General features: G+C 45.7%; 3 protein-coding genes across 5 annotated transcripts in view; 1 reads left to right on the top strand and 2 right to left on the bottom strand.

Annotated features, from left to right (window-relative positions):
• LOC144130407 (serine/threonine-protein kinase haspin-like) overlaps positions 1-13,103 on the bottom strand; it is an 87,185-nt gene extending 74,082 nt beyond the window's left edge. For 2 of the 3 annotated variants that reach the window (XM_077664334.1, XM_077664332.1), the window contains exons 1-11: positions 12,856-13,103; positions 11,133-11,231; positions 9,840-9,890; positions 8,199-8,255; positions 5,961-6,064; positions 4,844-5,008; positions 4,542-4,604; positions 4,372-4,466; positions 2,329-2,402; positions 1,315-1,543; positions 16-103 (exon numbers count right to left, since the gene is read on the bottom strand). In XM_077664334.1, the coding sequence (XP_077520460.1) occupies positions 16-103; positions 1,315-1,543; positions 2,329-2,402; positions 4,372-4,466; positions 4,542-4,604; positions 4,844-5,008; positions 5,961-6,064; positions 8,199-8,255; positions 9,840-9,890; positions 11,133-11,231; positions 12,856-12,903 (1,073 nt within the window). In that variant the 5' untranslated portion in view covers positions 12,904-13,103. The remainder of the gene's footprint in view (positions 1-15; positions 104-1,314; positions 1,544-2,328; positions 2,403-4,371; positions 4,467-4,541; positions 4,605-4,843; positions 5,009-5,960; positions 6,065-8,198; positions 8,256-9,839; positions 9,891-11,132; positions 11,232-12,855) is intronic. The other variant, XM_077664333.1, reaches the window with a different exon arrangement.
• A 19,320-nt stretch (positions 13,104-32,423) lies between these two features.
• LOC144129874 (fatty acid synthase-like) lies at positions 32,424-101,868 on the bottom strand. Its single transcript, XM_077663935.1, has 28 exons — positions 101,736-101,868; positions 96,146-96,472; positions 94,250-94,450; positions 90,763-90,885; positions 89,413-89,646; positions 87,414-87,715; positions 86,479-86,865; positions 84,746-84,935; positions 81,543-81,772; positions 78,198-78,401; positions 76,637-76,894; positions 74,800-75,016; positions 69,701-69,955; positions 68,468-68,641; positions 64,779-66,003; positions 63,686-63,840; positions 62,616-62,825; positions 60,782-61,111; positions 58,797-58,916; positions 54,119-54,474; positions 52,882-53,235; positions 50,777-51,020; positions 48,127-48,369; positions 45,973-46,200; positions 39,367-39,611; positions 37,341-37,601; positions 34,072-34,329; positions 32,424-32,537 (listed from the first exon to the last, which is right to left on the bottom strand). Exons 1-28 carry the CDS (start codon positions 101,866-101,868, stop codon positions 32,424-32,426), a joined length of 7,578 nt encoding a protein of 2,525 aa, XP_077520061.1.
• Positions 101,869-133,123: 31,255 nt separating this feature from the next.
• The window catches only part of LOC144128520 (myotrophin-like), a 12,133-nt gene continuing 1,077 nt past the window's right edge, over positions 133,124-144,179 (top strand). The window contains exons 1-4 of the mRNA XM_077661963.1: positions 133,124-133,312; positions 134,459-134,569; positions 137,349-137,432; positions 143,599-144,179. The exon at positions 143,599-144,179 is cut by the window's right edge and continues 1,077 nt beyond it. Of these exons, the coding sequence (XP_077518089.1) occupies positions 133,244-133,312; positions 134,459-134,569; positions 137,349-137,432; positions 143,599-143,685 (351 nt within the window). The 5' untranslated portion in view covers positions 133,124-133,243 and the 3' untranslated portion in view covers positions 143,686-144,179. The remainder of the gene's footprint in view (positions 133,313-134,458; positions 134,570-137,348; positions 137,433-143,598) is intronic.

A 144,179-nucleotide genomic window follows, 5' to 3' on the forward strand; every position in this document is an offset into this window, starting at 1 on the left:
CAAATATTTTCTTACTTGATAATCCTTTCCATTGTGAGATAAATCGCAGTCTTCTCCTTGTATACGCGGCTGTAGTTGCGCATCCGCATGATAATTTTGTTATCTGTAGCAAGAGACAGCAGGTATTTATCAAATAAAAGCAGCGCGCCAAACAACAAAGATGGCATCTCTGTGCGATGTCAGTGCATGTTAAAGATCCCCAGGTGGTCGAAATTATTCCGGAGCCCTCCACTACAGCACCTCTTTCTTTCTTCTCTTAGTCTCTCCTTTATTCCTTCCTTTACGGCGCGTTTCTGGTGTCCGCCAGTATGTGAGACAGATGCTGCGCCATTTCCTTTAGCCAAAAACCAATCTTCTATTTTCTATCTCAAGCAGCAGGGTCCTTGATAACAGGGCTGAGTACAATGGCGGTGACTTTTGGTGGCTTCTGTAAACCTTGTATACCGCTTCTTGCGCGGAACTTAGCGGCAGCTACAGACACTTTAACAACTGACGGAGGAATTAATGCACTAAGAGTGCAATAAAAAGCAAATTGCAAGAACATGGCATATAATTAAGCAGTAAAATATTTATCAACCCGACCACCGAGGTGATTGTCGTCAAACGCAATTTTCTAACATTTAAAATGAAATCTAGGACATGTGCGCATCATCGAGAAGACAGCCTTTTCCTATTATAGGAAGCAGAGTTGTGCGCTCTTCAGTAATGCAGCTCATACATCTATCGATTTAAGCAAAGCAAACTTCCTTTTGTAGCGGCAGTAAAGAATGCAAGGATGCGACATATTGGCACATATAGGTGACAGAAACTTTCCCGGCACAGTGCAGATTTTTTAACGATCGCATTAACCGCGTGCATACACATATTTACTATTGCTATCGTTTAGGTCCAGAAAAGCACGCATGGCATGAAGGCCACCAAATGCAGGATCATCTCGGCGTGCTCATCTATATGTGCCGCCTGAAGGCTAAATTTTCACGTCAGTAATTCTTGTGGCGCTTCATGGAGCATAACTGCGCAGAAGGTCATGACCCATTCCTGCTCAATATATTCTGTGCTCCGAAATATGGATATTAGAACACAGACATTTGTAAATTATGTTGGTGCCTACTGCGACTGCAAGGCGAAGAGCGGTACTGGGCGTACGTGTGAAGTAGATGGCGGGCCGATTATGGATGCCAGGATCTAACTGACGAGGCTCCCAGCAAGGAGCTCTCTGGATCATTTTATATGACTCAGCAATACTAACTTAGCACAAGGAGAGAGAGTCTAGGATTATGTAGCCAGACGAGAATCCTTTGCTAAATGACGTACTGTATGTTATCCGGCTGAAGTTGTCGTCGAAGAGGGTGACCTTGATGCCGGACCCTTTTACGCAGCAGGTGCGGCCGTCGATGAGGAAGTGCTGGTTCTTGCTCGTGGACGGGATCACCTTGATGTTGTCCTCGTGCAGGTTCCGGTGCTCGAACTGCAGCTCTCGCTCGGCGACGGCCAGTGTGCACGCCACCTGGCCGATGATGCTGATCGCCTGCGACGGCTTGAGCTGCGCCACGAAGAAGGGCGCGCTTGTCCCGCCTGCTACTGTGCGTCGCTACGTCAATATCAAGTTCCCTGTAATAACTTATTAGTACTTATAACAGTCAGAAACGCTTCAAGAGATCTATATCACAGAAAGCGTCTATCCTACACTTGCACAATATGGAGTACATAGCGAAAACAAAACGAAACGAGATACGAGATAATGGGTACAAAGGGAATCCACCACCGCTGTAACAATAAAGAACATTCTTAAACTTAACATCATTATTGTACATTACAGTAGCCCGCAATTCCAAGGATAGCCGAATTTTGATAGCTATAACTGAAAATACCCTTTTTCCTTGCATCCTGTTGGATCCAGTGCACCATGCCACCTAAAAAAACGTGTCTAGAGGGTTCACATGGCGTTGACAAGTCTGTACGTTTACAGATGTGTAACCATCATCATTACCCTGCTCTTCACGGTTGGGAGGACAAATCTTAAGCATACAATTGAGACAGCCCTAAGGTACAATGCCCTACTCATCCGCTAATTCCCTTCCACTCATTTACTCATGAAGGCCCTATTGTAATGCGGTAGATATCGCACTAGATAGCTGAGGGTGTTTTGTTGCGTTTATGATCCCATGCGTTAAACATACACTTAATCGCTACAAAAAAAAATTGATCCGGAGAACTTAGTGTCATGGAAAGAAGGTAAGGTAGGATAAAAAAAATGACACGTTTTCTTCTGACGAAGTTCTAAAGGGCCACGATTATCATAACTAGCTCTCCATACTCTCCATATACCTTGGTTTGCAGGATGCTGATGCCGCTGTAGTCGCTTTCCACTAGGATGTACCGCTGCTCCCTGGGACGCAGATCTGCGGCAGAAAGCATGCGTCATCCGATGGTTCTGAGCGGTATGAAGTTGTAAAATTTATATTCCAGGATCACTATGCGATACGCCCAGAGATCATACAGGCAAGCACATTCAAAATTACCAAGTCATATTGAGCAACATACTAACGTAATGGCACTGAACAGCAAGGCTGAGTGTGCATTTTCTGAGTACATGAATACATATGCTCGAAGCCGTGCGCGCTGCAAAAATTCACAACCAAACACTTAATGTATTAGAAATACGACAGCACTAGAAACTGTTGATGTCTTTACCAAAAGCGTCACTTCCAGTCTGGTGACGTCATTTCCTTCCAGCCTACAGGCTAATTCTGACCTCGGATATATTTATTTCGCCATGGAGCTTTTAATTTTACCGGACTACTAACAGAATGCACATTGTGAACCTCGGAATTGATGTCGTGATCACTGTTTGGAAACAGATATCAAACTATGATCGTATGTCGGAAGCGGTCTCGCCAAGGAGAGAGGAGCTGAATGCAATGAATCCCCGCGGTGTGCAACCTTTTTTTAAAAAAAAAAACAGATTTAACAATGTGTTGCCGTCTGTGGCGACTTGAACCGAACATAATCTAAAGACTGCGCTTTTTTCTGTTATTATCCGCACCCCTCATCTGATGTCCCGCAGAGGCACTTTTGAGGATTAATTAATAAATTGCTCCTAGTGCTCATATTTGCAGCGGAATATTTTACAAGAAAAGAGAAAAAGACTGTCGAAAGGACTTCCACGAATGCCGAGTCGCCTTGCTCTCATAAGACTGCAGCACTGTTTCTCGTGTTTTGTAACTTTTCAATACAAAAGCAGCATCTCGGACTAACATGCAGTCACTACCAAGTGAGCAATCCAGCAGAGAAACATGTGGAATCTACGAGTGTTTTATGATGACATAATTTTACAGCTTTTGCAAAAAATACAAAGACTTTCGGTTTTTGCTTCTGAGCAGGGCATTTATGCACTTGTCTTTTTATTGTAATTCCTAGTTTTCAGAGCGATGACTACGAGTTCTTCTTACCCTCGACAGGTTTGAATCATCGTAGGTGCGAAACGAGTGACGCTGAATTGGTCAAACGCAAAATGGTGGATTACATCTAACAACTCTTGCAACTTCCGAAAATTTTTCTTGAAGTCTTCATGTTGGATTACTGATCATGACAGTAGCTGCGTTAAACACTGCTACGGCCAGCGTTCAAGCTATATAGCGCACCGCTGTAAAACCACTGGCCCAATTTTCCATACGGTGGGCAAAAGGCGATATGTTTCAATTCCGAACTTAATGTGCGAAGGATCTTTGCTTTTTGTAGGAGGACACGTGTGTATTACGCGCACTGTACATTAAACGACACAAAACTTACACACAGGCTATTATCGAAAATCAGCAGCAGTGCGGTAACTGGGACCATTTGAACATCTGTGCTTGCTTGTAGGCGCACTCGGGTGCTCGTTTTTTTTTTTTTACATTTACACATATATGCACACAAACGAACCCTTCGGAACGAACTTATCAAAAACAAATGCACTGCTGTAACCTGCTTAGGTAGTAGATAGCTTAATTTCCTTTCTTCAACTTAAACACGAATTTTCGCCGGTGCATGGAAACTGAAAAGGGGCTTGTTCGAAATAGCACGAGTCTCAGCGTTGGATTCTTTTATAAAATAAGCAAAACTAGAGCCGGATTAGTAACGAGGACGATATCTCTTATAAGAGGGATAGTGCTTGGTAAATGTGAGCGGAAAAAATTATTCGGCAACGCTCCATTAGCAAAGAAGGCGGTCATAAAACGAAATCCTTGGAAGTGAAGGTGGAACACGCTGATAGCACCGCCGTCAAAATCACCCATTCCCTTTTTTGGCCGGAATCTGCTGTCAAGTAATGGAGTAAGGCGTATACGCTATGCGCGCACGCTCCCTGAAGAATTCACAAGCAACACTCACCAGGTGGCGGATGATAAGGACGGGATCGGGCTTTAGCGAATTCCTCATAAGCTTTGGCAAAGTTTTCCGGGAGGGTGTCGTCCACGAAGATGATCCTGAGAAAAATAATAAGAATCGAAGATGTAGCTACGAGCGAGCTAAATCTGCTTCCGGCCAGATATGGATTTTACCTCCGCAATATCCTGAATCCAAAACTTTTATTGTTGATGCCCATGTGAAGGTCGCTGAGCTTCCTGCAGCACACAAGTAAAATGAATGAATGAGGAGTAGTCCGTGGCAGTTATTAAAATGATTATTGGCAATCTGTCCTGGGGTAGACAAGTAATAACCCTAATCCCAGTCACCAAGAACCTCCTTCGAAAGAGGTAATCCAGCGTGAAAACTGAAAAGTACGCCCTGAAAAGTAAGCAGGAAATCCCCTCTTCAAAGCAGACACTCAGCCTCTCTTAAAAGCGGCGAACGGTCTCCGTACTTGCAGGTGAAGAGGTTGCAGTAGGCCTTGGAGGCGGTGTGCGTGTCAACGGGGTACAGCTGAACGACGGTGTCCACGGCCGTCTGGGCCTTGCTGCCCGTGACCACGACATACGTCTCCGAGTCGATGGTCTCCGCGATCTTCTTCAGCTTGGTGCCCTTGAAACTGGACGCGTAGCAGCAAGGACACATCTCACATCCCGTCTAGTAAAAGTGAACTGAGTATACAGAAAGGGCTGTATAAAAGCATATGAAGGACAGAGACTATGGGTCACATCCACAGCCTCATGCAAAATGGCGGCTACGTCGAGGTTATTGAACGCGCTGCCCTATCGAGATACATGTGCTGATATGCACTAGTCACTGAGCCGCTCGCGGCGAAAGACAAGCTGCTCATAGAACTGTCTGAACGCTGCTGAGATCTCATCAATCAGCAATGAGCTAGGTGTGTGACATCGTTCTTCATATGACTTTACCAGTCCGAAAAGCCACACATGCACTGCGCTTCTCATAAAACGACCAGCGTGCATGTCAGCAGTACGGATGTTACATGATACTTGCCGAAATAATCAGTTATCGGATGGCGCGAACAAAGTAATTGAAAGGTGTTTAATAACGTATTCTAGCAAGAAAATCTGCCTTTGTTCGGTGTTCGTCTATTTACTCGGTCGATTGTGTGATTTTTTTGTTTACTTGCCCTCAACCTGTCTTTTATGCATGTAAAAAAATATGTTCGTCACAAGGCTCTAGAGGCTGCCCTCTAAGTAAGCATGGATATACATATGTGACAAGTGCCGCGTTCGCTTTCTGTACCAAACGTTGACAATATGGATGTGATTGCAGCTAACATCTCATTACAAAACTCTGATCCACAACACTAGGAGATTTATAAGGTGGTTCTTGACTGGTTGATGTTCCATCTATTGTGCCCCTGTATCATGCGGTTAGCCAATGAATGGTAGCCAGCCAATGGCGCAGCGTTCTTGCCTGATAGCAGCGTTCGAATGCGTGCATTCAGCAGTAGCGCCGCTGAGCGCTTCTACGACACAGCACAGTATTAAGACAGCGAGATCGGCAGTCAACTCAATTGAAAAAGGCCGAAGAAAGGAGTGTCTTACGATGGCTTCAAGGCTCGGTTGAAATCGAGGACCTCTTCACTCTCGCACAGAGACATAAGCTTGTTCAGGCAGTCGTTGTAGCATTTCCGGCAGCTGTGGGGGTACTGAAAGTTACCAGAAATGAAGTCATGTCAAAGTGTCAAAAAGTGACTCTAAGAGGTGTCAATGACAAGCAGAGACAAAACTTGCAGTTTAGAGATATCAAAAGAAACATGAATAGGTCATTCAAGTTGTAGTCCTAAATGGCTGCATTAAATTGAAAAGTACCAGCGACGATAGCGGTTCCCCGCTCAATCCTCCTGCCATCAGCATGCTCGGAAGTTGTTTCCACGTACATCGCCTCGAGGTGTGAACTTCCAACACCCCTCTACCAGCCTTCAGAAAGTTCCACCTGCCTTTCTGCTTGCAACAGACTCCAATGGCTGTTTGAAAAACCAACACCATTTAACTGGCTCTGCTACACCAGTACATCGAAGTTTCATCGAAGCACTCGTAGCGCTCGCTAGTGTGTGCCACGCGTGGTAGTGTAATCTAAGTGGGCGCCCGAGTAAGGGCATTCAAGCCCAGTGGGTGGGTGGCCTAGCCAGTCAGTAGCTATTTAATTAACCAAACGGAGCACACATGTTCTTTCGTGCCTGTATTCAGTGTTCACTGACCTCCTTTGTCTTACCACGTAGAAATTTTCTTTTCAGAGCGTTAGCTCTTACTCTTCACGTTTCGAGATTTCGTGGGGTCTTCAACCACCATGAGATCACAGCACCATCTGTGGCAGCAACTAGAAAACATATCTCGCATGGAGACCTGTAGCGCCATCTACAATAGCATTGTAGAAACAACCACCTGCCGCATGCCAATGATGCCGTCTCGGTCGGTACTATATGGTGGATAGGGGTGGAACTGTGTGAGAATGACGTCAGGGGACGAAATAGCGGCCATTAAAATTTGTTGTGCCCTCCCATTCCTTTCCCTCTCACCCTCAAAAATATCCTAAACGGGAGTAAAGCTGTCCGATTATGGGACCGCAATATGTGCATGCATTCGTTCCGCTATATACACTCCGACAACAAGCGGCGCCCATCCGGGGACAGTTGTGTACCGAATTTGGTAGGCAAATGAAACCCTATGGGTTGGTTGTGGTATACAAATAAAGCCACAATTAAATAATACGTAAACATTGTATACATGCAATTACTAACTGAAGCGTTACTATATAGCGCCGCAAGCCGAATTCTAGGCCCACCTTGACCCCCCCCAAACGAAAAAAATTTCGTCTGGGCCGTATCTTGAGAAGGTGTAACTGGACAACGGGCGCGTTCTTCTTCGCTTTCTTTGTCTAATAAACAAAACAGCTAACGCTCGTTACTTCGTCTTGCAGACGGTGGCGGCCTTTTTTCCGCGAAACCACATCCTACAAACTTTAGTCCATGAGTGTACATTACGTCACTAGAGGCACACCTGCCGCGGATGTCGTTCAGCTGAAATTACAACAAACTTCAAATTATTAGTTTGGCGGGGGGTTTTTTAGCTTGAATATACGGTTTGCTGCGAAGATTTGCGGTATGGGTCAACAGCTCATTTCTGAGATATATCCTACATGATATAAACTTGTCTTCCCCTGTCTGACTTTCACAAAGTGAAGATTGAAGTCGTCACCCATCTGTGTCGTACTTCTTGATTCTCTAACCCGCGTTCTATGGTTTTTCAGTTGCGTGTCCAAAGACTGCTTGCGTGAAAATTGTGGTGAATATTGACGCAGCAGAACAACGAAAGCTTGATAGTACCAAACACTGCCCAAATAAGAATTAGGCGATTAACTGAAGCACTCTTTCTAGTAGCCACGAGCAACTAAAATCAACAAGCCAATCAATCACCTTTTATCCCACTGTGGGGCAAATAATTTTGAAGAAAATTTTTTTCCGCGCGACAGCTATAAATACCCATGCCATAGTTGCCATATGGCATGGGTCCTCCATAATTCTATATTACACCACCAAAGACAAGTAGCCATAGTGTTACGGAGGGGTCACCATTATATATGAAGCACGAAACGGAAGAAGTGTATGAAACTGCTGCATTTGGCTATATTATCAAACGCGTCGCTTGAAGCAGATGGAATCGAAGTGAGACATTTTTAGCTTCCACCGAATTCGTGAGGAGAGAAGAGCGGAACCTCCTTAACGTTCATTGAAAATATACGCCATAGGCATCAGAAGAACAGCAGCAAATTTCTTTCCTTACGCAAATATTTGCGCCAGAGCTGCTGGCACCATGGTCCTCCTCTTCACCACGTCGTCCCTGGAAACACAATGCTCTTCTCTTAAACTTCCGGCCACTTTGTCTTAGCCAGAGGAGAGAAATCTCGAGGGCAATATACAGGAAATACATGTATGACTCAACGTCAAATTGCTAACAGACCGCGGAGTCTCACTAGCGCGCACAGTTCGCGTCATCAAAGGTAGGGTGCAGCAAAATACAGCTTTCTAAATCATATGGAAAGAAATAGCACTTAAACCGTACACCTAGGTATGCAAACATGAATGTTTATCGCGTAAATGTATTTTTTTATATATCCTCAGTGGTTGTAGCAGAAAACATAAAAAGTATCGTATATATATATATATATATATATATATATATATATATATATATATATATATATATATATATATATATATATATATATATATATATATATATATATATATATATATATATATATATATATATATATATATATATATATATATATATATCACGGAGTTTCTCCAACAAGGAGTTTCTCCAACAAGCAGTTTCTCCAACACGGAGTTTCTCCAACACGGAATTTCTCTAGCACGAAGTTTCTCCAACACGGCGTTTCTCCAACACGGAGTTTCCCCAACACGGAGTTTCTCCAACATGGAGTACATATATATATATATATATTATATATATATATATATATATATATATATATATATATATATATATATATATATATATATATATATATATATATATATATATATATATATATATATATATATATATATATATATATATATGCATGCCGTCGGCATGATGCAGCAGTCCGGTATAATGGGACACAAAACAAAATACATTGCCTTCCGCAGCATTTCTGCGTCCTATTGAGGTACAAATATGCATAATATGGTGCTAGCTTTCTCACAGTTTAACTTTGTGGTGAAAACTGTCAGAGGTATAGGGAAGAAGCCCTAAGGTGCCTTCCATGATCATCGCGAATCCGGACAAAACACGTATTTTTCGAGAATTAAGTGTCAACCTATCTATTACATCTCATTCTGGGCTTTCAATGACGTCTGTCGATTTAAACCAGCATGCTTTTTCTGTTCTTTTACGGATGTTACTCTGACCAAATAGCATAGCGTACCAATTTTGCTGCGTGCCGAGTTTCTAAAGAATAACTGAAGTGACCGGGCGGAGACATTTTCGTGATAGGACGAGTCGAACAAAGCGCAGACGATAAACTATGCGTTGTTATCATCTTTAGGTTTGAGGCTATAAGCTGCAACTTCTTTGTCTAAAACGTGAATTGTCCCATCCCACAGTTGGCTTCTGACAGCTTAGACTAAAACCCCAGCTTCAAGTTACAACATTGCTTTAGCCTTTGCGTTCACCCCTCTCTTTCAGAACGTCTTCTGGAGCAACAAAAGAAATAAAAGCCTGCTTCAGAAAAGCATTGGACTATGTACACCAATCACACGAGCTTTAAAACAAGGTACTAGTTTTTTACTGGCCGGAACACAGCGTTGAGAAAAACGAGCCAAGCGCGCGCGCTTTGCGCTCTGCGCTCACGGAGAGCTAAAAGCAGTTAATCGTGTATTGTACCGGTAGCGCTACACCTGCCGCTATACGCACCAGCCTTTCCGAGTCGGAGCGCTTGGTGTCCGGCGAAATGGATATTGTCGACTGAAAGAAAGAAAAGAGGAAAAAAAATACAGCATGCTTACATGTGCATAACACGAATGATTGAGCGTTAGCTGTGGAGTAACAGCAAAGAGCTTTCATGGGCATGTTTTTGTTTCGAAAATTCAGAAAGCTGCGGGTGACTCCACACTTGCCTCTTAATGCAGTGATACTCTGCAGTGTATTTCGGTAGTAGGTTTCGAACGTATTACTGAAGGAGGACGTCCAAGCCACTAGGCCACCCGTCGCCTCCCACCCTCTCCCCTCCTGTTCCGCTCTCCCTCCTTTGAAGTTTCCACTAAAAGTGGAGAGAGATTTTATCTCTACTTTTCCGCCTGTCACCTCCCATCCATGCCTTGTCCTCTCCTTGAAAGTACAGAGGAATACCGCTCTCTCCACTTTTCCACCTGTCGAGGCAGGTGGCAAGCGGTACCTTTCAGCCATTTTGCTATCAGCAATCGGTTCGATTCATGCCAACCGGTTTTATTGCCGCACAGCACTAATAATAACGGCGGACTCCTATTACGAGGAAGGTGGTCCGACAAATGGGCTCCGTGAGGCAATTTCGTTCTTCTACTAACGAAACTGCTATAGTCATGCATTGAACTTTTCGCATGTTTATTTATTTATTTATTTATTTATTTATTTATTTATTTATTTATTTATTTATTTATTTATTTATTTATTTATTTAGCAAATACTGCCGGCCTGTGTTACAGGCCTTAGGCAGGAGTGGGGTACAAACATATTGATAAAAATGACAAGTACATTGCAAAAGAAGCAGATAGCGAACAGAGCAAAAACCAGTACATACAACAAAAAATCGATTACAAAGACATAGAACATATGATGACATCGATCCTGGCAGCAAACGAAGGCATCGGACTTGGCCCAAAACAAGGATACATAAGAGCCCTATACATCCTTCAGAGCTTGTAAAAATAAATTCACCGATTCGCAATTGACAACATCAGCAGGTAAACCATTCCACTTAATGATAGTATGGGGAAAGAACGAATACTTAAATACATTAGTTTTGCATGAAATCAATTGAAGTGTTGAGAATTGAGATCAATTGAAGTGTCATTAGTCGCAAGCCTTTTCAGTGGTGCTTTAAGATTACATGCAACGATGAACTTAAGCACTGTCTGTCCACACAAATGGAGATTAGAGCCTATTTTATCCGAGTGATACTGTTCAATAAATCGCTGGCTCGCCGTTATTTCAACCGAAGCTCCCACCCACCTTGGACATCCCAAGCTGCCAGTCGATCCGCTCGGGACCCATGGGCAGAGCGTCGGCGAGTACGCGGTCCGGGACCGCACAGGTCGCTTCCTCGGCAGGCTGTGAGAGCGGATGCGCGAGAAAGAAATCGAACACGGGCTCATTAATATTGCGTATTCGACATTATGTCACTGTACTGCGGCTAAGACCACTAGAGTCTAGAGCTCCAGGATATTTACTCTCTGCTTTCCTGCGATAAATTGTCAATTTAGAGCGGCATGCTTGAACGCAAAGGTGACCAGCACAGGTATGTTGGGCCAAACGACGCGTGTTCTAAACCGTGGCCATAGTAGCAGTAATTCGTGAAGTCATCGTTGCTCTTAATCATTGCCTGAAACAACTAGCGCTGATCACTCATCCTGCCCTGAGGCTAAGTGGTTGTCATTCTTGTACCTACCTGCGCCATTTCTATTCCTTCTCCCCTACACTAGAGGGAATAGAAATGTAAGACAAGAAGTATTTGACACTGACCGGTGGCCTCGGCAATGCATGAAAAATCGACCTCGCTAGGTAAACATCCCGGACCTAAATGTGATCAAGAAGTACTTTGGTGTGGGCTAGTTGGTGCATAGCTTTTTGGCGCCTGTCCTGTTGTATTCGTGTGCCTCTTTGGTCTTTGTTGTTTCCGCGCCGTCCTGACATCATCAAAAAAACCTAATGTGAGCTGCAGCCGTCAGTTATTATCATGGCTGCCACGCAAACCCTCATTAAAAAGACAGCTGGAACATTTTCTTCCTTTCCAGCTGCAGACAAATCACGGCCAAGGCTAAATGAATGTGTCTGAAAGATTAGAATGAAGTATGCAGTTTGCAGGCAAGTCCAACATTTCAGAGAAGCATGAATGGTGAACATCAAAAAATTATGTTGCCTAGGTTCTATCGCTATTGGCTTGCGAAAACCAAACGGGTGGCAAAAGAAGCAGCGCGCTTTAGTCCGTTGCGCTTTCAAGGATGCATCGCTTTTCATGCATGCGGTCTTCGTATAAGGCACTTGATATTTTCATGAGCTTCAATCTATGTCTAACTCCACAATTATGAATACTCCCCCCTGTGGCTTCGAAGCTTTGACCAAGCGCCATGCCAGATATGAAAACTCGATCTGACACAACTCCACTCTAGATCGCGCTCAAGCGATATGTCCACCGCTATCTGGAAGCGGCGAACAGCTCGGCTTGCAGCCTGTTATCATGGAAGCCTCCTTAGCAGAACTAGAGTCGAATAAAAAATAGCTGTTTCGCGTATTCCACGTAGTTAAGATCCCTGGGGCGGTAAGAACGCAGCTCAGCTCACTGGCAGCTCAGCCCTGCTGTTCCTGTTAAGAGCTCCTCAGCGCTTTACGCTCACCAAAAGTTATGAAAATCAAAAGCTTCTCCCGACCTCCATCTGAAGCGCGGGCTGTTTAGCTGAAATCCACATAGCAGCGTTAATATCTATATCACTTCCACATTGCGCCTGGTTTGCAGTTGTTTTTTTTGGGGGGCCATAATACGATTGCGCTCTTCGGCACACTGCTACGGCCACTGCCAGATCCTTCAGTCTCTTATTAACGAAACAGGATAGGGCTTCATATATAAGCAGTAAAAATTTCCTCGCGGACATTGCTGCCCTGAGCACGCCTTTAGGTACTTCTCTTGGGAACCTCATAACAACAGGGTCGCTAAGCAGAGCACGATGCACGTACTTACCTCAGGTTCCGACTCGGCGTCGCAAGCCAGCTTTCGTTGTTGCGCCATGGCGCCTTCTGTCACCAGCAGCACAAGTGGCGCGAGTAGCGGCAGCCAAGTAGCAAGGCCCTCGAAACGGCGTCAGCCCACTCTTCGTCCGTTGCAGGCCACCCAGAAGCCAATCTCGATCCGCAGCGATGCGAGTTCTCTGCGCGGCTAAGGCATGCGACGAAGCAGCAGCCCGGACGAGAAGGCGCAACGAATCTTCTTCTTCTTGTTTTCCTTAGTAAAAATGGCACATACCCAAGCAGGGGGATTGGCCAAAGTTCTTCTTCTTCTTCTTCTTCACCCCAGGTATTCCCAACTTCTTCTTCTTCAGCCCAGGTATACGGCACATTCCCACGCGGGGGGATTGGCCAAGGTGTAGTTGAAGAAACAAAGAAGTTTCCATGGAAGATGATGACAAAAATGTAGCACCAATCGTGAATATAAAAAAAAATCAATGAATAAAAACAAGAGAACAGTATTGACAATTAAATAACAGAAAGCATTTTGGTGAAAAAAGAAGAGCTCGTAGAACTTTAAAAGAATTAGCACATCAACCTACCAGTTGCAATTATGTAATAGTGGAGAAACCCACAAATAGAACCCAATGCAAATCCCTTGGCGTTCGCACCAAACGATAATAATACTGGCAAAGATAAAGGGAGCCCTAACCTGGACAGAGGGACCTCCAGGTAAATCTTTCTCTGAAGTGCGAACTTTGGGCAGGAGAGGAGAAAATGGTCTAAAGATTCAAGTTTCCCACATGCGTCACATAGGTTCGTCGGTGTCAACCCACACCTGTATAGATATAAAATCAGACGTGGAATTCTGCACCGCAACCGCGTCATTGTTACCTCACATAGCCTGGATTTACACGAACAGACGTTCCAATTATGTGCTAAGTGCTGATAGTCAGTGGTATTTAGTAAGGGATCTCGTTACCTGGCTGATATATGTAGGAACCGAACGAATATTCTCGGCGGTCGTCATCTTTGTCCGCCCATGACGCACCGCGAGCAGATCGTGGTGACTGACAGCCCCGCGCGACAGCGTGGCGGCTGCTGATTCGGTTCCAGCTAGTTTTGACCGCTACATAGGCCTGCGAGGGTTCGTTATGATGCCCACGCAAAGGAGAGATAAGCAACGAAGGACTGCCGTTCTCTCCATTATGATTCTGATGAAATTTTTTGCGTGAAATGAAACCATTTCATTTATTTTGTCTTGCTTGGTCTGCCATTCAGAATTTTTAATGTTTATATCCAACAGGACGTATTACACTTGTGTTATGGTTCGTGTTTTCTCTTTACATGCCGTGTACGTCCATTGGTGAAAGTAGTCCCAGTGAATTTACACTTTAATCGTGCTTCCCTCGTACGACGACACGCCTTGTTTGCCAAGAGCGTGCTAACGACACCCATCGGAGAAGTGGTCTGGGCCTCCGCTTCCCATGCGGGAGGTGGCTGGTGGTTGGCCACGCTCTCCGCGTGACAAGAAATAGGTGCACAAAGAGTCAACGCACAAAAAGTGCTCTCAGGATCAATCCAAGCCTAGAAACAAGATGACTGCGCGAGAATTAGTCAACGTAAAGTCAAGTCCGGAAAGTCTGTGTTATTTGTGTAATATTTTTAACATTTTCTGTTTTCTAATTCAGATACGACAGGCAGAACAGATCAACTATGAAAAACGAGCTAACGGAATCAACTTGCACTTCCGTGGTCATGTTTTTGTTTTGTTTTTTACGGAGCAGAGTATCTTTAGTTAAGTACACTTTTGGGTTTAGTTTGTTTCTATTTAAATTGGGAGCATCTTTTTTTGCTTAATGAAGCCTCTCGTCATTTCCACTGCTATGTAAAAAAACCCATGAAATGCCATGTTCTCGCGGGCCGTGCGTTATACAAGAATAAGCCGCATAAAGGAAGGCTGAATAATTATTAAGAATCACAAATGTTTACTCGAGACGCTGTTATTTCCCGCGCTTGTACCTTTGGTTCTGAGTTTGTTTTGTTTTGTTTTTGTTTCCCGAAGGGCAAAGAAAGCACTGATTAACAAAAGTGTGGGATCGTGGCTCTTAATATAACGATTCCACTCTTAAATTCTCGTTCACCTGGCATTATTACATGTGCAGCAGCCTCATCCAAAGGTCTGGTTTTTTTTTTTCATTCATTTCGCCAAGAATCGAGCGGGTCACGATGGGAGTCAGAGCCGTCGCGGCTGAATCGCCCAGGGTAGCGGAAATGGCAGTATGTTTGGTAGCTGAGCTCTCTAATACTCTTTAAAAATTAATTATATATTTATTCGATTTTGTGAATTTGAATACTCTTATTTAATAAGCAGTGGGAATTAATCGTTAATTCCTTACCAGTAGGGATTACAGGATTTCGTAATATCGGGCTTTCTGATTAGCAGGTCCATGGTGCGCATGCGCATAACGTTACCTGAGATATAGCGTTAGAGTACGCATGCACTTTTCAGGAGTTAACGTTGCCGTTTATTCGCGCTTGGCCTGAGAAAACGTAGATGCTTTGAAAGTGACAGCTGCTCGCTTCGACCGAATACACAGTATGCGGTTTTGGTGGACAAGTTTTCAGGTAACGACTGGTGACGTTGTCTTGGAGTGTGGTTGGCTTTTCTTCTACGACAAAGCTTAAACAACAGTTTGACTTTGTTTTTTAGATACGTTCTTGATTAGGCTTAATTGGGCTTCCAATTGCAACGATACTGCTCAGAGCGAAGCAGAAACAGGTTCCCACCTTTTTGCGGTGCTTTATAGATTTGCATAACATAGCACACCAATTTATATGCAAAAATTAAATATATTTAAAGTACTGCTTGATATACGATTGAAAGCATTCCTGCTCAAATGCTTTGTACTCTGCATTAGATGCCCCCACAGTGTTATCGTTTATTATTTTTCATATTCTGAGTCATCGAGTCAATGCCTGGGTATTTTGACAGGCTCAGATAAACGTAACTAGTATTAGTCATCCGTAAAACTACACGAATAATTTTATAGTTTGTGGCTTAGCGGTGGCAGCGGCCATTTTAAAAGAGCAATTTGTCTCCATCTAAGCGAGATTCCGTTTAACGTTTTCCGTACGCTATACTATGCTGCTCTGAAATGATGAGTTGCTTATGGCATGATAACGTAATTTCCTTTAGTTTCGCTCTCACGCTAACGCTATACTGAAACACTGTATCGACATCACAATAATAAGTATCACGTTTCCAGTGTGGCGACGGTGTTATAGATTCACCGCAGACCCAGCTAAAAACGGGGCTATAGCTCCACGTTGTTCGTATTCCGGCGACTGTGTAGTTCAGTAATGGTTCTGCATCTTCTGCAAGTTTTAGTGTTCAAGGTCAGGAACCTATATGGCCAGAGCTTATATGGCCTGATACCTGATACCTGATTTAATATCTGCTGCTGGTCCTTGTACCCAAGATATTAAACTTATTTTTGGAATATGGCGGAGTGCTAGACGCACTCTGGCACGGGTCGGCCCGGTATTGCACTGTGTCCGGGATCGGCCCGGGGCCTATGGGCCTATTAGCGCGCGGCGCCTTTTCTTTCTACCTTTCCTCTCCTATCCTTTAAGTCTCCTACTTTCAGCACACGGCAGCGAGCGTAGCTCGGCTTGAGCCAGTAGGCAGGCCCGTGCTCTTTCCGTTCTTTCTTCCTCCCAGAAACAGCAGCAGCAGCAGCAGAGACTTTTAACCTTGTTCACATTTTGTATGTGCTATAATTTTTAGACTGCCTTGTTTCTTGAAATTTCGCTGGTTTTACCATAGCACCTTGTTTTAATTTTTTTTGTATCCAGGCAGGTGATAGCTCGACTTTTCATTACATTTCCAGCTGCCCTTTTGTTGGCAGGCACAAGAAAGAAGAAGGTGTGTTCAAATGCCAGCTGGAGTCTACCCTCGGTAATTATCGTACACCTCTGCAGAGGAAGATGGCTGGTAAGTCCACTTTTCCTTTTATCACAGCGCCACTCATATTCGCCACTATTTCTTTACGGGGCATTAATTTTTACCGCTTGTAAAAATGTTCCGCGCAAAACGAGCTTTGCACGGGTTTCTACCCATCCATGGACAGAGGCAATGCATCCGGACACGCGAGACACGTGAATAATGGTCGTTCTTGTGAAGCAATCAAAGTTATAGCAGAAATACTGTTAACGAGATGAAGAATAGAGAGATAAACGGTACGAGTCCACGTTGCGCGGTATTCTGTTGCTAATATACTCATTATTTCTGCCTTTGGTATCGATTTCAAGTCAAATGCGTGAGCAGTGGCTGCTGATGGGCGTCACATGCTCTGCAACACACGCATAGCGATGTTGATGTATTGTATTGCTACGCCTTGAATTGCATCAGACACCGAGATGCAAGTTTGGCACAAAGCACCTTTATTACGAGAGCGTCCTTGAAGCAGCCTCGACGTTACTACGCTCCCAAATGCAAGGCACTAATCAAATAAAGGAAAAGCGCATATTTACAGGCGCCTTCTGTCAGGCGCGTGCGCAGACGCCGGCAGTAGCCGGGAAGGGGACATAAGCTTATCCATAGCCTAACCGCCTATGTGTACATGTCGGGATGTAACAAGCCCCGCCACTTGCTCTTTTACAGGCTTGGTCAAGTGGGTGCTCAACACCTTCCCACGTTAAGCAATGCAAAGAGAGGTTGTTACGATAGCCATTGTACGCACTGTCTGTTACACAGTGAACGCAGCACAATCTGCCGTTGAGTCACACAGTACTGCAAAGTACGACTTTCTAAATGCGTCGCTGATATCACAGGAGATCTGCTCACTGGCCGCGAAAACTAAGCATACTTTATTAATTCTGTGCTTTAAGACAGGCATCGTCTTCATATTTATAACTAACATCATGGTCGTTTTTACGAAAATAGAACTCATTTCTGCTTTCAGCCAAGAGAGCAGTCTCAACCATGGCGTTGGCTCCGAGAGGAGGTAAGCGACCAGGAACCTTGTTCGCACTTCAGCAGCAATGGCTGAGCGCAGAATCAAGTACATTCAGCGTACTACGTAGGACGAGACCGCGGGGATTGTATTTTTCCCCCTTTTGCTGCTGCTTTATTCCACCCACATGAAAACCAGATTGCAATCAGCCGCCGGCGCATTTTTGGTTGTGACCTTTGCCATCTTTATTTTTTTTCTTCTCTAGAACCTGTGCATGAGTAAGTATAGACTAACACTGCAGACACGATCCTTATTAGCAACGCTCCAATATCTTTCCCTATAAAGATTGTTTCTTTCGCAACATACGAGTCGGTATGGTTCTGCGCCACTATCCATGAAGCAGTCCTGTCCGCTAGTTAAGTATCCGGACGCAGTCGCAGTTCTCCTCTCATTGAAGTCTTTGTTTAGTCTCTTCAGACTCTTGTCTCTGCCTCCTTCATCCCTATTCTGAAGGCGTTGTTAAAGTGCCGACCGTTAGTGAGGCAGTTTGCTCTAAGACATTTGCACTTTTTTTGCGCTTTATGTAATCGACATTGTATTTAATGCGGAGAATGCAGTACAGACTATGTAAATCAGTAAAGTGATTTCCAATTTGAAAACAAAGTGCCATCGGTGTTCGCGTGGTATGACATGACTTTTGGCTTCAGTTACATGCTATATAGCGGGCATATGGAAGAAGAATGGGACACGAGAAGGTGTTCTGGTATGCGATTTAATATTAGGTCAAGTGCAGTAGGTGGTGTTGTACTGCCAGCCACCGCAGCGCGGCAGTCATGCGCCTATTCGCCGTCAGAGTACTCCGGCTGTTCTGGTGTCTATATTTAGCAGCCGGCGAGCGCTCGGGCTGGCGTAACTGAAGGTGTGCGTTCATATATCCCGAGTACAGGGGACCGAAAGGTATTAAGCATTGTGTTCCAAGTTGTGTGGCAAAACCTGTGAGCAGCTTCAATTGCTACAAAGCCGATAAGAATAACAATCGATCTGGTCATCCAGACAGCTGTTGGGACTTGGGTAGCGTCCATATGACGTCTCCGGCTTAGTTTCATGCCCGAGAAAACAGAGATGCTATATATGTTGCGGAAAAAGGAAGAGCTTTATGCACTAAGCTTACACTTTGCGCATTCAGGACAAGAGAGAGCTAGGTAAGGTCGGTTGTGCCTAGAGTACAGACAGCAAGTGCGCCTCAGGTTGCCACAATGTTCCTACACTCTAAACATGAATTACCCTATAAGGAAGTATAAATGAGGTAAACAGCGCTCAGAGCACTCCCTTTTAATTGAACGGTATGGCACCGAAATCCTGTTGTAGATTTCAACCACTAAATATATATGTGATGCTTACTATTGGCAACGTTAGCATATTACCACGTTAAAGCATAGGAATTTGAAACAATTAGCAATCACCGGAGGCTTTTAAATGCAGAACCAGAGGTCCTAAAGTCATCAATTAGGCGAGATAGAAACGGTTAAAATCTTTGTAACTGCATGAAATTCGCATGTTTTCTGGACAGAATGGAGTTCCGGTGGCAACCGTAACATTCCGTATTTTTAGTGATGGAAATCTTTCCCGCGCTTGGGCAGCATACTCTGCCCCAACTAACAAGTGCGTTAGAAGACCATTCACTTCCTCGTTTCTCTCTTATAGGGTAATTTATGTTTAAAGTGTTAGTAAAATCATCACACTAAGCAACCGAGGACGAGTAAGAAGGCTCACCCAGTGTCAAGGGGCCCCTTGGCGAGGGCTCACGTGAACCGTGCGAGCGGCGCTCCCCGGATGTGGTGCTGAGTCTCTGGGAACAGGCCGCAGTGGATCGAGGTCGCATTCCTTCTTCGAGGCGTTGGCAAGCTGAGCTTAATGTCGTGGTTGTGGCTGCGACGCGTACTAAACAAAATAGAGCAGCCCGAAGGTACGGCATAAACAAAGCTCTTGTGTAGTCGGCGCTCAGACTCTTTTTGGTGGAGATCGCGCAGCCAGCCAGTAATCCGCAGAAACGTAGGCTCAAGTGAGTCTACTCCACTAGCAGCTGTTTACTTCGGCTATGTGGGAAACACATTCGGCTAGGCGTCCCGTTCAAATCGCCGCCCAGCCACAACAGCCGCCATATCAACGCCGGCCCGATCGCAGTTACGGCGAGTTTGGGAAAACCTACACCACCGACGGGGCGTCGAGCATCCGTGCCGCCACGGCAACAGCGATGGCTTCGCTTTGATGCATCCTCCGGAAGCCCCCGGCTTATCGTCACCTAAAGAGGTGTGAAACGAAATAAGCATTTCGAACGTTTTCATAGTACGTCTTCTGGACTGAGAGAAACGGCTGAAGAACACCAAGTCGACGCCTTGCGATAAATCACTGGCGACCAGGAAGGGGAGACGTTCAGCACCTTGAAGCTGACCCGTGATGGCTCCAAAACGTTCAGTGTTTTAATGGAGCACTTTCATAAACACTTAATTCCCTATCGCAACTTAATCTCGGGCACAGCACGCGGATATAGCACTCGGATAAAGCATGACGCAGATTCTTTTAAAGAATTCGCAAGAGCTCTTGACGCTCTCTACCAGCACTGCTCAAAGCTGGCTGTAGTAATAGTTTGTTCGTGATAGCCTGGTTTCCGGAATCAGAGACAAGCGGCAGGAAAACTGCAACCCCACTCGAATCTGCCATTTCATAAAGACATTGACTGAACGTGGCATGTCAAAACAGTGAGACAGCAACAGACGCAGCTATATCCTGACCGAGCAGACGTCACCAAGGTAGGCTTTTCCCACCGGGAAAGCTCGCAAGGTTCACTCAAGCCGTGCTCTGAACCTAGCAATAAAATTTTAGATCAACTGCACTGCATGTCAAAGGGCGCATGATTAAGTCTTGCTTTTGGTTCGGACGAGAAAGACAATCTAGATCTGTTTGGCCAGCACGAAATGGAAAGTGGAAGTCATGTCTTAAGAATGGCTATTACGCAATCGTTTTTCTATCACGACTGCTAGGTGCAGTTCAGGCTCCCGATTTTGGAAGGTGAAGTGAATTCCTAGGCACTGCGAACCTTTTGTCGACGCATAACGGCAAATCGACCTTCTTATCCCAGTGCCATCCCCTGAAGTTCAAGAAGCACTGACAAGACAGTGATAACACCTCAAGCCTTAAAACGCTTCAACAAAGATTAGCTTTGATCGTGTACGTGATGGACTGCCTTTGGTAATAAAACGACTCCCTTTATTGCAGTTATCCTGAACATCCTGAATGAACATCTTCAGATGGTTACTTGCCTACACAGCCTTCAGTAAGCTATAACCCGAAGGTGGAGTTTTCGCCACTTTTCATCCGTCTTGGAATACTTCAATGCGAGCACGTAATCCGTTTTCAGAACGTAGTCAAGAAATTGGCGTGAAGCTCGTCGTGACACGTTCCCACCGCACTGCACCCGAAGTCCAAAAGGAGTTCCAAAGAATGGAGGAAACTGAACTCATCTCTCTACTCGGCAAGCCGAACGAATGGGCCGTTCCAGCGGTGGTCGTGCCAAAGACTTCTGGAGCGGTGCGAGTATGCGTTGCTTTCGAGGACTTCAGCCCCCTTCATTATCCGAGGTGGCATTCACCTTTTAGTACACACTCCAGTCTGTCTATCTCGGCCAAAGTGTTGTCGAAACTTGGCAGGGTTGGTTCGCTGAAGATTCCGAAAAGCGCACATTTTTCAGAACGCCATTTAAAACGTTCCAATTAAACTGACTTTCATTTAGTATCACCTTTGCTCCAGAACTCTTCTAAAGACGGATGACTACCCTTCTACAAGATAAAAGCCGATCTATACATGGTGTTTCACCCAAGGCCTCCTGGAATTTAAAAAAAAAAAGTAGGTTTTCTGTGTTCGGACAGCGCTTTGCTCTGCATAGCACTGTCAGCGGTGGAGCGCATCAGAATACAGCTAATACGCGCGAACTAGTAGGCTGGTTAACTAATGTTGAATAGGTACTGCCTTACTATAGCTGCTATTTATTAATAGGTGTGTACCCCGCCATAAGTAATAGCCGTATCAGTTTCTCGAATTTACAAAACGCAATTACCCTGGGCGGTCCGGCCCAAGTTTTGCCTATATCGCGCAAAAATACGTGACCTTTCTAAACTCCTGCTAGCAAAACAACCCTCCTGAGCACTTAGCTCGTCAAAACAGTCAAAATTTGTTGGGCCGCAAAGCCGAGAGTTTATGTATTTTTGAAATTAAAAGCTGATATGAATATTACTTGCGACAATAGACTACTTGCCTCTCAATAAATCAGAAGACTAATGGTGGTACTTTTAGCGCTAAATACTTAAACCCCAAAATGTACGTTCGTTTATCTCGCATACATGAGATCATAACGTGTAAATAAGAGGTCGTGTGACCGCCGACATAATGTGACCTATGAAGTTTGGTCATTTGCTCTTGCCATACATGGCGTTACTCCTTGCCGACGTTCACGACTAGATTCGAAGGGATCAGTGTGGCTGGCGCCGGGACATATTGGTTGCACCACCACTGCAGCTACGTGCTAGTCACGTGAGGATGACGTGATTTTGTGTGAACGACACAGTTTTCGCATAAGCTTAAGCTGTGATTTTAAAGAGCTGCTTCATTGTTACACTCGCTAGTGCGCCTCTGATAAGACTATTTATGGTGGTCTGCCGATTCATGGCGTCGGGATCGGAACGCAATCAATCCAGCGCCCTCAAATTTCGGTGCTGGCTTCCTGGACGCTGTGCGGGGCTGACTTCACATGATCACATCACATTAGGTGTTTGATCGCCTTGGTCAAATAATAGTAACTGCAATAATCTGTTGCTATAAAGTAGACTATTCGGCCCTTTAGGTGTGGTAAATTATAGCACAATTTTTTTGTTTTTTGCTTTCACACGTATCCGGAGACTGTACGTGCAACCTAACCGTCTTCTGAAATGTGTTAGAACTCGAAAAGGATGACTAGATTTGGCGCCGAAGACATGACGCTGAGCTGAACTGATGGAATCACTGACGAAAGCGTATGATGTATTTTTTACTGAATACAGCTTTATCGTTTTTTCCGTGTTTATCTAGCAGAGATTGCCGAAGAAATCGCTGTATGTTGAAGCCTTGTGCGCAGTACTTTCTGGGGAACTCAGTCCGACGTCATTTATTAATGTAATGAAACGGAGAACTATCTGAAATTTCAGAAAATGCGTAGTATACTTATCTTAAGCTTCAATGAAAGTCTGCTCACTTAAGTCACTTTCATGCCTACTTCTCCTACGCAGGGAAAGCAGCAAAAGCAACCCGCTGCCCATAGTGCTCACGTTGCTGGTGATGGGAGTTGTGCTTGTCGGTCTGGGTGAGTCTTTTGTGCCAAATTGGTAGACAAACAGGGAAAATAGTGCTTGCCATAAATCGCATAGAAGTATGTTATAGCCGAAGTATAGTAACACTCTGACTGCATCTTTTCGTTTAAAAGAGTGTTGTGGCATAGACAAGGCAATTCGGCATGGCCGATGCTGCGATGATACTGCGAGTCTACCAAATAACTCTTTTTTTTTTCACAGGCCCATAGGAAACGCGCTAACAGAAGGTTGTTCAGCTTGGGAAGGCACAGAGACTTGTGGCCCACTGATAGCATATCTATACGTTATATATTCCTTCTGACCTCACAACGCAGGCTTTTATTTGGAGGTTTACGGTGACTAGTACGATAAAACATCGTTTTTGTGATGGCTTTCAGCATTAAGTGGTTTTTCTGTGAGTGTTGCTTTGCCGTGAAGAAAAAAAATGAAAATGCTTTAGTCGTACAATTAAAAAATTGGCGGCGGTTTAGCTTTGGTTAAACCTGGATTGACACGATAGCTACAGCTGGCCGATTGGAACTTGGTCACGTGACCAACCACGCATGATCAGCTACGGCGCCACGCCGCCGGCAGCTTCTCCGCACCACGTGACCAACCACGTGACAGCATGGCGGCGCAGCCACAGGGTGGCAGCGTAGCCACAGTGTGGTGGCGCCGCCCCCGCCACGGCGCCGCCACGCTAAAGGCTCGAAATGCTACCGTAATGTCGCTATCGCTACAAAACACATACTTGTATGCTGTTCAATAGACTCAACCAAACGTAAAGAAGCCCTCGGTCTCTAATATTTGACGATTTGCTGCGCCATTTCACTCTGTTTTATTGATTCCGCTTTTAGTCTAGGCTCGCGTTATTTTTCACCCACTCATTGTACTGAGACTTACTAATTTTTATAGGCGTTCAATACTCTTCCCTGGAACTACTATGCCACCGACAGCCGCTTGAGACCACAACTAAAACCATTCTGGCATTGTGATTCAGCATCACACGGAGAAATGCGCACACAGTCCAGCAGTGGGTGCATAATGTCTTGTTCTCTACGTTCTCTTTTGTATGCTGTACTTTTAAAGCTCTAGCTGGTAAAGTGAGGGTTCCCAGCAAACGCGTAGCAGTGTCTGTTGGCTTCTTCGCCAACAATCGACCGCGGTCACGTAACCACCCTACGGACATAGCCGGTGCTACGCGCCTGAGGGGGGGGGGGGGGGGGGGGGGCGCACAATCGCAACAAGACGGCGCTAAGCGCCTTGAAACACCGCTCATCAATAATATTAATGTTAATTAATGTTATTTGGTTATCGGGAAGGGAATGGATAAGACGTTCGCTCACTATTTTGTGGGCCCATCGACCGCGCCATGAGGGAAAAGATGGAGACCGGAAAGAAAGACGGAAAGAGAATGGGTGCTCTGGATTAATTTCGATCATCTCGGGTTCAACGTGAGATGACATCGTACAACACTTAGGAATATTCTGCGATTATCCCCCTCTAAAGCACGGTCACTGCGGCCGGTATTGAACCCGTCCTCGGACTAAGGAGTCAAACTCGCTAACGCAGTCACCGCAGCCCTTGTATCGTGAAACGACCGCATGGCGCGGCATCATGCGTGCTTGCTCAGTCGCAGCCCCAGCAGTTGACAAACGCACCAGCAACGACGCGGCACACCGGTCCCGTTGGTGGAGAGCAGCCGAGGCGGAGCGTCATGATCTGAATGCGACGTCATGCTCATGCTCTGAAGGGCGACAAACGTGCGACGATTCGAACATAGGACGAAACTCTCAGGACGCTGATTGCAAACGAAATTAGCGACAAGAGCCTCAAGTCCGCGCCAATCCATTTCACACACCCTAAAGCGCTCGTTGCAACCCTGCGAAAGCCAAATCACAATCATCACACACTCATGCCTGGCAGCATAGCAGTCAAGACAAATGCAGCAATTGCAGAAGCACAATGTGGACAAGCTAGCGCTGATCCTTCACGTTATCAAGGGCGCAATCGCCATTAATTTTCTCTTTTAAATGATGGCGGAGCTTCGCAGAAAGGTACGAAAGACAGAAAGGTATCAGAACAAGCACGTGTTGTTGTGTATTTTTGCCGGCGCGTACGTACACCTCGCACACACTCGCGCAACTCGTTGCTTTTCACCATGTTGTTCCTTTCCAGTGCTGTTCACCCTAATGTCCCAGACACCGGAGATGACCACCGCGTCCGCGCTTAGAAAACAGGATGAATACTCAGGTGAGAACGCCGCGTATTAGTGCAGCACAGTATCACGCTAATATCTGGCTCTCGGAACGAGTGTGCTTGAGATATGTTCCCATTTCCTCTCGCATTTGAAAATAGACGCATTCCCCTCACTCGTAGAAGGTCATTTCGCGGGCAAAGACCCCCAGCATACACCTCATGGACAATTACAGTATTATTGAGATGCGCTGGAGAGTACAACTTTTCTTCACTATGCCCTGAGGGGCCACGTGACCTAGATCAGTGTGGCTAATGTAAGCCGAAGGAGGGCGCTAAACGCCCTGTCATTTTCTGCGGCTTAAACCGCAAGAATCTCCTTGCTGATTCTTTGTCAAAATTGACCGCCCTGTAGGGTTCATGACAATAGTAATAAGATAGGCCAGGACCACCGGTCGTTCTCGCTACTTTCATCATGACTTTCGTCCTAGTCGCTCATCTTACCCGTATAGGGTTCGTTACGGCCCGTGTATTGAGTTACATACGCTGCCCCTGATGCTCCAGATTTCAGCGGGTGTGAGGATGAAAACCCTCATCAGCCTCCAGATACCTCTGGCTACAGAGATGCCGTTTGTATCTCAATACATGGCTCGACAGCAAACCTTAGAGGCCAGGCAATTTTGAGGATTCTACCTGCTTCATTTGTGTAGTTAACTTCCCTTCCCTTCAATTTCATTGTTTTAGACTGTAAGCATCGTTGTAAGGCAGCGATGTGTAACAGTTGTTAAAAAAACTCACAGGACGGTTACGACTATGTAACACGATATTCAGCGATAGCTGTTTTTAGGCGATTAGTTTCGGGGATATTTTGAGGTAGAAAAGATACAGTGACCTCATTGCACGGGTGTGGTTGGTCAAGTGATGCAACCCTGCAGTGGCAGGCGGCTGTTCCAAACAGCCACCCGTAGGCTCACGCGACCCAGGTTGCCCGTGATATGAGGTGAGCGCGTTAATGACATCCACCCACGGGAGGATGTCATTCACTCACCAACCGGTTACGCCGCCGGCGACGACGCCGGACGACTACAACGCTCAAGCCGGGGACGGGCGCTTAGGAGCTATCACTGTAAAACATCTCTTTCCTGTATTGCTGTCAGCCTCTTAATTTTACCTCTTCGTTTCAGATGAAGAAGTTTTTCTTCCAAACCCTCCTCCTCGTGGCAAGATGCCATCGAGGACGAAGAAAGCTTCGCACATTATGCCACACGCTACATCCAAACCCCGAAAGGACCGGCACCGTGCAACGCGTCATCCACCGGCGTCTCATCAATCGACCAACGCCGCAGACACTACGCTCGCTGAACCTGCAAATCAGACTGACAATGACACGACTACGACATACGCGATGCTTAGTGCAAGCTTGGCGGACAGCCGAATCGATGCTACCGGAAGTGGCAATGGCACCAACAACGGCGACAGCGTTACAAGTACGACTTACGAGACTAGTGGCACAAGCTTGGCGAGCAGCTCCACCGTTGCTACCGAAAGTGGGAATAGCACAACAGAGCGCGACAGCGTTACAAGTACGACTTACGAGCCGAGTGGCTCTACAGGTGATATCGGAAGTGAAAATGGCACAATCGAGGGTGACAGCGTTACAAGCACGACTTACGTTACGCCTCGTACAAGCTTTGCGAGCAGCCTCACTAATTATACAGAGCGTGGAAACTGGACGCTGGACGACGACAGCGTCACTATCAATCTCAAACTGGAAGACGCGTTTGAGTTCCAGACATCGGCGGAACCGACGCACACTGGAAATGCCTCGGACAAGTCGGTGAAACATTCAACTCCATCGGCTGGTTCGCGAAATAATACTTCACAGACAGATGAGTTCCCAATCACCATCGAAGCTTTTTATAATCAGTTAGAATAAATATACCGTGTAATATAGCGTTTTCTATGGTTAAAAACCGTTCTGTGTGTCGTTTCTTTAGCGGGAAAATGATTTTCAAATTTCTAGTAAACTTATAGAGGTCGTTTTTGTGAAGGTGAACCGTAATTCTTACAAATAGGCTTTTTCAGTGTTGGAGGACGGCACAAAGCAAGTGAATAATGTTAACTGGTTTAATAACGTTAAACTGGTTTAAAAATTTCTAATATGTTCCTCATAGCCTGAGTCGCTTTGGGACGTTAAACCCTTATAAACCCAAAATTTCTAATATTTAGCTTTTAGACTACTACAGCTAGGCGCCTAGTAGCAATTACAGATATTTAGCTGGGCGTTATTAACGGCGACAAAAAAAGCGGTCCCCTTAGGCGTTGCGGCTGAACAAATTTTGCCTTTCGCATGCGCGTTTCAAAACACCGCGTCTGTTTGGTGCGTGTGTTTGGCATTTCTTTTAGGCCCTTAAAAACTACTTCGCCTTTCGATCTTAAAATTCTTTCAATATTTCCACCAGTATGTTTCTTTCTGAGGATTCAGTATTCATCTCTCACGTCATTCTTCTCCTTCTCGCCTTTATTCTTTCTTCAACATGCGTATTTTCTGTTGAGTTTACTTACTGTTTTAGATGTTTTGCTACGGCCGTTTGCCTTTCATGTTTTCACATGCTTATTAAGGCGCGCAAATGTGCCGAATAGAAATTTTCTGCATATATTTCTGCATACTTTTCCAACCATCCTCATGATTTTCTTTTTTACAGTTGCCTCTAGTAATTAATAATTCGTCCCGTACCAGTAAAACATTCTGTGGTGTTAAATTATGCCGGTAATTATGCGGTGCAGATCTATAGTTCAGGCTCCCATGCCTTCATTTCACAGCTTTCTCTCAGTCGCCTCCTTGAATACAGATTATCTTGCGCCAGTGAGTCATGCGCACCGACATAAAGATGCGCTTCACTCTTTCTACTCGTCAAGTGGCTCCCAAACGGCCACTTTTCCACCACCAAAGAATGAGAAACGGCTTTTCATTTAAAGCATTGTGACTTTAAGGAGATCCTCAGCCTATGTTGGAAGAAAAATGTATGTACGTCGATGCAATATTTTCGATTAGTAAAAGGAAATTTTGAATACGACGGAGAAAGCCATGAGCGGTTTCGTTTCAGTAAGAAGAAGATATTTAATCAGGAGAGCCGGCAGAGGTGTCTAACTACCAATCAATAAAATGTGATTTTCCCATGGTGGAGAGTACCGCACAAGGATACTACGAACATAGGGACAAAATTGGCCAAGGAGCTACAATTAAATCTGGGCACGTTCCAGCAACAGAGTTCGCATGCTTGAATGCATTGAAACTGTTTTAATTACCTTCAGATGTTGGTAACTGAGAAAACATGGCTTTCTGGTGCACCCTAAATAAACGACTTAACACACCTTCCACTTCCTTCGGTCGAGATAGCGAGGAGCATCGCCAGGGCATTTCTGCGCACGTTCTGCATTTTGTTCGTTACTATATTCTTTACTCAGAGAACGGTCGTCAATTTCTATAGAGGCAATAGGCGAACATATGAGTTCTCAGTTTACATCCCCATCATGGCTTTATTTTCCTTTTTTGGTGAACACACTGTCCCGATGTCTGGTTATCTCTCGATCGACTTGCGAAGCATGTCCTTCCAGTGTCATCGAACGTCTCTGCAACAGAATCCCAAACTTCACAAAGTGCAATTTTGGATCGAGGCTCAGGGTTTCCAGTTTTGCGTTCGCACACAGAATGAACCCACACTTAGCGATAGTGTACAGCTCAGTGGCAAGAGCGTCACTGGTTGCAGTTGCTTGCAAAAGCTTCGCGGCAGCTGCCGTCATTTTCATTTCTTTGCGAAGGCTGCCACTTTCACGAGTGTTTTTGCTAATTACGTGGCTGCTCTTAGAAATGTGCCCGCATCGATTCACCAAAGGTTGACAAGGCAGGGGTAGCGTTGTACTAGAGACGAAAAGCGAGCGTAGATTCGCACGTTTCGAAGCCACAATTGCTAATCATGACATAGACGTATTTGCCTTTGGGAGAAAGTCATGCATCTCAACTACCGCGTGGTGCAGGGAGTCAGCGTTGTGAATTGCATCATTAGGTTAAGGAACATAGGCTTCAGACTGTGGAACCTGGATTTCATATAGAAGCTTGGTTGGTCCTAATGATAAACAGTCTTTGATACTGCACCCTAGTAGGTCATAGACTGCGGCAGGCACTCATAAATTAACTCTGAGTCATTCTAATCATAATTTTCACCGGAAGCTTAACGCTCAGAATGGCAAGCCAAAAGAAAGCATTCGTTCAGAGGAGACAAAACTGCAATAGCAACAAAACAGTTGCAAGGACCAGTTATTTTCGTCAGAGCGAAATGAGCAGCCCTGTCACCCATGCACGTGTGTCAACACTCTAAATTTTTCTCTGTAACTTATTACGAGGTGCGACATCATTATACCTATCCTTTGAGTACAGTTATGTTCAGTCTATTTAGAAATAAAATGCTTAGCCACGGGGTGATCCAAGTAGTGCAAGGGAATGTTTGTCATGACCAGTATTGTCATGACCAGTATTGTCATGAGATCGTCCTTGTGTCGCCGCAGGGAATCATAGGGGCTTTGTTACAATTGGGGAGCGCCCTGAACTCCGCATACTTTCCAGAATCTCGTGCGTCTTGTTTCTGAAGTTGTAATGACACATGCTGTTGAATCTTCATTCGACCAGACTCTCCAATTTTTAGGCGATTCAGGTACCTCATGCACTATCCGCATGTCACCATGCGGCCGTCTTTCGTTCAAATACTTTCGACTTCCCATTCTTTCGGATGACTTCACAGAAATGTTATGCCGGCCGCTGGAACACGTGCAGATGGGGAAGAGCCTGCCTCAGTGCAGAACCTTCGTAAAGAAAAATGACGACAGCAAGCACTCACTCTGCTTGTGGAACTGCTTTGGCACTGATGATGATGGCACTCACGCCTCCTTATCCGCCGCTGTTTGCAAGCCGCTAAGGCCAAAACTAAGCATAGGAAAGAGAGACAACACTTCCCTGCAGGGCAAACTAATAAACTAAAAAAACTCCCTAAGTTCATTTTACTAAAGATACCCGACGCGGTCAATGTTCCTTAGACCCCTTCGATCGTCTCCATGCCATCCTCTCTTATGTTACCCTCTATTATCAGCGGATAAGATCTTCAACCCTGGCTGCACCAGTCGACTGCCCTCAAGGCCTACTACACCATTCGGGAGACTGACTGGCTTGAATAACAAACTTTTACTGTGCTCCACACACCTTCTCCATTTCTATTTTCAATCCCCTCGTCACTCTTCCACAGTGCAGGGTAGCCCACCAGAAGACTTTTCTGGTTAGCATCCCTGCTTTCCCTTCTTCCTCTTTATCTCGTTCTCTCTCTTATGAAATGTAGTTGCATCACCTAGAGCGAGTACAGACGGGCAGTCGGAAAGTGTAATCCTTCGCTTCTGTCAATATTGCCCTCGGGAGGCAAGTTGTCTCTATCACGAGCTTTTGCGCGTGCCAGCGCATGTTGTTCAGACGAACTAGACGTGTCGTTCACGGGCGAAATAAAGCATCTGGCTTCATGCTGACGCCAGTACATAATTCACGGCTAAAAGGTGTTTTTGATAGACGATTGTGCCTGAAATAACGGGTTTCTTCCGAGAACATCGGGACAGCCGGGGTAGAATGCACTTTTCCGACAGGCTCAAAGCAAATTGTCCGCAATTTGGGACGAAAATGTCGGCAGAATTAGCATTATGATAGCGACACTTAATAAAACCTGGACATTTCTCGAAACTCTCAGCTTCGGTTATTTATCAACCCTCAAGGTGTCTGTTCATACTAATTTTGATGGGACTTTGTTCGGTGTCAAATCATCCTCTTTTTTTCCCTCATAGCTTTTGGAACATCTCAATAGATTCCGTGATTTGAACTGCATCTGGCGGGTTATGTTTTGCGTTTGTGCGGAATGCATGCGTGCGTGCGTGTGCATGTGTGCGGCGTGTGCGTGTGCGCGGCGTGCGCGCGCGCGCGCGTGTGTGTGTGTGTGTGTGTGTGTGTGTGTGTGTGTGTGTGTGTGTGTGTGTGTGTGTGTGTGTGTGTGTGTGTGTGTGTGTGTGTGTGTGTGTGTGTGTGTGTGTGTGTGTGTGTGTGTGTGTGTGTGTGTGTGTGTGTGTGTGTGTGTGTGTGTGTGTGTGTGTGTGTGTGTGTGTGTGTGTGCGCGCGTGTATGCGTGTTCAGCCCTCATCACTTTCGCCGTCTGCGCTATATTTATCCAGGATGACGCCGAACCAACTCACACGACAATTCGAAGTAGCCTCACCGGTAGAAATATTCTACAGGCACGCAACGAAGTGGGCGCTCTTATAGTGGACAACAGTTTACACCAAGAAAAATTTGTTTGATGTCCGTATGGTGGAGGTTGCATTAAGAAGCAGAACGGATTATCGGTACATTAAAACTGTCGCCGAATTCTGAACCTCTGTTGAATAAAGTAGGCAAAAAACTACCTATGCCGAGTATGCCCCTCAAAACTTCCAAAGTCGCCACAGTACCGCCCACGTGAGCGGCGCTTTTCTGTGACACATTACATCTCCTCCACAGACAGGCTATAAGTCTATCCTGTGAAGTTTTTCTAAACAACGACTGATCCGCACGGGGAGAAGTAGTGAACCATCGCTCTCTATCATTCCCACTTCCCGAATGGCAACTAAATATAAACTCCCAAATTCATATCAGATGTGCGCTCCTAAACTTACTTCTACTACTTACAGCATCTTAAATGCATACTTCTGCACCTTTATACTTGCGGGTTCCTAAATTTTGTGTTTTGGTCCCAAAGGATGGGTCGTTTGTTCATGCCACTTTTGTAGCGTATGACACTATATTCCCCTCTACTTTGCCCGCTTGGTGTGGGCACCAACCTGCCTTGATCGAAAGAAGCTTAGTGCCGGCGGTCAGCCCAGCCACGTAGTGCTCCATAAAAGACGGACACTAAATTTCCCACGCAGTTGATCTTCTTTTAATTGCCCGCAACTGTGCAGGTCGCCTTCATTGTTTATGGCGTCTTTCTTCACGTCGCGACCTGCTGAGAAATTATTGCAGCACACTGCCGGGCTCCTTGTCCCAGGATAAATTGCTCGTGTGAACCAGTGACTGTCTTCACCTCCACTTTTCCTTGAACGAACTGAAAAATTGAGGAAGAGCACAAATAATACCATTATGTTTGTATATCAGTAGCAATCTAAGCAGCATACGCTATACAAGACAAGCACTTTACAGAACAGGTTTAAGGAAGGCGCATTAGGTGGCGCGACCTCGGCACAGTCTTCGAAAAAACATTGGCATTAACAAAATAATAAAAAACCAACCTTATTCTCAGCTTCAGGGACTAAGGTTACGGTGTGTGTAATGCTGATGCAAAGCCTAAGTATTGCTCTGCGCTTTCTTGTAAAACAAACAAGCCGAAGCCCGGAAACTCTGTAAAGGTGCTCTTATTTTGCGCGTCTGCTTACGGGCCGTAGAGTACAGCACATTTATAATTACCACGGTAACTGAATGCTCGCTGAACCTCACTAATTTTCTGGGCTGCCAGAAACGGCTGGTGCTGGCGCAGAAATCATTTTTCAAGTCAAATTTTGCACCGCCTCGGAAGAGTAGGTCATCCTAGTCAAAATGTTCACGTAGCGTTTCACCGATCTTTAGTTTTTCTGCGACCACAAGTGAAAATGTCTCCAGAAGTTACGTAATGGTCTCTACTGGCGGCCGAAATAAGCGCCTTGTCGCCGATGTCCAGGTGAGCAGAACTCAGAAATTGAGCCAAGGTGGACAGCAAGACGTAAAACATGAAATAGCATGCTTTTGCACAACCACCATGTCCTTTCGACTATTATAATTGCTATCTCTCATTACTTCAGCGTTCTAAGGTTTTTCTTGTGCTCAAAACCATCTCCGGCCGTTCTTTTTAAAGCCATAGCGTCAAAATGTCCCTGCTGTCTCTAAAATCAGGTATTGGCGTTGTAGGCGTCGGCGTTGTGAGCGAAGAATCACAAGCATGACTCTGGCAGGTGGTGCCCAGAGAGCAACCTAGGAGGAAGGTGGGCCACCTAGGTCACGTGACCATGCAGTGTCATCACAACCTGCCCTACGGATAGTGAGCAAACTGCCCATAGTGGAAGGTGGCAGTTAATGATTGGTCGCTCGGGAAGAGCAACCTGGGTCGCACAAGGCCCACAGTTCGGAGCGCCTACCATCACAGGGCAGTGGCACATCACTTAACCGCTGAACCACTGCCCCAGGAGAGGTATCAGGACTCCCAAGGATCTACGAATTTGGTTTATGGTTTATGGGGTTTAATTTCCCAAAGCGACTCAGGCGATGAGAGACGCCGTAGTGAAGGGCTCCGGAAAGTTCGACTACCGAGGGCTCTTTAACGTGCACTGGCATCGCACAGTACACGGGCCTCTAGAATTTCGCCTCCATCAAAATTCAACCGCCGCGGCCGGGATCGAGCCCGCGTCTTTCGGGCCAGCAGCCGAGCGCCATAACCACTCAGCCACCGCGGCGGCTGGATTTATGAATTTAAAGTGCAGAATGACCTTCTGCATATATGGGAACTAACCCAGTACGCTACGCGCGTCATACCCTTAAGGCGAGTTTAAGTATCCCCTCCAATTTTTGATACCCCCATCTCGTCCGAAAGGAAAAACTTTTGTTCTCACTTCTGAAAGGCCGTAGTCAGGCGGCAATAGTCTTGCCATGTCTCGCTGTCGGGATGCTTTCACGAGCACAACATCGCCGCAGAACATTGCATCCGGCTCATAGTTTGAGGCGACCATGATGAAGTCACGGAAGGATTGCATCGCCATGGCTACGTCCGCGCGGCTCAGTCGCATGACTGGAAAAGCCCTGAGAAGGATGTCAACGGCCACTTCCTGCATGGCCTCCCAAGTAGCGCATTGGCTCAGCTGGTGTCGAACCTGAGACAGTGAAGCAGAGAAAGAGAGGGAAAGTTTATTTAGGGGAAAGAGATGACGGAAGCGGTGGGGGCACCGTGAAAGCGGTAAGATGAGAAGAAAAACGGTTATGTTGGGTGAAAACGTGAGAAGACACAGAATTTTCATATATCACGTGCGCGCTTAATAACAACCGCCAGTCAAGAATCGCGTTGCGCACAAAACAAAACAACGCTTGCGTTCAATTCCGAGCTTTCCAAGTCTCCGGCTAAGCGCGCAGTACAAGATCCTCAGTCTGTGGCCTGCTCTCGAAACGCGCAAAGAAAGCAGTCAAAGCCAGTCTTTCGCGCGCGCACATAGAACATAACGTGATTACAGGGCTCATAATCTCCGTGACGTGACAATAAGTACGCCAGTCCAATTAAGTGCAGGCACCACTTTCTGAAAGCAGCGCCTAATCTCAGTCTGTATAGAGCTATGGGTGCCCTGTTACTCTGGATGCCGCGCCGTATGGCAAATGTTATGCTAGAATCCACTCTTTAAGACCCTATTACGAGCGTCTGGTTTAGCCTGTTGTCTTATAGTCTCACTAGTCATCAATCCTGAAAGTTGGCAGGCTGCGTCAGGTTCGCGTCCTTCTGGTCCTCTGTCATTGGTCACCCGGATAAACACGCAGCTTTCAGGCGTATGTGGAAAGTGACCCGGTCATTGGGTAAATGGCGACCGTACCTCACCATTGGCTGTCATTGACTGCAATGTGCAGCCACAACCACCTTTTTAAGACAGTATGCACAATATTGTATGCTAAAGCTGGGTTGGCTTGTTAGCACCTTGATTCTGTTTGAGCGTTTAGCTTAAATAGTAAGAACAGCAAATTTTGGCTGTTTTTTGTTTGGAGCAATACGCAAGACATCAGTGAACATGGATGACTGCGTGCAGTTCACCCAAGCGAGACAAGTATTCCGTCCTTGAGATTTTTCTTTAATTCCTTCGTTTTGGTTTCAAATACCGAACGATGTCTTGACGTTGATGCCGTCTCGTGGCAATGTTGAGGTCAGGTGGGGCATAACAAACAGTTATGTAGTAGCTGGTTGTTCATACGTTGCCTCTTTCGGCTCTTGGGGCAGGTTGACATCAGAGGCAGAGGGAATTTCAACTACTACGCAGTGACTACATGGTAGTTTTGGTTCAGCTCACTTGACTTCGACGCTGTTTCAACCCGTCTGTGACGTCAAGACTACGGTTGATCTGTTGACACCGAAACAACACGAGCTAAACACTTGATGTAAAATTTTTTAGCTGGTCTAAGTCAATACCCCATTACTATCCGTGTAATCTGATGTGTAATGTATGATTAAATAGAAAAACCACGCAAACAAACATTTGATTTCCCTACTTCTTTAAATTATTTGTAAAGAATTTTTATTGAGCTGGGTTTTTTCATTGCGTTTAGCTTTGATTGTGCAGAATATGCAACCGTTTAAAGAGGCACGTTGGCTTGTAACATGGCTTGGTGATTCCTGCCTGTTACGCTTGCGAAGGCATTACAAAAGTAGCTTACTTCGTTTTGATTTCACTTTACTGATCTTTTCTAATTGTGCAGGCTGCGGAACCGCGCAAAGCTTGGCTACTGCATGTTCCCTCCTACACGTATCTCCTGTAAACCAATTTTCTGCGTAGTGTGGCCCATCGCAACACTTCGAGAGCCATTCATATTGTAGCAGCTTGCTTTATGCCAACGCAAGTACACTGTAAACTTAGTATTTCTTTCTTCTTCTGCATATAATAATATAAAATAATAACAAGTAAGGCATCTTTTATTTTCACCATGGCAGAGCACTTTTTTTACTGCTTTTGCCCAATGAAAAGGAAGAAAAGCATTTTTTGAGCGGTAAAAGATTCTTAAAGCAGCAGTAGTTCAAATTAATACATGTACGCAATTGTAATTTTGACAGGACGTGTAAATTTTTAAAGAAATTTATCAAATGCGTATATTGCACATCTGTAACTTTAAAACAGCTGCAAGAGGATTTGAAGTCGTCCATGTCATGACCACTTCTGAATTGAAGCTTCTTTTAGACAACTAATTTTCTTCTCAGAACGTCTTTTAAGGCGCGCTCACACTAGCGGGAAGCTTCCCGCGCCGGCACAGCGTCAACGTCGACGCTGCCTCGCAGCTCCTCAGAATGACGCTCACACTGCGCGCGTTTTCTCGCTGCGGTTGTCTTGGAATGTGGAGAGAGGAGGCGCTGAGGGAGGACCCGAACGAGCAGAAAGAGAAGGGGATAGTCACGTGACACTAGAGAAGACTGGAAAGCGCACCCTGCTAGCTCCCCTCCCGTCGCCCTGGCAAAGCAGCCGCCGAGTGCCCGGCCGGCCGGCCGGCCGGCCGGACGCGCGCAGCCTCCGCCTCCGCCGACGGGGTCACTGAACTGGGACCGACGTCACGGTTCACGGTCGGCGCCCATTGGCTGTTCTGGTCACCGGCACGGGAAAAATAGGTACCGAACCCATCGCTCCGCGGGAAGGGAGAGCAGGCTGTCCGCGGGAGAAAAACCGGCTTGGGCGGGAAGCGGCACGCGGGAAACGCCCGGCGTTGCGCGTTTTCCCGCTAATGTGAGCGCGCCTTTACATGTCGCCTAACCCTTTGTTTGTTTCGTGGGTAGCACCGTATGTGGTCTCGTTTGTTTACATATTGAGCACTGATAACAAGATGAATCAAAAGAAGCGTAACTTACGCTCTGCAAGCAGTGTTCATTGAAACTGAGGGCTTATGAGGACCCGACAGAAACCGCGTGATTAATTGGTGATATGGCTAACAAATTTTTTGTTTAATCTTACCATTTTCCTTGGAAAAAGTCTAAAACGTTTAAATTTTCACAACGCTAAATAATATATGGTGCAAAAAGGTGTTACATTTTCAGTTTTTTCCTCTGCCCATTCCTACTCATTCCCAAATAGAGTTCCCGGCCTCTTTCACAAGCAAACTGCCCATTTTTGAAACAGCGAGTAGTGTCCATGAGCGAGTCGTTTACCTTGAGAACGTCGATGTCAATGTACTGCATGAGAAAGGCACAAATCTTGAAAGCATCGGCATCGGTCTCGTTTCCCTGGAAACTGATCTCGTGGTGCGACCAGAGTGCAGCAACGTAGCGAGGTGCGCCGTCGAGCAGTGTCAGACTATTCACGGAGGCACCAGACGCCTGAAGTTGAACAGCCAGCTCGAATGCCACAGCAGCCCCGAAAGAGTATCCCGCCAAGTGGTAGGGGCCCGTGGGCTGCACTTTCTTCAGTTTCTGCACCACAGAGAAAATTATTGTCAAGCCAGCCATGCTGCTCTTTACATTTCATGCCGGATGCACTTTACGGCGCACACCCCGCCGTTCAAGTTCCTTTCACAAACTCTCCCACAAGAACAAAAAACTTTAACTCGACAACGTTAACGCTCCCATTCTGCAGAAAATGCGGTATCATCGACGTCGGCGTCGTCGGCGTTGTGAACGATAAATCGGTCGGGGCAGGGTGACCCCGGTGGCCCCCCTATTCTCCCAGGATGGCCACTCTATAGCTAACCTAGGGACAAGGCTCTGCTGGGCACCGCGCAGTCCTCCGTGGCCGAAAAATAGACTGGTCACACGACCTTGTCCCGTCATCTTAGGTCACGTGACCGTGTGGCGTCATCGCAACCTGCCCACCGCATTGTGTGCAAAGAGACCACTGTGGCAAGTGGCAGTTAAATTAATTATTGGTCAAGTGGGTTTCGTGGGAAGAGCAACCTGTGTCTCACAAGCTCCACCATGAGGAACCTGCTATCGCATGGCAGTGACGCATCCCTTAACCGCTGGACCACTGCGCCATCAGTGGTATCAAAAGTCCCAAGGATCTATGAACGTAAAGTAGAGAATGACCAATTACGCATATACGAGCATTAACCCATTAACGATATAGCGTCGCACCTTTAAGGCAGAGCTTAGGTTTTTCCAATCGCCTCACTGCAAATTAGTCCAGAGAGGTCACGTTACCTTGTGACGTCTTCACAAACTGCTAAATGTGGTAGGTGGCAACTTGGCCACCAAATTCTTACAATCTGCCCACCGTGCTAGGTGGCAATTAAATTGGTGTTTGGTCGAGAGCGGTCGCGTGATCGTTTGACGTCACAACCTGCCCACCGAGTTGAGAGCAACCTAGTTTCTAGACGGCAACCTAGGTGGAGAATCGAAATAAAAAAAAATTTCAAAATCGAAATATATGCAAATGCCGGCACCGTCACAACACAGCGCATACCTGCTAATGCAGTTAGCAGTCCAAATATGGCGGCTGATGGACCGACAATAGCTCAGAAACTGATGCAAACACACACACACACACACACACACACACACACACACACACACACACACACACACACACACACACACACACACACACACACACACACACACACACACACACACACACACACACACACACACACACACACACACACACACACACACACACACACACACACACACAAGTTGCAACTAATGCTGCGACGGATGTGACCTGTAATTCAATCGCGTTCCAATCTTAAGGTGACTTAAGCGTCCCTAAAGTTTTTTGTTGTTTTCATTGGATCTTATAATGCTTACAAACAAGACTAAAATGCGACATATAACCGTTAACATCGCATCTTGAACGAAAAAGTAGAAGTCCTATTCCAAATTTAATTTTTTGATGAACTTTTTTAGTCAAGGAACTTGATCCTCGCAATCTCTTAACGATTGGTTAGTGCAGTGGAAGCAGTTGTGTACATGATGTGTGGTATGGTGTACGCTATTGTGGCGTTTTTGAGAGCTCCCGAATATACATGCTCTTCACACGATCACAGATTCTACAAAAGCAGACGCTCTTCAGTTCCACAATTCAATTCGTTAAATTCTTGAAAACCTTGGTTTCGGTGACTGTTGGCTTTCATCATGGCTCTGTAGGGACAAATTCTAGAGTTAGCCGATTTTTGCGACAAATACATGGCGCTAACTTCATTCTTAACAACGGTTCACTTTGCTCTCGTACACGCACCTGCCGATAGATGGCGGCCATCTCTTTGATGGAGCGCACGGGGATGTCGGCAGTTCTCTGAAGTCCAATTGTGCGAATGGGGAGGTACGCAGCGAGCTCGAAGAGGGCGTTCACGTGACCCTGTATCGAGTGCACCACAAACAGAGCCGCGGATCCCTCGATGCCGTTCATTTCGACCAGGACGCGGTCAGGGATCAACTCCTCTGCGAGCTTCAGCCGCGGCACCTGCCACTTGTGCGCGGAATCTGCACGGAAAACCAGGATATCATCGTTGGCCTGGTCTGTATAAAGAGTGTGCATTATTGCTCCGCGTCGTAATACCAACATGGGGGGGGGCGAAGGAAAGGGTGGACGAAATTTTTTTTTTCTAGACAGAGACGGTTGCAGTACGGTCGTAATCACTGCAGCAGGCTAGAGAAGCGAGAAAAAATTTTGATATAACAATAAAACCGGCTCTTTAGAGTATTGATTAATTTATTTAGAGTACAAAAACTTTCTTTTCAATAGTGAACTTGCAGGAAGCGACGTATCAACTAAGTTCAAATTATAGAAGGTCTTGCACAGAAATAGAAATCAGGCGTGAGATAACTGACCACTCTCTAGAAACGCAAGACCATTATTTTTTAAGTTCTCTATATGTTGGAGAAAAACGACTTAGGGCAATAGTGAGTGCTATTTTCTGTCTGTCTTCGTCCTTTCCTTTTATTCCTCTAAGTTGTTTTCAGACAAGCAAAAACCTTATGACCAGCACTTAAAACAATTGTCTATAGACTTTATATTAAAGACTCTACTGCCTTCCTATAGATATTTATTTTTGTATAATCATAGTCTATAGACTTTCTATAGACAAAAATGTATTAACACTGTACTGTCAATATAATGCACTGTCATGCACTGTCAATATAATTTGTATTTTCTACTGAATGTTCTCTAGGATTCGTCCATAGAAAGTCTACACAGACAAACGTCTAGCACAGTCTATAAGTTGTCTACCGATGTTTTTGTAAAAGAGCATCATGATCTACTGATCTCTAGATGCCTGCAGCATTTTTTGCCTTCGTTGCGTACGATCCGCTTTCATACAACAAGTTGATTACGGGGCAAATACACCTACTGTTTGGCATACTTTGGTGAGAATGTTTGTATTGAGATAAGAGCCACTGGTGCCTGCAGTGAATTATTTTTCCCGTCTTTCTGCGGCTTTTTATGATGTACTATCGAGCTCAGTATGAACTAGATTGCGCTAGCGCCTGCCCGGGCGCTCGCGCGGTTTTGCTCACACTGACCCCGATGGTACATGCAAGAACTATTGGTGACATCCCTTTCTCTAAATCGCTTAACGAGGGCTTTCAGGGTGAATTCAGCGTGTTGACGCCGAATGGTAACATAAGCCTGTGAGCAAGAGTTTATCGTCGCATTTTCTAATTTTGTAGAGCCATAGACACTTTTACAACTATTTCTGGTATCTCTAAAGTTGTGAAATTGTGAGAAAAAGAAACAGCGCTGAAAACGGCAATAATGCTTAAACAAAGAACCTTGCTATGTAGAAAGCAGTTTTTTTTTAAGGGCCTTGCTTCATTTTTGCTATCAACGTTACATCTTTTTCTCCTGTTCAATATTTGCTCCAAAAGGGATTACTTTTTTTCATTATGCCATTCGGAAAGGCGGCTACTCTGGTGGCCTATACAGAAGAGCAGTATAGCGCAGCGCATATTTCAGCACTTGCCCTCAATTGAAGAGGGTTCACAGTTCAGAACAACTTAATCGTATACCACTCCTCAAATTTAACCCTGCACCTCTACCACTGATAATGAGGCAGGGACCGAACGCATCGGTATTGTGACAGTATTACGAATAAAATAGCAGCACACGTATTTGCCATTCTGTGTTGAGTGAACCTCTAGAGACATTCAATACACCTATACAGACACCTATAGATCACTCCTCTTCGAAGTCTTTCACAAGGGCGGCATAGCAGCGATAACGAGGCATATGAGAAATGCCGAACAGGTATTTAGATATCAACTAAATAAGGCGGTCATGGTCAATGCTTTTCAGGTGGTGCGCATAAGCATGCATCGGTTACGTTTCTTACGCTCTCTCTATACTGTCCTCCTCCCACAGTTACCATTCTAGCGTTCGGTATTTCTCCCCTCCCGCGATATCCTCCTTTTTGCACAGTAACAAACCTCCGGATGGTTCCTGCGGTAACTACCTACCTGTTGCGAATCCCTCCATTCACGTCATGCCTCCGTCTTTCCAAGATGAATCACCTTCCTAGTGTTTTCCACGGCAACGCACCCACCGCTTACGCCAACGACTACGACACACTATTAATATCACTACTACTACAACTAATACTCATTCTACTACTACTATTACTACTACGACGTGAAACCTGGGAACGGGACCTTACCAGCTGTCAATGTAAAATTGAGATCGTTCGCGCAATCTAGCGTAATGCGTGAAACTCAGAGAGACCAGTCTCGCCTGTCTGCGCCTCCTAATTGATGGAAAAAGTAGCTCGATGCACGCCACTCTCGTTATACCCAAGCCACAGATATTGCACGTCTGCGTTGAGGATATAAGAATTTATAAAGTAAAGGCACGGCGCTCCGCGAGCATATTTTCTGGAAAGGTGTTAAGGAAGCCGGAAAAAGGTCAGAAACCGATAAAAAAATGACAAAGTTTCAACTAGCTCTCACCGTATTTTGCGATTTGTGCAAGAAAAGTTAACGTTGTCAGTTTTCTTTTGCCCCTTATAAAATATAAAGGTCGGCAGGTACTAACTCTATATGTGGCTGACTGCGATCGGGGTAGGTTAAATATGAATTGGTGCAATCTTTTAATTATCGTTACGGTTTTATCCTTGGGCCAATTTGCCCGTCACTATCGTCACCCACGACTAACAGTTTTCGCAATCTTGGTGTAGCTTTTCATCAAGTTTTCCTTGAAAATGTACAGGTCTTGATAGCTGGTGATATAAACATCAAATTACAACATGTCGACAATAGCACGATATCGGCTCATATAGATTGTTGCAATTTTTCTATCCTTGAATCCTTAAGAAATTATCTAACTAGACACTCTGCACATGCAAATATTACCTTTGTTGGTCACGCTTTATAGAGCCTCTGTCACATAAAGCTATCGGGTCTCACGGGCACTCATATCGCGGATATTTTTTACATCTTTGTCGCGGTTAAGAAAGGGATACCTCGCTGCGATGCCCTCTGTTTTAGAATAATAGTTTAGCACTATTTAATTCAGCCCCTCAACGCGTTTTATTAAGCGCTGTCTTCTGCTTTCCGTCAAATTTTTACCACAGTACATTTGCTTTTTTTTTGTGAAGAAATATGCACCATGGCCAACTCCGTACTTGACTACGAGAAATTGCTAAAAAAATTTACTGGCTTCTCTCCTCAACTCTTTGTGCAGCAGGTTTACCGATAATTGTGAAAACCGATGTCATTTTTTTCGTAACATTCGGATAAATCGAGTTTTATAGCCAAATAAACAGAAATAAAAAGCCTTTACAAAAAAAATAAACGAGCTTTTCAATATAGTCCTGTCCCTGTGCTAGAAGCAATTTCGCACGATTGTAAACAGTTTGTTCAAAGATATAAGCCAGAATATTATGAAAAATAATTACCTGCACTAAATGACTGCACAAGGAAAGGTGTAGGTTCTAAACATGTTCATGAAAATGCCTGAGATTAACACTGACGTTGGTATAATAAATTACAACCTTAAAACGATTACTGAACCATTCCGTACCATTCCGCTAGTGAAAGGTGCAACTAACTTTACAATATCATTCGCCTGGCCTCTGCATATTCCACTAATCCTGTAAGAGCATCACTATCATCATTTATTGTCGCTCAACAGCCCTGACTTGGGCATTGCATTAACACATTTTATATTTGGTTCATTACTACTTGGTTAGTTTGCTTTGTTGTCATAGAAATGCCTGCCCTGATCTAGATAACCTTTCCACATATCACTTATGGAGGTTGCTCATTATGTATGCGGAGCAATTTTTAACATAATTAACCCGCTTCTTCAAGCAAGACATCTTCTCTTGTACATTAAAGGAAGCTAAGACTGTTTCCGTGCACAAAAAGAGCTATGACCATTAAGTGTCAAATTACGACCCTATCGCATTTTGCACCTACTCTTAATACAATTAAAGTTAGAGACAAGTTATCCTTCATTCAGTGGCTTTTGAGAAAAGGAAATGGTACAGTCACTGTCTGCTTTTCTGGTGTACACCTCGACCATGCCGTGAGGGAAGGAAGGAAGATGGCAGTCAAAGAAGAGAGAAAGGGGTTGCCGTATGTGCAAGGCTCAGGAATGATTTCGACAACCTGGGGATATTTAACGTGCATTAACGACGCACGGCGCCTACGAGCGCGTTTTGCGTTTCGCCTAGATCGAAACGCGTCCGCCATGGTTGGGTTCAACCCTGAGTGCTTCGGCTCATTTTTCGAGCGCACTAACCACTGAGCCACCGCGGCGGGCTTTTTCCGTCAATCGCCTCAGCACTTGTCACTTAACGTAGTCAGTCAATGAAATTAAACTAGTGGCACTTTCTATTCGAAACCAAAATGACAACGGTTGAATAAATTCTTTTAATGCTTCAAGCGCCTCAGCATTTAATAATAATAATTATTATTATAATTGGTTTTTGGGGAAAGGAAATGGCGCAGTATCTGTCTCATATATCGTTGGACACCTGAACCGCGCCGTAAGGAAAGGGATAAAGGAGGGAGTGAAAGAAGAAAGGAAGAATAGGTACCGTAGTGGAGGGCTCCGGAATAATTTCGACCACCTGGGGATCTTTAACGTGCACTGACATCGCACAGCACACGGGCGCCTTAGCGTTTTTCCTCCATAAAAACGAAGCCGCCGCGGTCGGGTTCGAACCCGGAAAATCCGGATCAGTAGTCGAGCGCCCTAACCACTGAACCACCGCGGCGGGGCTCAGCATTTACCACAAAATTCAATTTATTCAATGGTTGTTATTTTGGTTTCGAATAGAAAGTGCCACTAGCTTAATTTCTTCGACAGATCACAATAAGCGTTGCACAGGTACTTTATGGTAATTTTATTGGCTTCTGTTTTTTTTTAATTTTTACTAAAATCTAGCTCCACACGAATAATCCCAATATTATAGACGCTTGAATCACTTGGTGTCTACGATCCACCACTCAATTTCTTACGAAGGGTCCCTCTTAACCATGAGCAAACAGTCTATATACAAAGTTCATTTTCTGATAAAAGAACCGTTAATCAGTATTGGGTTCTTTACTTTTCTCTATATTAATGACCAATGTCATTGTCTTGCACCCTCAATGCATCTTGTACGCAGATGGCACTGCAGTTTCTTCGTCAGACATATCTCTGATCAACTTCAGTTCATAATTAAACAAAGAACTTGATCTTGTTGAATGCTGGGATTATAATAAAAGTATTCGGTTCTTTACTTTTCTCTATGTTAAGGACCAGTCTCATTGTCTTGCACTCTCACAATGCATCTTTTACGCAGATGGCACCACAGTTTCTTCGTCAGACATATCTCTGACCAAATTCACTTCATAATTAAACAAAGAACTTGAACTTGTTGAATGTTGGGATTCTAATTACGCAATATGCTTAATATTTAACAGGTGAAAAACTTTGTTCATGATTTTAGGTCTACTCCTTAACTATGGTTCCCATTTCCTCAAATAATCTCGACAATAATTACATCCATGCATTGGACTGTGTATCATTCGCTAGCATGAAATTGATCCTCAGCTCAACTTTTGTGAGCGCATTGCCGTTCTAAAGTAATAATAATAATAATTGGCTTTTAGGGAAAGGAAATGGCGCAGTATCTGTCTCATATATCGTCTGACACCTGAACTGCGCCGTAAGGGAAGGATAAAGGAGGGAGTGAAAGAAGAAAGGAAGAAAGAGGTGCCGTAGTGGAGGGCTCCGGAATAATTTCGACCACCTGGGGATCTTTAACGTGCACTGGCATCGCACAGCACACGAGCGCCTTAGCGTTTTTCCTACATAAAAAAGCAGCCGCCGTGGTCGGGTTCGAACCCGGGAACTCCGGATCAGTAATCGAACGCCCAAACCACTGAGCCACCACGGCGGGTCCGTTCTAAAGCACGTAATAGTTTCCAGCACACGAGCACTCATCAAAGTATGGTCATTTATTTCACAAATGCAATACCATCATAGCTTCCTCTCATTCATAGCTATATCACATATGGCATTAGGATATTGATTTTGGGGGGTTTTCAATGAGACCAAAATGTCGAACAACACAACCCACAATAAATGAGGCATTCAGTGATTTGCGTCTTTTTTTTTGCTCACCAGCTTTTCATTCACGCTAAGAAACTCTAGTTCACTATGTCAACAAATGTAAACCGCTGTGCTTTAGAGTTGTAGGAATGCATGACATGAGAACTTATTTTTTTCACGCGTCAGCGAATACTTTCACCACTTCTTTAATGAACGTTTGGCGGTTCCTTACAAAGACAAGATTGTCTTTGATTAACAACTCGATGACTTCAGTACGATAAGAAAAATATTACAATCACAGCTCACCCTTCCTTCCTGGAGATTTGGCTTCGCTTTCGGCTGCAGGCGATTTATGGCCCGCACCCGCTCCTATTTCTCGCAAGCCATTGAGCGTAAGCTTGCGTATTTCGGTCATGGACATGATGATGTCGTAGTCTCTCTCCAGCGTCTGCTGCACTTCGACACCAATCAGTGAGTCCATGCCGAAGTCACCTAGGCTGAGGTTCGGATCCAGGCTCTCTGGATCTTTCACGCCTGCATGGCGGTAGTAAAGAAAACACTGTCAACGAGCTAGCAAACCGACAGCGATAGCAGCACCGTACCCAACAGTCATCGTCAAAAGTGGCGCCACACGCAGAGCCACGAGTACCGCCAAATGACACGGGTCATAGTCCTGCTACTTCCTAAAGAAGATCAGGGGAGTCTCCCCGGAGCCGCTCCTCCGGCTGTGGGTCGCTGTAGTAGCTCATCCCACATTGATTTCTTTCCGCCTTCGGGTGGCAAAATCCGAATTGCCCAAGGGCCTGATCTTTCATTTTAGAATTTTGTACTATGCTCGCGGTACATTAGTGGTGCGGGAGAGAATTTTTTCTTATTCATTTCATATGCCTGAATCTTTAATATATATATATAATATATATATATATATATATATATATATATATATATATATATATATATATATATATATATATATATATATATATATATATATATATATATATATATATATATATATAAAAGCAAACTAGGGAAGGGAAATGAAGGGCTCGTTACACAAACTTGTGAAGGAAGCCAACAGTGACCGAAACCAATAGGGAAATGTTTCAATTTTTTTTTAATTTCTAGTGCTGAACGATGGGAGAATAATACTTCCATTAATCTGCTGCTTAAAAGAAATTAATTATAAAGCAACAGAAAAAAACAACCATGCCGCCGGTGGGATGATTTTTTTTCTGCTGCTTTATGTCATCAGCGCACACCCGTGGTATTTATGTGGAGCGGGCAGTCCTCCTCTATTGGGCTCATCTACTATCTGTCATCAGCGCCTAGTGTCCTGCTTACATTATCATATGACTATCAACCTCGCCTAGCGAACGTTGTCTTTTAGCATACGGGGGAACGTGAAAGTCTCTTCTCTTCACATACAACGCTGTGGCCACCTGTTTACCTAAGAGAATGTGTCACATGCATCTGTGTCTGGTGAACGCCTATAACCCGCCTAGAGTAAGGCAACTGCACCGTGAGCTATCAAAAACGCCTACAGAAATTTTTTCTGTCGTCGCAACAAATTCTCGTGTTGTATTTTTTTACAGGACCATGCGTTAACAACAGAAATTCTTGTCGCAGCAACACTATGATCAGTTATTTTGCGCAGTTCCTTGTACTGACGGAGCCAGTTCTACGCGACTACAGACGACTTCATAATACAGGAACAACTACCGTTACCATAGGACGCCAAAAATGGGTTGTATTGTGGGACAGATGCTGCCGTATTAGTGCAAAGGCACAGTTCACGAGGCCTAACCTGCCCACCGAGTCTATGGCAAGCTTGACCTTGAAGGTGGCCTTGGCAAAGTCTAGCATAGCAGCAGCCCATGCAGGAATAAAATATATATTACCGCGACTGATTTTCGAAACCGCGGCAGCGCGAACAGACCAGCTTCAATCGCCATTGCACGAGAGTACTATGCTATTGTCGCAGCCGATCACGTCTTGTGCTAAACTGCAACAAGCACTCGCACTGCGCATTGCACATCTTCGTCTTCGTCAACTTCCATGTGCGGTGCGAACAGGTCCGATAAGCTTAACTTAAATCAGAGCTTCACCTCAGCCTCATGCTATCACCAGACATGCCGGTGACCCAGCAAAGCAACACCATGAGCCAACGAAGCTGGATATTACATGCTTTCGCACGCCTACTCGGTTTAGCTACGCTAAAACCATGCCACTTTTTTTTTCAACTGAGTGGTGCTTTGTGATTTGTATTCAATGATGATCATTCCCTCCACGTTGAACATGCCGGGGAGAGAATACAGGAATACCTTCCCGAGTAGACAAACAAATACAATTCGTATCGAGCACCGCAGAGAATGAAGCGATTTTGGAAAAAAAACAAAACCCCAGGAAACCGGTAGTTGCGAAGAAAATACATGGTATTATAAGCCCGCAGTCGCTTACCAAAGATGTGTGAGATTCTATGGATGATGTCCCGCGTCTTCACTTCGGGCTCGTCCCTATTTGAGGACTCTTCGATCTTCACAAAGCTCGAGACGACAGGTTTCCCCTGGTTAAAGAATCGATCCAGCACGCTCAAGCAGCTGCCGATACGTTGCGGAGCGTAGGCGGCGACAGCCACATCGGCGTCTTTTCCCTCGCGCAGCGCACCGACGTCACCAATGGCGCCCCACTGAATGGCCAGTCCTGGAGAAAAAGTGCAGGAAAATTTGAATGGTGATTTGGCAGTCGCAGTATCCTTCGGGTAATTTAACCGCTTGCTGTAGCGGAACCCACGATCAACATTCACGTTTTCAATGCACTGTAATAACTACAACCAACGTTATCGTCGTTGCTCTTGCTTCTTAACAAGAAGAGCAGAACCTCTGCGATAAAAATATGCACACCCGAGTACCCACTGCTTTAATATCTGCGTTATTGTCACAGCGAGGAGTTGCGTCAAATACATTCAGACATTCAGTCGCATGAGTCCTTAACCAGAATACACTCTATGAGCTTTCTTAGTTCTTGCATGTGGATCTCGAGAATTGCCGCGGCTAATTGACAAAAGTTGCCCAGCTTATTCTCACCGAACTTTCAAACAGTACGCATAAAAGATATACCAAATGGAAGAAGAAAAGACACGTGATTTCTGTTATTAATCATTTTTTGCTGTCCCGCCTTGTGCGCTTAACTGAATCTGTTTCATGGTATATCACTTTACCCGATTTCTACACACCCCCAGTTCTAATACGCACTAAATTTTCAAGTTCGAAAAAATTTTAAAAATCACAATTTCTGCAGAAGCATAAAGCGATGTGCGTACTTGCTTCCACGTTGCTCTTCGTCGCTTTTTGACTTTTCTTCTTGGCTGTCATCGCGGCGCGCGCCCCCCAAAGTAACAAACGTATAAAAATGCATTTCAAATGCAAGCAGTCGCAGGCCAACGGATATACAAAACGATAACACAACGCGCCTCCCACATTCCGGTGTGGCCTAGCTCACTACCTGGATAAACGGCGAATCCTGCTTCCAACAGTCCTCTAGTTTCGGATTCCAGCGCCGTGCTCGCTTCGGAAGTTTCCCGAAGTAAAGTCATTAATCGGAAGTTCTTCTCTCACTGTCCGCGCTCATCTGGGAAACACGACCGCCATAGCAAGTGCGTCGTGGAAATAATGCGCAGTTTGAATGTTCGCTAGAGGAGATAATTTGCATAAAAATTCGGCTTCTTTTAAGCGTGTAGCTCCATGCGTCCTAATTTGTGAGACACCGGTACAGGACGTGTATAACTCACAGTTCGACCATGCAGTCTCGGATGGCCAGTTTTATGTAAAACAGGTCAACATAAACACGGCATTTTACGCACGGTTCCAAGATCCAAGCCAAGACAAATATCAGCGCAGAAAAGCTTAACCGGCACATTATGCTAGTAATGACGGTGGCGCTCTTGGTAGCGTGGTTTTGCTTTTTCATCTCATTTCAGCACGCATGTTCTTTCAGGACTCGGTTTTGGGTGAAAAAATTGCGCGTCAGTGAGAATACCGCAATTCTAGTGCATGTACTATTCTTCCTTTTTCCCCAAGCTACCGTTCTTACCGACAGCTTTTGTACATGTGCTTGTTCTGTGATGCAGCTAGAAAATCATGAAGTGTTCGAGTTCAAGCGATGCAGTTTGGACCTCCTTTTCAAAAAGGGCAGTTAGCGCATTGCTCTGGGCTGTGGTTAATTCATAGAACACCATCCTCTAACATGCATGTTGGAAAATGCATGTATTAGCCGGCATTTTACATCATTCATGTTCTAACGTGCTCTGCTACGACAGTTAATAATGCGGAAAGATGGGCGATTGAGTGATTCATTTTTGCAACTTTGCACCAACATAACCGATGCAGGCGTATAAGAAAAGCAGGCAGGTGAGCCGATGAGCATCAATTATTTCTTTACTGAAGAAACAAGAACAAAAAGAAACTGAATGTGAAGCGGTAACGCGTGACATGAGTGGGTAGATAGCGCACGTGTACACCTCGCAGAAAGGTATTCAAATAGGTGATATATTCCCGCAATAGAGCCCGAAAAGATTGCCGATAAAGTCCTTGCCTTGATTTTTAATGCAGCATGCTTCGAAATCTCTCTACCTATATCTATGCTTCCCTTTCCAAAGATGTATGTCTGTGTGTATAAAGAGCGTCTTACATTTTCGGCATTTTTCGCATTTTTGGTCATGTCAAGCTAGGTGGCCAACCACTCCTGAAGCTTCTACTGCCTTACAGTGCCCCTGCAACCTGTCGTTTAGGCACCTTTCACTTCAGCCCACGTAGCCTTTCTTGGCGCGTCAAATAATCTCGTAAACCAATCCTGTGTTGCATGTTGGAAAAAACGCGGCTTATGTTAGCCGCTTTAGCTACAAAAAAACGGTTCAGCGATACATATGCAAACACATCATTTCTTCGTACCCACGAACATACCCTCCTAGTTATATCGGCTAATGTAGCATTTACAAACGAGCGCCGAGTGAGCTCTCCATTGATTTTACAGCAGCTGTGCTGCTCCTCAATGGTGCGCTGTATTAATGCTCTGGCCAAGGCCAATGATATCGGTGAGAGTGCTAACTCACCGGGCAGCCCATCCGCCACGCGCCGTTCACAGATGCGCTCCATCACTGAGTTGGCGTAGCCATATGGGGTCTGTCCAACGTTGCCGTGGCCACAGGCGATAGACGAGAAGGCCACGAAGTGGTCCAGCTCCGGACAGAACTTACGCGAGAGTTCATCCAAGTGGTGTGTGCCGTGCACTTTGATACGGCACACAACCTCGAAGAGCTCCGCAGTCTGGTTGTCAAGCAGTGCTTCACGAAGCACCTATAGGGAGAAAGAATGAAGGCTTTAGGAAACCGATTTTCTTGCAATTACATTTTATTTTGCACAGAAGTACAATGGTTCTGCTTATAACAGTGAAGCCGATGGCTTCCATCATATAAATGATGGTATTCGTCCTAATTATACCGGCCATTTTTAGAACTTTATCCGACAGGCTGACCCCTTTTGGAAAGTTACGCAGAAGAGCATTAGGAACACGTGTAAGACACGTGATTTGGTAAAAAGCTGAATCGCATGTTGATACATCATCAACTTCAGCCTGACTACGCCCATTGAAGGACAAAGGCCTTTCCCATATCTCTCCAATTAGCCCTGCCCTGTGCCAGCTGCGGCTGCCACAGGGTGCTTAGATGCAGTCAATTCAGAGCAATCACAAATGAGCCTGGAATCTTTTTCTTATAATGTATAGGCGTCCCTTTAAATTCTGTTCTGGACGCAGCCTGACTTCATCGAAATCTTGCTTACGCCGCACAATGCCATTGCCAGCTTGCCCTCCAATTAGAACAGACGTGTCTTGGCATATACATAATGTTGCGCCAGTAAAACTTCGGAGCATAGGCGAAGTCAGATTTTTACTTGTAGCCTTCTGAGGATGCCTTTATTAAATGCGACATTTTTCTCAACTCTCAATGAAATACTATGAAGGGTTAAAACAAATTCGCAAACGCAAATAGAGCGCATCGTATGCTTAATACTTTTGCGCCCACTGTCGCACATTAGCGACATACCGCTTGCATGTCATTTACTCATTACTTATGGAGTTCAATACAAAGTTTCATACAAAGTCCTCACGCTTTCGGATCAAGAAGTATGGCGTCACTATGAGGAAGCTGTATGAACAAAAATGTGTCGTGAATATTCGACTTCCAGCCAACATTGAACAACTCCTAGTCTCACATTTTGTGATAAGTTTATCCATAGAAGAATGATGTAGCCTTCTTGACTTCGTGAATAATATTGCCCCCGACCAGCACTTAGAATATTTACAGTCATTATTTTAAAAACAAAATATACACTGGATATTTTCAGTGACCATTATAGCAATTAGTTAAACGTGTGCATTTTCTTATAAGTGAGCAGCTTGTTTTCTTTATAGTGTTTCCAGTATGATAATGCATATGGCTGCCACTCATAAAAGAACTTCTTGGCTCTTCTTTCTGAATATTACTTCTGTGTTTCCGTCTGACTTTAACAACCTATTGTAGTGCAGTGCACATATTTCCGAATTCAATGTTTTTGATCCGCTGCATTCATGTTTGCATTATCTGTCTCATTTAGAATGCCGTCTCGAGCGACAGCATGATTTTGGATTACAGCATCGATAAATAAAAAATGTGTTGCAGGTCAAATAAGCACACATTTGTGCTATCAAAATTTTCTACTGTTCCTGGGCCTTCCAGTTAATTTATTCCATACCATCCAGTTGGTCTTTCAAGCAACTGGAAAGGGCAAAAAGTAGTCTAGAATACACAAAGTGCATCCTTGGCGACTAGCATGACAGGAAAATAACAACAGAATCCATGAAGCTGGGAATATCTACATTCAAACTATTTTGAACTAGCTGTTATCGATAGATTTCGTGCATTGTGTCCGGAACACGTCAACACCACACAGCTTAGCTGTTCCAGACAAGAGTTTTGCCCTCTGTACTAGTTGCAAAAATTTACCAAATCCTAATTGCTGCTAACCGATGACATACCCATTTCTAAATTTTTGCGGCACTAAAAATGTTTGATACTTTGAGTGTGGATACACTAGCTAGCATAATGTCGTGTTAATATTCTTTTCTTCGATTCATTTATCATTTGGGCGTTAAAATGTGGTCGTCATGCCTTTCACTAACCAAGGCCAGGTTGAAGATTCCTCCGATGGGTCCGATGGCCAATGCTTCCTCAATGATCACTCGGGCTCCATCTTCCGTTGATGCGTCGGCTGTGCTCACTATGACTTCAACCCCAGATTGCTGCCACCGCCGAAGACACCGTTTCTGGTATCCCGTCCGCACTCCTGAGCGGGAACTGAGCAGCAGCTTACGACAACCGCGGCTCACCATCCATTCTGCAAGTTCCAGGCCGAAGCCCCCTAGACCTCCAATGATAACGTACGACTTCTGCTCATAAAACCATGTGCGCGCAAGCGCTTCCACTACAAGAGGGGATGCTGGGGCCATTTCGGGAGTGCACTCTTCCGGGTGAACCTGCGAACAACGATTTTTCTTGTGTCAGAGGTGGACAGCAAGCAGAGCCCTCTTCAGGCAATGATGTTAGTGTGTCCAGCAGAGCAAAAAAAAACATTAATGTCCTTTCGTGTCTGATCAAGTTTTTTCTGGCAGCCCATTTCAGAAGTCTAGAGGCATGGTCACCGTTACCATAACGAGTCATAAGACAACTGAACTGGGTTTTTTAAAGCAGTAATAGCTGGAAGACGCTGCTTTCCTATAATTACTCTTGATGTTCAAAAATTTTGAAGCGCTGAGAATAAGGACGTCTACACGGCAAAACCTGCAGATCATCACTTTTCAGAGCATCAAAGTTGTGGGGCTGAATCTGACCGAGTTCACGGTTTCTTATCTTTCTGGCAGTCGGGCTGTGCTCAGCCGCTTACTAAAAGGCGATGCCGACAGCCTCATCACGTCTGCTGATCCTTGTAATGTGATGCGTCGATAGTCTGAGAGCATTCTATGGAACTAAGTTGAAGCGTAATTATTAAGTTCAGTTGGTGCATTCGCCTCCCAATCACGCGTTTCGAGTCCAGAATGATATCATTTTCGACTGCGCACCAGGCTAGCCACGTTTCAGGTATTTGGGACTAATGAGTCGTCAGGGCAAGATGGCAGACGCTCGCTTTTTTTTTATTTATACAATGTTCTCTTTTCGTGCAAACTGTGACAACCTGCCTAACTGATTACAGGCAGTACTGACTGTGATCCGGTGCTATTCTTGACCGTCACACCTGAATAGCATTTGCTGTCACGTGCAGCTGAACCCAGGCCGACTCTGCTACAGGATACAACGACGAAACCGTTTACCTGCGATAATTATTCGTTCTCAAGTATCGCTGCAAAATGTCACCTAACTTACTTCCAGTACAACTTTTCCAATGTGCCTTCCGGAGGACATGAAGCGAAAAGCCTCTTCAGCCTTGTCCACGCTGAACGGATTGCTGTCTAATGGTCGCACCACTCCGGAGGCGATGCCCTCTTGGACGAGTTCTTTCAAGCGGCGCTGCTCTTGGACCGCAAACGGGCCCTTCCCATGCACTGTATCCAGCTGAATAGCGCAAAACATGGCCTTCTTGAGGAAAACTGACATGCCCAGCGAAGATTCCTTGGCTAAGTCGCACTTTCCGATTTCCAAGAAGCGGCCGTGGGCCGCCAGGCAGCGCACGCTAGCCTCCAGCTTCTCCTCCGACAGGGAGTTGAGCACGAGGTCCACTCCTGGTACGAAGGAGAAAAGCAATGGCAAATGCTTACTGATGGGGGCTCGACATCGAACCGACAATGCACTCTTCGTAATTTATAACCCGGTGCTTTTCGCTGCCTGCACGCTCTGCCAGTCCCCTGGCGGAAGGGAACGCAATGTTGAAATCATGATCTCTGTGGCCACAGATCCAAGCATTCAAGCCGACGAGAGCAAGTCACCAGAGCAAGTCTGCCTTGTCATCTGATTTCCGCTTCAACCTGAGCAGACACCGAAATACGACTGGTCGCAATGAGCGTTGACGGGCGACCAAATTAAACGCTTATCGAAGGCCGTCAGCTTAGGCCTCGACACCAAACCGACAATGCCCTAATCGTTATTGCTAACGCAGGGGGGTTTCTTGTACAATTCTTCTTGCTGAAAAAATTAAAACGAATGCTTTTTTTGCTGTGTCGCGGCCCCTTCGACACAAGTGATATTGCGCGGAAATTGTTTGGAAAATGCCTGCTCCTTATTTGTCATGCTTATTCTATGTGCATCTTTTGAGTGCGGCCTGGTGACACCGACGCAAATCCAAGTCCCAGAAACTCAACTTGCGAATGCTCTTCTTTGTTCGAAACGATCAAGCGCAAAGATCAAGACCAATTGCAAATACTGAGTAACTTTCTGCAGCTACAGCACTGCGAAGTGAACGTTGATTCGCAACTGAAAGGCTTGAAGAAAAAACTGTCTGCTTGGGGAAAACCAGTTTCCTATGCAACTTTATGTCCTGCACAAGCGCAGAATCAGGACATTAATATGACTGGTATCTCTAATTACACCGCTACCATTGAACTGCCACTGATGATGCGGAAAATGGACCAAGGGGCCATTATCTTTCGTTCTGTGGATTATCTAATTCCCAGTCTGCAGAAATAAAGTGTCTCCTATATCAGAACGCCGCTTGTTCTGATGTTGCATTAGCTTAAAAGATGACTATACAGACGGGCTATCAGACAAGTTAGGTAAAACTATAAATTCAAGACAAAACATGCCGAAGATGGTTAAGTTCTTTACTTAGTGACAAGCTGAAGATTTATCTCAAGAAAATATGGAAATATGCAACATCCATTGACAAACAAGACAGTTCCTATTGTCCGATCTCGACTGCTCACTGTCTAATTGCTCACAATTTAAAAAAAGATAACCACTTTAACATTTGCTAACGATCCACGTTTTCATCAGCTATCGAATACTGCATTGCTGGGCGACCTCCCATGCCTAGACAAAATGTCACACTTAATTATTTCTTGTGACAGTGTCCTGAAAACTTTGCAGGAACTAAAACCAGGACAGCCGCTGGTACTGACAACATGCCAGGTCGTGTGCTCAAAATTTGTACCCCAGTCACAGGCAAATTTCAAGTTGCCCTGTTTAGTATGTCACTATCCTCAAGGCATAGAGATGGCCCTCGTTGCTATGTTTAAACTGCAGACCGGTCTCCCTAACCAGTGTATAGTGTAAATCGTCCTGGCATGTTCTATATATATAACCTTTTTTTTTGCCAAGTTTCAATTGCGAACTAAATTTTAGAATTTTTCGAACGATATTTTTTTCTCTTTTAATTGCGAAAAAACAGGTTGATTGCATACTGCTGGACTGTCAGAAAGATTGCGACACAGTATTACAATCCTTGCTGTAGTTTAATATTTCTTGCCTAGGTCGTCCGAATAACGTCCTACACTGGATAAAAGAGCACCTTCACGGCCACACTCATAAAGTTGTCATCAGCTACGTGCAATCAAACTGCGGATCAGTAACATCTGGCGTACCACAGAGATCCGTGCTGGGACCACTTATTTTAACTTTATAAATGAGATCGGCTCAAAACCGATGCCATGTTCATTTTAGCAGAAAGAAAGTTACCATCTGGAATAGTTCCTTTTAAAATAAAAACCAAATAGCCACGTATGTGGACGTTAAATACTGAGGTGTTTAATTTCTCATAAGTTAACTTAGAAAAAGCATTTTGATTATATAGCTTTGACGGCCGGTCGTGTACTAAGCTTAATTTAAACAAATTCCGCATTGTACTAAATTACGTGGAAGAAGCTGTCTATATCTCAAACGTACGCACAATTTTAGAACATGCAATGGTAGCGTGTCATCCGGCAACTAAAACATTTATCAATAAACTTCAAACCATAAAAAATCATGCAGCATGTTTCTTTTTAAACTCCCATGATCACCACAGTAGAGGCAGCATGTTAGAAAGGCAGCTAGGCTTGTATTTCCTACTACTTCGTCGTACCTTCTTCAGATTATTCTTCTTAAATGACAGTCTGAATTTTAAAAATAGGCATTCGCCATGAAGCTTACCTAGCGTCTCCCGCGTACATAACTCAAAGAGCCGTAAAATGTGGCAATTGTTTTCGGATATCTCTAATTAAATCAGCTTTTTTCTCATGCACAATATACACATAGAACAACCGCCCAAACGAAATAGTTGCATTAGATGACCAGAGCTTTTCTGCTGCTCTTAAAGCACAATTACGGAGACTAACTGACCTATAGTTTTACCATGTACCATAAGACACAGACTCTTTTCCTTATCTTCATTTTAAGCGCTATCACAGGTTTGCACTTTGCCTGTTAGCATTCCATACGTTAAACTTAACATGTGTTGTGCTATACTTACGAGGTGCTTCAAAGTGTTTGTAGCTGCACTGCTGCGTGGTCTGCTCGCGCTTACATGTGTTGAGAATGCTTTTCCTTTTATAACTCATTTTTTGTGCCCCGTACACTAATGCGCAATTCGGCGATTTGTACGTATTGAAATAATTTTTTCTGTATTTCATAGCGCTCACTAATACCTTCAAGGATGCATTTCCAATTAGCCCCAGTAGTAGCTCTTCTTAGTAAACTCCAATAGGGAGTTTTTCCAACATTGAGTTTCTCCAACACGGAGTTTCTCAAGCATGGAGTTTCTCCACAGGAAGTTTCTCCAACAGGGAGTTTCTCCAACATAAAAAAATAACAGACCACCAATTAACAGAATCACCTCCATAAGTGCAATATTGTCCTAATAGGTTCAGAAAGTTGCAAGCCTGGCCTCTCTCGCAACCCTTTATGAGTATCAAAGCCGGTGTGAAGTTGCTTCCTTCTTGAGGCTTCTTGCTCATCTGCATATTTGTAGATTATTTTGGCAGGGGTGCAAAGTATGGCTTTAAGAACCGCTTCAGAAGCACAAAGGCAATTGAATTTCAGTATTGCAATAGGCAAAAACAAAACAGTCTGTGATGTCATGTTGTCACAAAGCAAGCTCCTTCTTTAACTACGTTCCAGACAAACTGTTCAAAAGAAGTTGTATGACAGTGCGCATGTATCAAACTCAAATCCCTGAAAGCCAAATCACAAACTTGAGCGCCGTCGTAAGTCATTCGACGTAAGCAAAACCACTTTGAAGAAATGTGAGCACGAACAAAACATGCTCAGACAGCATGACGCATCCTATTGAGTCAGCTCCCTTTGAAGAACATAGTACGGCAAGGAAACGAAAAATTCTATTGGGACCACCGTGTGCATTCAAAAGGAATTCAGAGGATGAACAAAGCGTAAGTTCGACGTCATTAATAAAGGCACCAAGTTGCAAGCCGCGCACCGCTGTATATACAAACCACCAGACCACATGCGACAATGGAAGCTGAGAGACACAATCGCTTCAATATATACACAAAGGAAATGCTCTTTGTCATAACAACGATCAAGTAAGCAATGCAAGCGATTGGTCACGTATGTAATAGACAAATCTCATTAGAGCACGGATGCATAATTGTTTATTTCTAACACAGTTTCTCATCACCGTTCACGTACGCAGCTCACGTACGCAGCTATCCTCAACCTCATTAAAGGCAGAAGGCGCAAATACCCCCAGCCACACCCTCAGCTAACACAATACGAGGCGACATGCTGGAGAAGACTCCAAACAGGGACCTTCTACAACCTTCATGTCCTACATAAGATGTATCCAGAGCAGTATAGGGATACATGTCCGTGGTGCGGGGCAACCCCCACGCTGCATCATATCACATGGGAATGCATACACAATGTAGCTTTCCGAGGTAACAAAGAGCCAAATGCGGAGCAGTGTGAGGACCGGCTAACCAGCAGCCAGCTTAAGGTCCAAAGGAACCTAGTGAGCCACGCATGCCGGATGGCCAGGGACAGTGGTGCCTTGGACTAGGGGCGCCAACCACGCTCAGCCTGGAAGACATCGGCAGTCTCCGGGCACGCAACCAAGCCTCTCAATTGGAACAATAAAGTTTACTCTCTCTCATTATCGTTTCCACAGTCCACTCACCTTTGCCTTTAGTTTCTCGAAGCACGTGTTCCTCGAAAGACAGGTCGCGCGAGCTGGCGATGTGCCGATCCTCCAGTTGTGGGAAACGGCGCTTAAGAAATTCCCGCTTTTCTTTGGAACCTGAGGAACATGACGCAAGAGTGTGACAGGTGTCACGCACTGGGATCCTGTTCTTTTCCTGTAGGAAAGAGAGCGGCACTGCTTCCGCCATCCGAGAGAGAGAAGACAGGACCAACACACAATCGCACCACTAGAATTTCAGAGACTGCCGCGAAAGCGGTTTCATTTCTTTCGTCCAACTGAAATAAAAGCGTAAAATTTTGGGCACACTTTAGCTTCGCCTAACGAGTATGACGTGATAGCGTTAATGGGTCCCTTCGGCGTTATGCGGTCCTCTTTGCGATCATTTCGCGGACATGGACACTGTTCTTTATTTTATTTGTTATTGTTTACTTTTTCAATTTGTTTTATTTTTATTTGTTTATCATTATTTTTTACCCCAAGATACATAACGTCTCTCCTTAACCAAGTCGAATGAACGTTCCTGACTGGCCGAGAGGCAACGCACCCGGCTCACGACTCAAGGGGCAGTCGTTCGAGTCCCGGCCGACCATTTTTCTCTTCTGGCAGCTGCTTTTCTATATTGAGAGGAAATATTTACTAGCGGTGCGATGACCTCACTGCTATGTAGACCAATGAGGAATTGTGTAATACAAGCCACCACTGTTGTACTGTGTGGTGGTTGTGAGGTGTTTTAAATTGCCGACGCAGAGTCGTGTGGTTGCGACGTCACGTACCTCTTTGCCGATCCTCAGCGCGCCAAAGCCAACTACACGCGTTTCTCCGCTGTAAAGCAGTTTTAACGCTATCGCGTTAAATGCATGATTTCAAGGTGGCTGAAACGGCCTGGCTGTCGTCTCATTCTTCTTATGAATATCGTGCACTGTAGAATACTGACCTGAAGCAAATCCGAGCTAAAATATATCAATGGCAAAGTACGGCGTTACAGAAGTAGTACCTATTATTAAACAAATACGATGTTTCCCTCAATTTTCACCTTCTCTGAATTTTCAAATGTGTGCTTAGCACATGTGGCTACGTTTTTCTGGCATGCTGCTCAGCGGCCATCACCTTCATACAAAATACTAGTAGAATATAACGACAAATTCCTGGGTTGACATATACGTTTACTGAAATTAACGAGAAACGAAATGAAAACGAAAATGACTTTACTACAACAAAAGAGTGCAAGAGTGATAAAAGAAAACCGCATTAAAACCACTTATTTAGTACGTTACGAATTCTATATATGTTTCTATGGACAATGTTTCACCCAAGGTTTGGTTAAATAAGAAACAGTTTTAAGGTAAAATCCCGTTTTCTTCTCTAAATATTCTCGCATTTTAGACGGACATCAAAAATCGGCTAAAATGCGTGAAACGGCGAGCTCCTTAACTTCACACACACAGTTAAGTTGTATAATTTACAGTGAGGCACCTCGGTGTAATTAGTGTTCGAACCACGGCGCTGGTACTGCCCGTATAAACGTTTTGATCATCGCAGATGCGATCCCATCTAGAATAAAAAAAATATTCACTTTGCCACTTCAGCTTAAGATATGTTGGTCCTGTACAGACGCCAAACCGAAACTGCGTGGCAGACGAGCGTACGCAGCCACACCTGCAAGCCCCCATCATCTATCACGTATGCGCACGCTTCCTGCGCGCACTGGTTACCTTATTCCTGTATTACTGCTCGTGTTTTGAGGTAATCGATACTTTTTGGTAATCAATGAAGGTGATGAATAGGCGCTAGTTAATTCGGCGCATTCCCTTTTGAATTGATAGATGACGTAAACCATTCCATACGCACCGTGCACGCCAATGAGAATGTAATCGAAGCTAGCTACACGCTTCAGCAATCACCAGCCTCGAATAGAATCATCTTCCTTAGATGACCTCCAACGGTCGCCATTAGATACTGACCAACGGTAGTGAACACGATGCATCCCATGGAGAGAGCGACGGTGATAGCCGCCTGACCAACGCCTCCGCTGCCAGAGTGGACCAGGAGCGATTCTCCCGGTCGCATGTCGCCTCGCACCAGAAGCGCGTAGTAGGCTGTCGAGTAAGCGGCCGGAACCGTAGACGCTTCCTCGAGGCTCCATGCATCGGGAACCTCCCACAGGAAGTCCGGATCGGCCGCTACGACCGTGGCCATGCCTTGCGCGGCAACCAATCCCATTATCCGGCGTCCCTGAGGATCCCGGCCGGAGAACTCAACGCCAAGGAGGTATTCAGGGATGAGTACGTCATCTGCGCATCGCAGACGCGGAGCCCCGCTTTTGAACGTTTGCTGGTATGGCGCTCCGCTGAAAGCACGGCTGAACTCGCTTTCGCACAGGGCGGCCAGCAACGTGGTGGTTGACTTCAGGTACGGTTAAAGTTACTAACCTCAGCTACCTGGCTCACACGTCATAATATTATGAGTTTTACAATGCAGACAGCTCTCCGTTAGTGCTTGCGCTCCCTTGGACTTTCCGGGTGGTTACGTGCGAACAGGCTCGACGAAAACTTACCAGACCACATCGGTTGCCACACTTGGATATGCAATTCGAATTCGTCCGACTCTGATGAGGGTGAATGTGTATCTCGTCCTTTCATCTTTCAAAATTTATGGTGCTGATAGTATGCTAAGAGCATCACTGCTCGTCCAGCGAACTTTTTTTTAAGACAGCATTCGTGGATATGTAAGCATTTTAAGGCAACCTTAACCACACCCCCTGGTGCCGTGGTAGAGATTGCGCTCTATTCAACCAGCACAAGAAAGCCATGTAGTGCGGGTCGAGGTCCGGCTGAGATACTAGCCGGTGAACCCTCTCATCACAGCCGTGGGGACAAAAACACAAAACCCCACACTCTCGTTGCTTCGTAAGCTGGCCAAAAAAAAAGAAAAAAATACTTCTTTTTCAAAGTAAATCCTGTTAATGAGTGGCGGTTAACACGCCCCTCGTTTTCCAAGTTTTGAATGCAGTTAATTTGCCCGTGATTAAAATTGATTAATTTCTTTACTAGCGCGCCAACACATAAATTTTGTTAAAATCGCTGTTATCCAAGACAACTCTATAATGTGCGCGATAAAGACGCAGAGTTCAGAAGGCAAACATTGCAAGAAAGGTGAACACATGCACACTTCGTGATTAGCCGGTCGTGGGGTCCGCGCAAGTCAAATTCAAGTTTACACTGACATTGTATAAGGCACAGTAAGCCCAAAGATACGAAAATATTTCCTTTCACTTTGTCGTAACCGCCGATCTTGGCGTAGTGGAATTTTTAGTACTATTGCGCGGTCTTTTTAGCGATATAACTTGCCCTCTTATGGCTGCGAAAATTTCTTCCCCGCGGGAAATTCGCTTCTTACTGAAGTTCAATACTTCGAAAAATGCTTTCACCGCGGCCAAAAGTTCTGCATGAGCGGCAACTTTATAACACAAAATAGCGAAATGGATTCTGTTGCAACGACAACCAACAAAGAATGAGCCTTGAGAACATGCTAGCGATATCTAAGAGTACTGTTTGTGTTCCACACTTCAAGCACTTGTTTACCGCCGTCCGAAACTAATAACTTATTAGGCCGCCACATTTTAGACCCAACTAATGACTTCCTCTCAACCAAAAAAAAATTTTTCAGCAGGCTGCATCCTACTAGGCATTTTAAAAGCATTATTCTAGATAAGAAAGACTTTGAAGTCAAACCGCATGCTTTACAACTCAGCAAAGCCTGCTGAGCCGATATTCAGGGTTCTTGCAGCAAACTTACCAAATAATGAACTCGGTGAAAGCTTTCCCGTGGCAAGCATTACGTCACGGAAGTTTAGGGGAGCATAGCAGACACTGCAGAAAACTTTTTCAGGGTGTTCGGAAGGCGTGGTGCAGCTCAGAGGAGACTCTAACCAGTGTAGAGTGGACAGGTCCCCGCGAGTCTGTACGTCTAGAAAGGCGTACTCCGTGTGCTTCCTGGGCTCACCACCTGCAGCATGAATTTTATATTTACATGTATTTTTTATTGTGAGAGCAATACCAATGTAACCATGCGACCAAATCGGCGTCTGTCTGTCGGTCTACAGCCTTGTACAGTGAAGCCTCCACCCTACAGAAGCACCACCCACAACCAGCCATCTCCCCCCCCCCACCCCACGGTCGATCCACAACCCACCGACACCCACCTTCACTTGCCAAAGGCGTCATGTACCACCCATCTACCCACCAAACTCCACTTTCCAGAAGCATCAACCGCCACCAATGCATTTACCGCCACTCTCCACAAGGCATTCATCCAGTAGAAGACAGTGCATCCACTACAAGGTATCCATTCACTGTTTGTTTCTTAGTGTTCTTACTATTAAAATGGCTCAGGTTTAATCGATGCTTCGTCGGCATTATCAGTTTTAAGTTCCTCATGAAGTGACGCTTAAAACTGCACAGATAAATCATTTCACCAACAAACCAATATAAAATTTACGCACACCCGGAGACTTCGTAGGGACTAGAAAACAGGCATGGCTCTTACCTGGTATTCCTTTACATACTTGCTTCGCACTATGAAAATGTCTTCTAAAAAGTGCCTGATCTTTTCCTCACTAAGTGCACCGGTCACCATTTCATTTCGAATGTTCATTACTATCAGTCGCCAGATTAGAGAAATTTTCGGGGCAAATACCTATAACACCTAATATCGCAATTGAATAAACATATCGCCTTGACTCTTTTTAATAAAACAACTCTTTTGATATCTTTTCGCAGCCTGCAGGAACCATTTATGACCCCGAGCCATTCGGAGCCAGAAACTACCAACCAACAACCCGCCAAACTTCGCAACTGCAAACTCACATCGTTGAGTTGTCAGGTGCCTAAAGGATCCCCATTGTCCATCCCGATAGACGTTCATAACTAGGTCTCTCTCCAAGATCTTCTTGTTTTTCAAACTTTCCTGCATCAAGTCGGCTGAGTTGCTCGATGGCCTCTGGCTAGCGTCAAGTAAGCATCTGCGAAAGAAGCACGCATATTTTGCAACAAGGCGAAAGAAAGCCGGGCTAGTTGTTTTTGGAGCATTGTTATTGGATGATTCCATGCGTTGAAAGTTTTGAACAATAATTGAGCAAAAGAAAGAAAAGGAAGCACAGAAAGTCATAAAATAACTGAGGCAATACTTGTCCACGCCTGTCACAGGCAACGCAGTGCCCCGCCGGCTCAACTAGACAGCCACAGATTATAAAACAAGAACACAACGAAACAATCAATTAAAAATTAATAAAACATATAGGTTAAGACAAACTTTCCGCATGATGCGCTCTTTCGTTTCGCTTTATCTTCGACGTTTAATCTATCACTAAATTATATTTCACTTTTTTTTTATGGCCAGATGTCCCACGCATTGTATCAGAACAGACTTCTTTTGGAATAACTATTTTTCTGCTATTGCGGCGCCCATCCGCAGTCATATATAGGGAGTTTTTAGAGCAATTTTTGTATCGATTTATTTCTTGCTTTGTTGCTCGCGGTGAGCCGAAAGTAAAGAAATAAGGCAAATTTATAGGTTTTAAAACCACAATTTCTTGATCACCCTGCTTAACCTTCACGAATGCTTTTACTTTTTATTGCGTTCAGAAAGGATTTCTTCAGTCGTTTTTTGTCTTATTTTTCACATCTTCGGTGACAGAAATATTACGGCGACGGTATGCATACCTGGCACCAGAGCCCGACTGCCCTCCAGTTGACTTTTTAGCAGAGGAATTTCATTAGAAAATTAAACGTGCCGCCTAGTCTACAATAAACCTCATTTTGATATAGCTTCCTTTCCTGCAGTCCGCAACCATTTTACTATAGCATCATTTAAGTATTTCTTTGTAATTAAGGCATTCATCTGCAGTAATAAAATTAAGTCACTGAAAGGAACTTGCAAGAATATGTATTTAAAGCGCACCTTATGCGACTTGTACCTCTCTCCACTCGCAAACAGTTCATCAATCCGACAATGCCGCTCGCACAGGAGTTATCGGCGAGCAACCAAACGTTTTGCCCCATCGGTTCGTTTTCGCACTGGAGAATCTTTGTCTTCAATGTGTCGACCCATTTGAAACTCGAGTTCTCTACTCTGACCACACCTTGATGCGCACCTGCAGCGGTCAAGTTCGGTTTCCTCAGTAGTAGCACCGCCGAGAAGTTGTTAGACTTGCGTCCTACCAAGCAAAAGCCAGAGGCTGCGAACACAGACACAACTATCTCTTTTGCATAGTGTGCTAGCGGAACTTTAGCTTCGTTAGACAAAAACACCTCTGCCGGGGTCAGGGTTGTGCGGTGGCCAAGAAGTATGAATGCACGGTCATTGCAATGCATCGACAAATGTTCAGCCAAAGCCTCTAAACAGCTTATTTCACTGGGAGCATTGCGGACGACGATTAAGTCAGCCTCGCTAAGGTCTGTTCTATTCTTGGAGGTCATGTCCCATACGACTTTTCTGGCACCTTTCGCCACTTCCGTCGACGAGAGACTTTCGGGATTTGGATGCGCAATGATGTACTCGATCTTCAGCGAGGTATTGGACAGAGGCAACAGGGAACAGACCAGAGGCGCCAAAAGCCAGCCGCTTTGTTCAAGGGCTAGTTCCACAACACGGATCCTCTTAGCACTTGTATTTTCTACAGCCACGTCGAGCAGGTGCCTTAGAGGATCCTCTTGGAAGAGGGCTGTGTTGAGGAGATCTTTATCCAGATCGTTCTCACAGGCAGCCAGAGCCGACTGAACAGTAGAAGCCAGAGTCGAAGCAGGGCTCTCCATATTCTTCTCGATGTTGGTAAGAACACGCAGCATAATGCGGCTTTCTTCAGGGGTTTCAATATTCCGGCTGGGCACTTTTCCAGGTGGCTTGCAGCTATTCTTTTCGAGTTTTATGACATCACTCGTGTTCTTTCCGGATGTTGAGATGATTCTCCCCGTGACCACACTGCACATTTCAACGTACTCTCGCACGCAAGTTTCCCGTTCGTGCGCAGATTCCTCGTCGTCAATGTACGGCACAAACTTGTACTCATCGAGGCGTGGCACCGGCTGCTGACGAGGCCGCGGAGCTATGGTTTCTTTTAGGCCTCGTATTGCAACTCCTCCGGCACGGTAAGAATTCAGGCAGCCATCGTGTACCATGTGCATACCTGCAACAACAAAAAAAATGGCTATTGTTTGATGAAGTAATCAGCCGAAAAAAGATGACGAGCCACAAGGGTGGGACACACTACGAGATTCTTTTTTTTTCTTTTTGCTAACTCAAAACTTAGCATGGATGCCAGGAATGGGTTGACAAAGATTTACAGCGAAGAAGAAAAGCACTGCTGAATGGTTCAGAGCTGAACAAGTTCGTACATGTTTAATGCTGAAGCAAGTCTAAAAAAGACGAAGGACCACAAGGGAAATACTTTTTTTTTTTAGTGCTGAACAATTTTTGAATTTTTCCTTAACCCCCACTGTCCTGGCGTGTGCCTTCCTTGTAGTTTGGTGTTTTATCGACTGGTTCCTTCATAAAACACTACCAACTAGCTCAGCTCTCTTTTCTTGTGAAATTGCTATTTTTGCGTACTCTCACGTCATCGGCGGTCATCAAGAAGGCAGTACAAAAAAGAAAGTCGGCGTTAAGCGAAAAATTTACAAAATATTGCGTTCAAGACAGGTGATCAATTATATTCAAAAAAGTTTCCACAAGCGCAAGCGGATACTCATCTGTAAAAAACTATTCCGACTTTTGAAAACGACAAGCACGGAGCTTAAGCGAACGAATTCATTGCAGGAGGTATTATCTCCTTTTTTCAGAAGTTTCGTTGGAAGGAAGGATAAAAAAGTGAAGGGTTAAAACATGAACCAAAATATTGGCCGCATTTTGAATTAGTGACCGAGACAGAACACTGCACTATGAGTTGGTATGACATCGACAGCAGCAAGCTGCGGCTGACTCCTGCAATATTTTCGAACCATACTAGTATTGTAGAAACATTGTAACCACACGACTTCAATGGTTGCTCGGATTTAACTGATTACTTCCTGAGGCGCAGGAGTTCCCCAACCAGATGTTCTCTCTCCACCCCTCCACCCTTGGCCCCGCTATCGGCAGCACCGAGAGATCAGCTAGAACACCCTACGCCCGTGTCACCATCGTTTGTCCCAGTGTGCTACAGAATAGCCACGCTCCATGCCGCAACTCAAGTTTCCATTGCCTATAACCAAAAAATACCTACGTTGAGAAATCCTGCCCTGCATCATTTTGAAACATCCATGCACATTTCTCTGCTTTTGTTCGTAGTAGTTTTCATCAATCATTTTTTATTACCGAAAGTGAAATCAAAAGGCAGGAATTTGTGAAGTAATAACCGTTATGTGTGTTTGTGTTTTTTTTTTCCGCGCTCCACAAGGTATTTCAAGTTGAGGACACCCGTTATAAAAGTTGGTGCTCATCCCCACCTAAGGCACTCTGCAGAAATAAAAAGTTGTTCAGAATCGACTTACAAGTTTCATTTCGTAAAAATCCATCTCTTAAGGCAAGCAAAAGAAGCAAGCTCCTAAATGACTAGATTGCACTCATATCTCCCAAGTAACTTTTGCAAGTAAGGAAAGCGTCAGCTCAACATGACTACCGTATTTGCTCTCAAATGGGCCGCTGCTTCGTGCAGGCCGACACCCTAGTTTTGGCAGCAGGAAAACAATAACGCTTAGGTTTGACTGTGTTGTGGGTCCGCCAACGAAAGCTCCGAGCGGTCAACTTGCGATTGAAGTGACCGGCAGCGCGTGTGGCATATTGCTTATACAGCGGTATCGCAAAGCCCGTCAGTGGGTAGAAAACTTCATTTGTACCCTGCACCAAGACGAGTGTGAGAGCGTAAGATCGCGATAAAACTCGAAAAAATAGACGGCCCTATTTCTGTTCCAAATATTTTCCGCGGGCAATCAGACGTCCCACAGCATCACCTGCGTCATGCAGTAACAGAATTTATTGAGCTAGTTTGAAAAATATTTATCCGAATAATTTCCCTCAGTTTCCGGATAATTCCTAAAATTCTTTCAAAATCTGTGAACAATCTTTTTTTTTTCCTTTAGGCATGGTTTTAGGCGAAGGTTTCATTTTAGGCGAAGGTTTAATTTTTATAGCCGGACATCACTATACGGCAGCTCTACGCTACCACCTAATGGTACTGACGGCCATCGCGTCAGAGGTGTAAGCGCTCGGCTTGGTTCGTCTGCGTTCAGATTAGCGTCTGTTGCTATGTTAGTTCAGCGAAATAGTCCATAATTAAAGAGTGATGTTGCAAATTGAGAGTTATGCTTCCTGCCATGGCCATATGTTGCCACACCTTACAGCTCCATAACAGTACCTTAAAATCGCGGCAAGGTAACTGATTGTCGTTAAACCTGACGGGCTGGATTCCAAGAAAAGACAAGCGCAGCAGGCGTGGAGGCAGAGAGCTAGGTGGGCGAATGAGTACGGAAGTTTGCGGAGATACGGTTGCCGCAGCTGGAACTGGACAGGCTTAATTGGTGAGATATGAGAGAGCTAGGCCTCTTTCCTGCAGTGGTCGTAGTAAGGCTGATGATTATGATAATAGCGCCATATTGAAACGGGCTTATACTGACCAGCGTCTCCGGATCCTCGAGCCACTCGAACATGGAGTTCAGGGTCAACGCGGCATGACTGGATCTTCACTGGCAGCCTGAAAACTCGTTGAGGGTTGGCCAAGATGCGGAACTGCAGCATGCTGTCAAGGAAGGTCACCCAGTTGTCCTCCCATTTGATCTTCCCAAAAGAACCTGTGGGAATTGAAGCGGGAAACAAAGCCTTTCTACACGCTCTGCTAGTTACTTCCGCGAGAGTTAACGGTGAATACATTGCAGCAAAATAAACTAGCAATATCACAGCACAAGGGTCGCGCATAGCGCAGCAACTATTAGTGATAAAATTTCCGTGCCCGGGAAATCTTCGCTTGCTTTTAATGCGACGGCATATATGGCTCATCGACAACGATACCCGGCATTGGCGTTGAACAGCAGCAGTGGTCCCAAAAATCTCAGATGATGTCGCCGTGAGATCACAGGAAAATAACATTCCTTCCGAAGGTGCGGGGAATTGAACGCAGGACTTTCAGATTGCGAGGCGAGCAAGCAACCCAAAAGGCCAGAAAACCGCGATGCTTCTTGGCGAACAAAGGTGAACCTAGTTTACGCGTTGCTCCTTACCACTGTATGCGAATGAGTGGGTTTGTCATTACAAAGGAAAAGGAAAAAATAATTGAAAATAAAAAAGTTCGCATTCAAAGCACGTCAGTAGCCTTAAGTGCCCTCTGTAATTTTTGCTTTATCAATTTCAGCAAACAGGAAGGGTGTTACGTAAGGGGTGATTACAGCCTAGGTAATACGCCAGCTCGGTGTTCACAATTTTTGTGGAGGGCTCATAACTCAGGGTACTCTACTGAAATATCCTCAACAGTGTACTTTGCAGTGGCTTTGACCAGCATGGGAAAGTGTGATTAGCTTAGCTGGAGCACAACCAATATCGTGACTATGATTATGATGGTGGATTTTAATGACGCAAAGGCAGCTTTGACAACCAGCGCCATAGCACTAAGTATTTTCACTACTCAAGGTGGGGTCAGAGGTCCATTTCACAAGCATTCCTCCCAAAGAAGCCGAGCACCAGGCCAGGAGAAAACTTGTACTCACTGTATCATCTGTGACTACCCGGCGGCACTGGGGACTGAACCCCCGCTTCCCGCTTACCAAGTGGGTGCTCAGACCACTATAGGCCACCGCTGCGGCACAACCAATATCTTATTGCTGCCGATGAATTTAGATAGTTTATTATTCGCTCACCCTCTAAGTCGGCCTGCAGGATACCTTGGAAGCTTCCGCCGTACTCATAGCCACGCAGCCTGAACTCCTTATAGATGTCTTTGGTGTCCAGCTCGTAGGTCACTGCCTCCACTGGAGGTTCAGGGGTTTCCTTGAACAAAATCTTCTCTTCTTCCTCCGCCATACGGATGCGACCATTGGCTGCAACCTTCCCGGCTTCGCAGATCTCGAACTCGCCGGATGCTCGCATGATGTTGACCACGAGTCGCACTGGGCCTGCCGAGTTGAAACTACATGATCAGCAACGGAACTGTGATCCGCAATTTTACAGCGACAGATGATATTAGCTTTGGTTTAGCCAAACAGCCTTGCATTCTGCGGTTAAATCTACAGCATCGGCCGTAAGTCTTCAATTACTCAGCGAAATAAAGTTCATTGAATAATTAAAATTCCATTCAAGGTAATATTAATCTAATCCAATTCAGTTCAGTTGCCACGTACCAACCACAGTAGGCTGCAAAGCGAAGAGAAGAAAATTCTCTCTACGTTTGAAGGATAGGATGGGGAGGAAAAGTGCGAGAGGAAAAGGGAGAAAAGAGGGTGGGAGCTAGGCGATAAGTGGCCCAATAGCTTGACAGGTTATGGCGAGAGCGGAGGAAGGTGGCTACCGTGGAAGGAAGAGGCCATGGCAACGGCGGAGAAATGCATAACATAAGGGCGGTTCCAGACAGAATTCAGGGCTATATGGCTAAACCAAATCTTCATAGCTTGCACTGATTCATTCACTACGCCGGCAAGAGTAGCTCCAAAATTTTTTTCTGTTTTTATGTGAAGCCCGACTAAATGATATGTCGAATAAAATTCAACCCAGATAGCTTTCATTCGGTCTCATGCGCCGAAATGCTAGCGGTGAGAATGGACGCGCTATTAAGGTATGAGTTCGTTTCCGGCAAAGTGGTCATCACTCCAACTATAAATAAAAGGCACACTCCGACACGAATTATATAATGCTCATGTCCTACACATTTAACTCCTCTTTATTCCAGTGTTCCAGTGGCCGAATGCGCCGAACTTTTCAATAACGCATTCAAATCCGTTTTTACCCGTGAAGATCTCCCTCTACCTCCTATTTCTGTCAGCACTTCTAATACGTCAATGTCCGAAATATGTATAAGTGAGACAGGTATCTTATCCTTACTAGGGAAGCTTGAAACAACATCAGCATCAGATCACCTTGGCTTTAATAACAAAATACTCAAAAATTCATCTGATGGTATTCATCGCATCTTGTCCGCTATTTTTTCACAATCTCTATCATCAGGCGTGATTCCGCTGGACTGACGCCTAGCTAAAGTTGTGCCAATTTTCAAGTCTGGTGATCGTTCCTCACCACTAAATTACCGACCCATTTCATTAACTAGCACTGTTTGCAAACCTCTTGAACACGTAATTCACTCGCAGGTAATTAACTATATTGAAGAACATAACATTATCTTTAAATATCAACATGGGTTCCGTAAAGGCTACTCATGCGAAACGCAACTTGCCGGATTCATTCAAGACATACATTCATCGATCGATGCTAGCATTCAAGTATACTCCATATTTCTTGATTTTTCCAAAGCTTTCGACAGAGTACGTCACAACCGGTTATTAATGAAACTAACACTGCTTAATATTCACCCTCTTGTCATTGCATGGGTTAAAGTTTTTCTCTTTTCCGGGTCTCAATTTACAGCTGTCAATAACCACAATTCGTCTTTCAGTCAAGTACACTCTGGCGTCCCACAAGGAAGTGTGCTTGGCCCCTTACTTTTCCTAATATTTATCAACGATTTACCGGTTTCCATTTCTTCCCATATCAGACTTTTTGCTGATGATTGTGTAATTTATCGCAAAATTTATTCTAACACCGATTGCCAATCCCTTCAATCTGACCTGGATTCAGTAAAAGCATGGTGCTCAACCTGGCTTATGCAACTTAATCATTCAAAAACTAAATTGATGTCTTTTACTAACCGAATGTCTCGAATTCAAACAGCATACTCCTTAAATAATAGCTCACTCGAGCTAGTCACCACGTATAAGTACTTAGGACTTCACCTTCATTCAGACTTAGCATGAAACCACCATATTAACATTATGCTTGCATCTGCTAATCGGTCATTAGGTCTCTTAAAACATAACCTAAAGCATGCTCCTCCTCACCTCCGTGCCCATGCCTATACCACTCTAATTCGACCTAAAATCGAATATGCCTCGGCTATTTGGGACCCTTACCAATCTTACCTAATAAATAACATTTAATCATTGCAGAACCGCGCCGTTCGTTTTATTTACTCCGATTATTCACGTAACACCAGCATCACAGCCTGAAAGAAACGCGCAGGTCTCCAGGATTTATGTCTCCGCCGCAAAATTGCACGACTATCACTTTTTCATAAACTTTATCATCATCCATCACTTCATAACGACTTTTTTTCTTTGCTTCCTTCGATTTTTGACCGCCGCGATCATCCCTTTAAAGTTAGGCGTTTCACGTGCAGAACATTTAACTATGCGCATTCATTCTTACCACGCACAATATCTGACTGGAACACTCTGCCTTCACATATCGCAACCACCACTGATCCTGATAAATATTTTAATCTTATATCTTCAATAACTACTGCTTAACTCTTCGCATACATTGTTATTTTTTCATGGCTTCCTTTACAGGGTATGTTATTGAGGGTATGTTATTAAATGATTCATTGCATTTGTGTTCTGTTTGTATAATTTTAATACTGCAGTAATCTTCGTTCTTTGCCGCGCTGCCATTCTTTTGATTCTTTTGCTTACTTATGTCATGCAAATTGTCTTATTTTTGCTTTTGTTGTTTTATATTTGTGGTTTTGTTTTATTCTGTTCATTTGCCTGTGCCCCCCCCCCCCTATGTAATACCCTCTCGAGGGCCTTTAGGGGTATTCTGTGTAAACAAAATAAATATTACCTAGAGGCCCCAGGAATTGAGGCTATGTCTCTGTTTGTTACCCACATATCTGAAATTTTTTACCCACATAAGGGGTGGGTAACAAATGCAAGCATAAGTTATGTGCACAAGTAAAACACGTCGCCCACGTATGTTCTCTGTAAAATATTTGATCTATTCGGTTCGAAAATGTAGACGGGCAGATTACTATGGCAACATCGTGTGGAAGGCCGTTCCAGTCCGAATCTTCCCTAGGAAAGAATGATGTGGCAAACGTAGTAGTTAATGGGATTGCCAATGCGGAGTGAAATGCGTGCCGGAGTACTGATGCAGGGTGTATATTAAGTGAGCTGTACCAATGAGCAGGGACTGTAATTAGGTTTTAAACGTGCACGTAGCTCGAAGGAGTGCACAGCTGCGGAGAAGGTTACTCCTGGAGCTTTTCAGTGTACAGGGCCAACGGAACAATCATAAGATTAATTGCCGGAAAATGTGGGGCATGTGAAACCATGTTAATTCCTTGCCTGTGAGCGTGCCTGCCTGAGTACGACCTGCCGCCCTTGTCTTAAATAGTATTGACATATATCACCAGAACTATAATACAGCGTTAGGTAGTAACGAGAAGGAGGGCAAAAAAAGGATACAGACGATTACGATTGTTCCCAATACAGAATTTGAGCGCAGCTATTTGTGTGTTTTGATTTTGTGCGGTATTCTTCTACTACGGCATGGGCTGACCGAGCCCAGGATGAGACCAAGGATACTCTTTCCGAGCGACTCGCGTCGCCAGACACACAGCGGAAATCGGTGAGTGGCGGTCTTAGCGCGCTTAAAATGAGACGGGAGGTGTCGGACAATGAGTAGATATATAATGTTTGATTGCCGCGTGCAAGGCGTTTGGATTACGCCGTGCGAGTTGAGCGGCTAAGCAATGAAAGCGGTGAAAATTCAGACAAGCAGGCTTGAACCTATCAGAGGGGTAAAAAACGCCCCCTGCTACGCCTCGGCTCTGTAAGCGTGCCTTCTTTAGATGCGTGCCACCTGAACCCACCAATGAATTGAGGCCTGAGCAGTCGCACTGCTCTAAAACCAGACCCAATTGGCAGAAGGCCCTGCGAGGAAAACCAATGATTCAAACGCAAGAAGCGCGTACTGCGCCTTACAACAGGACATGAACAAACTTGTGCCGCCTCGTACACGTCTATGTTCTCCATGATTTCCCATCTTGTCTCTGTATTATATAATCATCAACACCGACTGGGTAAAAACACCTTCGGATTTTCCGTTTGCAAGAAGCACGCCATTTTCAGCGCGAGTTCAGAGAGCATGGGCTTGGTGACACAAACTGGAACAAGTTTATTCTGGGAATCGCTGTCTGAATGTATTAAAACAAACGCGCCTTCCTGGACCTCGCCTCTGCGAGCCGTGCCTTGTTTAGATGGGTAGGCCTTGTTAATTGGAGATCCAATATCGAATTCTTTATCCTGGAGAAGATGTAATTTCTCTTGTGGGGATTACGATGACGACGACGACCTCATTCATGCTAGTTCGCCTCGCTCATCAGTACGTAAAGCGGAGAATTAATTTTAAAACAGCGCAGTAAGAATTAGGGCGTGATGGAGGAGAGCAAATGGAACACTAACAAAGCAGACGGGGCAGGCGCTTCCCACGCCTTCAGCGCCGCTACCACCAGCGCATGTTCCGTCTGCTTTTAATGTGACACCATTAGGAGCCTCATCGGGAAAAAAAATGTGTCGTTGCAACCTTAATTCCCAAGACCAGAGGTGGCGTCAACAGACCGAAAGTGACAACTTGACGTTTCAAAGTTCACTCATTGAGTCCGTGTCGCCACCTCCAAACTTCTTCGGGGAAACATCTAACCACCAGGTAGATGACGCGAAGAGATGGCTGGTTGTGTGCAGACAGACGCGTAGTGGTCCACAAACACCACCATGAAAGAATGACACAAAACTCGATGTAAAGGAATCATCAGCTTCTAACGCTATCGCAGTGCCTACACAAAAAGCAGTTAGGTGTCACCGGAAATTTTGTCTCTGTCCTATCGGCACCCACCCCCTCACCGTTAATGCGTTATTTTTAAATGAACTTGTATTAACTTATAGGAATGTCAGCGTTAAGATTGACTTACCCCTCCGCGGCAGAATGATGGCCCTGTGGAGGGTGACGTTCTCGAAGGTCACCGGCACTTCTTGGAATGGCTTGCTTGAGCATTTGGCCAAGTACTTCCAGGCTAGTACTAAGTAGCCAGCCGCCGGAAAGAGTATGCGCCCGTCTAGCTGGTGTCCCGTCAAGTAGGCGTCTCCCTCGTTGGCCTCTAGGTCTACCTCGACGACATCCTCCGTCGACTGCGTATTTTTTTACACGTATATGTGCAAGTCGATAAGAAATGCAGAGTCCTTTACAACGTTTTCAGCTTACTTTTTTACATCCATGAACATTTTATACTTCATTCGACGGATTCGGCGACATCAACGCTTAATATTTTCGGCCTCTTGCCTTCGCTCTATCGTTCGCGATGTCACTGGTGCAAGTATACCGTCACCTTCGCGACACCTTCTGTTCTTGGTCCTACCTCCAGCTTCCATGATAACCTCCGTCACGAGGCTTGTGAATGCCTCGGAAGTCGGGCTAGCTGATTTTACCTTTTTGCGTGCTCGCATGAATCTCACGCCGTTAAAGGTCTACGAGAGGGTCCCGAATGAGAGGGCTTCTTGGCTCTCGAGTGAAACGGAACGCACATCCCTGGACGTGTGTAAGCGTTTACACAAATTTATTCGAGGGCCCGCGTTTCTAAGGGAATGCTGAGTTATATGAACAAGAAGCTGCCTAGGAATGCGAAACGTGAGAGGCGAAGAAAGGCTGCTTAGCAAACGCCAGTGTCCGTCACAGTGAATACAGAGTTTGAGCACCAATTCGGCAGGAACCCGCTGGGACATCTTTGCAACGCTCAGGAGCAGCCCTCTGTTCTACGCGATCCTCTCATAGGCCAGTCTAAGTAACGCTACCTGCATGTACAGCCAATCCGTCAAGACAAGAGATGCGGCTTTTTAGTCAGCATGACATGTGATGTTGGGATGAAGGTAAGGATGCTGAATAAAGAACAGGAATGGTTACGCATACTTAAGCTGCGGTCTTGCATGTTTTTGGTTCAACGTACTGAGGCTCACGGCAATGAGGGGAAAAAAGAAACGAAAAAATAAGACGTGAAAGGTGGCATATTTCTAGTTTAAACTTCTGACTTTGCGAGAAAGCATATCGGGATTAAAAATTAGCAGTGGCTTAGCTCGGCTATGCCAGAATATACGCAGCGAGATGTGCGTTTTCCTGGCTGAGCTTGTTGTGATCACTGTATAATTAGCAATGAGAGTCATTGGGCTCCATCTCAGCGGCTATGCGCCATCTATTACGCTCGGCAGAGTGGAATCTTCGTTTGGCAAGCTGTTCCTATCTCTGTTAGGGCGTCTCCGCTGCTCTCTTCGTCTTCTTACCCTCAGTCTCTCTTTGTTGAATAGCCAACTGCCAGGCGAAATCCTCCGGATCACATTCTGAAGTGTGACATCTATTTTTTCTAGATGTACCTGACGACTCAGGCCTACAGCAAAGGGCAGTAGTTTTCATTTGCGAGCGAGCGAGCGAGACGAAACATTATTATGATTCAAATTTGTATTCGATGGTTGTTATCCTAACTCCGCAGCTCAGCGCGAGGGAGGGACGGACAGCGTTCCCAGTGGAGTGGCAGATGTTTGGTGCATAAAATACACGTCGACACTGCGTTACCTAAGACAAAAACCTCGTAGAACCATCGACGAAAAATTGAAACAGAGCTTCCAAAGCGTTCACTGCTGATGGCCGCTGAGTCCAACCTCGTGTAAGAAAGGAAACTATTACCCAATGGTTTTTATCGTTAACTGGTGTAACACGACGGGCCAGACTAGAAATGCTCGCACATGCCCTGCCCGCCTTACCTGTGCATTTCCAGGGAAGTCGCTCCATTTTGCGACAGTCCACCGCTGGGAATGGTCCCAGCTGACCAGATGCGAGATGGGGGGCGTGCCGCGTGGGACTGGCCAAGGCACTGGCGGGTACAACGTGGACAAGTCGAGCTGCACGCCGAGCGTATGCAGCTTGCCCAGCGTACTGAGGAAGAAAGTCAGGTTGTCCGCATCGCGTTTCATCAGGCCCAGGCAGGTCGCACCGGAGCCTAAGGTGCGTGTCAGGATAGGCTGCGAGAAATTGGTAGGATGAACTATAGAGGCACATGAGCACGGTCAGCGAGAAACCAGAAGGATATATCCCTTTAAGCAGCGCAGCGTATTGTCCGCTATTACTGACTAGATTCATGCTTAATGACGAAAGTTCTGAAATTGCTCTTGGAATTTTCACTGTAATTTCCAGACTGTTATTATGGTGATATGGTGTCTTGTAGCGAACCGGCAATAACAAGCCTGCATAGTCCCACCGTAAATACTGCTGCGGAAACCATGCTACCTTTCCTATACATTGGGACTTCTCTGTCTACCCTTGGTCTGTCTCTGTTCTAAGATTCAGTCCAAGAACAGTTCAGCCCAGTGGGACAAGTTTCTGACGTTCCAATACCAAGTTCTCCGCACATGTGTTTGCTCATGTGTCTGTGTTTTCGCCCGTCCCTCTCGTTACTGTTGTTGAGTCATTTCCATCAACGTGCACAACACAGCCCGACTAAACCCTCTTCTTGGACGCCGGTTAATAATCTTAGTTTAAGTCTGGATGTCTATTCGGAAATTGACATTTGATTCTATATATTGGTCCTGCTGCTCTGTAGAAGGAAAAAAATGCTCGACTTTCCGCTTCTGTCCTCCTTGAGCGAAGACAGCAGAGCGACATGGCCAAGTATCAGCTGGATAAATTATTCTCACCAACCGGCATTTTCATTCCATAAGCAAACGACAAGGGCAGCATTCACTGGTCACGAACGACTAATGCAGAGTCCGCGGTCAGCTACGCCCACCTTACGACTCTATAAGCCGCTCAAAATCTCCTCCGATATAGAGCGTAAAAAAAGTGCAATTCATACCACCAAAAACTAAGTTAGCAAAGAGTAGCGCCTGAGTACAGAAGAACTCAACATGTAAACTATAGAATAGCGTCTTTTCCCAAAGAGTTGAACTATGAACGGGAATGAACATCTAAATGCCAGAAATAACATACAAGCAGCTAAAATATCAGTGTAAAAATTAGCCTTAAGGCTGCGATCTGTCTTGATAGTCTGTCTGAAATCGAGACACATCTTTAGGTACTTGACATGCGTAGCGAGGTGACATGCGTGACAACAAGAGAAACAGGATTTTTTTTTTCGTACACGATGAAATCTTGAAAGTTGAATGGAATTTTTCGCAGCCTGTAAATTAGCCTTGGATGCATAGTGACGTGGTACATGTATTACAAGATCACCATCCACAGCGTGAACCGTATGGCCGTTAAAGAACAACTGGGTTTCCTCCAGCTGTCGTACTGAGCAAGTGCTCAGTGCGAGAAACGAAAACTCACCTTCAGGAGGCAGTGGGGTGCAATCTCGATCAGGATGGCGTCATCGGGCACGTGCTGTAGTGCATCTCGGAAGAGCACGGGGGACAGAAGATTGTTGACGTAGTACTCTCCAGAGGCGAACTGTGCGGCTGGTTCGTGCCAGCGACGGGCCGTCACCGAGGTGCTCACCCACCGGTCGCTGCGGCGCCTAGGCTCCGGAACCACCTGTTCGGTGGGTATGCATCACACCGAACAAGATCGCAATATTGCTGCGAGATATCCTCTCAAGGAAATATTTTCCGTGGTATCCACCTTATCACAGCTATGTGACTGCAAGTGAAGCTCTGCGGGTTTGCCAACAGGGTTAACAAGTGCAGCAGTCATTTGGCACAGAAAATCCGAATCGATTCATCCAACAGCATGCACCCCATGCCTATAAATTTCAATCAAGACGATTTTTGAACGGTAAGTTGTTCATGAAAATAATATTTTCGTATATCGTAAGGTCCCAGTGAAACGATCAATATAGCTGCAGATCTCCCCTCAACAGGCTTGCATTTTTTTACTATTAATGCTTTTGCTATCGTCAGAGACGTTCCCCATTGGTTTTTCTATTGCAGTATTGACTACTGTATGCGTGTTATGAACAAATTTTTGTATAAACGCTTTGTGATTCATCGAAAGAATAGATTATTTCCTCGAACATTTTCATAACAGTACCTTTGAGTATTCTACAGTTGGCCGACAATTAAAATTGGTTCCTAAAAATCCTGGACTTGTTAAGCTCATCCCTATGGAAGATTACGATTGCTCTACTATATTGTTTATTTCTAATTCAAGATCGGCTCACAGCTCATATGAAAATCGGCTAATGTTAAATGGTCTCTTCCTTGAATGCAAAACTTACCTAGTGGTGCCCCTCAAATGATTTTAGCAACATATTTATATTCATGTGACGTCAGACTCGCCTTCTCCAGGCACTTTTAGTGTTTAGTCTATAGAGAAGGCTGTTCAGTATTTTTGCTGTGTTTTGTAAAACAGTGCAAAATTTAGGAATTAGCAGACTTTGTTAAAGCAGGCTGTAAGAATTCATGACTAAGTAATTGCATTATATTATATAGATATTCTGGACCATAGTAAAGCACGCTATATTGGCTTTACGGCGCGGAAAGGAAAAAAGTATGCGTCAGTGCCGCTATCGCTAAGCGCGTATTAGTTAAAATGGTTACAGCAAACATGCATTCGAAAGCGGATAGGAACCAATGTTCTCGTCGAATCATTGAAAGGCGCAAATAGCTCATCGCTAAAAAGCTTCAGCGCTTCCAGCGGCAAAATGTTGCTAAAGGTTCAAGTTAAAAGCATTCATGTCACTCAATATGAACGTTTGCAGGGATCAGCAAGTCAGCAAGTTTCACGCCAGGATGGATGGATGGATGTTAGGAGCGTCTGTGTAGAAACAGTGTGGTATTGGATGCCACTATGCCCAATTTCTTTCTTTGTATTTCTGTAATCAAACTTTCAAACTTGAAAGTACTGGCTATGATTTCTTTCTTCCTTCAAAATGCAAATTTTTGCCGACTTTTACGCTCTACTATTTCTGAATCCTCAACTCGCATATTTACTTTTCTGCCCTTAATATACAAGCTCACCCATCAATACTCCCGCCGTTCTTTACTAACATATACCGCAGATTCGTTCACGGCAATTTCGTTACCTCTAAACCCGAATGTTTCGGGGACAGAGACTCTACATGCATCGGTACCTCGACTGATACTGCCACAATCTAGCCAAACATACTTCATTGTTTCTACATGTTAACCCCGCATTGCTAATGTAAAATCATGTTGGTTAAATTTCGTTTTATGCTTCGCTTTCTAAGCCACCGCTATCTCGATTCAAACAGCATCTCTCTTCCGGTTGCATTATCATAGAACGCCTAAATTAGATCTTTCTGCCCTCTGGCATGCAACCTAGAGACAACTGCCATCACCCACCACCTCAGCTTCATGCAACGGAGGTTCACTGATTTCATCGTCATACGAATTCTTCTTTTTGGCTCTTCCATTTCCCACATTTTCTCTTATTCTGAATCATTTTTTACTGTCACAAAACCTTCAACTCAGCGTAGCTCGCAGTCGGCGCCTAGTTCAAAATGACAAAAGAGAATTGCATTGTCGGTATAGACTCCACCCAAAATCCGGCATACTGTGCTGTGCCGAGAGGGGATGGCCAAGGGAGCAACGCAGCAAACGTTCGTACTTGCGACTGTTGAAAAAAGAGCTCAATTAATGGTGGAAGGTCGCATTGAACCTAGTGTCTATTAGCTGGTGAATTTTCGGTCACTACCTAAGCTTTTACTTACTTGCTTGATGTCTGTACGAGCCTTCGAACATTGAGGAGCTGCTTCACGCAGTGACACGTGAGCTTTGGCTAGTGACGGTTTTCTTTTTGTAGCTTACAGAATTATCGGGTCGCCACTGAATTTTGATGCGTAACCTATATCCGCTTCAATTCTAAACATTTAGGTGCACATTGTACTGTCAGCAATAAATTACAACGCGAACAAAAAAACTAAGGTAGCAACACAAAAGCACCACTATATTAGCTCCTGGAGAAGAAATACTAGCAAGGTTGATTACACCTCTAGAGTAGAGTCTTCGCGCCTTCGAAGTTAAAATAATCTGAGCTAGTATTGAGGTTAACCTGAACAAGAGCTTTTTTATTTTCCTATTGATGGTTCCATTCTCTTGTTCGCATTTCATTTCTTGCCGATAGTACAAAATAGCAATTTTTTGTTCCGCGATGTTTCTGCCATCATTAGATTTTTTTCATTTTGCAATTTTATTTTGCAGATTACAAATCCTGTTTCACTCTTTTAGTGTCTATCGTTAAGAATTAATCTAAGAAGATGTGCTCGTACTTTTCAGCATTTTCCAGTCAAAATATTTGTAAAAAGAGACCTTTAGTAACAACTAACCATACAATAGCTGCATTCTATGAGGCACCAAACATTTTTTGTCGCTGGAGGTACTGGCATCCAAAGCATTAAAACTATCTGGCACTTTATGCAATAAAGCAGGAAACTGTTTGTACATTTTACAAATTTTGATTTTTTTTTTAATTTATAAGCCTAATGTCATAAATATTTACCAAAAATTATAAGCCAGGTTTCTATAAAAAATTTAAAATTTCCCAGCGCTGCAAAATATTTATACTTTCAATGCATTCTGTCAAATATAACTCTTATCTTCGTTTTGATGCGCTGCGAGCTAATATAACTAACTTTTTCTCAGTCAAAACTAATAAATAGAACCTAGAAAAAATATCAGTTTTTCCCATGAGCGGAAAGTGTTCAAGTCAGTTCACCTTCTCTAGGGCCTCTCGAATAGGTGGCCCGATGCTTTCAACGTATTTGCTGTGGAAGGCCACGTTCATGCTGTCAAACTCCCGCACGAACACCCTCTCAGCCTTGAGCTCCGCGACCAATGCAGCAACGGCGTCAGCAGGACCGGATATGGTCACCGAGTCCTCGGCATTGTGGCAGGCTGGCACCACGCCGTCGCGGCAGCGCTTTGTCGCCTCTTCCCATGTCAACCCTTAAAAACAAACAGTCGTGTCGCCGCTCAAGCACACAGCGCAATTCAACATACCGCACTCGTCTGCTGGGTTTTGGCACGGAACTTCAGCTACTGTGACAAAGCATGCGAGACTCAGTGGTACGACAGTTGGGGTTTAACGAACTCTATGAGAAGATGTACTTTATTATACTGTGTGCCTTACACTTACTGACCAGTGCTGATCATTGTCGGAGCAGCGGTGTAATGGACGCTTGCTCGTGGTTCGCTTGACGCTTCAATGTCTTGAGCAACATCAGTTTGAGCACTCGGACACGTGAACAGCAACGATAAACGAGGCGCCGAAGTTTTTTTGTCTCGTCGTTATTGCCTTCTTCATGTTATACTGTTAAAGCCTTTACTTATCGTGTAGAGTGTATACAGTGTGTACTTTGTATAGCAGAAAGTGTCGCGCAGCACCGTTACTTGTGGTGTTGTGGTGGTGGTGGCGTGAGGGTCGCAAATTTCATGCGCGAGCGTTTCTTAATAAGATCCTTTGTTATCTGGGAAAGCTCGCCATGGCTTGCCCAGTTCTTCTAACTCCTACTTTGCTGGGCGTCCTCTCTCGCAATTGCCCCTTCGTTCTTTCGTGCGCGCGCATCACGTTCTTCTCCTGCGCATTCGCATCGCATGTTCGCATCAAATCTTTTGTAACACAGCTCCTGTTATCGCGGTCCTACTTCGGCTCCCCTTTCCTTGCCCTTGGTTGTCCTTCCCGGCCCCTCGCCCCGCCGCGGTGGCTCAGTGGTCAGGGCGCTCGACTACTGATCCGGAGTTCCCGGGTTCGAACCCGACCGCGGCGGCTGCGTTTTTATGGAGGAAAAACGCTAAGGCGCCCGTGTGCTGTGCGATGTCAGTGCACGTTAAAGATCCCCAGGTGGTCGAAATTATTCCGGAGCCCTCCACTACGGCACGTATTCTTCCTTTCTTCTTTCACTCCCTCCTTTATCCCTTCCCTTACGGCGCGGTTCAGGTGTCCAACGATATATGAGACAGATACTGCGCCATTTCCTTTCCCCAAAAACCAATTATTATTATCCCGGCCCCTCCTCTCTCCTCTCCTAAAATTCCCGTCCCCATGCACAGCCTCGTTGCTGTGTTCACCCGCCTCACGAAGACAGTTATAGGGCTGTGCAATCTCCCCCCCCCCCCACACACACACACGCAGATTAATAATCTCAATACTATCATCATCATCGACAGCCCCTGCTTCAATTGCCCTCTCGGTGGATGTATTGGTAGAGTTGCCACATCATTGCTTCTATGCTATAGCCATTAAATAAGAATAATTTTGTTTTTGAGCAACATCATGAACAGCTACATTTTTTTTAGTTGTAGCACGTCAAAATACAAGGAACAGTGAACGAGATGGATAAACACAGCGGTACTACTAGCTTACTGTTAGCTAACACCATTATTGCTTAATGCTTACTGCTAAACCCTGCCTTACTCTTGCTGCTAACTTGCGTGTATTCCACCTCCTGACTAATTTTCCTCACTCTCTTTCCCGGTCTGAGCTGATTCCTGAGTGCACGCTTCGCATATGTTGCAAAACATTGTTAGATTTTATTCGGTCTGCTTCGTATTTCCAATTACTGTTCTCGCATTTTCGAAAGAAAATGTCTTTACTTCGCAAGCGCTAGCAAAGAAAATTAAAGAAAATAATGGATGGGCAGCTATCATATCTTTAACTTGCTGTTTATTATTTATTGTTCACTATCTATCAACTCAATTGTGTGCTGTGCTTCTAACACTATTTTTAACTGTGTCTCTCCCTGTTGTTTATTGTTTATTTGTTCACTATCTATCAACTCAACTGTGTGCTGTGCTTCTAACACCATTTTTATTGCGTCATTCCGAGCCTACTTTCAGCTGCTAGTACCGCCATGTCGTGTATCTCTCATTGGCAGCGTTTATTTCGTTTTTAACTTACATCTTTGGAATATACGGGCCAGTGACAACTATATGTCAGAAATTCATTTTAGTTCATTTCATTTATTTGTGTCCATTTACAAGGAAATGGAGGAGGCCAGGGTAAAAGCTGCTAGTTGGCAGCTTAAGTGGTCCTTGGCCCCCTTTACATATTGGTAGATAGGTGGAAAAGAACACTTTTACAAAATAAAAACAAAACAAGATGGTTACATGTATCGCGATGAATTAAATGATTGCTTTTACGAGAGAGATGAGCTCCGATGGCGTTGAGGTTGAGATGTCAATTCCGAGTTCTAAAAAAGAATTCAGTAGTTGTGTCAGGGTGTTTGCTATCATTTGATGGCCGTAATTTGTTCTGGAAACAGGAATGAAGCATTTTTCAGCGCTGGGTGTGTCATATGTGGGCATGTTCTTTTTTAGGTTTGCTATATTTGTTATTACGTTGCTAGTATCTAGAACATCCGTCCAACATTTTCATAAGTAGGATAGTGCTTTTTAGGGTAAAATTGCAGCTTTTCTGAGAGGTTGCGGTGGCAAAGGAACCACCCTTTAAATAACCGTTGTTAAGTTATTGAACTGCTAAATACAAAAAAAAATATCCCTTTTATTTGTCGCGGCAGCATTAATATGACTGAAATTTTTCACTTAGCGTTGGTAACTAGATAATCGGTTTTTCGGTCTTTTAAACAAGCGAGCCCCTTTCGTGCGCTGGCGGAAAAAATTTCGGCTCTCCGGCCGCGTGAAACAATAGTTTAAAAATCCTAACAGTGTTATGGTGTTAACTAAAGTCTTGTACCGGGTCTCTAATTCAAAGTTATATCTTTATACGGTCAGGAGTGCGAAGTATCATGAAAATTAGCAAAAATCACCTATTTTTTAACTTGCATCAGTTTTGACACCCCAATCCTGATGAGGCCACTAAGAAGCATGATTTTATGTGTTACATGGCATGTTCGCTCAAAATAAAAGGTAAGGTAGAAAGTATGTTTTCCATAAGAAACGCCTCAGTCCCACGTCACTCACCGATGATGGCCATGGCTCCACCTTGCACGTTGCCAGCATCAACACAGTGACCTCGCCAGTAGGCGCACAGGACGCACTGTTCGGCCGTTAAACAGTTGTCGGCGTAGGCGCAGGCAGTCTCCCCCACTGAGTGGCCTAGAACACCATCTGGCTGGACGCCGACGGCGCGAAGCAAGTCTACCAGTGCCACCTGTCCATAAAGAGATAAACAAAAACAAAAGGCGGTTACCGATGTGCAAAGCAAGATTCAGACACAGCTATTTGCGGTACTGAATGCAATATTGCTTATTCATTTATATCTGTATTCTTCTCTGGTAAAGGGCGCGTTACTCACTATGCTGTCACTCAAGACGTCACTGTGTACAGTCATGCGTGAAGTCTTTGTATGCTAATTAATCACTGTGGTGCAATGCTACGCCAACATCAACGCCGACGCCTTGGAACAGGGAAACATGACCTTAACCAAGGTCGCATAAAAAGCATGTCCCAATCATTCATAGGACTGCACAACAATAGATATAGGATAGACTATAACAAGGATCAGTTAATAGCAAACGGGAACAAAGCCCGGCAGCAATCAGTACGACTTCTTGTCGGAAGTTTTTTGCAGGAGGGGTGAGACTAAACTACAGCATCGGCACATACCCGACAATTGTCGACAAAAGCATATTTGAATGGAAAAATGTTTATATGCGCAGTTTTTTCATTATTGCAAGATTTCACTATAACAATCAATATATACACACGTCTCGCGACAGCATGCTGGAATTTTTTTTTTTTTTGCTATAAACATTGTAGCTATCGTCAAAAGCGTTGCCCATTGGTTTTCTATGATAGTCTTAACTGTTCGATCCGAGCGATGGAAACACAATTAAAGAAATTTTGTTACATATCATAACAATGGACCATTACGTTCAATATTTCTACATTTTTTATTATTCAAAATTTTTTTTTCAAGAACGATGGATGTGTTACAGCTTCCTTCAAGCCGAATCCCCTTCACTGTTCAGCCTCGTTTTATAACTGCGGTATCGAAGCCACACGTACCAAGGCCGTGCCTAGTAGCTGTTATGAAACGTAACGAAGTTCACTTCGTTGTTCCAAGGTCAGTATCGGTGCAGATCTGGCTTTTGTGCGCATCAACAGTGCCATGAACGACGAAGTGCCTACTAATCTATTTATCGCTTTAAAGCACTCGCCTGTAGCCGCATTTTTTGTAGCGATTCATTTCGTCTTCATTTCATTTGTCCTCCGCCATCGGCCGCTGCTCCAGTCAACGTAAGCCATGGTGCACTACTTCACTCTGGTCGTGGCAGAAATACGCCCGCGATGGAACACATGCACAAATGCCCCTATGCCTGTGCCCCAGCTGGTGGACCAACACCAGCGAATGACGGAGCACGATTAAACGTTTGACACGACTGACGAGTTTTGTGGAGGCTAATGCCGTTTCTGGAAAGAAACTGTACGTTGGTTGTGCTCTGACTTTGCGGAGCATAGTGTCTCCGACCCGGCCGGAATAGATGCGGAGGCAGTGTGGTGGCAGCCCGGGCACTGAGGCCAAACTGGCCGTGCCTGAGATCGGTCGTTTACTTCCCGACCTCGTGATGTTTTTGGCACAACACACGTTACGACCCCACTGAATCAGAACGAAATGAAACGTTACAAAATATGGCCCCGGATCAGCATGCATCGCAGACCAGCAAAAATTTGAGTAAGCATGACGGGTGCACCTGCACAGCTGCCACAGAAGCCAGCACAGAAGCCACGTTATTGTTGACGACCTCATCGCTGGTCACCACGTCAGTTAGTTCAATGCCGAACTGTTTCAATACATCGGCCGACTTGCGGATGGATCGGGCGAACACCTCAAAATGCATCATCTGTCGGGCCATGCCGTTCCACTGGCAGCCCATGCCGCTGAAGACGAACCAGAGAGGGCGCTTCTCGAGTTGAGCCTGCTCGACGACCTTGACAGCTTCCTTCCTGGTGCCATCCGCGGGTACCACAACGAACCCTCTGTATGGAAATCTTTGGATGCTGGGCTGCCCGACCCTGTTTAGAAGTGCGTACGCAGCGTCCGGGTACGGCCCCTCGGCTTCCATTCGATCCAGTGTATTCTGCAGTGGTGGCGATAACAAGAGAAACAGTAAAGGCCTGAGCTTCGTTTCACTAATTCGTTGCACGCTATGGGACGCGGCTGAAGTATTCGCAGAAGACGTCCTAACTTGCTCTATATCCTCGTTTGTATGTGATGAGAACGTTTCCGAGTTTGGAAAGCATGTGGTCGCCTGATATTTTTTTAAATCGCTTAAAACCATTGTCCCCTTTTCAAAAATAAACAATTCCAGGTAAGTACAGAGGGGCACAATGCATACGTGATTCTGCATGGATCCAGACAACAAGACCCCTCATTTTAAAATTATATGCATGCCATCGAATGAATTCATTTTTCATATTAGACATTCATTATTAGTATTTATCTTTGTACGCGAATTTATACTAAACTGAGGCGAGATCTGAATGGTTTAAGGCAGGGTGCACAATAGCACTAGCTGTGGTATGTTAACAAGAATACTGCGCAGCTGTTCACTAAGTGCATTGCGTGGTAGAACTGATTAGAAAGTGTCATGCACTAAAGTACAACACAACTATGTAATAGGCTCACCATGAGTGATTCCTGGCTTCTTCCACACATTAGGATGAGCCGAGGGAGCGCGGGGCTTTCACGTGGAGCGCATTCCACGCGAGGCTCCAGATTGGACTCCAGAATGACGTGCGCACCGGATCCACCTATGCCGAAGGAGTTCAGACCCACCATGCCACCGTTGAAAGGGGTGCAGTTCGCCACTACCTTGACACTACCGTCGTGCAGCGAAGGAATATTTGGATTCGCTTCTTCGAAATGCAGATTTCCAGCGATCGTGCCAGTTTCCATAGCAAGAACCACTTTGGCGATCGAGCTGAGGCCTGCGAACAGCACATAAGATGCGTCTGACGCTAATGTGCGGGCGGGAAATAAATTCAGTATATCACGAATTTTCGGAATTATTGTAACTGATTCGATGACTTCATATTCATTTACGCTTGGCCTGCATAAGCATGTGCGCAATAACGAAAGCACTGTAAAAAATGCTACGGTAATATGTGGGGTGCGGTCTATCTTTCTGCAGTAAGGATTTTCCCTGCTTTTTATGCACGTTGAGAACCCTTGTAAACACCTTCTACTGCCCTCTATTATCCGTATATTCTGCTGTGGCAAATTCTTTGCTATCAGCAACGCAGCAATAATGTGACGCACTGCCAACACATTCCGCACTCTTAGCTGCGAAGGCCACCTGCAGCGACCACAAGGTTTCTAGTTTCGTCATGCCATGGAACATCAAACTGCGACCAAGTGCAGCCTTCCACTTATTCGGCCTATTCCCCTCACCTTCGAAAGAAGCCTTGTGCAAACGTGTGTTTCCTTGGCAAAACGTTGCTCGTCAAACTGGTCGATCGGACGATGTGCTACGAACTTGGCGACAAAGCTTCGCGGAGTGGTCCATGGGGTTTGTCTAATCACGGGAACGGTGCCTTGAGTTTGCACGAAACCCAGTGACACCGGGCAAGTAAGAAGAGCTAGCATACGTCCGCTATGTCAGTGGACAAGCTATTTCAAATTGGCATCACACAAACGCGGCACTTAGAGAGTAAAATGAGAACTCTAAGTCCTGCGAAAGCCGTCGATTCTAGCCCTCTATCTGGCTCTTTATCCGAATTGAGGGCAGCGTTTTTTCTTATCACATTATAATTTTTCCCGCCATAACGTCCGTCGGTGCAGAACAATTTTGGAGGTTTTTTTGCATATTTAACTGGGCGACATTAAGGGTTCACCTGAAGCATAACCAGCGTTACTTTAAAAAGTGCTGCAGATCATACTAAAAACATTACCTCCGCTTCTTAACCGATTGAAGCCATACCGTTGAGCTAGATGTTGAGCGCTTGTCCTTTTAGTATGCCAATGTTTCTTTTACTTCAGCCCTAGTTTACCCCGTGTTCAACTTTGTCCTGTCTAGCGAAATGCACTAAGAACTACATTTGTTAGGTTCGGGCAACCTAAAAAGAATTAAAAATAATAAGCCCCTGCCTGCACCACTAACGTCAAATAGGCTTAATCCAATCTGAAAATAAATGAAAAGGCCCGAAGGCAATTAAATAATTTTACCACCCGTAGGAGGGGAAGATGGGAAAAAAATGAAAAAATGAGGGGGGGGGGGGGTAAAAAGCTACCTACCGATCCACAGCCGGGGGAGCGGGCCCGGGGAGACTCCCCTGATCTCCACTGGGAAGTATCGGAAGTGGTTGGATAAACAGGTTACGGGAATTGGGATGGGAATGGGGACAGCGAGTTTTTGCTCTGATCCTTCATTTATCTCGACTTCATTACTGGCCCGCCTGGTCACGACAGGGACGGCGTCAAGACTGCTCAATGGTGCGGCCCCGCTCACGGGATGCCCGACCACCCACAAACGCAACGTGCTCCGACCACCGGAGACAGAAAAACCTAACCCGGGATCAGCTACCTCGAGCTCCTCCATGACTTTGAGGGTTTGTTTCGGACCTGCCAGCTACTTGCCGTCGAGTGCTTTTCGCGGTTTTTCAGACACCAGTGCGCACTTACTCACCGGAAGCAGCTTCTCCGTGTCCTACATTGCTCTTCACAGCTCCAACCATGAGCGGCCTTGCACGCCCGGGCTGGCAGAAAACGCTGGCAATGGCTTCCATCTCCTGTTGGTCTCCGGCCTTTGTTCCCGTTCCATGAGCCTCGATGTATTCCAATTTGCGTGGATCAACATTGGCTTCGCTGTAGGTGTCACGAAGGAGCTTTTTCTGTGCTTTGGCAGAGGGGTAAGTGATTCCTGCAATGTCGCGGAAGATGCAGTTCATGTGGCCCTTCCGTAGTGCTGCCGACAAAGGTTCACGGAATACTCGTCTTACACTGCGTATCGCTGCTGCTTGTGAGCGCATATGTTCTTTCCGGCCCCCTTCAATTTTTCCTTGGCCCAGAATGCTAGAACAACCTCAAAAGTGTGTTTTACGGGAGCAGCTGTTATTGCCTCAACTGTCGTGGTTCGCGCCTGAATTCCTGTGGCGCGGTTGGAGGCCGGCGCAGAGGAGAGAGAGGAGGAGAAAGGGAAAGCACGCTGTGTCATACAGAAGCAAGGGTGACACGACTTCTCCTTAGCAACGCCGGCCGGCACTGAAAAGCCTTTTTTATTTGTTTTTCAATAATATTTACTAGGTCTAGGAGTGTTTCCTGGCGGGTCAGTTAGTGCAGTTCGTTCGTCTTCAAAAACTTCGCAAAAAGAGCGAGGGAAAAAGAAAATAGGACGCACACAAAGAGCGCAGACACTTACTCATTGAAAATCCCGGCTGGTGCACCGTCATAAATTTCTTAATCATCAGCAAGTGTGTTATCGTACTCTACTCTAGACGCGGCCTTAAGTTAATAGTGACTAGGTGACGGCTATGAAAAAAATGAGACGTTATGCATGTCCATTCCTCCTAAAGAGGGATAGCTGTTTTATTGTCAATTATAATGTACTCTGTCTCAATATACCGCGGGTACGCAAAATATTTTTCATGCTCTTCAGCCTTCTACCCTATCAACCTAGTATTTCTTCCAGGACTCATGTTATTGTTGTTGTCAACATTCTCAGTCTTACACCTCTGATACATGCATTGGCAAAGTTTAATATTTTTATAAATATTACAACATGTAAATTATACATGCGAGGGTACCAAATTCGCATGACTGTACTGGGACCCACGACAGGTCATTGCAGCACTAAGACAACAACATTAAAACCATTCGCGTTCTTTTACATCCTCAATTATAGGCTCCAGAGGACGGCCAACATCAATACACCTTTTCTTCTTGTTCGCTTTATCCTCTTTAACCCACTAAATCAATAGATAATGCTAGGGAATGCCTACTGCATTTCATCATCTGGCCAATTTCAATACGCAATTACCTTGGACCTTGTAGCCATCCACAGTGGCTTTGGTGTGAATCACTTTGGCGTAGATTCGACGTGCCTCGGACACCCGTTGAAGAAAAAAAGCACCCACGGTTTCACTCCTTGTGAAGCCATCGCCTGCGCCAACCAACACCGCATTACAAACATGATAGTCTCTCTTGCGCGCAAGCTGTACCTATGTTGAAAACTTGCTGTGCGAACGATTTTACCGCTGCTATGGCTAAAAACATAATTGCCTATTCTAATTGAAAGGCGACAGGTAAATCATGTGCAAGAATGTTGCATTTACATGCTATATATTTTCAGTGGTGTGCTAATATTTGTAAATTTTGAAAACCGAGTCGAATACCCTCGTATTCGATTATTCAAACGAATCGAACAGTGCATATTCAAAATAATTCGAAACGAATCGAATAAGCCCTCAAGTTCTTGAATACTTTTTGAATAATTGGCGTGAAGTTCGAATAAAGCATGCCGAATTTTTCTTCCATCACTATTTCAAAGAAAGGGACCATACACGCGATGTTACCATGCTGCCGCGATCTAGTATGCGCGAGATGGAGGACTCAGCGCCATGATGCGGTCCATTCGCGTGGTGGTGTTCGTAATCCTCCTACGTGGCCTCAGAGATTGAACGACGCGGCAGGGTCCAGGCAGGTTGAGCAAACCTAGCCTTTATGACTGACCTCAGAGGTCATGCCTCATACGTATACGCTCTTGTCCGTCTCATGCACTCAGATTATGGCGCTAGTTTATTATATCTCGTTATCAACAGCAAAAGGTTCTTTTCCTATAAGCATAACATGACAATAATAAAGTACATACACTGACTTGGCTTAGCGATCCCCCAAGTGGCGATCAATGTTGCGCATTTCGAAAGATACAGCTATAACTGCGAAAGCAGCGCTTCCCTTTTCCTTGCGATTTCTCGTCGATTATACGTACAAGTAGCTGCACTATTCGCGCTATTCGCACGAAAAGTGTGGCTACACTACACCATTCGCACAAGTAGCTATGCCAACTCTCAAGCTATGTACCGTCACTATCAGCACAGCATTATCACACCAACCGCCCGACGCATCCCCGCATCAGGACCCGCGACCTATACTTACTCCGACCCGAGAGGTAACCCTCACGTGGGTTCCTTGGCATGCCTTGACCCCCGGTGATCAGCGCGTTCATGCGCTTGCTTGGAAACTATTTTTCCGGACCATGAAGGTCTGGCACCCAAACCAACGCACGAAACCTCGCTGGCTCCACTCACATACCAACAAATTGCCACTCTTACAAAAACAACAGCTTCGCACTCCCACCACCTCAGCGTACACTAGATTCAAAATACAGTGCAGTCTTGCGGCAGTTGTGCGGACAAGCTGCTACATCTCACCTTACCTCCTTCATCGCTACCATCGTACCTCGACCCTCCAGCTCTGCTCAACATGTGGGGAGGCGAAGGCCAACCTCATACACTTCCTGTGAGAACGCCCCGAACCCATGGCAGCTACCCCCATACACAACCCATCCCCCTCCTTATGGGAGGCCGCTTTGCGAGTTGCTCAACCAGCTGGCCAAACATGGCTAGTGGCTCCGTGGCTGAGTAAAGCCCAGGCCAGTGGACTCTTGAACAAGTAAGAGCCCACCCTCGAGGACCTTTTGCTCTTTTGTTAAATAAGGTTGTTCATCTTCCTCCTCTAACTTAATTCGATGTAATCCAATCTTAATCCACCACAATCCGCCTGAATCCACCTGTCATCCGTCACAATGCACCGTAACGCAACTTAATCCACCCTAATGCAACTTCATGAAATGTAATAAACTTTTAATCCGACCTACTTCAACTTAGCCCTACGTAATCCACTCTGAAGTCACAATTCTCCAGAATCCACCCGTAATCTTGCCGCACAGACTGTGTTCATCTTTATCCATCAATAAACACCGCATACACTTCTGTTATCCATCTGCCATGTGATGCTGATTGCACCGGTTCACATCGCGGCTGTGAGGTTCCGTAACCGCTTCCAACGAGAAATTCCTGGGCTCGAATTCGACCCATGAAACTTTCTTTTCTCTGATATTTTGCTGTTAGTGTAACGCAGAAAGAACACAGACATCGCTGAATTCGCTCACCACGGCCTAGTAATGCTAGCGCATTAAAATAGAAATGAAAGTTGTTGTTTTTTGTAAAACGAAGGCGCGACACCTGCCCCACTTCTCGGTAGACACCTCAACCGCGCCCTGAGGGAAGGGAGGGAAAAAAAGAGGATGAAAGAAGGAAGATAGAGGCGCCGCAGTGGTGGCCTGCAGAATAATTTCGACCAGTTGGGTCTCTTCAGTGTGCACTGACATAGCCCAAGGGTGTCTTTCGCGCTTCACCTCCATTGAAACGCGGCTGCCGCGGCTGGTATCAAACCCGAGACCTCCGGCTAAGTAGACCAGCGCCCTAACCAATGACCCACCCCACCAGGTAGAGAAAAGGATTGGTTATAATGAAATAAAAGCCAGAGTAACTGCCTCAATTCCTGGTAGACACCTCAACCGTGCTATGAGAGAAAGGGGGTAGCTGGGAGTGAAATAATATAGAGAGAAAGATGTGTCGTAGTAGAGGGCTCCGGAATAATGTCGACAATTTGGGGATCTTCAACGCACACTGACCTCGTACAGCGCAGCGGCGCCTTTTGCGTTTCGCCTTCATCGAAACGCGCCCACCGCGGTCGGATTCCAAACCGTTACACCGTCTCAGTAGCCCAGCGCCTCAACCACCGAGCCACTGCGGCGAGTCACGTAACTAGCTGAGGAAAGGAAAGAAGAAAGCGCGGAGCCAGGAAAGGGTAAGAGAGCGAGCACAGCGCGAACGGTAGCAAAGGGTGTGAACGGGGCGGAAGAATGCAGAGTGAGTTATTGGTGGCTGTAGGGGCGCCATCTCCCACAATAGAAGAAGGGAGAACTGAAGTGGGCAGCAAGTCTTGGTTGGGCGCTCGTGCAGCTGCCCTATCTGTCCGAGTTCGTAATCGCGTAGAGGCCGCACCAGCAGCTGTGTAATCCCATTGTAATCTAGGCAGAATCATTTCACTGCAGCAGAATCTTTCCGCGCTCAATCATTATCGCGGGCCAGCTAGCGCTCATCTTTTTCATTACCTATGTGTTATCGTCACTCAATCTTTTTCAATCTTATTCTTTATTTCAAACTAACGCTTCCTAATTTATAAGAGCACAGCCCGCATATGCACAGCAATACATTTAAGGTCAGTCGCTGCAACCTTGCTTCAATTTAGAGACCTACCGAGCTCTCAGTGCGCTTTGTTGCGGCAAAAAAAAAACGTTCAGAATGTGTCTCAGGTGAATACGCTCGGTTTTATCAGAGTAAAACCTTGCGAAAAGGTGTTTATGGTGTAGCGAGGCAATACAGTACATCGCTCACACCGCAGACAGCAGCACGAGCATCCGCCTATGTCGAACGGACGCACGTCCGCAGCGCTCTCACCTCGAGAATCGAAGGACATGCACTTCCCGTCAGGCGACAGCATGCCCAGGCGCTGATAACTCAATGCCGTGGTTGGCTTCAGGTTCACATTGCATCCGGCAACGAGGGCCGCCTCACACTGCCCGGAACGGAGCGCCTGCATGGCCTGGTTGAGAGCCGTCATCGTGGACGAACACGCCGTGTCCACGGAGATGCTGGGCCCTGAATGCCGCGTACGAAATCCATGTGTACATTTCTTGTTTATTTACTTTAATGGAAATTTTTAACAGCGCGCGGTCGTCACACTTTCGCGCCAGGCACTTGCGCAAGCATAAGAACATTAACTAACCCGAAGCTCTCCTTCTAGCTCGTTCACTAACCTGGTGCTCAAATAATTTCCCTCCTACAGCTCATGCCTGCGCAGCAAAGGTACCTAGGAGCAAATTCACGTTCCGCTCTTCTCAGCCAGTATTGTGCACAGCGTGTTTAAGAGACGGAGGTTTATTCTAGCATTGTATACTTGGGAGGCCAGTTTGCCCGGCATAATGTTGGAACTAAGACTGTAACTTTAAAACAGCACGTAGAATCTACGAGGCCTAGGCGGGCGTTACACTTTCAACTGAATGAAGTCAGAATACGGCCTACCGATGAGGGAAAACCACGCTTGCTCTAGTGTCGGAATACTGCAAAAACAACCATAGAAAAAACCTAGAAGTCAACCTGTCAAGTATTTTTTTTTAAATATGAATGTTGAAGAAGTATTCCTACATATTCATTCCGAAGGGTAAGCTTGAGCTACAGTTCCATGGTTTGTTACTCTGCTCTAGTAGAGGGGAGAAAGGAAGAAATATGGTTATGGAGAGAGACGTGTGGAGGCTTGAGACCTGCGAGTACATTTAGATACACAACAAAATGCGCTTGATCCAGGCAATGGATGAAGGCCTTCTCTCCGGAGGGTACGAACGAATGCCGGGCTGTCTACAGAACTGTTCAAGCCCTACACGGGACAAAGTGCCTTGTATAAGATCTTCTGACCATGGCTTTTTGCAGAAACACTTCAATGAAGCGGCCAGCACGGCCAGCAGAAGTGTTTTGGTCACAGCTGCAAGTTTCTGACAACTCCGAAAGAGCTGCATTGCATGATGCTGTGCTCACAACTCCTCAAGACTCAGCCGTCGACTCCTAAACTGAACCGCTGCTGTAGTGGCGCAAGGTACACATGTAAAATGGCCGCCGACCGTCGGGCACGAAGTCAAGGGTATCAATACTTGTGTCAACAAGAAGGTTGAGTGACAAAGTTTTTTTTTTTTTACAGCCGCGCATTCACCTGAAGCCTTTGTGGCCTCGAAGTGTGGCACTACCTTTCAAGCTTACACTTTAACCTAAGAGAGTATAGTGGGCCATATCTTGCTGGAACAAGCTGACAAAGCTGTAAACCAAGTGCAGCTGGCATAGTCAAAAGGATGTCGAAGCTCTCATCACGTGGAGGTGGCGCATGCCAGTCCGAACAATTTGGCGCACATTGAGACCGAAATGTGAGACAATTACTACGCCATTTCCTTTCCTGAAAAAGCAATTTTGTTTTTCAAGTTGCGCTGACTACCGCTTTGCTATATAGACCAGCAACGTTTATTTCAGCTTCGGCGCCATGCTAACGGAAAACCGGAGCCTCGAAAGAAATCCATTGGTGGGTAAGAGTAATCAGGCCCGAATTAAGGAATCTAAGAAGAAGGAAGTATCCTTCAACGATGTCTTGCCAAGTATTTTAGGTGGTTGTTTGATCTTCATTGTGCTCAGCGTAATAGAGCAATAGCACTAAGAAATTTTGTTAAGTGCTGGGTTAAGTGCAGTGCTAGAGAACGTGATTTGCGGGATCGATAACACACGATTATGAGCAAAGATGACATGCTTGCTTACCACAAAAATCCAATACGTAAGATACCCGATTTGAAAACAAGGCCCGAGAGCAACCAATTATGTTATAGCCGTCCACTTTGTCCGCGTCCGAGGAAAACACCTCGCCAGATTCTGAGTCACTGCATCCAACAAAGACTCCGATATTCCGACCCCGCAACGTCTCGGGGTCGTAGCCCGCGTCCACGATGGCCTCGTACGATGTCTCCATCAGAAGCCGCATCTGGGGGTCCATCTGGTGTGCCTGCTTTGGGTGCACACCAAAGAAGCGAGCGTCGAAGACGGACAGGTCGCGGATCTTGCCCGACCGCTTAGGAAGGCCCAGGTGACCTGTGAGCGTAGGATGCAGACATCGAAATATCCAAACGTGCATGACTTAAACCGGGGCTCATAGTGTATAACAGTAATCTTTTTGCAAGAAAACGGCGGCGCAACTACGACAGCTGATGATGCACCAATTTGCCCAACAACCTATTACTCCAAGTCCAGCTTTCTCGGGCAAAAATTTTGAAATTTGGAAATTGTAAGACACTGTTCTGGAAATATTGAAGGTAATGATTCATTATTCTAATATGTAGCAAAACCTTTCTTTTAAAATATTTCCAGTGATCGCATTGAACAGTTAAGACTGCCGTAGAAAACCAATGGTGAACGCTTTTGACAATAGCAAAAGCGTGAATAGAAGAAAAAATTCAAGACTGCCGTCGGGTGATCTGTGGATATATCGATTGTTTAGTGAAATCTTACACAAAATGAAAAAATTGCATTCTTAAACAGTTTGCCGCTCAAAAATGATTCTGTCCAGAAATGCTGGGTATGGGAAAGTAACTCTTTGTTTCGTTCCTTCGACTTTCTCTCTATGTTAGTTAACGCCAACGATGTCGGCTCACCACTAGTTAGCAGTGCCGGTGGCCGGCACAAACGTGTCAGAGGTGAGACTCACGACTTGGAAAGAGGCAAATGCTTCCTAGGCTGGTTGATTCTTTGCCGCGCTACGTTCAAGCTGCAGGATATAAATGCGGACGTGAAACCAAACACGCACGACATAGAAAACCATTTGTAACGCAAGACACGGTCATTTTAGAGCCGTCACAAAAAGGCAGCCACCAAAAATTATAAAACCACCAGACTCGCGCTCCTTGAACTAGAAATTCTAACTGATAGGAAATCGAAAATTCCATATAATGCAAAGCCTGTAAATGGGACCGCAAGTGTATTTCTTTTATTAATTCAAACAGTCAAGGCACATGAATTAGTGTCTAGGAGTGGATCACATAATTTATGTAAATCATACTACCAGCGAAGGCAAGAACAGGGGAAAGCCGAGAAGCGCCGGACAACGGTGTGGTAGGACAGTTGAATTCATTTGTCTACGAGTGCCTCAGGAATTAACAAACAGCCTAATGGATGGCACTAAGGTGCAGGCAGCCCTGTCTCGAATGGCCGAAATGACTGATGCACCAAACATTTTCGAGAAAAAATGTGTCATTTTGACACTCAGATGTGAAAAGAAAATAGAGCGACATTTATGCTCCCCCTTAAAGGGGCATTAAAGTAAAATATCAAACAGGCAAGCCAGGTACCCGCCGCGGTGGCTCAGTGGTTAGGGCGCTCGACTACTGATCCGGAGTTCCCGGGTTTGAACCCGACCGCGGCGGCTGCGTTTTTATGGAGGCGAAACGCTAAGGCGCCCGTGTGCTGTGCGATGTCAGTGCACGTTAAAGATCCCCAGGTGGTCGAAATTATTCCGGAGCCCTCCACTACTGCACCTCTCCTTCCTTTCGTCTTTCACTCCCTCCTTTATCCCTTCCCTTACGGCGCGGTTCAGGTGTCCAACGATATATGAGACAGATACTGCGCCATTTCCTTTCCCCGAAAACCAATTATTATTATTATTTAGCCAGGTACATTATTCCTCTGAAACACTACGGACGTTTTTTTTTTTCTGTGCGGAAAAGTTTTCTACGCGTCCGCGAAAAATGAAGTGTCATGTGCCGTCTTTGCAGCCCGACCAATCAGAGACTCGACTTTCTAAGACCTGCTACTCAGCCGGAAACCGAAAACCAAAACTAAACAGGTAAGTAGTCAGAGCGGCGACGTGTAATAGCAGGCCGCCTCTGCCCCGCACTATTTCGGCGGGGGGGTCTCCACTCCATAGCGTGCGTCTGCGTATCGTTGCAAGCTCCATGGATGACGACCTAAAAGCGTATTCGCCTTGGTGTCCAACGATATATGAGACAGATACTGCGCCATTTCCATTCCACCAAAAACCAATTATTATTATTATTATTACACTAGGCAGAAAACGCGGAAGACCAGGCGCTCGCATAGCACTTCACACGTTGATGACGTGCGTGCATGTGAATATCTGTATGAGCACGTATTAAAATTAAGAAACAAACACCGCAATTTAATAACACCCGCAGCCTGCACAAAGTAGCCGATTCGACGGCTGAAGAAAGAACAAAATTGCTTCGCCGGCCGCTTAGCAAGCACACATAGCGTGAATGCCGTTGAGAGCTTGCGGCTCTTAACTGGCTGCGTGCAACGGCCAGACGCCACCCGAGTGCACAGAACGCGAGGCGAAAGCTTTGTGTTTGTGGCTAACCCTTCTCTCCGTCGTCTGTTTTGCGTTCTTTTAATTACGGGATGTTTCGCACTGTTTGCTATGTTCACCGCGATTTCCTCGTGTATCGACGGTGATTGTCTATCGAGACGTCGAAATAGTGTTCGTTCATGAATACGTCACTGGTCTCCACTGCACGAAAATTCCAGTGGCGGCGCCACGTGTTCCTCGCTTTTACGCAACTTTCTGGCTTTTAAAAGTTTTGTTTTCGGTAAAAATAACATATTTTCCATCAGGTAATCCTACCCTCTCAGTCTAGCCGGACTTAGTATTCTCCTTTAGTGTCCCTTTAATATTATGACGGGATAGCTTGAATGACTCCTTTACTGGCCTGATTATACCTTTTTTTTTAAGCGATGTACTGTTTACACGAACGCTTTCGTGTTCAAGTACCTCGTATTCTAGGAACGCACTTCATAAAGAAAGGAAGAAGTGAAAGCATAATATTACTGACTCGACTATGTAGAGACACTTCCTACCTCTTAGCTGCAATTTTTTATCTTTGGCATGGTTTCGCACTAAGCTACTTTTTTTTTCTGTCAGGTGCCTGCCGCTCAAAATTACATTCTCCGGGTTGTAAGCGAGTCGCGTTAGGTTACCCCGAGAAGTGGGGTTCTGCACCTCTGCTTAGCTTAGAGTAGCCTAGACATTTTAAAGCGGCGGACAGCTCTAAGCGTGGGTGCATATTTTCAAGTTAAAACCGCTAAAGAAATCACACACTGGAAGAGTAATTAATCAATAGCACACTATTGGCATATTCCGACGTTTCCTTTTCGCCTTTCATGCTAGAGATTATCAGCCACGCCCGCGTTGCCGAGCTGCCCGCTCCTCTCCACTTCACGGCGGGGCAGAGAACGTCAAATTGTACGCGCTTCAAGGAGTGTCACGATTTGACTGACGCCGCTGTGCGCCCTCTTTCGAGCGCGCGGTTTTCGAATGGCGCGAAAAATGACCCGAATTAGTCGAGTCACAGTGGCGAGAGCAAAAGCGTATTCAAATTCTAAAAATTAATATGGCTATTACTCTCTGTATTTGCAATCAGGTGCAATCGATAAAAGATATAAAAGTTATCTATTACAGTTTAGTCAACCACTTTACTAGCTAACATGATTCGCCTGGTCTTTATTTCCGCCAACACTGGTTTTGCAGTGCCGCAAAAAGCTTATCTTTCCCTAAGAAACTCTATTTTTAAATATAAGTAGGCTGATTTCCTAAAACACCTGGTATAAGTCATTGTATTTTGTGCAGGTTGTGGACGTTGCATATCCTTAGATTTATACGGCCTTAACTTGTGCGCATGCGAAAAATGGGGAAAATCTAATTTTTTTAATAAAAGCTGTGCACCCTTTCCTCCTTTCCATTATAAAATTTCACGATGAGAACAGGCAGTCTCTCAGCAACAGGCAGAACCCGTGATACGCATGCACAAAGCAGCACCATATGGCCTTGCTTCTTGATACCGTATAATTCTTTATGCTGATGATGATGCAGCAGCTGAAATTTAAAGTTGCACTAAAGGGGATTCTGAGCTCGTCTTTTTACAGCGAAGCTCCATCTACACTCTCCAGGCATTCTTAGAAGCTTCGAATTATTGTCCTGTGTGGCCGATTTCTCTATTAAATCGAACTAAACGTCCCGGGTCCCGCCTTTTTTTTTTAACTCACCTCCGAATTAGGAGGATTCAACTAAGTGAAGTGCCTTTCAGCCAGTCGCGTGGCGGCTTGCCGCTCTGCCATCGGCGGAGGGATACGTGAAGCAAAAAGTCCACGCGTATTTTTATTCCCGTGGGCTTAATTTGCAGCTATGTTGACTGCGATTGAAACAATTTATTCGCGAAAACCGAAAAAAAACAAAATAAAAGCGAAAGCGAAGCCTCCACGCAACTGGCTGAAAGGCACTTAGCGTTTTGATTGACCCCTCCTACTTTCGGATGTGAGTTTAAGAGGCGGGAGCCGGGACGTTTAATCCGATTTAATACGTAAATCGACCATACAGAACATTAATTGGAAGTTTAGAAGAATGTTCGGAGTGTGTAGATCGAGGTCCTGTGGTAAAAAGGCGAGGTCAGAATCCTCTTTAGTGCGCCTTTAAGATACGTGAAACCTCGTTGCATCCTACTATGTTCTATACAAGAGGCGCCGCAGTCAAATGCTTTAAATTTTCACCATCTTATTTACGCGGAACAATTACACACCGAGAAACTCTGGACAAGAGCATTTTTTCAACAAAAATCTTTTATGGACCCAATTTTTTTGCATATCGTAAGAATCCGCAATACAAATCAGCATATCCGCACTTTCCTCCTCGCGACGCCTATAGTTTCATGCTATTTATTGTCCAAAACGCATCCAGTTGGTTCTCTGTGGCAAACTTCACAACTCGGTGCGAACGGAGAGCAAACTTCTAAAGAAATATTTTGCTATGCTTTTGAACGTTATAACATACCCATCAATACCCATCTACGCCAGAACCGCAGCGGTGGCCTCGTGGTTGAACATCCGCCACGCATGCGGGAGGTGCGGGGTTCGATTCCCAGTGCCGCCGGGTACCCACCGGTGATACAATGGGCGCAAGCTTTCCCCTTATCTGGTGATCAGCTTATTCAGGGTGAAATGCTTGGGAAGTGAGTCGCTGACACCACCTTGAGAACACGGAAATACCTTGTGCCATGGCGCTCTTTGGCCATAGATGCCCTTTCTCCATAAAAATCCATAATCACCATCACCATCTACGTCAGTGCACACGAAGCCCATGAGATTTGTTCCCACCGCTAGGTACACCAGAGCGGTGCGTAAAAAAAAAAAGACTGCGATAGCTACTGATCGGCCGTAATGCGAGCGACTGATCGATACATTTCCGACTGGCACACTTCTGCTGCGCAATCAGCGAGCTTCTGTAAAATGATACCAGGAACTCTGTGTGCAACTAGTAACCATGCACCCGCTGCCCAGTCCGTCCATTGCATACCTCGAGGCCAGCGGGCCTCATCGTCGGTGACAAAGTCTACGCCGGCGTACAGTTTCTCCTTGAACTCGGCAAGGTCATCTGCTTGCGGGAATCGGGCCGAGAAGCCTGTTATTACGATTTCTTCTTCAGCCATGTTTGCCTGCAGAGGAAAAGACACGCACCGCAGCAATGAGGCTGTTGGCTTTAAATAAACACTTAATAACATTTGAAACTTAGGTCGTGTGCCTGTTGCTGCCGCACGGAGGCACTTCGTGCAACAGCAACTCTGGTGGTGTCATATTGAGGGGTACGCCTTAATAAGTCTACGCGTTACTGTGGCACGGCTCACTGGTCTCACCTACGGCACCTAGTGCGGGAAAGCAGAAAAACAGCGCCAAATAAAAATGATGATGAAGCAGAATATTATTTGCAAGCACAGACTCTTATAGTAGGCTCTTGTATCAAAATATTATAAAACTTAGTGATCACATCCCAGTAATGACTTTGTCACCCACGAGAAAGTCACTTTAGACAGATTGCCACCGGTTTCACGAACAAAACTCAGGGTAATTTCACGTCTGCCGCTTTCATCGATTATATCACGCCGATTACATACATAACACTCCATGGATCTCTCCAACAATGCGTTTAGTGTCACTTAAATTTATCGTTGAAATCGTTGAAAAAGTATCGTTAAATCGTTGAAAATCATCGCGGACTCCCAAACGGCCTGCCGGAACTTAACAAAAGGCAGACTCTACAAAGGACTCTTAAACATCCTAAGGCAGTAGGAGTCTCAAGAAACGCGTAGTTACATCATATGGGTTCCAGAGCACGCCGACCTCAAGGAAAACAATGTAGCAGACGTTATCGCTCCAGGTCGCAACAACCAAGCTGCTAATAGCGAACGGGAACCCACACCGCACCCTCAAACGTACTGCGCTATCTTGAAACATCTCTTGTCAGCCCGGATTCGACACCCAAAACCTCACACGATGCTCAGTAAGCAATAGTCACTTAACTGGAGGCAGGTACAGACAAACACTTTTCCGAATCTCCTCATTTTAAACAAAATTCCCCTCACGCACTATCAAAGTGCATGCTCCTGGTGCGAGGACACAAAGACCGAATCTCGTACTATATGGGGATGTCAAAAAATAATGGCACCTCCCAAATACAAAACGAGCAACGAGCAAATACAAACTGAAGAATTTGGCGCGGAAAAACTAGGACAAGCGGAACAAACAAAGACGAGCGCTTCGGATGAATAATCAAGCAACGCTTTTTTGGCCTTAGGGTGGTATGCCCAACAAACATGTTTGGGGCGAAAATGCAAAGACAGATCTAGGAACTGGAGCCTTCCATCTCTTGGTACTTCTACTGTGAAATTGAGACCAGGGCCGCACTCCTTAAAACGTTTTAGCACATTGACGACGGTGCGTTGCAGGTTGGGTTCAGAAGACAACACTAAGTAGTCATCAACATACCTACATGCCTTCCAAATTATTCCTCCTGATTTCTTTTCTATGGCTCTGTCGACCTTAGCCAGAAAAATTTTGCTAAGGATGGGGGCTACGCGAGACCCGATACAAACACCAGTTCGCTGTACGAAAAAACTAGCCCAACTTTCTGCTCTCCTATGCAAATACAACGGAGCAGTGGGAGACAGCGCTGTCCATCGAGAGCTTATAAGAGCAACGAAAGGTGACTGAACGGGTCAAGATCGCCGCAAAAGCCGCAGGGGCCCTGGATTAAGGGCTCCAATCATCCGCGATCAAAACTTCTAGGAGAAATAAAAGTTTTTTTCCTCACTCTATCATGGAGTCATTCTTCGACACAGACTTCTTCTCTTTATTATCAGTGACCGTGCGCACCAGTTTACCGCTGATGTCATAGAAGCATTTCTTCGCCTCTGCACTTGCCATTTTCGTCACTAGATTCCCTGCCAAACCGCAGACGAATTGCCTCAATGAACACACCAATTGGACCCTCATCAATATACTTCTAATGAAGGTCGCTTGTCATTGTACAAGGCTGCGAAGCGTAGAACCACTAGTAACAGCCCCTTCTTTTCTTCTTTATGCCCGTCTACCCCGAAGAGACCTCGACATCATCTTACCTGAAGTCTTAACGCCGGACCTTCTAATGCTCTTACTATCGGTCTCGCTCAAGGAGCCCCAAGGCTCAGTCGGATCCGCAGTCTGGACTCAAAGGACCGCTGTAACAGTCGGATCCGCAATCTGCAGGGACTCACAGGACCGTTATAGCCTGAGCTATGACAGCCTTCGCCCTGATGTCTGCTACGCACCTGGTATGGCTGTGAACGCCTTTACGCAAACGTCATCTCTGCCAGAGGCTGTTGTCCCACTGCATAATCTCGTTCGATATGTTTGGTCTAATCAAGGACCTGAACTACGTGATATCGCGTCTCTTCACACAAGGTCGTCGTTCTAGCAAACCCCAGGTTGAGCATGTCAGCGAGCAATCTAAATTCGAGCTGTTTGTGAAAGGGCTTGCATTTAAATGTAAACGTCAATCAGACGTTTTTGAGGCCGTGTTATTTTACCGTACTTCGTTATTGTGACTTACTGTGGCAATGTAGTCGTTTTTTGTTTATGTAGATAGCGCAGCCACTAGTATACGCTTTGCGCGGTTGCTTGTAAAAAACGTTTCCATCTGTCATGTAATTAAATTCCTGCTTGTTGCGACACTATTTGCGTGAATTGTTTTGATATTAGTGTACGAAGAGGAGCTAGTTCCTATGACATGATATGAACATCATGAGAGCCGTCCAAGGGTTGAGACGCAAACACGAGACACAAAAATGCACTTATCCTGTCTGCTTCTCTTCTTTGTCTCATCACTTGCACAGTTTTCATGTTTTTCAAACTTTCAGGTCAAGCTGTGCGGAGCTGGACAGCCAGGATGTAATGTACATGACTCAACAGTGAATAAAACAAGGAAAAAAAGCACAAACCAAATAGAGACTCAGGAATTTCCTGCAGAGCAAACGCGAACCTAGTATATGCGTTGCCTGACAACTGTATGCTAGAGTGTCTTTAGAAAGGAACGCAAGAAAGGAGAAGAACGTAATCTTAAGTGCTCTCCTTAATTTCTACATGATATACCATACAGGTAGAAGCCTCATCGGAGAAAAAACCTAGCGCCGTCCGGCGACGTCCCGTAAAATCCTGATTGCCTTTCCGGCAGTGGCGTATCAGTGACGTCACCAGAGCGAAGAAATCGCATTGATTGGAGTGGCATGGCATCACTGGACTAGAAGTGACGCCAAAAGTGACAATAAGCCCACTGTCAAAGATAAGTGACGTCGGCAGATTAGGTTTGTCAGTGTGTAGCCTCTACCTGCCAACCGTGGCAGGTGATGTACGGGAACAGATACCCGGGTCCCACAAGTCCCAGCATTCGCTTCCGGAAAAGGTATCAATCGCTTCGAATGCTACCGCACTGCCTACAAATAATGGAATTAGGCATCCCGGTGTTTTAACGCGACAGCGTTCAAGGCCCCGTTGCCAAGGAAATTAGGCGTCGGCGTTGTCGGCGTAGTGGGCGAAAAATAGGGTGGCGTAGGGTCGCCAAGCTGGGCACCCGCCGGAGAAGCAACCTAGGTACGTGGGTCACCTAGGTCACGCGGCCTTGTGACGTCCTCGCAACCTTTCAACCGTATTGTGAACAAACTGATCATCGTGGCAGGCGGCTGTTAAATTAATGGTTGATCGCGAGAGGTTCCTCGGGAAGAGCAACTTCAGTCTCACAAGCCCCACCGGTGGCAGCACCTGCTATCGCGGGGCAGTGGCGCATCTTTTAAACGCTGCACCATTGCGTAAGGAGTGTTGTGAGGTCTTCCAGAGACCTATGAATGTGAAGTTGAGAGCGACTAGTTCCGCATTTATGGACATTAACTTATTAATCCTATCACGTCATATCCTCAACCCGGAGCTTGTGTGTCAACTCCAATTTTTTTTTTCGTGCGTACTTTGGTGTAGTTTCTGGTGGCATCACTTTCTCGACGGTGTCTACAATGTGCAAAACATAGCTGATCACAAAACACAGATGCATTTCTCTTGCGTGCTACCACGGAGGGCTTATTTATTTATTTATTTATTTATTTATTTTATTTAGAGTACACCCTGCAGCGCCGAAGCATTTTAGCAGGGGAGTGGGTACAGCATAAAGTGACGAGTAAATGACTATAATAATTCCAAAAGGGAGGGATGACAAGGAGCAATGCATCAAGATCAGTAGTACAGAAAAAAAGACAAAAAAACATGCATGCATGCGCTTTAAGACAAAACGTACAGTCAATGGCTTAAAAGAACAGTGCAATTACAAATCACTGATTAGATTTAAAAATGCATCTCGGGGAGCACCCACGACGTCAACCGGCAACTTATTCCATTCAGAAATACTACGGGGAAAAAAGGAATACTTCATGTAGTTTGTTTTGCAGGTGATTTCGCGTATTTTGAAACTGTGGTCTCTTCTGTTTGAAACATAATGGGGGGGGGGGGGGGGGGGGGTATGTGAGCTTGTCAATGCCTGTCGAGTCAGTGTATATTGCATGTAGTAGTTTCAGGCGGTGCTTTTGGCGTCTTATGTGTAGCGGGTTCTAGTCCGACTTGTTTCTTTATTTCTGTAACGCTTAAGTGTCCGGAGTACTGCCTTGATATGAATCATGGCGTTCTTCGGGCAAGCGTCAAGGTTAAACATAAAGGTTGGGAGATCAATTGATCTACTTGATTGGAATAGCCGGGAATATTTGTTATGGCAGGCAGTTTCTCTTTTAATGCGAAGCATTATATCATTTCGAGAAACGCCAGCGGCGTGGGTGCACGAAAATTGACAAACCGTAACAAAATTTCGATGCAATCGTTCGTCGTACAGCCTTCCAAGAAGTGTCTTACGCGTGCACGCGTGCGTGCGTGCGTGCGTGCGTGTGTGTGTGTGTGTGTGTGTGTGTGTGTGTGTGTGTGTGTGTGTGTGTGTGTGTGTGTGTGTGTGTGTGTGTGTGTGTGTGTGTGTGTGTGTGTGTGTGTGTGTGTGTGTGTGTGTGTGTGTGTGTGTGTGTGTGTGTGTGTGTGTGTGTGTGTGTGTGTATGTGTGTGTGTGTGTGGGGGGGGGGTTCAATGCACCTATGCTTTAGCAATCCCACACGCAAGCAGCCTTGAGTGCGCTTCCGAATTTTTTAGCTTTATATCCGGTTCTCACCTGCCTCAAAACGAATTTTAAATTCTTCATAATGCCCATTACTCGGTGTTAAGTCAATTCTCTCGATTGAGAACACGGTGCGATGTCAGGGCACGTTAAAGATCCCCAGGTGGTCGAAATTATTCCGGAGCCCTCCACTACGGCACCTCATTCTTCCTTTCTTCTTTCACTCCCTCCCTTATCCCTTCCCTTACGGCGCGGTTCAGGTGTCCAATGATATATGAGACAGGTACTGCGCCATTTCCTTTCCCCAAAAACCAATTATTATAATTATTATTAACACGGTCACAACCCTTTGAAGCTTTAGCTTCTTTGTGGACTCATAAAACTGGTAAATACAAATGCGGCAGCGAAAGCCGGACCCCCATCAGCAGTTTCTAAAGTGGTCCGCAGATTGGTTAAATATCAAATAGATTTCTCAAGGCAAACTAGCGCAGACTCCAGGGCAGACCTGTAGAACTGTTTTTTCTCATCGTTTGCATTTTTTTTTTTGCGCTAGTTAACGTGTGCAAGGTATTAAGGAGCACCGACTTCCCGACCCGTTTTCCTTGCGGTGTCTGAAATCCACGGGCATTTCTCCTTGTTAAGCATAAACTACTCCCTCTGGAAATGTCGCTCCTCTGAGATTTCTAAGGCCGAATTGCAGTGCGAATCAGCAGCAGTTATATCTAATGCTGCTGCAGCGTTAACGAAATGCGGAATGGCTCTAATTATTGTCCACAAATCTGAATTGTACAAACCTGCCTCACCCACCGCGGTGGCTCAGTGGTTAGGGCGCTCGGCTACTGATCCGGAGTTCCCGGGTTCGAAACCGACCTCGGCGGCTGCGTTTTTATGGAGTAGAAACGCTAAGGCGCCCGTGTGCTGTGCGATGTCAGTGCACGTTAAAGATCCCCAGGTGGTCGAAATTATCACGGAGCCCTCCACTACAGCACCTCTTTATTCCTTTCTTCTTTCACTCCCTCCTTTCCCCCTTCCTATACGGCGCGGTTCAGGTGTCCAACGATATATGAGACAGATACTGCGCCATTTCCTTAACGCGAAAACCAATTACTACAAACCTGCCTCATACATCAACGTCACTGTGTCAACCGTGCTTTGAGAAAAGAAGAATAACTGGTAAGACGAACAGTGATTAATTAGTACTTCCTTGAAGCCGAAAATCAAATACAATGCGGCAAATATGCCACAGCAGACAGTTATTCCCCTTAAACAGTATTTGACGTTATCGAGGGGAAATGCATGCTCAGGATCTGCCAGCGATGGAGACTGTTATTACGGAAGCTTAAGCTAAACTTGTGTGTGACGTGGCGCTGCGTTGTTTCCAGTGGCCGTGCTGATTGGCTGAGATTTAAGAGCCAGGGCAGCGTCACCACTGCACTGAGATTTATGAGGCGTCAAGCAATGATCCATACGGTATATGGAAAACTAGGTAACGCTGTAATGGACTTTGTTGTTTTCTGCATGTGCCATCTACTAGCTGAGTGTTTGTCCCCGAAATGAGTGGTCTGATGATACTACGATTGTGTTATCGACGGATGGGAGCCCTGCACACCTCTGAACGTCACCTGGTTGTTGTTTTGGACGAGAAAATCAGAGAACGATGCGGTTAGTGGTTAGGCCTTCCCACGTCGAGCAAAGGGTGTCGTGTTGTGCGTGAATTAGAGGTTACTGGAGTGAATAAAGAAAGTGTTTTTGCGTGCTAATTGCATGCGTTGTGAGGATGCAAGGACTTCCACTGTCAAGTAAGGTAGATGGGATAAACGCATGTGGTATTTAAAAAATTGCTGATGGTTTAGCTCCAGTTAAACCTAGTATGTACGCGATAGCTGACCCGAAGAAGACGTGGCTTCGCTCGCGGCTTGTCGCCGTCTTTTCTCCGCTTCTTGGCGGCGTCGTTTGGCGAGCCATTGCTCTCGTGGTTCCAGCGTCTCGGCCGCGCGCTTGGCATTCCTGGCTTCTTGGGCTCGTTGTCGACTCGCCTTATACAGCGCCACAACTTCGGGATCCGTCGACGTGGCTTCCCGCAGTAGCCGTTGACGTCGATCGCAGTATGCACGCGGACTTTCGCTTCTTCACCCATGGTTCACCTGAAGAACGAGTGCTTCGCACCCTGTGTTTATAAAGTGGCCGAGCAATGACGCGCATCTATTGCCTAACTGCGCATGCGCAGCAAACCTGTAGCTACTGCGCATGCGCGACGCGGCACAGCGAGGCTGCGGAGTCGGTGGCGGCAGCGGCAGCGGCGCACCTCTGACGTCATGCGCGGCGCACCTCTTGCTCGGGGCAGCGAGGCTGCGGAGTCAGCTGCGGCAGCGGCAGTGCAATACCACCTAGATATAGGTGGTATTGGGCAGCGGCGCGTCTCTGACGTCACGCGCGGCGCACCTCTTGCTCGGCGCAGCGAGGCTGCGGAATCAGCGGTGGCAGCGGCAGCGCAATACCACCTAGGTATAGGTGGTATTGGGCAGCAGCACAACTCTGACGTCACGCGAGGCGCACCTCTTGCTCGGCGCAGGGAGGCTGCGAAGTCAGCGGCGGCAGCGGCAGCGCAATACCACTTAGATATAGGTGGCATTGGGCAGCAGCACAACTCTGACGTCACGCGCGGCGCACCTGTTGCTCGGCGCTGCGAGGCTGCGAAGTCAGCGGCGGCAGCGGCAGCGCAATACCACTTAGATATAGGTGGCATTGGGCAGCAGCACAACTCTGACGTCACGCGCGGCGCACCTGTTGCTCGGCGCTGCGAGGCTGCGAAGTCAGCGGCGGCAGCGGCAGCGCAATACCACTTAGATATAGGTGGTATTGGGCAGCAGCACAACTCTGACGTCACGCGAGGCGCACCTCTTGCTCGGCGCAGCGAGGCTGCGAAGTCAGCGGCGGCAGCGGCAGCGCAATACCACTTAGTTATAGGTGGCATTGGGCAGCAGCACAACTCTGACGTCACGCGAGGCGCACCTCTTGCTCGGCGCAGCGGGGCTGCGGAGTCAGCGGCGGCAGCGGCAGCGCAATACCACCTAGATATGTGTGGTATTGGGCAGCGGCACAACTCTGACGTCACGCGCGGCGCACCTGCTGCTCGGCGCATGCGCATAAACGGCTCTGGCTCGGCATGATGATCTTGGCTTTACATGGCGTGGCGAAGCTCCGCTTCAAGAAATGGCTGGAGTTTCAGCATTGCTAAGCACGAAATATTGTGAAAGCACGGGTGCACGAGTGCGAAAGCTTCAGTGCGCCATGTTCCGCAAGCTTCGCCGACTCCATCGCTTTGACCTTCAGTGACCTTCAGCCACTCCGGAGCTGCGCCGAAGCCGATGAAGAGCGGGAGCTTCGACAGCAGATGAAAGGGGCATAACTGGCCCCCTGGGACAGTGGACACCTCAGTCGCTCTTTAAGCGACGTGACGGTAGTGACACGCGTGCGCTGCATGCGTCGGCATTGCCAACGTTGAGGCAGAAGCGCGGCACTGAAGCTATAGGCCGTCGGCGTTCACTCTGTTCTTTGGCGTTACCGTTGACAAAGCTCTAGACTATATACGGTGATTTGAGGAAAGGAAGAGTGCATAACTGGCTCCCTGGGTCAGTGGACACCTCAATCGCGCTTTGAGGTACGTAGCCGTGGTGAGAGAGCGAGAGATGTGGGCTGCATGCGTTAACGTTGACAACGTTGTGTCAGACACACGGCACTGCAGCAGTAGGCCGCAGCGTTTATTGGGTGAGCAACCTACCGCGGCGGCCACGTTTCGATGGAGGCGAAACGCAAAGGCGCCCGTGTGCTGTGCGATGTCAGTGCACGGTAAAGATCCCCAGGTTGTCGAAATTATTTCGGAGCGGGCTTGGACGCAGACCCCGAGGACTTCATGACGGTGACCTCGGCGTACTCAGATCTACTAAATTATCATAGAGGAACGAGGATAAGATACTCCCCACCCCACAACATACTAAACCGACATGACGCAGTACACTGGCGGAAACTGCAAACCGGAACTTTCCCAAACTTAAACATACTAAGCAAAATGTTCCCTGGGCAATACAGGGACACATGCCCATGGTGTGGCGCAAAGCCCACCCTTAATCACATTGCATGGGAATGCAGCCAAAACAAAGCATTCCATAGAGTAGAAAGCCCGAGTGCGGAACAGTGGGAGAGGGTGCTCTCCAGCGGCGACCCGTGTATACAACAGGTGCTGATACAGCATGCGCGACGAGCAGCCACCCTCAGTGGAGCCGTGGAATAGGGGCACCAACCCTGCCACACAGAAGATATCACCATCAGGAAGATGGAAGAACTCTGACGGACCACTGAAGGACCTTGTAATTAGAGCAAACAAAGTTTATCCAATCCTATTCCGGAGCTCTCAACTACGGCACCTCTTTCATCTTTTACTCCCTCCTTTATCCCTTCCCTTACGGCGCGTTTCAGGTGTCGGCCGATATGTGAGACGATACTGCGCCATTTCCTTTCCCCAAAAAACAATTTTAATAGTAATAATAATTGGTTTATGGGGGGGGGGGGGAACGAAAATGGCGCAGTATCTGTCTCACATATCGTTGGACACCTGAACCGCGCCGTAAGAGAAGGGATAAAGGATCGAGTGAAAGAAAGAAGGAAGAGAGAGGTGCTGTAGTGGAGTGCTCCGGAATAATTTCGACCACCTGGGGATCTTTAACGTGCACTGACATCGCATAGCAGACGGGCGCCTTAGCGTTTTGCCTCCATAAAAACACAGCCACCGTGGTCGGGTTCGAACCCGGGAACTCCGGATCAGTAGCCGAAAAAACCAATTTTCAATTTTTCATTTTTTTCGGCGTTGTATTGTTATGTAAATAGTGTATTGATCTCTTCTCCCTCTATCCTTTCTTACTGTCCCTCATCTCTTTCGTTTCACTTCTTCAAATTGCCTGCTATCCTTTATTTCTGCTGCCCCAGCTCATGTCGCGCCGCCGCAGTGATGGCAGATGCCGTGGTTAGCAAGAATCTTCTACCTTCCTTTTTGTTTTTATTTTACCTTAAACACTTACTACTACTACTACTTTCGGTGCAGTACGAATGAATTTAAGATAATGAACGCGACCATATCCAACGCGCAAGGCGACGGGCCATCAGTTCATATCCTGCAGCGCGAGATCCTGCAATGATGGCCGAGGCATCGGAAAACGTAGCTGCTCTGTTTACGCCGGCGGTAATTCTAAACTTCAGCTTGGGGCTGGTGATCTTATTTTTTTCTTTTCGCCATTCGGGCGGAAATGTTCGGAGGTTTCTGGATAAATTCGGCTTCATGTTCGACCTCAGGTACCTTGCAATTACTGGAAGATGTCCGCCGTTGTTTGCCAAGGATGGGGAGCTAAAAACATTTCATGCTTAAAATGCAAAACCGAAATCCGTGGGAGCAAGCTAGTCCACTCGAGTCCAATCATAAGTATTGAGGAATAATGCAAAAGCAAGCGCAAGGACAGCGTGAGACGTGAGCGCTGTAACGTATACTATGTCCTGACTGACTGTATGGTGCGTAGTGATTCGAGTCTCAAAAACAACCGGGGTTATTAATTTTCAACTAAGTGACGAAGCACAGCAGCGTCTGCTATGTCTATTTACTCAGGGCGTCGAACTTTCAGGCATTGCCTGATGCTGCTATTTTCGTAAGGCATGAATGTATTCACCCGCCCCTGTGACAAAAACACTTCAGTAAAGTACGCAGCAGCTTCTATTCGGATAGACGCATATTTCATTATTTTTATTTCTTGGTCTCACCTAGTAATAACACTATGACATGCAGCGAGAAGAATGTGATTTCCAATAAGGTTGTCGTATGATTCCTAATTACTTTTTCTCTGCATATACACAGCCCGTGTTTCGCACTGTATTCATGTCATTCACTGGAAAATGAGAAAAACGCTTTTCTTATTATTTATGAGCGCAGGGTTTTAAATGCGTCATAAATAAATTGGGACGTCAATCAGCTGTCTTTGAGTTGATGTCAGTTTATCGCGCTTCATTATTAAGGATAAAACCTTTCTAGCCCCATTACGAGAAAAGCCGGCAGCGTGTGTTAGTATGTTAGGGGGGGGGGGGGGGAGGGGGGGGGGGGGGTACTCAGAGATGGTACAAAAAAATCCCAGAAATGACAAGAAAATCAGGGTCACGTCGCAAGCGACCGTACGACGCACACAGCAAGTCGAACACCGCCATTTCAGACAATCATACAAACTTCAGTCTTCTATTATGCCCTCTAGTGGCTGACCTCAATGTGGCGCCAGTTTTTCCGACTGCATTCGTACCAAAGTTTTGAGCAACCCTTTGCCGCGCAGCGATCTGGGAGGCGTCATACGATTTCTCTTTGCATGTAGCTTAGATGTGCTTGTCAAGTTGGGGGCTAATTTGTGACAGAGATTGGGACCGATGACATCCTTTTCCGCCTTCTGTACAGGTCCAGTGTCTACTTCAAGTTTCCACTCTCTGCCTTTTCGACCCGGCGTTTACCGCTCTTGTTCTTCCAGCAGTGGTTTCCTACATGATTACTGGTTACATTCATTGTCCTTTTCCTCCACTGTGAATCTGTTCTGAATGAATGAATGAAAAACTTTATTGGGCTATTGGAATGGGGATGTGTGGGTACGGTCCCCAGTCCGGGACTCCAGTGGCTGCCGCTGTATAAGCCTGCCAACTGGCCAGGACGTCTTCCGTGAGCGCGAAGCCACTAAAAAAAGAACACCAGTCGAAAGCTCTTTATTTTTTGCATGCCAAGGTAGCAGTAAGATGACTATGATATTTATGTCTGAAATCACGAAGGCCGTCTCGCAAGATAATAGAAGGCAAAATCACCACTCATACCAAATAAGACCTTTATTCCTTCAGTCACGTTTTTTTTTTTTCGAACAACGTCAATGAGTGCCGTGGGCACTGCTGTTTTTCTATGCACCGGCCTTAGTGCCACACACTATCCCCAAGGCAAAAGCAGCCGGGCGAACAGGTGTATTCGGGTTGCCTCTTCTGGACTAAGCAGCATCGTCCTCGTCTGTGTGTTTCTTCGATGTCTTCGTTTACTTTCCGCTGCCATTTATTCGATCATGCACCAACTAGCTCAACAATCCACCTTATTACTGGACTAAGCATCGCGACATGACGGTGGGACCGCATGTTTGGAACACCATTCCCGGTGGGCACGCTCCCTCTACGTCCGGAGTGAAATAGCGACATCAGTAATCAACAACGAGATAAAAAATTAACTGTGGCTATATTTTTCCCGTTTATATTGTGGTTTTACTGTGAGAGCTCTTTATATATATAACTGAATATAAAAACATGACAGGCAGTGAAAAGGAGTGCTAGTGGAGAAAACTAATATTTTTACAGACGACTCTACCCGCCGCGGTGGCTCAGTGATTCCGGCGCTCGACTACTGATCCGGAGTTCCCGGGTTCGAACCCGACCGCGGCGGCTGCGTTTTTATGGAGGAAAAACGCTAAGGCACCCGTGTGTTGTGCGATGTCAGTGCACGTTAAAGATCCCCAGGTGGTCGAAATTATTCCAGAGCCCTCCACTACAGCACCTTTCTTCTTTCACTCCCTTCTTTATCCCATCCCTTGCGACGCGGTTCAGGTGTCCAACGATATATGAGACAGATACCGCGTCATTTCCTTTCCCCAAAAACCAATTATTATTATTATTATTATTATTATTATTATTATTATTATTATTATTATTATTATTATTATTATTATTATTATTATTATTATTATTATTATTATTATTATTATTATTATTATTATTCTCATACATAACTTCCCCTTTCATGCATTTTGTCTTTACTACACTTGTGCGTTTGCACCGGTATTATATTGCTTTTTCTCTCCTTAATTGTTCATCACGTGTACTTGTTTTCATTAATATTATTTCTTTAATACTGTATACTCACGCCTGATTGTCTGTAACGCGTTCACTAATTACGTTTCTTATTGTGTATGATTGTATTTCTAGCTTGTATTTCAGAGGTTTCATATTCGTTCATATTAGTATTGGCTTTATTCTTGCTTGTATTTTGCTATATGCTGTACTTGGCTGTTATCGGTCGTTCATTCTCTTTGTTTATTGTTTCATTAGTTATTTATATGTCTGTTGCCTGTTCTAGCTGTTTTCATTTACCGCTGTTCTCGCTGTTTTCTTGTTTTCGCTTTTTTGCTTCATGCTTGCTGTCACGCCTAGTTTATATGTCTTTTTTTTCTATCGCCTTGACTGCTGCATTACCTCCCCTGAGTGTCTTCCTTTGTAGTGAAATAAATTTACATTTTGTGCGTGTGAATGGTGTACCAGCACCAAGACCTTTGGGTTGTTCCTGGGCACCGAAAATAAAGATTGATTGATTGATTGATTGATTGATTGATTGATTGATTGATTATTATTATTATTATTATTATTATTATTATTATTATTATTATTATTATTATTATTATTATTATTATTATTATTATTATTATTATTATTATTATTATTATTATTATTATTATTATTATTATTATTATTATTATTATTATTATTATTATTATTATTATTATTATTATTATTATTATTATTATTACAGACGACTCCCGTTCCAAGCGCTCAAGCTTTATAAATACACTGAGGACGCATTGTAGAGCCTGTATCGGTAGATTAACACATTCTACAGGCATAGAGGCCACTTGCACAAAAACAGGGTATGTTTATAAGCTTTAAAAGGGCACAAGATGAAATGCAGGTGTCGCCACCAGCGGCTGTTTTAGAAGGCAAATTGCTGGGGTCCCAGAAGTTTTCGCACGGATCACTGAGGCTAGTCTACATCGCCAGTCACGTTCGAAAGATTCCCTCCTCGGCCTTGAAAATACGAGTTTGAATCGACTAAACGGAAATTTCGAAATCCAACTCTCTAAGCTACGCCGCCGCGGTGGCTGAGTGGTTATGGCGCTCGGCTGCTGACCCGAAAGACGCGGGTTCGATCCCGGCCGCGGCGGTCGAAATTCTAGAGGCCAGTGTACTGTGCGATGTCAGTGCACGTTAAAGAACCCCAGGTGGTCGACATTTCCGGAGCCCTTCACTACGGCGTCCTTCATAGCCTGAGTTGCTTTGGGACGTTAAACCCCCAGAAACCAAACCAATCTCTAAGCTACAAATGTGCATATTGCTGCCAAACACATGTCAGTATAGCAAAAAAAAGCAAAAGAATCAGGTTTTACTGCAAAAAAAATTCCACGGATTTGTCTTTGTCAGTTAAGCGAATAAAAACACATTCACTCCTCTCGTGTAGCTTCGACTTGTCATGAATGAACCAGTATTTAGGATTATTCAGTTTCCTTCGCTGCGGTCATAAGGAGTGGATATCTGAGCATTGAGGAAAAAAAGAAACAAAAGCAACTTTACGGAGAGCATATTGTTGCAGGAAAGAATATATTTACAGTTATTTACAAAAACGAATGAACAGCTACGGGCGGCCCTCAGAACACAGCCAGAGATCTTCCTCGTCCACTCAATGTCGTCGTCGTCGTCTACCCGCTGCAGGACCCCCGGTTGATGAAACGCCGTCTCGGCGTTAGAGTGGTGGCGTAGGAGCGTCGTGATAAGGTTTGAGGCGGCATACATGGACGACGTCGGTAGAGGGGCCAGAGCACGATGGCGAGGACGCAAGGGAAGCAGTTTCATAGTTCACGTCGGTGACTCGGCGCACCACACGGTAAGGGCCACGGTAGTGAGAAAGGATCTTCTCGCAGAGTCCAGAGAAGGACGAGTGATCCGGGGTGATATTCGACGGCCCGGTGCCGGCGGTCGTAGGCGGACTTCTGGGAAGCTTGAGAGGCACGGAGCCGACTACGGGCTATTTGGCGAGCCAGCGTGGCCTGGGCGATGGCGTCCTGAGCGTAAGCAGTGGTGGGGACTGAAGAAGGTGGCATGAGTGTGTCCAAAGGCAATAGGGGGTGCCTACCAAACAAAAGGTAGAAAGGGGAATGGCCCGTAGTGTCATGCCGTGAAGAGTTGTACGCAAATGTCACATAAGGCAAGGCTGCGTCCCAATCGCGGTGGTCCGGTGAGACGTACATTGCTAACATATCGGTGAGCGTGCGGTTGAACCGTTCCGTAAGCCCGTTGGTTTGTGGATGGTAAGCTGTCGCGAGCTGGTGCTGCGTGGCACACGAACGAAGAATGTCATTAATCACTCTGGACAGAAAATAACGACCGCGGTCGGTGAGCAGTTGACGAGGGGCGCCATGGTGAAGAATTACGTCTTGGAGAAGAAAATCGGCGACATCGGTAGCGCAGCTGGAGGGCAAAGCACGCGTGATGGCGTACCGAGTCGTATAATCAGTTGCGACAGCGATCCACTTGTTACCGGAGAGGGACGTGGGAAAAGGGCCAAGAAGGTCGAAGCCAACACGGTGAAAAGGTTCCGGAGGTACGTCGATGGGTTGTAGAAGACCGGCAGGCAAAGTGGAGGGCCTTTTCCGGCGTTGACACAGGTCACAAGCGGCAACGTAACGCTTGACGGAACGATACAGACCAGGCCAAAAGAAGCGGTGCCGCACTCGAGCGTACATGCGAGACACGCCAAGGTGGCCGGCCGTCGGCAGATCGTGCAATTCCTCAAGGACAGAAGAACGTAGATGTTGGGGTATGACGAGGAGCAGCGGAGGACCGTCGGAGCGTAGGTTGCGGCGATACAAAATGCCATTCTGGAGCACATAAAGTTACAGAGACGGAGATCGGTTTGCAGAGCGGAGGCCATCAAAGATAGGTTGTAAAGATGAGTCGTTGCGCTGTTCGTTGGCGATAACGGTGAGAGCAGTGATAGCTAAGAGGCAGGGTAGGGTCTCAGCGTCTTCGAGGTCAGGTGGCTCCACAGGGTATCGGGATAAACAGTCAGCATCCTGGTGGTGACGACCGGACTTGTACACGACAGAGTATGAATACTCTTGAAGGCGCAAAGCACAGCGACCAAGGCGACCGGTGGGATCTTTTAGTGAAGACAGCCAACAGAGAGCGTGGTGACCAGTGACGACAGTGAATGAGCGGCTGAACAGATACGGGCGGAATTTAGCGACAGCCCAGACAAGGGCGAGACACTCGCGCTCAGTAATGGAGTAATTTTGCTCTGCGGCGGAAAGTAGGCGGCTGGCATAAGCGATGACGCGATCTTGGCCCTGTTGACGTTGGGCTAGCACGGCACCGATCCCATATCCGGAGGCGTCGGTGCGAATCTCTGTGGGAGACGACGGGTCAAAATGGGCTAAGATGGGCGGAGAGGTTAGCAAATGAACGAGGGAGGAAAATGAGTTTTCTTGAGCAGGGCCCCAGATAAAAGGGGTGTCGTTCTTAAGAAGGTCGGTGAGGGGGCGAGCGATGCCGGCGAAAACTTTGATAAAACGTCGAAAATACGAGCACAAGCCGACAAAGCTGCGCACATCTTTCGACGGCCTAGGAAGAGGAAACTCCTTCACGGCTTGAATTTTGACTGGATCTGGGCGTACACCAGAAGCATCAACCAGGTGTCCGATAATAGTGAGTTGGCGGCGACCGAATTTGCATTTCGATGAGTTCAGCTGGAGTCCGGCGTTACGAAACACTGTCAAAATACTGGAGATGCGTTCGAGGTGCGTGGCAAAATTAGGCGAGAAAACCACAACGTCGTCTGGTTTAAAACATTGGATCTTCAAAGCACAGCATAGGCCGGCCTGCATAAACTGCAATAATATCAAACATTAAAATACGCATGGCTATAAACTGCTAAACACCTTTCCTTTAATATACAGTGCAGTTTATAATGCAAAGGAGAAAATATGTACAAATCTTGAAATTTTGACCAAACCACGTGAATTCAGTGTCACCGAAGCAAGAAGCGCCATCTTCTAATAATACCCAAGCCATCGATGCGATTATGGCCGGCAGCGAATATGAAAAGGCAGGTGCGTTCACCAAAGAAAAAATTTCAAATGGTTACCCAGCACTTGGGCAAGAGAAATAGGAAAGGGGAGCGTGAAATACGTTACGACGGACGATGGAAGTTTATGTGCAGACGCAACCTTTCACACAGCATGACGCCCTTGGGATTCGGAACACCACCTTGCAATCTCTCAAGCTGGCGACAGCTGCAATTCGCTGCCGACGTCTCCATAGCAGAGCAGAGGGAGGCGCCATATCACCCCAACGTTGGGGGCACCTCTCTCGATACACTCTATTTCTCATTTGTATTCATGTTCCCGCATTCCTCTTTGGTCAGCCGCTCAAAGCAAAGTGACTCGACGTGGGGGGCACCCAACCGTAGGAACCTAACGTTTGGCAGTCTTATACGGCCTGTGACTTTCGTAAAAAAAGCCTGTGACTTTCGTAAAAAAAAACAGGAAGAAAAAGCACTGCAAGGAAAAAGAAAAGAAATTGGCAGACAAGGAGCGCAATGCCATCTAACAGCAAACACACCGTGAAAAGAGAAATAAAATAACAAGCGAAGAAAATGGGGTTCGACTTTAAGTAGCAGAGCTCACCGCAAAGCTTTTCCGGCCAAGTGGCTCAGTGTGATATTGTGCTGTTCGTAAGCTAACTTTATGGCGGCGATCGCGTCACAGTAGCAGTGCGCTGATCCGTAGCAAGAGCACATTTGTTGGATGCAGAGGTCTAGGAAAGCCCACAAATTCTTCACACGCTTGAAGCAGACTTGCGGGTTCTTGTCCTTCCTTCTGCAGAAAAAAACAAGACAACGATGGAAACGTGCGGTTTCTTCCCGTGCATGTCCTACAAGAATGCGCATGAAATACTATTGTGCTATGTAATACTGCAGTGCTGCCGCAGTTGCATTGCACCTGCATCATTGCGCCTGCAACATTGCGTGCATGCACTGGGCAGCAAAAATACAGTACAAACGAGGCACTGCTGCAAGAGTCGTTCCTCAGAATGTGATCTCCCGAGAATGAATTAGTAAAAGCAAAGGGACAGAAATAACAAAAACGTTATAGGTGTCTTTTAGTAAAATGTCTTTTGTGCGATTGAATGAAGAAAACAATGCTGGCTTTGCATCAGAAGTTTTCAGCAGGAAGAGAATTGTTATAGCAGGCAAATATAAACAAATAACAAACAACAACGGCATGAGCACCAAAACCAGCTAAAGTAACCTCGTCCAAGGAAAGGTGTATACATGCACTGAGGAAGTAGAGAAGTTGTTGCTGTCCGCCAAGGACCTCGTAAGGTGAAAAATACGGTCTGTTAGCAGTGAACTCGCATATGTTGTTGACCACGAAGTCACGCAGCCACTGCAGTAGATAGCTTTAGAGTATCCGCTAAGAGGTAAAAATCTTGGCCCCGGCCATTCTGCTTACTTCATTGAATTGCATACTTCGGTCGCCTTTCTCGCCACATGGGGATGCCTGTTGCTACAGGCGGGATGCTTGCGACCACCACGCCTCCGCGTCGTTACAGGGACGCGCAAGCTGACAAGGAACCCCTGCAGGTAATGTAGGATTCGATTTTACGAACGTGTTCTCTTATTGTTACATTTGAATCTGCGCAACATTAGCATTAAGAACTTTACAGGATAAGTTCGTTCATTACAGGGCAAGCATTTAGCTTCACGCCATATTTTTGCAGTTTACTCGAGTGCAATCATTCCCGTAGAGTGAACAGTTGATGTGCAACACTCCGCATGTAATATCCAGCTAAGTGAAACAAAGAGAATAACAAATTTTAGGCATTCTCGTGGACAAAGGAGTAGCAGGGATAGCGATATCGCACCTCCTACAATTCGTCCTAGATACCATCATCCCCTGGATCATAACACCATAGATAACACACTTTCCAGAGCCACACTTAAAAATCTACACTGCCGTTTCGCCCAGGCCAGCCTGGAACGGTACCTTAGTGACTAACGAGGGCACGCGAGAGTTATCTGGTGTAGCATGATGCGGACGCCATTCGCCACGAAGAAAGTGGCCGGCATAAGTTGTCGTAGCAAAACCGCGATATAACATTCCAGTCCTAATTTCAGTAACATATATGGAAAAACACCGACGTGATGCGCGGCGAGAAATGAAACGAGAGCATTTTCGTCGTTGGGTGAGATAGAAAGGCTACATGCGTAGAAGGTAACTTCAGCTGATCTCGTAACCCTGTCCAGCATATGCTCATATTTAGATATGTTATTCGAATTACTGCGCTGTACAATAAGGCAAATGAAAATCACCTTACTGACCTTTAGAAGTCTACTTGGACTTATTTTGACAACACACAGGTAACTTCAGCGGGCATTCGAAGAAGAGCACCTCTTTTCCCTTTGCTGTGACGTGGCGCTTAGTGGTGAAGTCGTCGCGGACGTCCCTGTCGGCGTTTCCGCAAAGGCCGCAGACTTGGTCCGCATAGCCGTCAGGCAGGGACGTCACTATGGAGCCGTCCTTGTGCACTGCGATGACCAAACCGTGGTAGGTACGCAGTTCCACCGCATCACCCCTTCTGCTGACGTCCAGGACCATGATGGAATCCTCCCGATGGGGAAGCTGCACGTGTCGGCCGTCGACCAACGTGCGGCCGCTGGCGAACAGCGAGGCGGTCAGGCAGTGAACGTACACCTTCACCATAACCTGCAAACAGGTTTCTTCTTCGAGAAACACTTCAAACTTTGTAGACTGCAGACATGTTATTGTTACAGCTGAACAAGAAAACTTAGCAACCTTAAGCGCAAATTAGTACGCTTTCAGCCTGGGCTCTGGTTATACGTGGTCGCATGCACAGTCGTGAACAGTGTGATGCGAACAAACTTCGTGCACAAAATTGCGATTTTTCTGGTTATATCTGCACGCCAAGAGGAAATCTAGTTAGGAAGCAAAAAAATTGCCTGTAACACATATTTATCGAGTAATTAATGAATGAATACTCGAACCTTGTTCTCTTTCATATTTCTCACGACTGTAAATATCTGAAGATAAATTTATTGGAAGCGAGTTAAGTGCAGAATTGTTTTTATTACCAACCAGTCGGGGTCGCGTCATTTAAAAACAAGGCGACTCTACACAAATCCATGCAAGCGCACTTTTTCGAGGAAAGCGCGCCAATATTAGGAAATGATCGCACTGATGCTTTCGCTAATTGTCACTCTAGGATTTTTTGTAAACCGGCAAAAAATACCGCGGTCTGAAAAATATGGTTTGAACGTTAACCATACTTTTTAGACGTTACGCTCTGTAATATAGATGTGATTATCTTGGAAGGCTTAGCTTCCGTAAGACATTTACAGTAAACAATACGAATAAGTCTATGAAATTCGGTACTGCCCAGTACATCGCGTGAGTGGCAAAATTCCTGAGCAGCAGTGTTCTTCATGTGCACCATCATAACCTTCTCAAAGATGATAATTTTAAATAGAGGGTACTTTAAAAAGACGCTACTTTTTCTTTGAGCGCTATGGGCGCCAAATGTATAACTAGCATAAGAATTTTCACTCACGGGCAGAATGCCTAACTCACTGGTAGGCAATTCATGGCGTTAATGAAGTACATACACTCATTATATACTAACCTCGGGTTCCGTGAAGTTGACGTAACCGTAAAAATTACCCCTGTAGCAGTCCTGGAACATGACGTACCCGAGTCTCTTTTTCACAGGGACGATAGTCCTTCAAATGTTACGAGATTGTTGTTTGCCAGAAGAGTTGTTTCAATGGTTCTGCAAAATGGCAGGCACGATTTCAGCAACATTCAAGTATATGGTTCACCATGACCTCTAGGCTTCATCTTTAGTAAAATGGCAGTGGCCTCATGTGATACAATTTCTTACATCTTGCTTTTATCGTGGGTTATTAATTACATTTGCTTAATACATGTGGCAATGCAGCCGCGGTAACTCAATTGGCAGAGCATCTTGTGAGACGCGCTAGATTTGTGGTTTTTATTGACAACGACGGCAGCGTGACAAGTTTCTTTGAAATTGATTTATATACTGAACAAACAGTACAAAGTCAATAGCAGTAATTTTAATGCAAAACCCGCATTATGTATCGCTTCGTTTCTTTTTTTGGTACTCGGCGATTGGCCGTAGCGTCCCGATGACGTAGGCCATGGCGGTCGGCACCAACAACAGAGGACCAAAAGAAAGAAAAAAGAAACGAAACGTTACAAATTACATTCCTGGGTATGCATTTTACGCATCTCGTACACTTTCAGTGACGTATGCACTTGCTCTCCAGGTCCGAGCGAAAATCCGCAGCATAAAATTATGCTCACTATAACAGCGCCAAATTGCCATCCCACGAGAAATCGCCGTATGCCGTTCGAAAAGTCTCATCCAAAAACTTTCCACTGGCGTCAGTGTACGTCCTGGTTCAGCGCGCAAAATTTCGGGAGTATGGCCCACCGCAAGTACCGTACGCTTAGCTCTGCATGTGGCGTCTTCTTTGTGGCGAGCTATACACGTACTACAGGTGCAAATTATGGGTGCGGCTGAGAGTGCCACCGTGAGCGCTCCTCTCACAGTTTCTAGCTCTTCAGTACGTTTTTGGGCCTGCTCTGGTGCCGTCATGCACGCCCACCGTCCGTCTTGACTAAGGAGAGAGATAGAGAGAGAAGTGGCAGAGGAAAGGCAGGGAGGTTATCCAGTAAAATGTTCCGGTTGGCTACCCTGCACTGGGGGAGAGGGTTGAGGGGGGCGTAAAAGAATGAGAAGTTGAGTAATGCGATCCGTAGCAAGCACGACAAGCAATGACACAAGCACTGTAAGTCGCAGGCCGCTGCAGCTGTAGCCTGCACACCTTGAGGGCTGCCGACTGTTGCGACCTGTGTAGAACAGATCGAGAGCCATCCATCACAAGGCAGCCCAGACGTTCCAGTGTCAAGAAAGGCTGCTTTCCGTTGCGGCTGATAATGTTTTGACTAAGATGTCGCGATACCAGCTGCCACCCTGGACATCGAGACAGCGTACACTTGGCAGCAGTTCCCTCTGGCGAAATGATACCCGCCATGCAACCGCCACCGACCTCCACTCATGACATCCCCGTCAAAGAGGTTGCCCGCTGCTCTCCAGTCCCTCAGATGTCACTCACGGAAAGAGGCCAGCGCTCACACGGCATTTTCACGGCTGCGCTTAAATGCGTTGGGTGAAACCGTTCGAGTGAGAAATTTGTTCATCACCTCTTGGAATTCGCGCGTGCGTACTGCCGCAGCAACCACCGTGCATGCTCAAGGGCATCGCTGGTCTTCGTGCTGCCTTCGTGGTATCCAATCCGCTCCAGTTCGGTCATGAAGCTGCACATGTTGCCGCCGTCCCTGAGTTGGTTGATGTGCACTTTGTAGTCGCTTGAGTAGGTCATCACTGCGAGCCTCGAAAACTGGGGCGAAACCGTCAGCAGACTCGCCGTCAGCCTCGTGAAAGCCCGTTCTGCGGGAAAGTTCTCCGCTCCAATGCTCCCGGACTCGTCCAGCACGAAGACGATGTCGTTCTTCGTGTCCGCGTACCGCTCCAGCGTGCTCACAAACGTCTGCAAGTCCGGCTCGAGCTCCAGGCACTTTGTCATCTTCGGAGCAAGCAACAGCAGAAGACACAGCGCACCAAATAATGGTGGCGACGGATGACGATGACGATTACAACGCAAAATCGTGCTGATCCACACTGTTCATCGGACGCGTGAGGTTCGCGAGGCTTTCTGTCGCCCGGGGCAGCACTTCACTCGAAAGCGCTGGCGTCAACTCACGACAGGTCCCACGCGTCGCTGAACACAGTGCTTTAGAGCACACGAAACTGCACACCCGCTTATAAGGGCAAAAGCATTAGCCCGGGGGCCGGCTACATTACTACGCATGCACTAATCAGTCAGCTGAGATTGTGCTCTCGGGACTCACTCTTACACCGTTAGTGAAGGAAGTTCCCTGCCCCATTCACTTCACGCCAGGCTCACTCGATACGGGTCTCGTGCCCTCGCAGTCCCGCGTTGCTTGGCGCTGATCAGAAGGTGGTGTTTTACACCAAGAAAACTGAGCTGCCAGTTGCTCGGAGCTTTTGCGACATCGACGTTTCGCGCCCCCTTTCCAATCTCGCTTCGAGATTAAGCGAAGGCGGAACTTCTAGCGTCCGCGGCTGAAGCGACGCTCGCTCACGTCGTGTCCCTGCTTGCCTGCCTTTCACCGAGCTTCAAAGCGGCCCCAGTCAGGAAGAAAAGACAACGCTTTTACGGCCTTCGTGCATTTATCCTTCAGTCAGTTCGTTAATTAAATCTATGTGACGTAGCATCCCTTGGCCTGGGATTGTTGTTTCATCTACCCGCAGTTTCGCTGCGATGGCTACTACAGCTACTTTGAGGTGAACCGCGTCGTAATACGCCGCAACCGTATACTTCTGTGTCCTCCCAAAGTGACTGCTGCCTACATGGTCCTGAGCCGTAAGATATATACGAGCACGGGAGCGCGTCCTCTCAGGAGTGTACCATGAGTGGTGATATGTGACCTGAAAACTGGGGCACTAATCGGGGATGGGCGTGGAGTTCGTTAAACCTTTAGTGCCACTCCTTTGCGCTGGGGTAGGACGGAAAGTCTGAGTTTTTTCTGGCTTGTCTAAAACGTCAGTATACTATACGCGTTTTCCGCTCACTGAAAAGGATCGGCTGGGTCCAAAAAGACAGAAGTGATATTGTGCTCAGCGGTGGCACATCCCGCAGATGTCGACTGCATCCTTGCATGCCAAAGGGGCACTGCATTGCTTATTTGCTCTGCATGGCCCTTTCCCTGTTATGTCCGACGCCTGAAGCTAACAAAACGCCTTCTCCATTCCATTCAAATCTCTTTACCATGAAAAAGTATCGATTGATTGATTGATCGATCGATTAATTGATTAATTGGTTAATTGGTTAGTTGGTTATTTGCTTAATTAGTTTATTGGTTGATTGATTGATTGATTGATTGATTGATTGATTGATTGATTGATTGATTGATTGATTGATTGATTGATTGATTGATTGATTGATTGATTGATTGATTGATTTGGTATTCATGCGGTGTTTGTTCGTTCAGTGACTAACTGGAAGACTCCCGTGTTTCGGCCTCATTTATTTGTTTCACTTCCTCTTAAGTAGAGTGCAGTTCGGGAACATAACTTCCAAGAATACGTTTGCGAGCAACGCGGCGCTAGTCATGAACAAAAAATGCACGTCATTCTCTCTGCTCCAGCTGCCGAAGGGGAGCAACTTGGTGTTTCCCTGTGGCATGATGTGATAGGTGATAGATGGGAGACCATAAAACTGGCTTTTTCTTAAAGGACCCACGCACGTCGACCTCGGACCGTCGACGCATCACAAGCCTGGCAGTAAAGGCTTTCCTTTGAGTTGAGCCCTTTTATGAGCAGCGTAGCACTCAGTGCAGAAGACATGCATGCTGAGCTTGCGGTTGTCAGACGTTGTTGTTCTAAGCTTCGCTGAGCGCCTAAGCTACAATTTCCACATAGTCGAGATTCACGTACGGTGCTGCTTGGCGACGCTTGGTGCTTTGGTGAACGCGCTGAGTTGACCGCCGTGTCCAGCGCCCTGAAATTACGTCAATTCTTCAACACGCCATCAAATTTTTGTCGCTGTGGCATGATAGATCGACCGACCAGGGACCCCATATGTAGTGTTTCATTTCGTTTCCGTTTCCTTTAGCCGTGACGTCAATCGTGACAAAAGCAAGAGGAGGTGGGAAGAAAACGGCCAACGGCAGGCACGGCCGATCTGGACGAGGCGCTGCAGCACCGCCGCCGCATCCAGTCTGGTCGTGTCAGAAAGACTATGCTCTGCCGTTTCTACACACAACTTCAGCACAGTTTGTATCCCTGGACCAAAGTAGCGCCGATAAAGTTCATCAGCTGTGTCAAACGCGTTGTCGTGTTCCGTCATTCGTCGATGTCAGCGCAGGTCTTTCAGCCGACCAATGCGGCGTGAGCATGCGGCGCGTTCATGCAAGTAAGTGGTACCATGTACGTATAGAAGAAGGCACACAAGCTGTGTCCAACTATCGTTTATCCCGGTTGTCAATATGGCGTTCATTTCCCCCAGAAAGCCATGCGAGTTTCACGCTTTCTCGCTAGTCTTCAACACCATGTGCCTCTTTCTGCCGCGGCCACTGTGATGTCATCCCCACAGGGCTACGTCACCGGGAGCAGCGACCAATGGGAGAGGGACAGAAGAAACGAAAATGAAAGGAAACCCTACAAAAGTACGGCCCATGGCACGAATCTTCAAGGAAGTCATTCCATCCCGCACAATGTAGCCCGACCTGGTTTCTCAGAGCCAGCTGGTGAGACAGGCTGCGGCGGTCACGAAGGCCGTCGGGGCCCTGGAGTTCACTCCCAGACCAAAGTCCCCCTCAACGTACCTCACCAATAAAAATATTTTTCGCCACCACCACGCGCCATGCGTCACGGAATGTGGGTAGGCATAGAATCGGGCATAGTAAGTGTCGTGTGTGTTCCTTTCTCTTGTCTTAACCCTTTCGCGCAGTTTACCCTATTCATAGAATCGAGCATCAACTCATTTTCTCCCCGTGTTCCCCTTTTCACGGAATTCGAGCTGCCACTCAGCTGCGTTGTGTGCGATGGAATGACCTTCTTGAGAAGTAATGTCATGGGCCGTACTTCTGTAAAGTTTTCTTTCATTATCTTTTCATTTGGCCTTCTTCTGTTGGTATCTGCTCCCGGTGACGTAGCCCTGTGGGGATGACATCACCCTGCTCGTGGCGGATTGAGACCGTAGAGACCATGCATGAGAACAAGTTTGTGTTCTTCCTATGTCCCCATCTTTTTTGCACTGCCCACACTTATGGATTACCAACTCTCCCAAGCGTCTGTTTTAGCCGTATGAAACAGGGTTCTGCGGTGACAAAAAATAGGATGCATTCCCGCACTTTTCTCCCTCTTCCTAAGCGAGGAAGGGGCAGCTATATCAGTAGCTTAATCTCTTTCCAAACGCCATATATGTACGCCGACTAACGCACCTTACTTAGTCACGCGACCGACGACGTAGAATTTTCGAGACCCCCCACGTTGCCCAGAGAACACGGGAGGTTTGGATATGCTAAGGACAAAGGGGGGGGGGGGGGGGGGTACATCTAAAGTAGAGAGCAGATAACAGCAGTGGTCCTTCAGAGTATCGAAGTGGACTCCAAGAAGGGGAAATGATATCAAAGGAATTTTGCGGCTAACAGCAGATCAGAGTGAGAGTCCTTTGTGGAGCGTTGGACGCAACAGGGCTGACGATGTTACTTCGGCCTTGGAAAACGTGCCATATACAGATGCCGCTGTAAAATGTAGGAGCTACTCGCCTACGCTACCACGCATGAGGTTTACGTTGACGTTTTCGTGAAAAGAAACCCTACGAGCTTGGCTCACTCCAAGCGGCGTTTAACGCGACAATAATGGTAAGGAAACCGTGTCGCAGAAAAGCCGGCGTCGTGGTCTGCGTCGTTCACTGACCAAAAAATGCACATCAAACCCCCTGAGAAGCAACTTAGGTTACAGGTGGCGTCCTTCCCACTGTTACACGTGTCAGTTAATGATTGGTTGCGATAGGGTGCAAAGGAGGAAAAACCGTCCCCCCACCCACCCGGTGGCAGCATATGCAGGGCAGTGGCGCATCGCTTAACAGCTGCACCACTACGCCAGGAAAGGTATGAGGACTTCCAGGGATGCATGAATGTTAGGTAGAAAAGGATAAATTTCGCTTTTAATATGGGCACTAATCGATTAACGCTATCGCATCGTACCCTCAAGGCGGAGCTCAGGAGTCCCTTCCAATTGTTTTTAGATCAGGAGTTTATTTACGTCTGACTAGGAGGTGCTCGGCGTGGTGGTGCAAATGGACAGCATCCTCAGAGGTTTCGACAATGCCGCAGGTGTCGGTACAGCTATACCGCGATAAGGATGAGAGATGCACCCTAAACGAAAAGGAGTAAAAAGGGAGTAAGCTGACCTCTAGAACACTTTTTTTTAAGAAAGTGGCGCTAGAGGGCAGCTTACTACCTTTGTGACTACCATATTGGTGTATTGATGTTTAGAGTGTGGCTTCGCTGAAGGCCCATCAGGACGAAAAACGCGCCCTTTCGGCACGTCCGAAAGGAAGCACGCCGACAGTGCTTCGCTCGAATCGCTTGGCCACGTGAACGCAATCGTGTTTGTGTGTGAATGAAACGAAAGGGAGAATCCGTTGGAGTGACGGAACTGACAGAACTGTGAATGTGGCGGAACTGTTCCGCCAACCTATAAGAAGCACGTCTCTTCACCTTCCTGCATTAGATAGTTGCATTTTTAAACTGCGTTTCCACCTTTCAAGTTAATGGAGAGAGAATGCCACCATCGCATATTACTACCTTATCTGCTTCGCTCTTTTTTCGAGCAGCAACGAACTGGAACGGCCTACCTCGTGACATCGTCAACATCGCTTCATCATCTGCCTTTCAACAACATGCTACCGATCACCTTCAATGCTAAATAATCGTCTCTGTTTGTTTATTCATTTCAGTAAAATTCCACCACTTATGTAATACCCCCGGAAAAAGAGGGCCTTTAGGGCCCTCTTTAGGGAGGGTTTTAGGGGATAAAACTGAACTGAGTTGAAACCTGAAACGCATTGGTCGGAACCTGTGAACACCCCGTCCGGAGCCTCGACCGCCAGTCTGCCACACTCTTAATGTCGGTTCCAGATAAACTTTTGTAGCTCCACATAAGTTTCGGTTAAAACCTCTTTCCACCTATTTTATCTGGGACGAGGTTTGTTCCAGCTTATTTATGTGAAACACAGACTTTTACAGCATATTCCTCGCCTTTTTAGTGGAACTTATGAGGGAGTTGTTGATATCATCTTACCGTGTACACAACTGTCGGCAGGAAAAGCAGATGAACACCACGAAAATGTCTTTAAAGCCTAATTGCAGGGCAGTTCAACAGTCCAGTCAGAAAATTACGAACGTCACAGGATAGTCTGCCATCCTTAGCATGTATATCCGACTGAGTAAATGCTAACAAGTTTCAAGAATGAAAGCTCTTAATCCGCTTCCTTTGTCCATTTCTTATTCCTGCTTTAGAACGTTATTTATATTTACAGCCGCGCTCCGTTGGCTGTGACCAGCACTGCCCGAAAGCCTTCACAGGTCTGAATGCAACTCGCGAGAAGCTCTTCTGCCACAGTGATACGCTGCGCGTTGTTACCACAAAGTGGTTAGGCTTGCTTACGAGCGTATGCGTGCCGGTTTAAGTGTCGCTGTATCGTGGAACCTGGAAACTCATTTCTTTTCTGGAAGCTGTTTGAATTCTTGCGCGCTTAGTGGCAAGATTACGTGGCTCTGAGCTACGCGGAACTAGCGGTCAAAAAACGGCAAGTGTCTAGATAACAGATTTCTGCCTCTGTGAAAGCGGGTGTCGCATATATAATTGTACATCACCGAAACAACTTCGCGTTGATGAAAGAAAAATTCAGGGGCCACTTTGTTGACCTTAAGTGTGGTGAAGCGAAAGCCTTTAGAGCGGTATTGCTGCTTGTGTAACTGATGTGTGGTTAAGATGTTGATTAAGTACACAATTCTTTTTAATCTTAAATGCTGGAGACACTGGAGGGCGTTTGGGAGGCATCCGTCTGATTCGACGCCTTCCCGCAAACTCTCTCCAGCGTCCTAGACAAGAGCTATATATGAGTTGGCAAGAAGTAACGTAGTCGTTAGCTCGCTCTGCTGCGGAACGGAAGGTTGGTGGTTCGAATCCCATCGTGCACAAAGGTCTTTTTTTTTCTTATCGAGTTGCTGAAGAGCATAACGGAAGGACGCACGGACGGACACGGACGGGCACGGTCTCGAGCATGAGCCATTAAAGACTTTCGCCTTAAAAAGGCGGGCGACGTCGCTGTGCCGTTCTTCTTAAAATGCGACATCATCTGCGAGCTCACCATACGAGTGAACGTACTACGGCTTGTCAAGAACCCGCTTTAATAATCGGAGTGAAATAACTTTTTTGTCTCTCTCTGTCGCTACTATTATACTCTTATACGTCGCTCTTGCTGTCGCCAGAGTTGACGCTATCCTAAACGAAATCAAGAAGAAGAATCGGCATGGGCAGGGCATGTAATGCGAAGAAAAGATGGCCGATGGCCCTTATTGATAATAGAGTGGATTCCAAGAAAAGACAAGCGCAAGATGTGGTGACAGCGACTGCGAGTCATATTAGCGGATCAGATATGTAAGTTAGCGGGGATAAGGGGCTCAGAGCTAGCACTAGGCAGGGTCAATTGGAGGGATATGGAGAGGGCTTAGTTAGGCTGCTGCTTAAGATGACGGCGGTCGTTGTCTTCGGGTCCAGAGAACCTCGTCGAACGGTTCATCACATGGTACACCCTTTACAAAATGTTTGACACTCGCTACTTGGCAAAAACATCAGCGAGCACTTCAAAAAATATGAGTACAAGCGGTTGGGAACTGTGCAAATCGCCGAAGGTGCCGGCTTGAAGACGTGTTGGTGCCGGTGCCGACTTCGTTTTCCTTCCTCGTTTGTTTCGAGTCATTTTATAATGGCCTTTAGGCAACGCGCTTTCCTGAGTTTTCCCCTTTCAAGGGCACCTCAGATTTTCAGCCTCTCAGTGTTAAACCATTCCAAGAAAACCGTCTCGGAGTTTGCTTTCGATACCTAACCGTGCGTACCGAAAACAGAGAACCTCATTCATCAACGACCTACGATGCAAATGAACGAAATTAGTGCGTAACTCCAACGCATCTCTTTATTCCTTAGTTGAGGGTCCGTATACTAGCATGTTCTATAGGTTTAAGAGTTATGTGCGTCAGGACAGCGGCACTCATACCCAGCAATTTTGCACAAAAGCGTTTTTCAACGAGAAAGAGTTACGACTGCAATTTTTTTCATATATTGTAAAATTTCACTATAACGATCAATATATCCGCAGATCTCAGGTTGGCAGGCTTGCATTTTTTTATATTAACATTTTTGCTATGGTCAAAAATGTTTCCCTTTGGTTTTCTGTGGCAGACTTAACTGCTCGATGCGATCGATAGGAGCACTTTAAAAGATTTTGCTACCTGTCTAAAGGATGTACCATTACCATCAATATTTCCATAACAGTACCTTACAATATTCCAATCATCAAGATTTTTATCCAAGAACGCTGGACATTACATATTACGCCTTACAACAGATCAATAAAACTAAACATAACTGCTTATTCTACCATATTAACAAAATCAGTAATACTGAACAGAAAGCAGTTTATTGGTTACTTTGGAGGTTACATATGGGCTATTTATAAACGTTCGTCTTTGAATATATATTACTTCGCTGCTGCAGCGTTAATATATTGACTCTGTGTGCATCAGACTGTGTTTTACGCAGTGCTTCTCAGAGTCAAAATGTCATTGAAAAGCTAGCGTGAATGTTAGCTTGCATGTTGTGAGTACACTACTGCTCGCAGACATCCAGAAAAGAAATCGGATTAGAAAATACTTTGTAGAGAGCGGGTGGCGTAGAAAGGTAGAGGGAAGAATTAAAATCTTTCAGTTATACTGTGGCGCGGTACGGGGCCACGCAAGGGTGGGTTAGGTAATCAAAATAGAGCCATCAAGACGAATCAAAGTGAACTTCTGTCCAATACTGGTGCCGATATTAGACTTCGCCAGGGCTCGTGAACTGCTAACGCCTTGCGGTCTACCGCCAACCTATGTAAACCACCAACCAATGTACCGCCAACCTATGTAAACAGTAGTTTCTACATGGCTAGCATGGCTGCAGTGTTAGAGCATTCGTTCCATGCGTTTAACTGCAGTGCCGGTCGGAAAAGTGGTTTTAAATTTCGCGGCCTCTCGTCAATCGCAAGACAAGAAATAAATGTACACTTAGTCCTTTAAAATAATATGTAAACATGTTTACAGCAATAATAAAAAGTTTTATTATCTTGGTTGGTTGTAAATTTGTACAGGATACTATTATGAATACTTCTTTCCCGCAGCTTTGCGGCTTTGCGGCGTAGTTATAAAAAAAATAATAAAATTAGCTACCAAAATACAGGAGAAAAGACGACATCGAGAAAAACAACCGCTACATTTTGCCTGTCGCTCTTTCCTTAACAATTTCCAGTGCCATACTATTTATTACGTTCGAGGTGAGAGTTGGTAATTCTTTTTAGCTTAAGGTGCAATTTCGTTGCAAACAATGGAGCTTCAAAAACAGCGGGGGAGAGGTTTTTGGCGTTGGCAACAAGGAGCAGAAATTTTTTCAATGAGTGGGCATTTAACTTGAGAGAACCGTGCCGACCCAGCTTGTGATAATACCTTTTGCTGTCACTACAAGCCTCAAAGATGAGCGATTTCTTGTGGAGCCTCAAGAACGGCGACCTGGAGCAAGTCAAGGATTGCGTGGAGCAGAAGGTGTGTACTTCAAGCGGAAATGCCGATGGTGTATCGCCCGTCGGTCTCGGTTTACTCAGTGTAACTGTCGCCCTGACGCTGTTGGCGCATTTATCAACCGTCTGCCCCAATATCGCTGTTACAAAACAGTTTTGTTCCTGCAAATACGCAGTTCTTATCTCTTGCAAACACGGCTACATACCTTCATCGGCAGAAATTAGTCAGCTGCGATAGCATTATACTTTTGTTCTCTTTCCGGACGTCGGTTATTGGGCTGTGTTCCTTTTTTGGTTTATCGCGTTGCGGGTGTTATGTTCATGTTTCTTTGCTTATTTTTCGGTTTGTGAATTAACACCTTCAAATTGCGTGTTTGCATGAGCAAACTGTAGCGGGTCGTTTGACGCAAGGGACTCGCAATGAAAGGAAGCGTTCCGTTACGATAGAAGGCGGCAGCTGACTTGCTTTCGTTCCGGCATTTAGTTGCGACAATTCCGGAATGCGGTGCTTTCTCTTTAAAACGTCTGGGTTGGTCTTCAGTTAACTGTGTCGTAGCAGACGATCGCAGCGCGTTGCTAACTTTTTGAATCTCATAAAACTTAAAAGGTTGTAAAGAGTCATCGGCATAATTTATCTGATTGAGAATGCCGGTCAGCTTTGGTGTGTACTACATGTTTAGCCACTCCTGAGCACGTAAGCATGGCAGTGTATATTTTAGTCGCGTTTTTTTTTTTTACATTCCATTGTAGATGCAGCAATAAATTTTTTCATGTGCTAATAGGTCTTTCAACAAGATCAACTTCGTGCTGTGAAAATTCCGGAGAGCGAAGGGCATTTCGTCTGATTACTATAAGAAAATTTCCTAATTTATTTTGAGTCCTCACATAACAAATTCAGTGAGCATAATTTTTTGATTGACTGTTATAAAATTTTTACATGGCCTCCTCTTGAGGCTTTCGTTGTAAATCTTCTAAGGGCTGAATCAGATAACTGGGTTTCTCACATAAGCCCCTTTGCCACCTCCATCAGAACACATCTGAATTTCTTCCTGCACATTGCACTGTGCAGCTATAGACCTGTTCACACTATAATTCTTCATATGCAAAAGAACCAAACTAAAACATCAAAGCCATGATTGTCACCGATTGTTTGCTTTAAATTCTTTCCCAGGGCCTGGACGTGAATGCCTCTATCGATGGACGGCCCCCACTCCATCATGCAGCTGATTACGGCCAAGCTGATGTCCTCAGGTACCTGATAGACAAGGGGGCTGATGTCAATGTGAGTATTGGAGCTAGCCGCTCTGCCACGTGCTGGTTACACACCGCAAGAGTCAGCTGCACTATTGTTGACTTACAGGATAGGAGCTAAAATAGAGAAAATATTTCGCATGTGCCCCAGAGAGACTATAATGGTTTCTAGTGTTTATACCCAAACACACCTATGGCATTAGCTAGCATATATATAAAGTGCCTTTGTTCGGTAAGGCGTGACAAGAGTGGTCGCCGAAGCATGTTCCATATTATTATGGTCGGGACTGTACCTGAATTAAAACCTTGACTTTTGATTGTAAGAAGAACTGACAAAGAGAAGCAGCTTTCGAAGACAGTGTAGTGGTAAGTGAGAGCGGCAACCTCTCTGACATTCCAGGACGACTTTCTTCGTATCTTTTCGGAAAACCATATACAGGGGCAATCACACAGATTGCATTATTGCCAAACATAAGTAAGGATACCGCTACACTTCATATTGCTACAGAAGCGTACACCGTTCCTGACCTGGAATTCAATGAAGGTGCCAAACTGGTATTGCATATTGCTGCAGGTGTGCCGTAAACCAACATGGCAACATGTACAGTCGTGCCTCGTTAATATAGGCACTTTGGTTCCCGCACAAAACTGCCCATGAAGCTCAGTAATGTTGCAGTTTGGGCATATTGGTGCGACATGACATGAAAGTTTAAGTGCACAACCAGACGAGGACAGTAAATAAACACAGATGACCCAGAGCGCTAACTTGCAGCAATTTATTAGAACTGAAGAGCATAATATATAGGCAAGTCATGGCCTGACATCACACATGCAGAGCCAGCAAAATAATCGGTGACAATGCAAGTATTGTGATCCCTTTGAAGACAGTGCAATAGACGGCTTGGACACACAGATATCCCCTAAATAGTCAACCAACTCTGCCTTGATGATTTCGCACGTCAGTTGGTGGCTGCTTTTTGTGATGATAGTGCAATCCTGATACATTTGTGTACAATTCAATGTCACTTGGGTCTTCCCATAGACCAGAACTGGGTACTGCACTAGGATCTGCACTTGATTCACATTTCCTATGGTGCACATCGAGAAACCCCTCGCACCATTCCCTCACATTTCTGTGGGGTTCATGGAGGCGATCATTCACACACCTCCCACTTTGACCTACATAGTACATCTTTCTGCAGGAAATCGGATTCATCAAATGTACGGCATCAGTTGTCTATAGCTTACCGATCTCTTTTGGTCATCTTTTTGCTTTAGGTGAGCGTTGGGTTCACCGTTACTATAGTCCAACCTCGTTATAGTGAACAGGTAAAAAAAATCATAAAGTAGTTTGATAAAGCCAAAATTCATGATAAAAAATTTTGTCAACTAGCGCAGGAGAAGCGAAATTTTGTCAACGAAAAGAGTCGTGGGGGTTCAGTGGTTACGCGCTCGGCTACTTATCCGGAGTTCCGGGTCTGAACCCGACCGCGGCGGCTTCGTTTTTATGGAGGCAAAACGCTAAGGCGCCTGTGTGCTGTGGGATGTCAGAGCACGTTAATGATCCCCAGGTGGTCGAAATTATTCCGGAGCCCTTCACTACGGCACCTCTTTCTTCCTTCTTTCACTCCCTCCTTTATCCCTTACAGATACTGCGCCATTTCCTTGCCACAAAAAACCAATTATTATTATTATTATTATTATTATTATTATTATTATTATTATTATTATTATTATTATTAAAAGATAGTGGCTGAGAGGGACACTTTCAGAAGCTTTAGCTCCATTTCCATGCTGCTCGTGGAGATTCCGGAGGTCTTAAAGAACAGAGTGCCAAAGGTCAGTTAGATTGGCTTTCCCGCACAGCACTGGCAGTACACGACGGCAGTAGTTCAAACCGTATCACAGCAGTGTCGCTTGAAAAACGGGGTGAAATAAAGCTATCGCCGCTTTCATCACCTCCATGACAGTGGACATGAGTGCACGATGTCTACTGAAACGCTACAACCGATCATGCTGCTGGCTCTGGGCACTATCGACAGCTGGGAGAGGTACAGCCGGGTGTCGACCACTTAACTACCAATTGTCCTCACTGCTAATCTTCTGTGGCACTGTTAGCATGAGCGAAATAAAGCACGAACCTTGGCGCGAATACTTGCTGCATCACCAGCAGTCACTTGTGTAGTGAGGCAAAGCCTGCAGCCTGCCATCTGAATAAGCACAGCATGGCGCTCGACAGTTTGGTATATCCATTTTACGGTCAACCAAGTTTGATGTATAAAGTTAGGATAAGGTGCATTTGCCAAAAATATTTTGGAACAGATGTTTGCAAGCAGTAACACAAAGCAAGCAGCAGTCTTAATTTTGTGTAGGCATGAAGCTAAAATAAATAAAGTGAACAAAATGAAACAGCAAGAGCTTCATATACGCACATACCAGTGAAGGGGCCTCCTCCTTCGGATGTGCTTTTACCAGTGAAATATTTCCTCCTGATCAAGATCTGAAAAAAGGGCTTGGCAAATTTTCGGGTTGATGACTGCCACCCCTTGCTTTCTCTTGGTGCCATCACTGTGTGCAAGTAATGTCACAACAAACAGAACACAAGTTTCGTGATCTGATAGTGCTGGCACATGGAGTACTGAAGGTATGGGAGTGTGTTTTGTGTAGGCACTCATATGTATGCCTCAAGCAGTCTTATATGCATTGGTGTGCTCTGATCTCACAACCGTGTTCCTTAGGCTGGTACCTGGAATTGGTGAAGTGTGTTAAAGGTGTGAGAAGGCTTATGTTATTGTGTGGTGCACTTCCAGGCTAAGGACAAGTATGGAATATCGGCTCTACTAGCGGCTATTTGGGAAGGCCACACTGCCTGTGTCAAGCTCATGGTTGAAAAGGTGAGCCCAGCTCTGCTGTATGCCATCCTTAGCTCTAGGGACAACCCATTTCAGTTGGCATTGAGTTGGCCTGAATGCAATTGCAATTGGTATAAATCGGAGAACTGCATTATTATTGCAACTCTGCAAAATGCATGTGAGAATATTTGTATCACCAGCCTTTCTTCACTAGTGTCCACTGTGAAGTAGAACATATAAACTGATTGTCTATGTGAAAAATCAAAGCTACAGCTCTTGATTGGCAAATAAAAAAAAAGCATCATTTTAACTACATTTTAACTACCGTGCAGTTTTTCTCTTATAGAAGTAAGCAATTACAATTTCAGAATCTTTGAATTTTATGCATTTTGCAGGGTTCGTATGTCGCTAAAATATCAGCCACGCATTTTCCTCGGGACCATGGTCATAGTGTAGAAGTGCTGGTGGAAAGGTTATTTGCTAACTGAAGGAATGAATTTGAACGATAAAGCCGCCGTGGTGGCTGAGTGGTTATGGTGCTCGGCTGCTGGCCCGAAGGACGCGGGTTCGATCCCGGCCGCGGCGGTCGAATTTCAATGGAGGCGAAATTCTAGAGGCCCGTGTACTGTGCAATGTCAGTGCACGTTAAAGAACCCCAGGTGGTTGAAATTCCCGGAGCCCTTCACTACGGCGTCTCTCATAACCTGAGTCGCTTTGGGACGTTAAGCCCCTATAAACCAAACCGAATTTGAACGATAAGAAGCAACTCCTTCAACTCATGCTCTTGGCACTTTTCGCAAGTGCCATGTAATAAATAATATGTTATGCATGTAATATGTATAATATTAAAGCCCACTTGGGACCGCAGTGGGGGCCAAGTGGTTCAGTATCTGCCTCGCATGCGGAAGGTGCAGGGTTCGATCTCCAGTGCCACCGGGTACCCACCGGGTACCCACCGGTGGTACAGTGGGTACAAGCTTTTCCCTGGCCTGGTGCTCAGCTTATCTGGGGTGAAATGCTTGGAAAATGGGTCTTTGACCCTACCTTGAGTAGTCGAAAACAACTTTTGCCATGACGCTCTTTGGCCACAGATGCCCTTGCACCATAAAAATCCATTGTCATCATGTATGCCCGCTTGCCGTGTGATGTCAGCGCATGTTAGAGAACCCCAGGTGGCAGAAATTCATCAGGAGCCTTCCGCTGCGGTGTTTCTTGAGACCCATGTGTTTGTTCGGGGCATTCAACTCCATAAATCACAAACCTGCAGCATAGCTGCTTATGTTGTGACTGGGAGCTGCTTTGCGCTCTAGGCTCAGAGTCGGTGCGGGTCTCTGAAAATCCTTGGATATGAAAAAGGTATTTTCAAGGGCTTTTAGAGCCGTAAAATTTCTGTAGTTCCCTGAAAAGCCCCGAATTTCTTGTGTAGTAAAGGAAGCACCCACAAAAGAATGCTAGCACGTTCTAAATTATGTTTCTTTTAAGTAAAAATGCTCATGCTATGGATAATTTTGCAGGCAGTTTCGAACAGGGTATCGAATCATGCCACAGTGACTGAATCCCAAGCAAGTGACTCAACACTGGGAGAGAATCTATGCACATGCTTGTTTTTTTACGCCTTTTCATACAAATAGTTGCATGCTGCTGCTTTGATGTAGCTGTGACTTGTAGTCTCTTGAGAGAAAGTTGAGCAAATTCTTTTACACCTCTTCTAGGGCACATTCATTTCATCATCGCTGCTGTTGATGATCTCTGAGGTAGTTCAAGTTCTATGCAAATTTACCAGAGCAAAAGGCATAGCTACTCTATCAATTGTAATGTGAACAAATTCCAGGGGTTATCCAGAGATGTCTCAGACTGCTAAAACAGGGTATCGACCAACTGGGAAAACCGTGAAAACCAGGAATTCACAGGGAATTTGGATAATCTGGAAAAACTCAGGGAAAACTCAGGGGATTTCTGCTTATATCAGGGAAAATTGGCTGCAGTTCTACATAAAAGGAATTAAAGTCGCGATAATGCTACCTCGTGTAAACAATGTGAACAGCCATTGCACGGATTGTCCAGTGCGTTACGCGTCCTCTCCTCAGCGACTGCTGGCCTCCAACATTGTGATGTCAAGCGGAGCATCCCAGCAAGGCGGCAAAAAGCTTTGCAGTGCCAGCGGCGCTTCCAATTTCGAAGCATATTACATTAAAAACGGACACTTTCCCGCGCTTCCCCCGGCGCTGTGGCCGACGGCAGAATGCACGCTTTCTGCGGTTCGCACGTGCGCTGTTGGATGGCCAGCGGCCTCCCCTTGTTTTCCTGTGTTTCCGAGTGGACAGCTCCAACAAGGCAGCGGAAAACGTTGTGAGAACATGTGATAGTCCCAAATGAACTCTTCCTCCCTGCACATCCACAGCATCCCTCATAACCCGTGTGTCGCCCTGAGACATTAAACTCCACCATTTTCAGTTTGGCAGAGCCCCGGCTACACTGCCATTAACTTCAAAGCGGTGATCATGAAGTCAGTTTCAGTTTGAATTGAGTGGCAAGGAAATTTTTGGTGCAGTTATCTCAGCAGTAAATGCTTTTTTTGATGCTGGAAAAACATAGACATGTTCAGAAAGAACCATAGAATCGATTTTTGTGTTCCCTTTACCCATCTCTCTTTTAAGTCATTCATGCCCCTTGCTCAGTATGTGCACATGTTCTTTTGTTCACTGTGCACAACACACTCCATTCTTGACTCTCATACTCAATGCAGCAAGTGCACAAACATGCGTGCTTCATCTGACAGGAATGCTGAAGGGAAGGCTCACTACTGGCATGGAGGCCCAGTGCGTGAGGTTTCTGCTCCTCCAGCCCCATGTTACCGCACTGACCTATTTACACCTTCATTGTCTTCCTGTTTGCTGCTGCTCGTGTGACTGTCACGGGATTAGCACATTCCACTTCTTTCCTTCACCTTCCCCTTTCTTCACACTGCTCCAAGGTGTCTCACTTTGCTCTCCACACCCTCTGCACTCTTTTCAAAGTGCCAGCACAAGGCTATGCGGTTACATTCAGACAATGTAAGAGGTGAACTGGAAGGGCAGCGTGTACCAACTAATTGTGGTGAGATTCAGCTTTTCAGCTACATGTACTGAACTTCATTTGATGGCTCTTGTGACATATATCTGCCTATGGACTAAGGGAGACGCATGTTTGCGGATACTTACAGCAAGGTCTTATGATTCAAAGCGTGTGATGCTGGTGGAAAATGGTCGGGAATGCCTGACCATTTTCATCTTTTGTGCAGTTGGAGTCCACATGCACAGGGTGCTTGCTAGCTAACTATTATGTTGCAGGATGCCATGCTAGGTGTTTCTGAAGATACAACACTCCACACTGCCAATGTACACTTTGATTGCATGCTTTGAGCACCTCCTGGCTTCCAGCAACCTGCATTCATAGTCATGACTGCTATGGTCACATGATTATCATGGGGCGCACTCACTTCTTTTATAAAAGGACTCCTTTGTATCAGGTACAAAAGTCTGCACGGCACCCGAGTTGCAGCCAGAGCTGCAGCCAGAGCTGATGGCACTGCTATTAGCGAGTAGCTCATGGCCACACTTATGGAGGTGAAAGTTGGACTTGTGTGCTGTAATGTGAGAATGTGAAATGAGGTGATTACTTTTAAAATGGCACTTGTGCACAAACATTGTTTCAGATGTTCCTCAGACTTCTTCAGTTTTTGTCACATATTTCAGTGCTTGTTGTCCACAAGCCCCACATTTGTGGCACTCCTCAGCATTTGGGGCTGCCTTGCCATCTGTGCCTTAAGGCTGTGCTGCATTAATTCAAGCATTAATTATCCACAGACTTTCAAGATATTGATAGTAAAACGGCACCATGTGGCTGGTGATAACCGCAACAGCATCTCATGATTGCCACCTACATTACCTGCAATGCATGTTGTGCATCTGCACATGCACAGCTTGAACCAAGCAGTGGTGATGATCTGCGTGTGTATCTATCTTTTTGGAAACTGGAAGCACAAACTTCACTCGTTGGTCTCATTGCTATATTGGCCACTGGCATCAGTAAAGAAAGCTTCATCTTTGATAATCCGCGATGGCTGCACGCTCGCTATGCTGTCTTGTACGCTCAACTAAGTAAGCCCTTCAGGCACCACTGCTTCTGTTTCCTGCATTAACCATGTGCCATCCTAGCTCACCCAAAAATGTCAGTGTGGAAAGGTGTTTTCCATCCATCTATTTTGAGCATTCTGTGTGGAAAAAGTTGATGCGCTTGTTGCTCACCACTGCTTCCCAACTCATGCTGCGGTGAACCCCACGTTAACAAAGATAACTGTCACAAGATGGTGCTGCAGGTGTCAGAGACCATTCGCAGCCCTGTCGCTAACAATGCCTAATAGGTCTTTGCAGGTACATAAACATTAGGGTTTTTTTTTTTTTTACTTACACTGGCTGCACTAGTGCAGTATGGCTCCATTTGTTTTTTTGCCAGTGTAGGAAAGTGTAGCTCCGCCCACCTATATGAACGCATTTCTTTTACACGTAGTATAGCATGAAAACTCCGCATTTTACGGAGCTGTAGGTGGCACCATTTTTTGTTGGCAGGCACCGTGAATGCTGCAGCTCGCTGGTCTGCAAATTTTCGTTCACCTGGACGGCTGCAGCAATGTGGTGGTGCACCCACATGTCGAAGGCAACGGCAGTTCTATCTTCTATGAACATAAGATCGCTTATTCATTTTAAAGTGATTGTTTGAGGCTACTGAATAGTACTTTGTGTTTAGATAGGCTCCATTTATTCATATGGAATTGTTGGTGCCGAATCACCCACATAAAAAATGTTGCTCAGCAGATAAACAACTCAGCAGAGAAAAGTAAATCATGTGGAGGAAATTGCAAACCGGGGCGTTTCCAAACCCTCAACTGTACAGTAAATGGCATCCGGATATCTTTAATCCGTGATGTACACACTGCAGTAGCATTGCAGATCTAATCCACATGGCCTGGATCTGCCCTTCCTATAATGAACTGGATAGGAATGTGGAATCCTGGGAGACCGTATTACTCAACCACGAAGCAGAAGAGCAACGCAAAGTCATCGGTCTCGCCCTGACCGCCGCAAAGTCCCTAGGGATTCCGGCCGATGGTTAGGGGAATGAGGGGGGGGTTTAGGCTAAAGCCTTCTCCCTGTCACTTTTTACGGGTGCGAATTAAAGTTATTTCTCTCTCTCTCTTTTGCATAAATGGACATCTGCATCACTAAGTATGTTAGTGCGAAGCTTTCTGCGCTGGCAGTTGCGCCTTTCACGTACGCATATGTTAGTACAGCAGTGTCTCAAAGCAGTACTTCGCTGGCCAAGAGCCAGAACAGACATCAAGAGTCAAACCCCATACATATATGTTGTGGAACAATGCTTTCATCACTGCATAGAACATGGTTTCCCTAGTCGCAATGGGAACACGGATGCTTCGTGCTTCACTCAAGGAACTTATCTTCAGACTGTTCATCCAAAAAAAAATACTGTGCCAGAAATTTACCAGCGATCGCTTAAACCTGCTCCATATATCTGCTGAGTGAACGATACAAGTTGGTGTAGTATGCTCTTCTTCAGGGGGCTCTTTACATTTCTCCACCATAATAAATGCTGCACAAAGCCATTTTGCAGTGCATATTTCTTCATTTTATCTTATATTATCGTGCAATGATCCAAAAGTTCAGAGGTTGTCGTTGGTTCCCGAGGAGGACAATGCGGTATGATGCTATTGACTGATGTTTGTACAGGCCTACGTGTCATAGCTTTAGCCCCACCCTCTGCTCACCTGCATAGGCTTGCACGAAATATAGCTCAGAGTAGCTTAAAAAAATAGCTCTGTTGAGTCAAGGAAACTTCATAACTTGCTTCATTGCTAGCTGTAGTATTGCAGGAACTCTGCAATGACTGTCTGTCCTTGCATTTGACATTTTGAAGTCTGCTTATTTTAATGGATTGAACATTGCTGCCTTAAGTACTCTCCTGCAAGTACGCTGAAGGCTTGGATCTTGTAGCCTTTGCTGTCAATACCACTCTCAATTGAGTGCATTTGTTGCCTCTGAAATCCAAAGGCACGTTCAGGTCAGTGGAGGTTGGCACATTGAGTTCGTGAGTGAACATAAGAGTGTGAAGTTGTTGCTGGTGTCTAACGTGTGCTGTTGCTTCTCACACGCAGGGTGCGTCTAAGGAAGGCAGAACACCCGACGGCCAGACCTACCTGGAAGCTGCCGAGAAACAGGAAATAAGAGATCTGCTCCACTGATGGCATTCTCTCGGGAACCTCGTGGGAAGAGCAAGGGCTCTCCTCCCCTCCCTTGGATTTTCACTCCAGCCCTTTTGCATTGTGTCGATGTTCACATGAGGGCCAGTGCACATTACCAGAATGCGGAGGAGAGGTTAGATATTTATAGCAACACTATGCTTTGCGTGTTAATCCTTATTTAGTATGTTATTCACATTCTTTCCTGGTGTCCATGCTTTCTTTGTCATGTGGTGATGAACAACATTCAAACCACTTTGTGTATTTTTTTTTTTCCACATTTCAAGATTGAAACTTTCGTTCCTTTTGTTTTTCCTTTCTCTCGCTTTCTATTGAAAGCTGGAGCAGCTTAGTTTTGGGAGAGTAAAGTGCCTTACAAGAGCGAAACACTGCTGGTTCCAGGGTTTTAGCAAGTGAGATTCGAAAAAGAAGCTGCCGCACGGTTGTCACGTGTGAATATGCGACACATCAAGTGACTTGGTTGCTGTTTAGTAGTC

This window comes from Amblyomma americanum, chromosome 4 (genome assembly GCF_052857255.1).
Source record: "Amblyomma americanum isolate KBUSLIRL-KWMA chromosome 4, ASM5285725v1, whole genome shotgun sequence".
Taxonomy (NCBI): Eukaryota; Metazoa; Arthropoda; class Arachnida; order Ixodida; family Ixodidae; genus Amblyomma; species Amblyomma americanum.

What these genes read in the sequence shown, in the direction of transcription:
- LOC144129874 (XM_077663935.1), bottom strand. Translation starts at nt 101,868, where the DNA reads ATGGCTGAAGAAGAAATCGTAATAACAGGCTTCTCGGCCCGATTCCCG. An exon ending in GAAGCCAGGAATCACTCATG is followed by an intron (nt 86,866 to 87,413) that starts GTGAGCCTATTA and finishes CCACCACTGCAG; the next exon opens with AATACACTGGATCGAATGGA. An exon ending in CTGACTACGGCCTTTCAGAA is followed by an intron (nt 32,538 to 34,071) that starts GTGAGAACAAAA and finishes TCAATTTTTCAG; the next exon opens with TTCGTTCAAGGAAAAGTGGA.